The sequence below is a fragment of the Vanessa tameamea genome, chromosome 26 (genome assembly GCF_037043105.1).
Source record: "Vanessa tameamea isolate UH-Manoa-2023 chromosome 26, ilVanTame1 primary haplotype, whole genome shotgun sequence".
NCBI classification, from domain to species: Eukaryota; Metazoa; Arthropoda; class Insecta; order Lepidoptera; family Nymphalidae; genus Vanessa; species Vanessa tameamea.
In genome coordinates, this window is record NC_087334.1 from 1,588,406 (window position 1) to 1,728,756 (window position 140,351).

Genomic DNA, 140,351 nt, shown 5'->3' on the forward strand with positions numbered 1-140,351 from the left:
ACCTACCCAAAGGTACTTTGTGTTTAGGGCTTTGGCCCACGACCAAAAAATCAATACCGATTAATCTCAAACAAAAAACATGTCATTCTTAGAGTGACTCGATTTAAATATTTATTTAAAAGCAAGGACTTCAGGTTCTGTATAAAAAAAAATATATACAAACATTTGTTATTAATTTTTATAATATTGATTTTTTTGTTGAATGCCGTAATGTTCGGTTTTTATTCTATGGTACGGAACCCAGAATCGTAACTTAGACTAACATAATGTTTAGCAATATCAGATATGAAGGAAATAACTACGTCAAAACTAGCGTTGAAGTGTTTAAAGCACAGATAAAGTTTGAATTTATTACGTCCCGGTTTCGAGCTATCTCGATGTTTCAAGGACTCGATAAAGTTTCGCATGAAACTGCACTAATTGATAACGCGAATTGACGGTAAAATTTTAATTAAATAACGCTTAAGAGTTAATATTAATCTAAATATGTAAGTAGTAATTACCTCTGTTCACATGGATAAAAGAGGTTCATCCGTTTTGAATGTTACTCAGCTCCGGTCATGCCTTGATGTTAAGTCTATGGGCTATCCTATAATAATATTTTCACAAATTTGACTTGGAGATTCGGAGATTAGCACATTAATACATGATTGTATGTCTTAGACCAGGGTGGACTGTAAAAATATAGGGAGCCTCGCCGATGATGGTCAATTCTTGGACCACTGTGGCGCCCAAAAAGGTCTCATAAATTTTTTTGTTGGCGGAGCGGAGAGATCACTAGAAGGCCAGGATACTCTTTGCACCCGGGACTTGTTGCAGTTAAATTTGTGGGTTGCGCTGGGTATACGGTATTTGGGGTTGCAAAATATTGTATCTGTAAATCTGAATTAGGCAACACTAAACGAATAAAACTGGGTAATAATGAGCGCTATAATGATAGAATATGTACAGTTTTTGTTGTTGTTGTTAAAGTTTTTATATATATTGTAGGAAAACAGATAAGCGTCGTCCATACCGTTTGACATTCCATTGTTTTGGTTCCATTTATTTTTGAATAAAATTTAGAAGTCGGTCATTTTTATTTATTTTATATTATTTATTATATCCATTGTACTTTTAGACAAATTATTCTTCTAGTGAATCAAAATATATATATATTAATTTATCATACAACAAGTGTTTATAATATATTATTTAAACGTAAATTAACAGATACAAGATAAAATTCCAAGATGGACGACCGTACAGTCGACCTGATTTTTGGTGGTTCGCTGAAATCCCTCCCACCGGTCAGCTCTAAGATCGTGAGGATTTTCACCAGTTCTACTTTCACAGGTAAGTTTTATATAATATATGTATATACTTCAAAATTGCGACTAAAATTACAACCATGTGTGTGTAAATGTGTGCGCAAATGCAAATGGACAAACTATTACCTTATTTTCGTAGAAGGATTGGATATTTGGCGTTTATGCCGACGGATTTATTTACTTTCGGAGGCACGGAAATATAACATCGAAAAATCCCTACATCTGCAAATTGCTCGTCAGAAAAATCCAATGACTCTTATTGGATCGACTCGTGCTTAACTAAACGAGACCACAGATATAAAAAAAGAACATAAATATTTAATGCATATGTTTACGCATCAAGCAGAATTAATATAAGATCACAATATATATTACTGGCTAAGGTCCATGCAACAATGCCACATTAAATGTATTTGTTAACTATTAAAAAAAAACAATAAAAAAAAAACATTAAGAAAAAACTCGATGTATATTTTGCAAATATAAAATAATTAACACAATACATGGAACCCTGTATACGCTATACTAAACGATGTTGTTCTGAGCAGGTTAATGAACAGTCACAGCGTCAATTCACTTATCGCTGTTTTATGAAAAAAATAAACAACTAATTATAACATTATTTATTTGCTATGTACCTGGTTTTTGTTTCTTTTATATTTTACTTTGTTATTATTGTATAGTTTTAAGTCTATAAGTGTTGACAGCGAATACCGATGTACGGATAAATCCAATAGGGTTTTTGTTACATCGTTTTTAATACAGTACAATATAAATAAAATGTATATTCACTTATAATAAAAAAAAAAAAAAAAAATCCGATAAGACTTGCGTTAAAATGTTCACCGTACTCTTTATACGAATTGTCATGGTTGAGCTCATGGATCAGTTAAGGGGTTTAGGGTTTTGATGTGTTTCAGTGTTATCTATGAATAGTCGAAAACCCAATGGAAAAATACGTATACTCGATCAACTTTTGACATTGAATTGACATAGAATTGATAACATTTGCTACTCTGCATAATTTATGATATTATTTATGGATTTGCGAGAAAATGACGTTTCGAACGACGGATCCGCAAAATTAACGTGGATATAAGTAAAGTGGAATAGTTTTGTATTATAAATAAATAAATATTGTTACCGGTCAGAAGTGAGAATGACTGTCAACGAAAACGATTTTTTTTTTAATTTGTTTTGTGACTTTTATTTGTGCCGAGGTGTCACAGATCATTCGCCAATACCACGTGCGATGGAGAAGATACGATAAAGATTGAACGGTACGGTAGACAAGTTTTCTATGTCTCGAAAATCAAATGCGCACAAACTTCGCGCCAAAACGTGACAGGCGATCGCGCGCTTTTTTTTAAATGTATTACGCTACAAGGTATTGATCCATTAGGCGGTAAATATATATATATATATCATGTACTGACAGTCGTGTACAATATAGTTGAATTATTGGAAAATTTCACGTAATATGTAAGTCTAAAGTTTGTTTATTTTTATTCAATCTTTAATTGGAATAGGCTGTATGTGGCTTTCGATACATAAGATCTGTCAAACGACCTTGAAGTTTAATCTCAAAGAGATATATCATAATTATTTTAATATAAAAGATTACGAGAATAATGTCGACCATTACATAATAGAAGGTTTAGAAGAATAAAATTTACCTGTACGCTATTAAAAGGCTAAAATGAAGCCTCCGGGACACAACATTAACCATGATAATTTTAAGCCACGATTATAATAATTTTGCCTGTTCATTAATTCATTCATTATAAGAACTATTATTAAAATACCGCTAGGACAGTTTCGAGGCTTAAAATATTAATTAACAGAGATTCAATTATCGAAGTGATCTTAAGTTCGGCAATACTTTTAAGTATTCTCGCTAAATATACAGTGAAAAAGCTTAATTAATCTGAATTCGGAACATTTATATACCAGGACTTCGGATTATAAAACAAAAAGTCGGAACGCTCGTAGCAATATTGTGCAGCAATAAAAGCGAATACAAAATCAAAAGCGAATACAATTTACCTTTAGTGCGAAACAAAGTATCTGTTTTTAACACGTGAATAATTAAAGTGACACCACTTTTAACAAAACAAACGGGAAACTGTATACATCTATTCGATAAGTGCAGATAATTTTATATATATATTAGACTTTTGTAAGCACGATGATGTCGTTCTGACCGATTTCGCTCACGGCGGCAAATCTAAAGCCAAGCCAACACAGGACATATTATAGTGCACAAGAATCAAATATCACCCGCATCTAGGTGAGATGTCCGAAAATCCACAACAGCGCGATTTTTAAGACATTTTCTGCCTCGCACAACCACTCTGTGGAACCAGCTTTCGCCGGCGGTTTTTCCGAACCGATACGACTTGGGAACCTTCAAGAAAAGAGCGTACTCCTTCCTGAAAGGCCGGCAACGCACCTGCAAGCCCCGGTATTGCAGATGTCCATGGGCGGTGGTAGTCACTTTCCATCAGGTGAGCCTCCTGCTCATTTGCCACCTATAATTTAAAAAAAAATGGATGGGACGGCAAATTTGATACGACTGACGAACAGAAAGAGTTCAGGCGCAGGACCAACGGCTCTATGTGCCTTCCAAAGCACGAGAGGCTACTGAGAATATTTTAAAAGAAAAAATCAAATAAAGGCTATTTTTTAAAATACTTGATACTAACAATTAATTTATTTATATTAGTAATGAATCACGATCAAATTACGACCAACGAGGAACCTCTAAAATAAAATAAACTTCTTGTTGTACTCAAATTAAACTGAAGTCCTCCTTTAATATATAGTTATAGTTACTATTATCCCTTTTGGGCATAAAACAAACGCATTCCGCGGTGAGTTCTGTGAAAACTTGGAATAGCAGTAAAAACAGTCATAATCTATATGAATTTTACTTAAATATTTTTGATTTAATTAATTTGATGAATAAGTCCATGTTAGTCGACAAATATTATGGAGTTTCTTGGCAAACTTCCGCATACGTAATGAATTTGGATGCCAGCCATCTTTCCTCAGGTAAAAATGTGTAAAGGAAATCTTATTTCCATAAAAATGTCTTAATTAAAACATATGTTGGTGAATTCTTTTATATTTCAAATTTAGAACACTTATTTTTGAAATATAACCGTCGTTTCGTAAATTTTACTACGGTTATAACTTTTTGACTTTGCTCCGGATAATGGCATAAAAAAAAAGTTTATTGTCAATTAAGTAATGTAGATACAAACTATCTAAATACCGAAGCAATGCAACAAAACCAGAAAAAAAAAAATTGTAATAACTATCACACATCACACGTCATTAAAATAATTTCGCATAATTTGCGCTCCAATTTTTTTTATTATGTTTTATGTACAAAAAAAAAACTAGCGTTGGATTAATCGGAGGGAATATGACTCCAACTGGCGAAAAGTTGTTCTACTTGAGAGTTGTGTGACGGAGAAAGTGCCTTAAGAAACGAGCTATTATTATTATTACGAGATATATTGATTATAAAAAAATGATGGAACATTATTATTTGAAACGACGCGTCTTTTCTAATACCTCAAAAGTACTACACGCGGTAGCTACCGCGTTTCGTCGGGTAAGTTAGAGCCCCGAAGGCCTGATGAAAACTAAAGTTTCTCTCGATTTTTTTTCCGAAGCGGTACTAATTTTTTATTTGTCTGTCAATAAGTTTAATAATTCTGAATTAAATAAAATATTTCGGATCATTTTCAGTCAATCAATCAAGTTATACTTTATTCAACTCGGCTGCTTCTAAAACACTTTTTAGTCTTAATTTCAGAATTTTATTTGATGTAAATCTACTATCAGATCAAACGCAGATTCTACCAAGACAAAACAGCCAAAAAACATAAAAGTGACTATTTTCCACCAATCAAATAACAGCTATTTCAAAGAAAACCATCGAATATTTAAATTAAATTTAAAAATCGATATAACTGAATCACAATATTACAAACAAAACTCTTAATATCCTGCGCCAAATGCAGATAGAATGCGGATCACCGCAATGACATCAACTGTTTGCGTTCGGTTAACTATTTTGTTTATGAGCCAAAATATAGAATCTATATACATATATTTATAAACTTACTCTAGCAATATTAACATAGGTTATCCTTATAAACATGGGTATAAATGCATAGGTTTTGTTGTATAATTTAAAGGCATTACATTCATATTAAGTTACGATAAATATTAATTAACAAAAAATAAGCTAAAACTAATTCATATAATGGGGGAGGACTTGTATCATTTAGTGACTATTATACAGTATTAAATAGCTGCCTGTCTTGACTTGTATAATAAAATTCATACAAAGTTAACCTACCCATATCTACGAGAGTGTAAACTCTTCCAACTTCCATGTCACAAGTGATCTAGATATAAAGCCGCTGATTCCGAGGTCTTGGGATCACAGCCACTAGAACCTAACCTCGAAATGGGGTTTTTTATAATATCTCCAGGTACAACACCGGTAATATTTTTTAATGGAAGTTGTGTCAGAGAGGAGGGCTACTGCAGACTCCTCAGTCCCCTCCCAATGGACCGAATTTTTACCGATTATAATATCAAAAGTAATGGTGTTTGACGAAATAAAAACATTTTCGAACATCAACTTTTACTGAGAAACGACGGGACTAATAAAAACAGTATAAGTAGTAAACAAACAATGATAATCTTTTTATCACCAACTTTTGCGGGAAACATTTTTTAACGGAAATATTTTTGGCCATAAACACAAAAAAGATTGAAAAATATTCGTCCATTTTACCTAAAAAAAATTGTAAACTCTTATTTTTTAACATTATCTATTATAAAAATTGCAATTGACCATCTTACCTAAACCTAACCGAGACCTCTCGGTATGATAAGGTCCAAATTTTTTTTTAAGGTACAAACATTTTCAAATATGTCATACTCATAGGTCAACTTATTATAGCATTGTAAGTATTAGCAATCTAAATGATCCAAAAAATTAATACGAATAAAGATCAGAAATAAAATACTATTTTCACGAAAATATAAATATAATTTGCTAATGTAATTAGATCAAATTGAACTCAGAGCAATTTTTTAATTTAACCTAGTGCTTTAGAGTTTCCAAGTATTACTTAACTTGATATCACGAGTTGCGTGACGAAACGTGGTTGATTATTACGAAGCAGCTCTTGTACATAACATACATAAACCGTATATAAGTAAGCATAATCTTGCCCTACCTTCCGTAATTTATGGAGCTGCCACCTTATAAATTCATGTTTTACTGAAATAAAACTTGCGCTAACGCTATTTAAGGCGTAATATTAAAAACTATTTTTATAAAAATGCGTTCTGTAGCGATATTTTAGAACTATCTGAGATTGTAAAACAAAAGGCAGAGCGCGTGGAACATTATAGTGAAGTATTAAAAGCGAATACAAAATCAAAAGCGAATACAGATTTCTTGATAGTGAGTTGACGCCTCTTTTTTTAATGCGTCAATGTCATTAATAATATCTATCGAATAGTGAAATAAAAAAAAAAAACGATTGAACAGACAGCGCGTTGCTCGAGGAGTTGACCAAATCTAACGTTCACATTTGCATTATATATACAAAATTTAATTACACACACACGCATACACACACCTAATACTTATAGTGTCTGAGTGTGTAATTAAATTTAATAATAATAAAAATGAAACGGAGCCTTCGAGACCAATATATAGAATACAAAATGAAAACTCAAATAAATACGCTCACAACAATCTACGTAGTAAGAAATATAGTTATTGAAAAAGGTTAGAAATTAACAGTTGATAGAATTACATTAAGAAAAAAACCAAATCAAAATATACTTTCAAGTAGGCTTTTACAAGCACTTTTGGATCGTCATTTAACAAACTATATTAAGTGAAGCCACCACCGTTTCGGAATGTAGATTCTACCGAGAAGAACCGGCAAGAAACTTAGTAGTTACTCTTTTTCAATCGATAAACAGATTCATTCTCAGTGTCTAGGTTAAGTCTATAGCGAGTACCACCAGTGCACCGTGCCAGGCCAGAGCCAAGACCGACAGACTGGCGCCAGTGGGGTACTTTTTAAATCATATGACGACACCGATGACGTCACACGTTTGATTGTATAGTCACCAGCACCGAGATGTGTAAAATTTCAGTCGAGAGGAATCGGTGTATAGTTCGAATTGCAGTATTCGATATTTGAAATGTTGGAAATGAGTCACTACTGAGTTTCTTGTCGGTTCTCGATTGAATCTACATTGCGAACCGGTGATGGCTATACATTTAATATAAAACTTATTGAATAAATTGTATTTCGGTTTGATTTGAACGGTGGAGTTCAATGAAAGCTTGTAAACATATAAAAATTATAAATTTTATCGATTTCCAGTACAAATATGGTTGGTTGTCTCTATGTAACGATAAGGTCGCCAAAATTGTACGCGTCTTTTATTTAGGCTGTATCCATGTTGTATTTATTTATTTTCTCTTTGTGGTGTACAATAAAGAATAAAAAAAATATTATCTAAGTAAACTGTGACAAAAATATTGTTTTTGTAATAACTAGTGTTCGAAATTTAATAGAAACTTGATGAAAACTTATATTTTGAACGCAATGTTTCGTAAAAATATGAGTTAGAATACACATTAATATTAATACAAATAATTTAAACTGCCTTGAAAATTGAATCCACGCTATTTAATCATCTGGTTATATGAGCAAAGACAAAACAGTTGTTTTTTATTTGGTAGTTATTGACGAGTTTTAGTGTTTAAATTAGATAAAAGATTAGAAAAAAAGAGATCAATAACAGCTTTGTCGACTCGAATCCATAATTATTAATTACGGTCATAGATTCTTCAAACTCTCGACCAATGGTATCGCGTGAATTCGATGTCAATTGTTTTTTATTTGCTTCTGTCTCAATACTACAAAGCCAGGGGAAATAAAAGATTAAACCCCGAACGCATAGGCATTTATTAAAATATGAATATGACCTATATTATTCGAAATACATAACGATAGCGCGATTCAATCAACTACTAACGCCATCTAGTTTTAGATAAAGCAATTAACACATTTTTAATTATTAACTAAGTTAGACAGTTTCTATTCCTCTTTTGATTGGAATAAGCTAAAATAAGATGAGCCGTTACGAGCAACAGCGGCACGCAGAAATATTAATAATGCTTAATTGTTTGTACATTTCTAGATACGACGATGGAAAGGAATACTTTGATGGCAAAATGTTATCCCAGAATAAAGGACTATTGTCGAGAGAAACATGGATTGGAATTTCAGGTAAGCTAATATTTTTGGTAGATGCTCAATGTGACTGAGAATTCAAACTCGAGCAAGCACACGTGAAAAGTCATGGAATGGAATGTTGGTGAAGGAAAACATGTATCAGATGAAAATCTTCCAACTTGTAGCGTGGTAAACTAATCTCCAAACGTTTTTCTAAAGGGAATGTTACAATAAAACAATTTGATTATAATGACGTTGTTTGTATAGATTTTGACATAGATTGTCGAACGTCTAGCAAACAACATTTGAACGTACAGCGTAATTGTCAAAGCATTTTGTAGTAACGAAAGTGTACGTCCAAATCCTGTTGACTCGCAATTCTCGATGAAAAATTGAACAAAAAAATCGTACAGAGTACGTGACGGAATTGAAACCGAATTTTACTTCAAGTTTTTGTTACAAACGTTTTGTACTGAAACGTTAGACGTAAACACGTAACCATTCAAATTGGACATCACATTATAATCCACAGTATTTTAATTTATGTAAAATATTTCGTAAACTATCGACGTTTTTAGTAATATTTCAGCGATAGCCGTCAATCTCAAGGCAAAAAAGTCAACTACATATAATGCTCAAGTATTTGCGTAACACTTTCTATTCCCTTATAATCCCAGGAGACGGCAACTCCGGCACGACTAGTTCAGGTGTAGGGTCAACGGCTATACTAGATTCTGGGCTGCTACTGAGAATTTTTCGACTAAGCATTCCAATATTTTTTTATCAATCCGACCTGGAGTTTGTAACTAGGACCTCAGGACTTGCAGCTCTATATCTATATACTTTGTGTTATCTATGTTATATATTTTCGTTCAATTTTTATTTAATTCGACTAGTTAATAAAAAATAAATAAAAGACAATTATTAATTTGTAACTACTCAGATATATTCCGAACAATAAAGATAAATTATGTGATAATTCATATTATATCTTGATCTTATAGATGATCATTCATATCATTAAATTACAATTACATACATAAATTACATATGAATCGATTTTACATAATGTTTCTTAAAGACCCCCGTCGCGTTTATATACATATACGTGTTCACGCTCGGAAGCTACTGTAATAATTTTCGTTTCGTTTCCACCAATAGACAGGTTGATTAACGAGGTACGATTATAAATTTTATAAATATGTTACTTAACTAATGCTATAATTATATTTATCGGTTAAGTCGGAAGTCGTGGCCACTAAGTACTTCCATGGCGACCGTGGCATACACTGAGAATAATGAATAGCAAAAGGAGTAAGAAGGAAGTTATATGCATTTTTTAAATAGGTCTTTTCAAACTGTTTAATTAATAAAAACCAAATGTGCCCCAGCCCCGTAATTGACACTTGAATATTACCGAATTCATCACGATTTGTCTTTCATGTGCTTAAAAAATATTTCGTGTTCGGAGATGTATGAAAATTACGTAAGAAAATTCACACTAAAGTAGCGTCTGATAACAGAATGTTACTTTTTCTTACTAAAGTTTAAGCGTCGATAGCGTCATAGTTTATGGGTCACCTAGCAATGTAAAAGTCGCAGTCGATCCTGCCCCGTTGGGGCTATTGTCGCCTAGCTATTTAATAAAAAATACATAAATAGGAATAATTGTAATTCTTTAATGACTTCCATTGGCTTGATTCAAAAAAATATATATGAGGACAATTTTGTTAATCAAAAAAAAATATCTTTGATTAATGGAGAAAACTGTCTAAAAATATTTTTAACGTTTAATAGTAGTGCCCCATTTTAAGGAATTCATGCTTGTGGTCGGAGAAGGGATGACAATAGCCCAAGAGATTAGGATCGAACCATTAAGCCACTGCGGTATTGACGCTTATAAAAAATAGACTTATAAAAAGTTACATCACATACTAAGAAGTATTTGTTTTTATAAATGTATCGGTTTTTCTTCGTAGTCGACGATTATTATCTCATCCGATACTATAAAAATTTATGTTTTCCGTTTTCCAGTTTCGAAATCCCCCTTAAGGAGACGTCCATTATAGGAAAACCTAAAAGACAATATTAAAGTTAAGTACACACATAATGATTTTTATTTCTTGATAAATTACTTAACCCATGTCCTATATACATAAAACTTACACTAGAACGTGCAGTGAATTTCGGAGAAGATTTTAGTTTATAATATAACATACAAGACTGATTGAAGGTCACAAATCTAGAGGTTCTGGGTTTTGAAAAAGGTATTGAATTTTTCCGTCGATAAATTCTCAGTAACAGCCGAAGTCTGGGAGTTGGAACTGTGAACACCCTCATACCTCGGAAAACACGTAGAGCCATCGGTCTTGCTCCTAAACTAGATGTCCGAAAATCCACAACAGCGCGATTTTTGAAACATTTTCTTCCTCGCACAACCACTCTGTGAAACCAGCTTTCGCCGGCGGTTTTTCCGAACCGATACGACTTGGGAACCTTTAAGAAAAGAACGTACTCCTTCCTCAAAGGCCGGCAACGCATCTGCAAACCCCCGGTGTTGCAGATGTTTATGGGCGGTGGTAGTCACTTTCCATCAGGTGAGCCTCCTGCTCGTTTGCCACCTATGATATCAAAAAAAAAAAAAAAACTCCATCCGATCGTTTTGGATTTGCCATCCCATTGGACTATGAGAGGGACGGAATAGAGAGTGAATTTGTGTTACACATAAATGCATTATAATATGTCCCGCGTATTCGACTGATCACCCATGAAAGTTTCCTCAGTTACCGAAATAGGCCGGTCGACATAAATATATGTTTTATTTAGAACTTACTAAGTAGGACTCTCATCCCATATTTTACCCAATGAACTGACTAGCTATTAAATTAACATCCTTGTAACTGACAGGTATACGTTAGTAATAATACACTTTGGGTACGGAACCCTAGAAGAACCGAGATGATCCAGTGGTGAATCGTAATCGAACATTGGTAGTGAGAAAAATCATCGTGAGGAAATCAGTCTCGGATGAAACACAGGAACTCTAAATCCTCATTGGAATAGCATGGTGGAATAAGCTCAAAATCTTCTCTGCGATATTTACAAGCTGTTAATTTTACTTTACGGAACCCTAAAAGCGTTAACCATATTTAAAGACCCAGTAAATGAAATCTGTCAAACTATCTATCCAAATAATTATTATATCACAGATACGAGCCTGTCCTTAAATTTTCTTTGATTTGTCTCTTCTAATAATCCCCCTCGAAATCCGGAGATTTTTCCAAGTAAATGCAAAGAGATTTTAAAGCCGTTATACGGAACGAACAAAGGACGTTTTTCGGAATCCCATAACGCGATTAATCCTTTAAATGTTTCCCATAGAAAATGATGAAAGCAAAACGTATTACTTAGAAAGTTCCATCAATCATGGTTGTAATATAAAATATATTGCATTACGAGAGTTCGTTTTTTAATTTTATTTTAGGGTTTCTCGTGTATATAATTACTAGCTTCCGACCGCGGCCTCGCCCACGTGTGAGGGGGTGGGAGTGGGGGGCAGGGGTTGGGTTAGCTTGTCAATCCCAACAGAGAAAAAAGGTATAATGTACTGTCTTGTCTATTCATACATAGATTAATCTGCTAAGTAATTGTATATCGACTTGAGATGTATATATTTTTTTTTCTAACAATTGTTTATAATAAATCTTAATCGAATATAATTTGCCGCACCGAGCCGAATGGCTCAGTGTTTAGAACGCGTGCATCTTAACCGATGATTACGGGTTCAAACCCAGGCAAGCACCACTGAATTTCTGGTGCTTAATTTGTGTTTATAATTCATCTCGTGCCCGGCGGTGAAGGAAAACATCGTGAGGAAACCTGCATATGTCTAATTTCAATGAAATTCCGTCACATATGTATCCACCCACACGCATTGGAGCAGCGTAGTGAAATAAGTTAGGAACTTACAACAACAACTAAAATAACCTTCTCCTGAAAGGGATAGGACGACTTAGCCCAGCAGTGGAAAATAAACAGGCTGTTACTGTTGAATGTAATTTATGTTACATTGATTGATAATTCTTTGAGAATGATCGATTTTATTGTAGATGGTGATTTCATCATTGATATGATTAGGAGCATTTTATTGTACTTAATAAAAAATAATGTTATAAAGGTTGGAGGACTGGCAAATTGGCCTTGTGATGGTAAGTGGTCGCCACTGCCCAACATTGGGGGTGTAAGAAATATTAACTATAGCTTACATCGCCAATGCGCCACCAACCATGGGAACTAAGATGTAATATCCCTTGTGCCTGTAGTTACACTGGTTCGCTCACCCTTCAAACCGGAACACAACAATACTAAGTACTGATATTTGGCGATAGAATATCTGATGAGTGGGTACCTACTTAGACAGGTCTGAACAAAGCCCAACCAGCAAGTACCACTCCTGATTGACCTGTAAAATTAATACATCGAGTATTCTGAAAATGTTTACAAGAGTCTTATAGGACAGAAGAACAAATTCAAAAATGTTTTCTAACTTTGAGATTTATGTTCATTAAGCTATTAATATACTTTAATAACATATATTAATATCATATTTCGTACTATATAATTATAGCTATATTTGTTTATAATATTTACGACACAGGTTCCCTAATCTTCCTAGTTCCCCATCACGCTCTATTCTGTTAAAAAATAGCGTCATGACTATTCCGATCATACTATACTTAGCGAATCGAAATTAAATTTGATATTGAAATGATTACGCTGACTTATAATATTATTTAGAAGTTTCGTTCATTTTCAAATAATATTAACTTCTAATGGCATACTGGTAGTCAGAGGTACACAGAAGACGACGTGATACCTAACACCCTCCCCTCCCCTTCGCATAGGCGACACTGCAAAAAATTTGAAAGTTTAATCTTACAATGTAATCCAGATTTAAAAAAAAATGTTTAACATTTATACCTTAAATTGTATTGAAAGATGCTATTTACGTAATGTCTGAGTACAGGAATTTGTTAACAAGTTTCATAGCCGAGTTTGAATAGTACGTTGAATATAACACGTGGGCAAGCTTCCGTCGACAGAAATAAACCTGCAACTAAGAATTGTCGGTTTTTGTAAGGGATGTGAAACAGATGTTCGCAGTGCAGAAGCGTGTTACGAGCGATATTATATCATTGTTAAAATTAATATCGTTTCTTGTCATTCAATTACTTGATTTATTTATTTATAGCACTACCAACAAATATACACTTAATACATTCATAAAACGTAAACTTATTTCACTTTTACTTAAAGTTATGGCATTAATTATTATTTAAAATACAAATTTAAATTGGATTGACACATTGTAATGTCAAAGTCACACTTCATTAAAAATACTATTAAAAATATATATATGTATATATCATAATTACAATTCAATTGAGATAAAATAAAATTAAAATTAAGTTAATAGCATTAATAAAATAATAAAAACCTTATAATTAAAAAAAGTAATACTAAATATATGTTTTGTTGAAATTAAATTTCTTTACACACAGACGTTTTTGGTATAAAATGTTTTACGTCTGTGTGAGTAGCACGCACTTTAATAAGTGATGTGGTTTTAAGTACTCAGGCGGACTTGCACAAAGCTCTACTACCAAAATCTATTATTTGCTGTCTATGGTTATACTAACTAATAACACAGTTTATTTATTTTAACGCCAAGGAAATTGACGCCATTAATTCAATAATCCTTCTATGTATTTTTTAATAGATATATTTACTGGACCGCGGTTTTGCTCGCAGTTAAGAATTAGTTGCAGGTGTTAATCATAAACAGTAACTTATGTCTTTGGAGTCCAAGCTTGCTTTCAAATTCGGTTCAATGTTTTAGCCGTGGAAGAGCAACAAACAGACAGACAGAGTAACTTACGCTCTAATAATATTAGTATAGATATTAAATATAGAAAGACAGTCATATGCGTCGTCTTATGTCAAGTGGTTACCATTTTCCATAGCCATATTAATCACTCTATACAATGCCAATGCACCACCAACCAAGAGAACTAAGATCATGATATTTAAGCCTGTAACTCCACGGGCTTACACGGCATTCAAAACGAAAACTCCAGCCAATTTTGAATTTGATCAGTGTAAATTACTGAAATATCGCTTCGCTGCAGGATTCACTGTAGCAAAACCTCTATATGTTTACAAGACCCATACTCGGTTCTGATTAAGAATAGTTCGGAATTGTAATAGAAAACACAGTTCGTATAGTTTAACAACGAATAAGAACTGTTTATACCAAGCCAATATTATTTAAGCATGACTAATGATATGAACTCCATTCAAACCGTAATAGGAGAAATGCGTAATAAACAACATTTGACAGAAATTTGACGCGATATCATTGGTCGAGAGCTTGATTAATCTGTGATATTCACTATGAATTTGCGAAAAAAGTGTGTTTTGAACGTCGACAAAACTGTTATCAAAATTTTGGATGTAAATTAAAGTGGATATCACTATTTAAGAGTAATAGTATTATATTCATCATAAACTCATAGTAGTGCACAATATAGCTGAGTTATTAGTAGGCTTTACATGAATTACGCTCATGTGTTTATGTTCCTAAACAATACTGCCTCGGTACAAGCTAATTTATTACGTCACCAATAATTTTACCACCGAAATATATTCGTTTCGTGTGAAGGATACTAACTCACTTGGTAGGACTTTGTGCAAGCCTGTCTGGGTAGGTACGACCAACTCATCAAAAAATTTACCGCCAAACAACAATAGAGTATGCTGTATTCTGGTTTCAAGGGTGAGTTAGTGTGATTACAAGGACAAGGCACATCTTAGTCAAAGTCAAAGTCAAAAGAAAAGTCTTAAAGAATATCTCCATAGATAGCAATGATATAATAGCTTTCAAATGTACCATTGCTTGTCCAAGTATTTCGTTTTGGGGAGGATTTTGGGAATTTATTCCGACACATGCAGGTTTCCTCACTATATTTTCCTTTAGTGCAGAACACGAGATGAATTAAGCACACGAAAATTTAACAGTGTTTGCCCGGGATTGAACTCATGATAACTTAAGATTTACCCGTTCTAACCACTGGACCAGATGATGATGAATAATAATTGTTTATGTTACTTTGTTATGTATATTACATAAAGGAGTGTTTATTGTCACAGTTTATTCTATTTAAGAAAACAAATGTGACTCATATCTTAAAAATATAAACGACTGCCCTGAAAAGGACTGTAATGTTTTCAGGGTTCATGAATGTATTTTTGTTTACTCCACCATACCCGGTAAATGCCTGAATAGATTTGCATTTGGGATATTGTTAAAATCCCTACATTATCCCGAGTGACACAGGCTGTAAATTCATTCAGTGTTTCCGTATCTTCTAATTGTATAAAGTATAAGTTTATTAAGCAATAATTGTATTTAAAATTATATGCTAAAAGGATGCAAAACCGACGTTTATTTATTTATTTACACCAACACATACATCACTTTGAATAAAAAAAAAAACGTTTAAAACATTAAAGTCTGATAGGAAAAAGTAAATTTATCAAATTTAGTAAAGCATTATCATTAATAATTACTAAATAATAAAAACTAGCCACAATTCGCCACAATTTGTCATTTTTTTTAATTAAAAAAGAAAATGAGAAATGAACCTAGGAGAGTATAATAAAGGTAAATACAATTTATACCCTATAGCACTCAAGAACAATGATTTCTAAAGAAATTTCTAATAAATTCTTGCTCCTAAAATTGATGAAATACCAGCTAAATGTAAGGAAAAAATTGCCAAATCTACTGATGACCTCAATGTGCAATATTAGATGAAAGTGGGGTGTAAACTGTTCATCCTGTTCCTGCTCCATTTTCAATTCCACTAGAAATTAATAATATTAGTGACGGGGGTAAAGTTCAAAATTTTATTTTATTTATACGTGGGCAAGCTATATCAAGAGCTTCTAATATTAAGAGAATTAATCAATTAACATTAGTTCCGAATATTACCGCAAACAAATATACCCCTTTATAATATAAATATAGATGTACTATATCTTGACGTCGTTTTAGGTAGTAGACATGCGGTGGGGGGTAAGGGATGAAGCAACGGATGACCACATGACCACAGAGCTGTGCATGCGGGAGATTAAGAACTGTCAGCGTTTATCTATGGGACCAAATTTTGTCGTATTTCTAGGACAGAAATATGGATACAGGCAAGTATCTGTTATAAATTTGTTCTGGTACAAATGTCTTGTGTTGTTCAGTGATATTTAGTGAGTAAAATACGTGGTTCTTAGACGAAGTTCGGGGTTCGAAATCAGTTCGAAATAATTGATAATCTGTATCTGCTTTTTCATTAATCTTAAATTGAAGTAAAGAATAATATTTTATACTGAAATTAATTTGCTGAGAAGAAATATATTTTAAAAATTTTTTATTTTTACTTCCTTACTTTTATTATGATGATCTCTATCAGACGATACTCTAAAAAAGATTAAAAAAATTGACGAAATTAAACCATTTTGAATTATCACACGTATTATATAATACTAAAAGAAAACTCATCGTTGTAATTAAACTAACATGCAGCGCCATCTATTAAAACAAATAGGAACTTAAAACAAGTCTAGTGGTCAATAATACCACTGGCCTTGACTAACCTCTATGACAGAACCACAAAAATTAGACGATATTGACGACGATCCTGGTCTTATTAGTCAAAATAATTGACATGGAAACTGAGGCTACTATTAAAGAATCATCAGGTTAAGGAGGGCAAACTCGTTACCCTTACCTAGCTTGACCTACGCCAGGTAGAAAGATTCTGCTGTTGATCAACAATAAAAATCACCAATTTCTCATAGTAGATTGTTTAAAAAATAATCTTCTCATAGTACAGTAGATCTGTATAAATATTATTAAGTGTGTCAATCCGCAATGAATATGCATTGATGGCAAAGTTTACGTTACGGACGGGATTTAAGCTTTAAGCATTAAAACTTTTCACGATTGGCAGCTTAATAGACAGCTAAATTACAAAGATAAAGAGCTTTATTTAAACTTCCGTATGATATTAATATAATGTTAGCGATTGAAATTTAACTGGGGCAAGGTGGTGAAAGGAAACATCACGAAACTTCCATGTCACGATTGAAAATCTGCCACATATATATCCAACGAACTCGCAGTAGAGCAGCGTGGTGGAAAAGATCTAAGCCCTTTCCACTAAAAAAAAATTTTTTTTTTATTTCTATTGGGTAGGCGTAATCGCAACAGAATCACACAATGACAATCACACAAACACAATGACAACTAACCAACAGTGCGTCCACTTGCCACCGCATTCCTATTATAAGAAAAAGATTTATAAATTCCATAATTTTCAGACCAATACCGACATACGTATTATCTTCAGAACTACAAATGCTTAGAGATGAATTAGCAGCTGGTGGTGTTGACGTCATCCTATTGGATACTTGGTACAAAAAGGATTCAAATGCAGTACCCCCAGTATCAGTATTGCAACCCATATCATCTATACTTGTCAATTTCAATAATAAGGTAAGTAAGGGTAAGGTAACTGTTGTAGTTGTACAAAGGTAATCATGAATTATAATTCTTGGGAATGTTTAATTTCATACTAAAACTTATTGTATTATCATTTATACGCTTCAAAAGTTAAAGGCAATCATAATTAGTATGAAATTTAATATTAATTACGGAATAATAACATAAATAAATAAGTCTATTATTATATTAATCAGATAAGTTTAAGAAATAATAAAACAAAACAACAGAATTCATGAAATAACCAGGAATCGAAGGGAATTTACTTGCGAGATAAAGTTCTAATTAAATAGAATCCTGTGTATAAATAAATCAGGCATTCAGTGAGCAATTGATAAAGTTAACAGTTAACTTACTTGGAACAAGAACAAGTTTAAATCAAACTTTATTCAATGTTCCTTAAGTATTGAAGGTTTTCCAAATTAATGGAGTTCAGAGAGATTCTTTAAATTTATATAAACCTGACTTTGTTTTCGTTGGTTCTTTATTTAGTTTAAAAGCCTCGCGGTAATGCAAATTAACGTTTGACAGTGGAATTTAAAAAAATTTTAGCAAAAGGATTGACACATCCAAAACGATTTCAAATCGCTATTGAGTAACAGTTTCTGACTGATCATAGGTTTTCTTTGGTGAGGAAAAGTTTATTTAACGAGATTTTACTAATACTAGATAATAATCTATTACCGTGATAAATTTGAATAACTTCCAGTCTTGGGAATGTTAGTTAAAGTCAATTTTAGTAATCTAAATATTGAAAGCTCATTGGTCGCACATTGCGTCATCAGTTGTCGTTGACCAATGACACTTGAGATTGAAGTGACTTTGAGTCGTGTTTTAAAAACTTCGATGTTACGTTACACGTTACAACAGAAATGTCTATGTACCAACACGACTATGTCAATGACCTATGGAGATCTAATGATGAAAATTAGATCTCCAACGACACTTATTTTTCTTTTTAAGAGAGTTCCAAAACTCCAAGCGGAGGATCAAGCAATATGGTGGGACACATTGACCAAGATGCAGAAATTATTTCGCAAATCTTCATTACAACTTTACAATGCGGGCAAAATCGATAAGGACACTATGCACAATTATTTCATGTCAGGTAAATTACCTCTTCAAATAAAATTTGTGTTTTCGTATCTGCGTTTCGTCTTTTCGAATTATAAATTTAAATTAAGAATTCCTTCTTGTTGTCAATTAAATCCATTCAAAAGCAGGAATCAGTCAGTAATACGACTTTGAATTCATTAAACGAATTCTTAATTCAAATAAAGTTTAAATTATTCTTCTATTCAATTGCATTTTCAAAGAATGATTTATTTATGATATAAAGTTACAGCCTGTTATTTTTCCATTGCTGGGCTAGGGTCTCTTGTAAATGGTTTTTTGAGATTTTTCCACCATGATGCAAGAATGCGGGTTGACCAAATTATCTTTGAACTTGATGTATTTTAACAATAAAAAAAGCATAGACTATTATTAATTAATATCTGTTCTCCTCTATCTTAATCTATCAACTATGTAAATGGTGGTAGCTGTCGAATCTTAATCAATTAAACCATCCGCTAGCATCTGATACTATCAGCTACCATCACTTAATCTGAGCTCTCAAGAATCTTCAAAAATATCTGTTTACAAAATCTTCTACTAATTACATAATTGATAACAATTGTATTGTTAATTTTAGTATAAATTTATTCGTATAAAAATTCATTCCAGTAACTGAAAGGGAAGTTATCAATGGAGTTCTAAATGTCAAGAATACGAAGAACCATTGTCTGGCTTACGTCCGCTACATAAACAACATCAATCTTCAGAACCTGAAGAAGGCCAGTAACTTCGTCGACATCCTCAACAGAAGCTTGGACGCAGAGGCCTCAAAACTCTTGGCTGATCTGAGAGACGTTAGGTTACCGAATAAAATTGAAACGACGAATATACAAAAGTGAGTAATCTATTAATTTCGCTCTTTGAAATGTCTGTTCGATTTTTTTTATTATAATAAGGTGGATAGACTGAAAAATGGACCATCTGATGGCAAGTGGTCACCACCACCCTTGGAAACTAAGACTGTAAAAATATGAAACGTGCTTAACATTGCTAATGCGCCCCTAACCTTGGGAACTAAGATAATATAATCCCTGTACACTAATCTTCCCTTTTAATCGATACACAACAATATTAATAGTATTCTGTTTGGCTGTAGAATATATAATGAGTGGGTGGTACCATGTAAACCAATCCAAAAAGTCATAAAATGCTAATTTGGAAGTTATAGAAAGATTAATTTGTAGGATTAATATGATAATATTTAACATAAACATTTGAACATTAGTTCAGGAACGCTTTTGTACAGCATTTAATAAATTTAGTAATATTAATTAGAATCAAGTTCTGCATCAAAAAGCATTTCTTATACTATGTCATTTATTATTACAATGGCCGACGTCGTCCTGCCTCTTTTTATACGTACTAATTGTCAATCAATATAAATATTATACTGAACGATATCAAATAATGGGCAATAGTAATACCATGCGGCGACTTACAAAGTTGATACTATAAAAAAATCGTTATGCAAAGATAAATATATACACCAATTTTTGTAGTAATTGATAAAACGGTAACGGTGTAACAACGTCCATTTTTTGTATATGATATTATATTCATGTACTTGATTATTTTCAAATGAATTGAACCGTTGATATAATTTGTATAGATTTATAAATCTACAAGCAACAAAATTACAATTTGTCCAGATTGTAAGTCTGGTGTTTGGCTTCCCAAGGTATTGATCAGTCGCATTTCGTCATGAGAAGCCATATTATAATTGTTTTAAGAGTACCAAAGACATTTGTGTTTGTAACGTTATATAAATCTCTCTAAACTTTTATAAGGCTTTAGTTACGACTTGATTCTGAGCAATTGTTACATTGGGGTCATTGTTCCTTAAAACTTTCTGTACGCGGTAACCGAAAGCATTGTTTATGAAAAGATTTGAATTCACTTGAAACTTCATCAATTTATTTTTGTTAAATAAGAAGGAATGAGAGTTACATAAATGATGATAAGTGGTGACCACCTATAGGTATTGGCACTAAAATTAAATTAACCGCTCCTTACATGTAAGAAGCCAACTTTGGGAAGTTTTATGTTCTTTTCAATTGTAATTATACTGACGAACTCAACCTAAAACTAAAACAGAAAAATACACAATGGTGGTTGTCTGCTGTCTAGTCATAATTTTAATAATACTATATACCACTATGAAGGTTCAATACTTTAAGAACTAGCTTAATAATTAGCTTTAAAATATATCAACGATACCGAATCAAATCAAAATATGCTTTATTCAAGTAGACTTTTAAAAGCACTGAATCGACATTTTATAAAACTATAATTAAGTGAAGTACCACCGAGTCGGAATGTAGGTTCTACCGAGAAGAACCAAGAAAGAGCAAGAAATTTAGTAGTTAATTTAAAATACAAAGTTATGTTAGTTAAATACAATATGTATATAATATATCCTTCCTGGAAATCAACAAGTATTAGCTCCACGCTTTTTTATCATCTATATAATCTTGTATAAATGCTTTTTTATTAATTAATATAATATATCGAATTATAAACCATGTCTAATGTCAATAACCCTTGATCAGGTGATATATATATAAATTCTTAAAAATACGTTAAACCTAGACGGCCCTGTGCACAATTGAGTTTACAATTAATCCCAGTTAAAATGTAACAATTATTATTTTGCCCATCACTTTTAGAAGAGTGTATTGCTCTATCAACGCGTTCTTCTAGATTTAAGTTACTGTTATTAGAAGGCCCAGTAGTGGGACATCAGACTGATACAGATATCGAATAGTAAGTTAATCATAATTCAATAACACATTTTTGTTAACAGATACACTGTTGAGTGGATTGGACGCGATGGCTTGGACAATGAGACTCACGGCGAATATCTCAACCACTTCATATCCCATTTCTATAAGAATATCATCAAACTCGTTGATAGGTGGCACATTTTTACTATTTTAAACAATTATAACTTCAGTTGCTTAGTTTTTTGGTTAGAGTTAAGGTATATAGAAAATTGTCTTTCAAATTCCTGTTCATAATAAATAATTCTATTGCTCATATTAAGAGTGGTTTTCAGGTCTTCAAAATCAAAACATTTTAAGCCGTAAAGCTTTGGATATTTTTTATTACTTAGATAGAATAATATTACACATTGTTCGAGAAATGATTGCTATAAACGTTAACAAATAATTTGAGACAAAAAGATAACTTAATCGTTTCATGTTTAAGTAGAGAAAATGTGGTTCTAAACGTATATTCTTGGTATAAATTCTAGAGCAATGCGCAAGGAAGACAGCAGCGCTCAAGGGCAGATAGTAACAGAAATACTGCAGCATCTCCACGCTTGTAACAATTCAGTTAAAGTTTTCCATGGCCGAGAAGACGACTTAAACTTTATCGAGAACTACATGACTAACAGCTCGGATAAACCTCTCGTGCTGTATGGAGAAGGTCGTATTTTGTCTAATAATATACTAATCTCTAATTACTAACACTAATGACCATTTTCTATCAGCTATTTGAAATTCTCAATTTATTTTGCAACTATTAGAACTATTTTGGAAAGGAACAAATGTACCTATGTAATGTATATTTGAATTTGACCGCCTAGTTGCCTTATTATTAGGCCAGACATCTCGAGGTTCTAGGTTTAAGCCCCAGGTCAGACCGTTAAAACTTATTGGGTTTCTATATCGCAAATATCTTAGTAAACGCTCGAAATCTGGAAGTTGGAAGTGTGTATATTCCCGTTCTTCGGAAAGCACTTAAAGCTGTCGGTTCCATACCTGAACTATTTTCAATTGTGTCGCATAATATTGTGTATGTCCTGCGTAGTTGACTGGTCTCCCTTGAGATTGACCCCAACCGAAATCGATCAGGGTGTTTTATTTGAATTCAATAATCTGTTTATTATAGGTGGTTGTGGTAAGACAAGTCTTCTCGCGAAGAGTTCAGCGATGTCCTTAGATACTTGGTTCGCAGAAGTTCGTCCTACAAACATTATTAGATTTCTTGGAACGACCCCTGACTCCAGTGCTCTGACACCTACACTTATATCTATCTGTCAACAGGTAAGGATCACTTCGAATTTTGATTTGTTTAAAAATATTACAATTTCCGAGTGTCATATAAGTGGGTGGTACCTACTACCAAGTAAATTGATGGTGTCATTATAATTCATCTAAATACTACTAATTTAGTAAGTTATTACAGTATTAGCTTGTATATTATTGAACTGAATTTAGTCAAATTATATTATTTTATTTAGATCTCCTACAACTTCGCACTTCCATTTGAGAGCATCCCTGATGACCTGGTCCCCCTCACCGCACATTTCAAACAGCTGCTGACTCTGGCCTCGCAACAGCAACCTCTCCTTTTGTACTTGGACTCCGTGGATCAGCTCACGGGTATCGGCACTGAAAACAACAAGGTGTCATGGTTACCAACGAGACTGCCACCCCATTGTAAGGTGATTTTTTATTTTTCTTAGGACATAACGCTTTAAAAAAATGGTGACGTAATTAAATAATTAAATGGGTATTTTATTCATGGAATACATAAATGTCATAATTTCGAGTTTATTTAGGCGCAATCATCGGACATCATGGGATCGCTTACGCATATAACTGTAACGCCCAGACAGCTTGCCTTTGTGTTTTATAAACATATACTAGTGGATCTACCGCAAAATTTCGCGTTTATTCAAAAGATTTTTTGAAAAACTATAGATAATTCGTTAATAATAATTCTCTATCACCTGAAGAAGGAACATTGAAATTTGATAATTATGTATTAAAATAATTAATTGTATATATTCTATACTTTGTAAAAATTATACAATTATATTATCAATAAAAATATTACAAAATAATGAATAAGAATTTTAATAATTATCAACGTATATTAAACTGTTATTGATTTAAAACCGAAATTGTTTAACTTTAAAAATAATACTTGATCGTGGTACTACTCACTTATAATATATTATACCGCCAAGCAGCGTTAGTGTAATATTGTGTTCCGATTTTGAGGTTGAGTGAGCCATTGTAAATACAGGCACAGGGGTCATAGTATTTCATTTCCCGAGGTTGGTAGCACCTTGCTTATGTAAGATATTGTTAAAACTATGACGCCAATATTTATGGCTAGTTGTGACCAGGTAGCCTATTTACCTGTTCGTTAACCTATGCATCATCAAAATCATATTTTATTACAGATTATTGTAACATGTGCATGTGAAGAAGCAAATCCAGAAGTATCCAAAGAATATGACGTGTTGCGGCGAATGATTGATTCAGAAGAGAATTTCCTAGAAGTCAAAGCCTTGGGAGAGGATCTCGCGATGCAAGTTTTGAAGTAAGTATGACATTTTGAGAAGCTGCTGGACAAGTTAAAAACTGTTTTGATGATTTGTTTATAGAATACACCAAAAAGTATAAAAACAAGAGGATTATTTGATATAATTCAATTATTATTTTACAAACGCCAATCATTTCCATATTATTAAGATAAAGCGATTCAAGACGCATGAAAATACGGTCTATTCGGTAAGTAACGATCGCCTCCAGACAACCGTAAGATCTTGAGACAATCCCAATTTTAATAAATTAAAAGGTGTCAAATTTTTATGATATAATAATATAATAATTACATTTAATTTAAGAAAGATGGACGATAGAAATCGTTTTGACATTTATTATTAATAAAAGAATCTGTCAAAGTTTTTAACTAACTCTTTGAATTGAAACGGTGACTTATTGAATAGACGAAAATATTCGTTAACGTTAATCGAGTTTGATCTATTACTTTTAGTATCTATTGACGGATACACGCACATATATATATATATATATATATATATATATATATATATAATGGTCTATATATTTTATTATTATTTAATTCCGAATATAGACATTTCTTTACGATATTTTCACTATACGAGTTTTTATTCAGCAGGAATATAGGCTAGATTTATGCATCAAAATAAATGTAATTGTGTAATTAACTTTTTCATGGCAATATAAGGAAATATTTTCTTAATAAACATTGACGTAAAATTATATTTTAATACTTGTTTTTCAACGATAAAACACGAATTCATCATTTGTATTAATTATAGATTGTGGATGGCGTCAGCTGCAAGAGATCTGTCTAACTACCAATGGCGTCTGGTCTCCAATGCTATTGGACAATGTTCTTTGCCTATATTTGTCAAGCTGGTTTTTGCTGAGGTAAAGGCAATTCGTAATCATTACATTCATATTAAATGTCTATTAAATTCCGTTTTCAATTCCAAGGTAACATTGTTGATCGAACACCTCGAGCTTTGTGCATGCTTGTCTGAGTAGATACCACCTCCTCATCATATATTCTACCACCAAATAGCAATATTTAATATTATTGTGTTCCGGTTTGAAGGGTCGAATGAGCTGTTACACTGCCTGTTGAGACAGCCCAATGTCCGTGACTATTATTTATAAAAGAATTGTACCATAATTTAAGATCGTAGGTTCGAATTCAGACAGACGACTATTATTACGTACTTAATTTGTAATTATAATTCATATTCTGTTAGGTAGCGAAAAAATCGGCATCATTTAGATAAAATTCTGCCCAATGTCTTTTAGAAGTTGGAAACGCGTTGATACGTTTCTCCTTTAGAGGAGAGGTTCCCAACTGATTAGACGTGGAACATTCGTGGGCTATTGTTTATATAAAGCGGGAGCTGAAATGGTTTAATGTCACACACACACACACACACGAGAGAAAATTATTCTCAACTCAATCGTCTCTTCATTAGGATCCAAATTAGTTTAGCTACAAATTATACTAGAGTACAAAATGGTTTTAGGTAAATATTAAAAACGTATTATTGTAGGTTTGTAGATGGAGGAGTTACACAAAACCTCAAGATACTCACTTGGCGTCAACCGTTATGGATTCAATTATGATGTTGTTTGAGCGGATTGAAAAACAGGTACGAACTTCAAAGTTACTTGTCCGCTACTAATCATTTAATTATCATTAAGATGTTATCGTTTATTACCTATGACATTATATTATACGGCTATATTATATTCTTTCAAAACGATTTTGACCTTTGGACTTGTACAATCAGACCAATTACTTCTTCATCTCTAATAGTTTTCGTGCACGTTTGTATAATGTTTTGAGCCAAAAAATATATTTCAGCACGGACGTCTTCTAGTCTTCCACGCTCTGGCCTACATCACTGCAGCTAGGAGTGGTCTTTCGGAGACTGAACTAGAAGACCTGATATCATTAGACGATAAGGTCTTAGATGACGTTTATCAGTACCATCTTCCACCGGTTAGAAGAATACCACCTTTGTTATGGACCAGGTAGATTATTGCCACATAACAGTTACACATAAATAGTTTAAGCCCGATGTCATATAAATTTATACTTATATAAAAAATGCGAAAGTAACTCTGTGTGATGATATTTCACGGCCAACCCGCTGAACCGAATTTGATGAAATTTGGTATGAATCAAGCTAGAACTCCAAGGAAGGAGATGAACACTTGTTTTTGCCAAACAATTGACGATCAGCTGCGGATGACAACTAATTTAGAATAAAGTCTATAAACATTCGTGTGCAGTAATATTTTCCTGATTCCCTCTTCCAAAATCTACCATATTCGCGTGCATTTATATCCTCCGGATGCCTTTATCCAAAATTTTACAAAAGTATATTTTTGTGCAAAAGAGGCCTTAATTGTTAACGCATACCACAAAGGTAAATGACTATGACTTCTCAAACTTGATAGATATCCATATATGTTATATAAATTTTAACTTAAAAAGAAAAATTAAATACCTACGTATTATAATAATACATTTACATAATAATATTTATACCAAAATTTTCCAGAATTCGTAACGACCTCCCAAACTATCTGTCTGAGAGAGAAGCAGACGGGGTCAGCGTTATGAACTGGTACCACAGGCAGTTCCGAGATACTGCACGGGAGAGGTACTTCAAGAATATGAACATGGCGATGTATTTTCATTCCATGATTGCGGATTATTACTTAGGTGAGAATTTTAAGAGTATTTTGTGCAAATAATATTTGGCTCGTTTTATTTTACCATAAATATGATTGTGTTACATCAATGCGGATCAATGTTGTGAGTAAATAATGTTGCAGATTAGGAGAGAGTTTATACTAAAATACTAATAAATTATAAATTAATCAATTTCAATATAATATTTAATAAATAAAAGTACCTTATTTAACATTCATAGAATCACATAAATGTATAATTAGTTTACTTCAATGGTATCCTCTTAAAGTCTCAATTATTTAAATTTTACTTTATCTATACGATTCTTTCATATTTATAACAAATATATATTAGTTACTCTAAATTTTAAACTGTACTTTTAATATAGATATAAAACTAATACGATTGATTCCTTTTGATACTACGTACATATGGTGCTATGTGATGTCCGCGATGTCTGTTTGACTGCCTCGCTGGTCTAGTGGTTAGATATAAGGCCGCAGATCACGAGGTTCTATTTTCAAACCCCAATAAAAGGTTACTGGGTTTTTCTATCGATAAATTCTTAGTAACAACTCGGAGTTTGAAAGTTGAGTGCGCGTATAATCTCGTGTCTTGGAATGCACGTAAAGTCGTAAGTCTTGCACCTGGACACTATCCGGTCGTGTCGGATATGCAGTTCCATCGGATTATGAGAGTGAGGGAATAGAGAGTGCACCTGTGTGCACATACACATACACACGCACACACTTGAGTACTATAATATGTCCTGCGTAGTGATCTGGTCTCTCTTGAAATTAGCCGCCGTGATCGAACTCGGTTAGGACGATACCAATATGCAATGTCTAACTTTATATTTTCAGGTTGAAGTTTCGTTTGTTTTTTTTAATATTGTTTATTTATTACGCTATTAATATACATTACAGGGATATGGGGCGGTGGTATACCAAAACCGTTCAAGTACACCGAGATCCAACGTCACAGGTTCAATCTCGCAGATAAAGAGGGCGTCGCCGACAGAAAGGTGCCTCTACAGCCTCTTGTCTTTACCTCCGCTGATGGGTCCTCTAAGAGATATAATTTACGCAAGGTCAGTGAACTAGACGCACAAATACCTACTCTAATCTATATTATTATTAAAAAGAGGTAAAATTTGTTTGTTTGTATGGAGGCGATAATCTCCAGAACTAATGATAGAATTCTATTTTTTTTTCACTAGTGAAAAGCTGCTTTATTCCCAATTGCTATAGGGTATAAAATATATTTATATCGTATCATTTTCTTTATATAATAGTCCGAAACCGGAGCTGGACGCTGGTTATGTACAATATAACTTCATTCCAAATGGTGTTTTCCATGGTGTTTCCGTTTATGAAGGTGTGCAAGTAGAAAAATGCCCAAAAAATGTTGTCCATGTAGATTGGATTAGCTGTCCTCTTTTATGAAAAGAAGATCACACACGATCCACGTAAAATTTTAGAATTTCTTATGATGTTGCAGATCGGCTACCTGATGTTAAGTGGTCACCACTACACATAGACAGACAGAGCGCGGTATTTAATTTTACATAATCAACACGCTACCAATTTTGGAAACTAAGGTATTACGTAACTCGTACCTGTAGTTATACTGACTCACGCACCTTTAAACCGGAGCACAACAATACTAAGTCTTGTTGCTTGGCGATAGAATATGTAATGAGTGGGTGGTACCTATTTAGACAATCAAGTAAATCTAAGATCCTAAGATTTGTATAATATTTACATCATTATATTACATTGATTCCTTTGATTTGATTTTTGATTGATTCCTCGTACAATTTGAGAGAAAACCAGTCATCATTACGATTCGATCATCTGTATACAGTCAGTAATTAACAGCTTGGAAAAGTACGTGACTGGTTTTAATCTAAGTCATTGGTCGAAGCCGATGACGTCAATGAGGATTCAGATTAAAGACAAATTAGTTAATTTGACTTTGTTCCGTGCTTCAGAAACTGAACGTTATATTGTTATGATGTCACACTCAAGGACACATTAATGCAAATATTATTTCGAAAATTTATTTTATGTTGTATAATATTAGTATATGTTGATAACATACAAGCAGTAAATTATGTACTTATTTTGTACTGTTGTTAAGAAAAAAAATGTTTTCCAGTTTGGTGAACTCCCATTTCACCTCGTCCGTTCTAAGCGTTTTACTGATCTCTACGCTGAAGTTCTTTTCAACTACGAGTGGCTGCACGCGAAACTGAACTGCTGTCCGCTTCAAGCCGTTCTCGCTGACTTCGAAGATGCCAAGCTCCACGTTAACAAAGATGCTGTGAGGTACATACATATCATTAAGAACGTCACTAACAAAATTGCGAAATTGATTTTTCTTTAATAAACTGACACCGATTGTAGGTAAAAGTCAAAGTCAAAAAATCTTTATCCAATATTGAAGCGTTATACTTGCCTATTGTTTGTCAAACATCTAACACTGGTTCGGAAATAAACACCTCGGACCTGAGAAGAACCGGTCAACGAAACTTACCGGGACCTTTTTTAAATGTTATATTTTTAAAAAGTCGTTACTTTTATAATGTCCTTTAATACATGATTCGTAAATGTAGGGATTAAATCTTAGAATTCATTTACAGTCCTCTTTTGGAATTTAATTCAAAGGCGCCAGATTAAAAAAGTAATTTAACAAATATGCTCGCCAACGAAAACATTCGGTGCCCGGCAGGGAGCTAACGTTGGTGGCGGACGCGCTGCGACTGGGCGGTGCCATACTGGGCCAGTTCCCGGACATGCTGGCGCCGCAGTTGGTGGGGCGCCTGCTGCCCGAGGCGCAGCACGCGGCCGTGGCGGCGCTGCTGGAGCAGTGTCGCCGCGCCGGCCGCTCGCACTGCGCGCTGCTTCCCGCGCACCACTGTCTGCACACGCCGGGCGGCCCGCTGAAGGTACACGAGTTGGACTATACGTTAATAGCTTTATCTCACATATTAATTTAACAATGTCCGATATAGAGATATCACCGTTTCATTAGAAATATTATAAATATTGGACAACATCACATACATTACTCTGATCCCAATGTAAGTAGCTAAAGTACTTGTGTTATGGCAAATCAGAAGTAACGACGGTACCACATACACTCACACCCAAGACAATATAGAAAATTAATGAACTTTTTCTACATCGACTCGGCCGGGAATCGAACCCGGGACCTCGGAGTGGCATACCCATGAAAACCGGTGTACACCTAACTCAACTACGGACGTCATCAAATTATATTTTAAATGTAACACGTCGATTAAAATTTTGCTGTTTTTATTTCCTTCTGCTCGTCTTTATAGCTGATTTTAACTAACTTAAATTATTCTAGAAATGTCATATTTAATATTTTTGGAAGCTATCGAGCCAGATATCCAGATCTCCCTTAACCAAACCATATGTCATTTCAGTACTCGCTCGAAGGTCATCAATTCGCTGTATTCGGCTTCCGTCTCAGCTCAGACAAACGTTACGTTGTGTCCATTTCGAGTCGGGTCATATCCTGGGATCTGTCTACTTCAGACCTGGCTAGAGACCTTTGTCCGCAATTAGAGGGTATTATGCAAAACCTGGAACTGTCACCAGATAACAAATGGGCTGCTGCGTCTACCAATAATTCTGTTGTAAGTGACAACTTTTGTTGTCGATATCTGTGTTTTAATAGCTATGTATGTCGTTAAAAAATCCTTATATATAATATTTATATGTTTTTTCCAGTCCATTCTTCTAAATATGCTGACCAGTGAATACATCACCCTTGAAAATCCATTGGAAGAAGGTGAGCTACAATAATAATTTGTAGTACTAGCTTCTTCAGCTTAATAACTTTCTTTAAATTTTAGGTGAGACAGTGCGTGGTGTTTATGTTTTGAACCACCACATGTTCATATACGGCCCTAATTCTTGGGTGCAGTACAGCATGAGGGGAGAGCTGGAAGATACCAAGGCTGCTCCCGATTCAGCACCGTATGATGATGAACATTGGGAAATTCTCTGTAAGCTTAAATTGGAAGTTATTTTAACTATATAGATATTTAAAATTATAAAATGAAATGCTTGATTCTGCAGGCTATCCTTAACTTCCCGGTGTTTTGGATATAAAGCCTGTAGGGTTCGATATTGAGATTTATTAGGTAGACTAGGTTACGAGGCGTGAATTTTCTGACTTCCCGATCGAAAATCGGGTAACTGAGTGCGAGATATTGAATTAGGGTTAAAATGGTAGCAGATATTGAAAAACATAACGGAGAAAATGAGACATTTTTTTACGATAATGTGATATTTTAAAGTAACGCTGAACGCAGTGAACGCTCGGAATTTGACTTATTAATTTTAATGTGAATAAATGTTATAGTTTTAATTAACAGGACAATGTTAAAAAAAATAGTATTTGTGACAATAAAAAGAATAATTATTAGTGCAAATAAACAATATTATATATATTTTTTAAAAAGGTAAATATCCGTTATACATTTTTTTTTATTCTTGAACACTGTAAATAGTCAAAACTGTATCCTTGGACCTCAAAACGTAAAGATTCGATGAGAGCTCGATTTTCGAAAATCGAACACACACAATAAATTCCCAATTATTATAATTGATCAAAAAGCGGGATGTTAAATAATACTGACAAAAGTAACAATAAAATATTTCGTTCTAAAACGTTTTAAATATTTAGTTCTTGAAATCATAAAAAGTCAACCGTAACAATTGTTTACTGAACTACCACAGTCTAATGACAATGCTATCTTCAGCGATAGAATTCCGCGACTTGGAAAACTTAGTCCTTGCGAAGTGGAGCGGAGACCTGGATGACGACCGGCTCCTGGTGCATTTTTGCAAGTCTGGGACTTGGATGCAACCTTTAAAGTGTCGTGGCGCTTTCACGTTAAATAAATACTGGACTAAGATTTACACGAGTGACCCCGAAAGAGGATATCAGGTAAAACTTATCGTTTAAAAATCAAGATGATAATTGGTGAAATGATAATTTAAAAACTGTAGTTTTATTTATATTATTAAGTTTATGTACTTTTTATTATTATGGTAGATTTACAAGATTTAATAAATGCTATATAACCACAAAATATATATATATATATATATTTCGTGGATGGACCTTCAATCAGAAGTAAAACTGGTTGGAAGATACTGTCTTGTCACCAGTAATTTTATCGCAAACAATTTCCTTATAACCTACATTTTCTTATAGAACAGTTACTAGCATATTGATAGTATCGACAAAGGCTTATTTATATTTCAAAAGCGATATATAAAGCTAACATGGAATCAGTGGGTTGCCTTACTTTTCTTTCCATTACATTTAAAAAAAATACAGATTTCGATATATGAATTAAACGAAGAACAACAAACATGGAACAAAATTGAAGAACTGCATCATCAATACACGGACACGGCAGAAGCAATGCTGCAGTTGAAGAGAGGTAAAAAGGATCGGATGTTACTTGGTAAGAATTAAATTAATTAATTCATTCTCGAAGATTCATTATATCAGACAAAGGTAATTGGAATAACGTATCGGGCATTTTAAAGTAAATAGAACACGTGACCATGTAAATTAAATAAATTTACATGACGTCAGATCAGATATATGCTTTTTTTTTGTTATTAAATCGCCGAACACTTCATCTTCCAACTCTTGACTAGTCTCGCGAGACTTGAAATTACGATTATTTCGTTACACTGTACAATTAAAATAATAAGTAAACAGTTGATATTTATTTTCATTTTATCATCGTGATAGGACACAAACATAGTTTTAACCAAATCAAATTGAATTTCGGTGTACGTGCTTTTAGAGCAAAATCGAAAACTTAATTAAAAGACGAGATACATATATAAGCAGTGCCTTTGAAATACTTAATATTAGAAATGGAAATTTAAAATGTTTGATACTAAATTATATTTAATTATAGCGACAACAACGTATAGTTTCGTAGTTTGGGATTTAAACAATGTCATACCAAGAGGTAATCATGTAGATGATAAGAACAAAGAGGAAGGCGACGATAAAAAAGGAGAAGAAGTAGTAAGTACTGATATATTTGAAGATTTAAATGCAATATGAGTTTCTAATAAAAAAACTATATTTATAAAATACAATAATGATGACGCAAACCATGATTAAAACAATGTTAGAAGCTACGTCGATAATTTTACGTTTCAGGAAGAGAAACAAGATGTACAAGAAAAAGATTTACGATTAGAGGGTATAGTCCTAAAACTCCCTCATACTATCAGGAATATTTCCACGAAAATGACACTTTCTAACTCGTTTATGATCAGTAATAATAACACTTATGCTGTGGCTGGAGTAAGGTATGTATATACTTCATCCTCTATTTACGTGGTTTTAGTTTATATAAACTAAACATAATTAAAAAACAAGTGAATTGAAATATCTCTAAGAATGCTTAGACGATAATAACATAAATTATGAGTATCTCTGTCTTCTACACCTCAAAGCTGTATCTGCAGAAATTCAATTTGTTGGACAATTTTTTTTTATTGAATTTAGAAAATCAATGGATCAAATAGGTCACCTAATGTCTTGTACGTGATCACTCTTGCCAATAAACATGAGCAATTAAAGAAATCTAAAACACTTTTTACGCCAGTAATTCTCACTTATACCGGCGATCTTACCAAATCTATAAAATAATATAACAAAGTCAAATATATATATATATAGACATACACTACACGGTGAATATTTCCAACTAATTCAATTATTTAACTATTCACGAATGTTTAGAAAAAACCTTTTTTATTTACTCAATTGAATTATGTGATAATGTTTAGGAAGAACCTGTATGTCTGGAGTCTAGAAACGACAAAGCTGATTAAAGTGCTAGATGCTCACTTTGGTAGAATTGTTCAGTTGGAGCCCCTAACTGTAGGTGCTTGGAACAACGTGATCACCTCTTCCATAGACAGAACAGTGAAGATATGGAACATTGACAATATATTTGAACAAGTCCATAAGATCGATAGACAGGAACTGCCCATTGAATCAATCAGGTTAATTTTCTTGTAATTTGATGTAACATAAACATAACATAATCAGCCTGTAAATTTCCCACTGCTGGGCTAAGGCCTCCTCTCCCGTTGAGGAGAAGGTATGGAGCATATTCCACCACGCTGCTCCAATGCGGGTCTGTTGATGTATAAGTCATTTATATCTTTATCTGACCTTAGGACCTAAAATGTAATGCAAGGCACTTTGCAGTTACACTGGGTTACTTACAAGAAGAAGTATATAAATATCATAAATATCAAACTGAAGATGATATTTGATTTTGGCACTTGCCTAAAGGTTTCTGGTATATTACTATCAACGTATAAGGGTGTCGAATAATTGCTTCAAGCCGATACATAGCTACGTAGAACGATCATGAGCTAATCTTTAATGTAACGTACCTACTCGTATATCAAGGTCTTAAGCGACAAGTCGCATTAATTTAAGTCGAGCACCCTTTACCGAATTTACTCAAAAAATTAATTGTAATTGAGAAGATTATTTTGTTTGATTATAAATCTAAAATAAAAGAACTAACAGAGAAATCAAGAATGAGAAATAAACTGACACAATGACATATTTTAGCTATGCTTCATAAGCGTTTTATTGGTAAAGTTATAATAAGTTGATAATCGGCAACCATCGCCTTCTAGCCTGGCCTGCGATGTGCCGCTAGCGGTGACGGTGACGCGCAGCTGCTGGGGGCTGTGGGACACGAGTGCAGGCCGCCTGCTGGCACAGCTCGCCGACGCACCGCTCGGCGCCATCGTCACGCACGCGCACATCACGCCCGCCGGCACGCACGTCGTCACCGCGGAGTCGGGCTGCGTCATCGTATGGGACACACAGGACCGACAGGTTAGCTAACAAATCTTTATATAATAATAGTTAATACCTTCGAACACAATAATATTAATAGAAATGTATCGACAATTTACAATTACTCTCATCACTCACATTATTCATTCACCTTCATTAGCGTTCATTAACGTTCACAAATTTTTCGGGACAAAAATTAAATGCTGTGCACTCTTACCAAACTATATTCCGAAACCAAGATGAAAACGTGCACGCGCCCGCGGACTAAAGATTTTTATCTGATCACATTATAACATAATACGAGGGATATTTTCCTACCAACACTTTATGATCAAATCCATGAGCTGAATCATGGCTCAGGTGTCAGCTTATTATGAGCCATGAGTCATTTTAAAGATGTACAAAAGAACTATAACGATCGTGTATTCATCTCTCTAAAATTATTAAGTTACTTTAGAATTAAAATGAATTAACATTATTTGATTTCAAGGTTGTATTTAAAGAAGAACAAAAAGGCATTAAGCAGCTCTTACTTTTAGAAGACGGTTCAAAATTAATAACAATTGATATGTTACTGGCGACGGATAATGTTGACAACTTGGCCGTTGCTCACATCGTTGCTAGGACCATACCTGGTAAGTAATACCAAAAACTTGATACTTAAAGATCTGAACTGTATACTTCCATAAGCAAAGATGTAGCAGAAGGTTTATTTATAACTAGCAAGGAAAGAGCAAATGCATCAGATGTCTTCCTGACCGTTTTTGACACCACCATTTTCTCTAGTAGACTAGAGTCCCTTGGGAATTAGCACATTTGCGCGAGGCTTATTGTAATATACAAGAGTATGCCCAAATACTATATGCTATTCTCTCACTCTAATAATCAGATGGATCGGAAAACCAACAACTTCGAGAAGATTGGAAATAGTTCAGGCATATACACGAATTTAGAGTCAGAATCATTATTTAATATTAAACATGCAGCGTACTTAATGAATGTCATAAAATCTATCTATCTATAATGTATCTTCGATTCGAAAATAGAATCCGCGTCAGCAACTAGGTGATTTTTTCTTTTTAATTCATGATATTTATATTTTAATATTATTAGATCATTTTTATTTCAGACGGAGAAAAAATTTATACAGTAGATTATGAAATTCGTGGAACAGGGTATAGAGCGGCGGTAGTTTCCGCTGATGAACATCATATTGTGGCTCCGGGAATGGACAAGTCTTCCAGGGAATGTTTGCATGTTTTCCACGCGAGGACTGGTGCAAGGTTACATAGGTGAGTTGGATCGTGAGGACTATATTTTAGTATTTAAATCGAGATCAAATATTAAAAAACAATTATCATATATGGTTGTCAAGGTTAGTGGCGCATTGACGTTCCAGGGTTAATATTTTAATAGTGCCAATGGGTGATGACCATATTGATAGTCCTGACTATAGAAATAACAAAAAACCATTAATATGCCATACTGTTCTGTAAAAGAGTACTCAAAAGATGAGAAAAGGGTGGGGTTCGTTATCGTATCGTTCGAATGAATTATATTTATATATTCCTAACAATAATATTAGTTTGGTAAAAAAGTGAACCTTATAATGTGTTGTATTCATTTAATATAATAGAATAATATTTTATGAGCTAACCTATCCTACACCGTTGGTCGCCTGGAAGAGATCGCTATGTAGCGATAAGGCCGCCAAAATTGTACGCGTCTTTTATTAAGGCTGGATCTATGTTGTATTTATTTATTTTCTCTGTGTGGTCTACAATAAAGTATAAAGTAAAGTAAAGTAATATTTTAACATTGTCAAATACAAATGATTCCCAATTGTATGAAAATATGATCAAATATTAATTTAATGCAGTTTATTTTATGACTAAGATCGATGCCAATAAAATTCCAGAATTCCCGTTAAAAATAGTGGGATAAAAGATATGCAGTCCATAGCGGCGTTACCTCACAAGCCCCACTGGGTCGCGGTGATTGGAAACGACAAGGCCGGTATATTGGATATCAAAACTAAGAGACATGTAAGGTGAGTGTAAAAAAGCTCTCCTTTCCTGTAACGGTAAAGAAATAATATCAATACGCATCTTTACTGCGGGGGAATATAGTATAACATGGGTACTTTTTTCCAAAATGCAGGTTTCTACGTCTGCTGTTGAGCACGGGTTAAATTTCAAATGAAATAATTATTAATTTTGTGGTTTCAACATGTCCTTTCAAGTGAATGTTGAATAGATGTAACTAAAGAGAACGAATATTTGTAATCGTTTGTCCGATATTTCGTATTTTTGGCATTACTAAGCTTCATTTAATTATGAAGGAGCTTGATTTTAGTTTTGAGGTCATTTGGTCTCGTTTTTTATTTTAAGAATACCATCCATAACATTGTATTACGTAAAATATTCTCTGATGAAGTGCATATTTTATTCATTCGTCTCATTCATGTGTTAGTTTATGGTAGATTTGAATTTGAAAAAGGTTAAGATAAAAAGTTGAGCCGTATGTTATGTTAAACCGTAATCATCAGATTTGTTCCACGTTGGAACGGCGCTTGCACTCGCGACGGAAAGACAGGGCTGTGCGCGCCGTCGCGTGGTGGACTCGACCTCATCGAGCTGAAGCGCGGTACTTCTGTGCAGCAACTCATCTCTAGAGCCGCTGAGGGTGTCTTCTCCATCATCACTATGTTTAGCTCGACCGACCAGTACGTCTTCTATTATCATAGCGGAAGGAAGACTCTGAGAGTATTCAGGTAAGGAGTTATGTCACATTAATGATTGGCTTACAAAGAATAAAAAGCTAAGTTCATTGTTTTATAATCGAACTTTTAGTGAATGTCAGATAAATTAAACAGATACAGATAATACATTATAATCTTGATTGTAAATTAATTTTTAAATTTTGTCAGCTGATTTAGTTAATGGAAGGTGAAAACTAAAAATATCAAATTTGATTGTCGGTAGAATATGATCAGTGGGTACTTCCCCAGATATTTGCACAAAATCCTTCCACCAAGAAATTAATAAAACCATTAAACTAAAGACTACATTTGGAATATCCATTAAACTTATTTTTAAAATTTAGCTCTTTCAAATTCGAAACCCTTCTAAAAATATCATTACCGAAGATAAGAATATCAGGAACGATAATTACATTGATCAATAAAAACAAGAAGCTGTTAATTATTCCAGAACTGTAGATGGTAAAGCCATAGCTGAATACAGAGCTCCAGCAGAGGTTACGGGAGTTGCGAGCGCGCACGGGGGCAAAGCGCTGGCTATCGCATCTCAGGACGGCTGCCTCACTGTACTTAATATTGTCGACCCTTACGAATAAAATATGGAAATCTAGAATTTTCAAAATGTTTTAGCAAATATAAAATCGTTATATAGTATTGTAGGGGATTAATATTCTATCATTTAGTGTTAAACATAATTCATTTTATAGTAATATATTTATTTATAAGGAATATCGCGAAGGAAAGAAACTGATTAGTGGAAGACAATTGTTAAGGAAAGACTGGATATTAGTTTACTTACTTCATGTAAAATGTCAAGAAAAGTTATATTAATGTTACAAGAATACGCAAAGTAATCGTTGATCGGGATAAATGTTTAATAAAATTATGATAAACTTCTGATTTTGGTAAATACAATCATCAATTTTGTTTCAGAATATGATAAGACTATATTACTAGTTTTTTTATATATCAACATTAGATCATATAGTAGAATTGTTATCAAAGCGTTAATAAAAATCAAATACAAGGACGGAGGTACTTATTTTAGACAAATTATGACAGTTTTATAGATGACAACGTCAGCCGCTTCGTTTATGTCCGGTTAATATATACAATAAACAATTCGTTTTGCTTACGAATAGTCTAATTTTATTACGAGGGGTAATTCAGAAGCTACCATTAGCTTGCTTCCTCTGGATTAGAATGATGCGGATAACAATAACGAAAAGTAGGGTTTCATATATCACATGAAAATGTCAGGCAAATATTAGTATATCAACAAAAAATTGTACAGATCTACTTGTTTACGAAGGCGCGCCAGTCCGTTTTCAATTATTTTATTCAGTTTATTATTAATTTATAATAATTGTTAAGTTTATTTTGTTAAAAATTAAAAATAAATTTAATATCCTGCATTCTGTACCACTAGACCGATAAATAAACCGATACTGATGTAACAACGCAATGAGACCGCAGACCTCAGAATTTGGTACTAATTTTAACTTTATACGAAGAAACTTTATACCTGAGAGAAGGGGTCTTGACGGACAGACAGATAGACAGACGGGCAACGAAGTGATGATGTAGGGGTTCCTTTTTTCTTTATAGGTACGGAATCAATAAATAAATCGTGAATATCGACATTTTGTTAGATTATAGTAACCAAAGCTATACTGTAAAGTATTTTTAATAGTGAAAAATATTGATCCGTTATAAATATGGATTAAGATATGGAAACGTGGGCTGTGTTTTGAAGAGAATTATTATAAATTAAATTGTTTTTTGCGAATCCACTTGTGATCTTCAGTACCTCATTATTGAAATAACCTTTAAAATAGATTATTGTAAACCTATTAGTACAAATTTTCAGATCAATAAACATAAATAATAAATACTATTAATAATAAAATATATAGTTATATTAAAAATGGACTGTGATATGAGCATTGTTTTGTTTTGAAGTGGGAACGTTTAAGGTTGAATAAAACTTAATATTATACATGAATAAACTTTAGAAATATATAATCTAGTGCTTTAAAATAAATACTTATTAAATTTAACGTGAAGTTTTATTTATACAGCTCAAAAAAGTCCTTTTAAATATACCGTTTGTACAAGTATTTATTCCATAATTTTGGAAGGAATTTATTCCAAAATTATCGAAAAATCTTCTAAAAATAGAAGAATAAATATTATTCTAACTATAGGTCCATCAATTTTTTGCCAATGATTTCATGGCATGTAAGATTATATATCTCAATTCTGAAGACTTACACTCGGTTTTATGAAAAAATCATTGTTTGTAAATTAATATCCTTACTGATAAAGTATTATCAGTATCATATTAAAGATCTAACGAGAAAGTGAATGATATTAAAGCGTCTTACGTACAGGATTTAAATACATGATGTAGATAAGGTTACGCTGTTAAGGAAATTAAACCTCTTTGGTTTACAGTAAATATCTTAAAACCGAAACCTTTCACTCCGACTTTTGGTGTCTCACAGGGTTCACAATTGGGCCCTTTGTTATTTGTGATGTTTGAAGTTAGTCTAACTTCTCTATAATGTTTTAATTAACTATTATGTATTAAAAAATATATCTATATTTTTGGAATTCTTTCTATACATACCTAATGATTATATTATTGACTGATACATTCAGTTCAGTAATTTCTGATTTTAATGCATTTGTCAAACTGAATTATTTGAAATGATTATTTGTATACTACTTTTTAAACAATGAAATTAAAAAAACTACAAACAATTTAAAATTTTATTATAATATATCTAAAACTCATATTCCGATACATAAATATATAACTTGGCAACAGCAATGCCCCCGAACTGCTCTCCGTTGTAAAGCGTCATAGACAATTCCAGTTCTATGCTCTGTGGTCCTTCAAGAGGCCGAACAAGTGACGTCACAGCTTGATTACCGGTCTGAATTAATCTGGAAAAATAAACGATACATTGTCGGTGTTAGAAAAACTTTATACTTCTTACAGTGTTAGAGTATAGGATATAATAAAAGATAAATACTGCCAATTTTAAGACTGTTGTTAATATACACATATTCGTTTCTAATAATTAAGAATTTTGGGATACGAATCAGTACAATAAGTGCCAAAATGATCCAGATTTATCTTACGTAATGATGTATTTCAAACGAGTGGGACCACACGTTAACATTCTAAAGTTGCTTGAAAAATATCTACTACTAAAAATAAAGGTTCACTTAGAAGACTTTTAGCTGTTTTTAATTTTGATATCTTTCATCATTTCTACTCACAGGAAGGCGTTAATATCAGCCTTCTCAGCGACCGAGGGTGGGGCATCTACTTGTACGATGCGTAGCTGGAACACCATGCGAGCGTTCGCCCACGGTGGACCTCGCATTGTGAACAGATCCACCTGGAAATACATTAACATCATCGATTGTAACACTATAATCATCAAGCATCAACGTTCCAGTTATTATTGACATGAGAATCATCGTTATGATCACTTCCTTTTTTACCTTTTTCCTGCGACTTTGTGCAATGATCGCCAAAGTAAAAATATCTAATAAAATATAAGTAAATCATTGAACGATCGTTGGTTGTCTATTGCGTCTTCAGCTGCCATCGACCGATGACATTCAGATTAAAATCAAATACAAAAATGTTATCATGAATAGTTGAATACTAAACTCTTTTCGAGTATGAATACTAATAATAAAACTATCAGAAAACTATGAAAATATCTGCCAAAAGAAATTCTAAAATTAATCATTTACATATAATTATTTTGTTCTTTTCTTGCCGGTTCTTCTCGGTAGAATCTACATTCCGAACCGGTGGTAGCTTTACTTTAAATAGTTTGTTAAATGACGATTCAAAAGTGCTTGTAAAAGCCTACTTGAATAAAGTATATTTTGATTTGATTTGTTTCTATACTTACTTTAGATTCAGGTATGTAGAGATTTGAGACGAACGTGAAAAAGTTGTAGGAGTAAGTACTTGGCTTGTGTGAGCACTCCCAGTCAGTGGGAGGGCAGTAGGTTTGAATAATCGAGCACCGACTGAAATAAATAAATGTTAACGCTGAATGCGATACTTAGATTGCTTTTAACAAGAATTCAACAAATTATCTCTATCAAAAACAATACGGTTTCGTCGGTAGAAAGTTAAAAGTGTGCATTAAGTATAAATATATAATATTTATTTTATTTATTTTTTATTTATTTATTTGATCACCAACAAAGTACACACTGATACATGACAGCACACAGTTCATAAAATAAAAAATAAAAGAAGTGGTACCTCAATTACAGGTGATAACTGCATGAACAGTAAGGCAACATATACATTAAAGCACAAAAAAAAAATCAAATAAAAGACTAATCAAAATTTCAAGTTACAAAACAAAAAAAAAAAACAAAACCATGAATAAAAAATTAATAAACTAATATAGATAATTAAGTATTACTTATTAATGGCATTATGGACCTTCTAAATTTAAATACAGATAGTATTTTGGAACATCATCACTTATTGAATATTGTTATTTTCGGAGTCATGGAGTCGTGACCTTGGTGAGTGTTATAAGTTGCTAACAGTACTCACTGTTTGCTCTCGAGCTGGTATCCTGGTGGGCATGTGATACGATGACAACGGTAGCCACCACGCGTGTTGAGACAAACATCGCTGGCGCCCTCATACTGCGCACCGTGTGCACATGGCGCCGCACCCGTCTCACACTCGTCGATATCTGTGCAAGGATGCAAAACGTTACAGTGCTTTGTGGCACAAGAGATTTATGATGTTTTTCTAAACGAAGAAGGTTACTAGCGGCTGATTCCTGCTGATAATCGACAATAGATGACAATTTCACAGATCGAAATCGAATTTTCAAAAATCTTTAAAGTGGAAATTGAATGAACAACATATTTTCTTCAAAAAGAGCCATAGCCATTTGAATTAGGAACCTAAATAGATTGATAAATTCTTCGCACTTCACCATAATTTCACCTGTGACCATGGGAAGGTGTACATTTTGAGTTAATCAAGATAAATAAAATAAGGGTACCTAATTTTTAATAAAATGTTAGTGGTATCTAGGATTTTTAAAAGGGTCATTTGTATTATATTTTACCAATACAGCTCCTCTTATCTTCAGACAGCCTGTATCCTGGCGGACAGGTGCAGCGGTAGCTGCCGGGCTCGTTGAGACAACGACCGATGCACAAGTTCTTGTGCTTGAACTCCATACATTCGTCAACATCAGAGCAAGTGCTGAGAACACAGAGAAGTTTTTAAGCCATTTGAGTTTAGAACAAAAATCTTTAGACACTTTTTTCCGTTATTGATTTATGTCTTTGGTCAAAGGTTTGGTCAAACCACTTATCATCTGAGTTTGGTCTGTTTGAGTGTGTGCTTTTCTAATATTATTAAAACAAAAAAGAAATGTTTTTTCCAAAAAGGTTACACGAGACTTGATATACCAATCTTCAGCACAACTAAATTAAATAGTGAAATCAAAAATGTTTCGTTGGCTGTCGTACCGGTTGTCCTTGTTGAGACGGTAGCCTCGGTGGCAGCCACAGCGGTACGTGCCCCACACGTTGTTGCAACGCTGCTCGCACAATGTGCCTGGACGAGATTCTACGCACTCATCCACGTCCACGCATATCTGCAATCAAAACAGAAAAATAAAATAAAGTAGTCATCAAATGTTTATTCTATCTGTATCTCAATCCTGCTCTATCTACTTCATGTACAATTTAAGAATTAACTTAATATTATTTCCTTAGTTAGTTATTAGTCGGCTGTCCTATCCTACTGTACCCAAAAGCAAAGGAATACACATACAAGAAGTGACCAACTAAGGACATTATTACATACAGATCATATAACAATTTGTATTTTATTATATTGTTTGTACTCAAACCTTATCATTAACTGGTGCTGACGTGAATCCTTGATGACATTGACACTGATATGAACCCACTGTGTTCACGCAGTCTCCGTGTTGTGAACAGACTGGCTGAAATTAAAATTATAGTTTGAAAATAGGTAACCAAAAGTATTCATGATTATTGTATATATTATTAGTTTTTTTTATTAAATACTAGCGTTACTTGTCTTCGATCATTTAAATTACGTTTATATTTGCACCACGAAGGTATACAAACATATTGTCCAGTTTAAGTTCAATAATTACTTCCGTTTCAACAGTTCGAGATACAGTGGTACATTTACAGTAGTTGAAGATTGTAAAATTCAGAATCTTAAGGCATGATCTTAATATACATAAATACTTTTAGAGATTTATTTTAAGCTTACCACACTGCCACCTAAAGAACACTCATCCACGTCTTCGCACTGATGATCACTAATTAGTTTATGTCCTACCGGACAGCTACATGTATACCCGCCAGGCAAGTTAGTACATATTTGCAAGGGGCCGCATTGAGCTTCTCCTGTGGCACACTCGTCTATATCTACAAACGGAAATGTTTGATGAAATGAAACACACGAAAAAATTTAAACCATTGTAAGGAAATGGTATCCATCTGAACAAAATACAAATTGAAGATAAAATTGTCACGTCCAAATTATACGATGATTGTGATATTATTGTCAGTTTTTTGTATTTATTAGCTCGACCGTAAATCTGTAAATGTAGATGGCGCCCTCAAATTCTTGCAAGCACCTCTGAATTTTCAAGTGTTGATAAATTCCTCTCTTGCTCGGCAACAAAGAAGAATCATCATACCTACATATGTCAGATGAAATTTTGCAACATGTGTATCATACCAAATTTAATTGAGTCTGAATAAGCTGAGATCTGTTCCTGGAGAGTGGAACAGGCCTTTGCCCGGTAGTCCAACATGTACAGGCTGAAACTTTTTGCATTACCTTCGCATGTCTTGTCATCTCCGAGTTTCGTTCCCCAAGGACATTTGTACACTGATCCTCTGTCCTCGATTTGTGTGATTTCGGGGTTAGAGATCTTTCTACCGCCTTTTGTACCAGGGATTATATTATTAGGGTCAACACGAGGATAAGCTGTAAACGTATAAATTGAATTACAAAGAATAATAGAGATAAAATAACTTATCAAGAATATTATGTTTGGTTATTATTAATTAACGAATATGGCTTAAAAACATTAGGGTAACTTATTTTTTTTATAAATTGTGTATTTTTAGGTTCTTATAAACATGATTCTTACCAGGTATATTACTATATCCAGGTGGGAATTTACCCTTGTTCCTGACAGGCACACACCTGTGTCTCTCTGGATCTAATCTCCAGTTAGGCAGGCACTCGCATCGATAGCCACCCTCGTTGTTAATACAAATTTCAACTGAGGCACAATTGGCTTGGCCGTTTGTGCATTCATTAATATCTGAAATCATGTTCGTTAAATAATTAAAACAACCAAAAATATATATAAAATAAATCAAGAATATTATTTTTAATTAAAATGAAATATTAATATATTATTTCAAGTTTAAAATACGATTGAAAAGAAATTAAATATTTTAAAACTTTTACCTTCACATTTTCCGGTTTCAGAATTTAAGTGATATCCAACATCGCAAATGTTTCTTGGTCGGAATGGCCTCGAAGTCATACTACGTTGATCTGGATATCCCCAAAAGTAGCCTTGATAGGAAATAATGTCTTATTCTTTAAATATGTGATATTTAGCTTTATATTGTCAAATTGTTTTAAGGGCTATAGTTATAGTTTATATATAGTAAATCCATACTAGAAGACATTAGAAGAAATTCATACTAAATATTGACTTACTTTTAGTGCTCGATGTTGTCGGAGCTGGTGTAGTTGTACTGGTAGTTGTACTAGTAGTAGTACTTGTAGATGTACTAGTGGTGGTAGATGATGAGCTGGTAATAAGAACGCAGGCTCCTGTTGGCAAATCCCTCCTGAAGCCAAAAGCGCAATCGCACAAGTACCCTCCCATTGTGTTACGACATGTTTCTGTTAAGCCTGAACAGCTGTGGCGATTTGTAGCGCATTCGTCAATATCTAAAATAAAATTTTCCAACGGTTTATTTGAATACAGACATTTTTATTGGCGGAATGTCCTATTTATAGTGCCTAAATATCACACTCTCTACATAAACTCACTAGATAAATAATAGTTGCCACGTGGGAAATGTCTATGCTATGATCCATGAAAATTCAGGATCCTACATGGTTTCTGAAGCAAGGAAGTAACTATTTTTTGAAAGAAAACCCTTAATCTTTTTATGGACCAAACCAAGGATTGAAAACATGTCAGGACCTTATAACAATAGAATAAGATTTTTATCTATACGTAATAAATACTTATATCATTGAACTAAATAAATTTCTCTTTTTCTTAACTCACCAAAACAAGCACCGTACGTATCCATTTCAAAGCCTACTTGACAATCTGTAGGTCTTTCATTCATTTTTGTCCATTCATTTTTCGGTCCATTAATAGTATCTACTAATACTGATCCATCATTTTTTTTATGTCCTACGACTGTCGCTGTTTCTTCACTATAATTTACAAATACAAATTTAGGCGATGTCGGTCTTTCTGGTAGAGGACTATATGTAGTTTCAGTAACTTTAGGATATGATACAGTATAGTATTCTAATTCTGTATGTTCAGTTATAGTTTCAGGGGGTCTGGTAGGTTCCGTTGGCTCATAGCTAGGCTGGGTAGGTCGGTAAGCAGGAGGTTCAATTCTAGGTTCTTGTGGTAATTCATGTCTAATTGGATAATATGATGTCTCAGGAGTAGTTTCTTTGAATTTATTCGGTTCTTGTGATGTAGGTTCAGTTGGTTTGGGATACTTAAATGCTGGTTCTGGATTTTTTTCCTCGTTAATCGTATTTAAATTAATACTATTATCAAAGTCTTCCTCTGCTGGTGTGATTTTAGGCTCTTCAAGTGTATGTTCTGTGGTAGATTTAGGAGTTGGTGTAGTTTTAGTTTCAGTTGTAGTAGGAGTCGGAGTAGTAGTTGTTATAATTTCAGTTTCAGTTGTGTTTTTATCTCCTTCCTCGATTTCTTCTCTGAAAATAGAATCAAAATTAATTGTTTTTCTATGAAACCGGATATATATAGAAAAACAATGCTTAGATTATCCGAATATTACTCGATTTATCAAAGATTAGCAGAATTCTCAAAACTTTTAGTTTCATATTTGTGACACATTGGTTTAAAGTTGTTGCATAAATATTACAATAAAATTGCAAACCAAATTCATATTTAGTCATATACATTAACATCTAATCTGGTGCCTTACGGCCTTAATAGCTAATAACTCACATGGAGAGAACAACTTACTCGGAGTCATAGTATTCATATTCGTATTCGGGCGGTGCTGGCGTGGGTTTCTGACAGCGGAAAGATCCGGGAATGTTGACGCACTGGTACTCAGGGCCCGCACGGGCGCAGTTATGTGTACCCAGAGCGCATTCGTCAATATCTAAGTAATCGTGTAATGTATTTTGAATATATTTACGGCGAAATATCACGGTTATGTAAGTTAAACGATCAATGCTTAGAGAGAAGAAGAGAATAGTCTTCAAAATATAGGCTTAGCACTATTATTAGAATTATAAACGTATATTATAAATTATGTTAGAGTTTTCAAAAATATCTTTTACTTGGTAGAAGGACTGGGTAGGGTATGTGCCCAACAGCAATACATAGTAATGTTGTGTTTCGGTTTGAAGGGTGAGTGAGTCAATCTAATTACAGGCATAGGGGACATAACATTGCGGCGCATTGGTGTTCTAAGGAATAGTTAATATTTCTTACGGCGCCAAAGTCCGCTTATCCGCCTTATAATTTCATTAAAAAAAATTTAGAATTAGTTTGAGTTATATGGTATAAGTGTAAAAGGATTTCAAATTTGTTGTTTTGAAATGTTCGTCTATGGTCCTTCCACTTCCTTAATTGTAATGTACTCTAATGAAAAAGTGATATTCCATCAAGTGGTATTCAAATTACGATTTGACGACCTCCGTGGTCGAGTAGTGTGTACACCGGTTTTCATGGGTACGCCACTCCGAGGTCCCGGGTTCGATTCCCGGCCGAGTCGATGTAGAAAAAGTTCATTAGTTTTCTATGTTGTCTTAGGTCTGGGTGTATGTGGTGCCGTCGTTACTTCTGATTTTCCATAACACAAGTGCTTTAGCTACTTACATTGGGATCAGAGTAATGTATGTGATGTTGTCCAATATTTATTTATATTTATTTATTTATAAATATTTATAAATATTTATAAATTACCTTCACAGTTGCTAGAAGAATGATGTATGATGTATCCCGTCCCACAAGACAACAATCTAATGCACAGGTATGAGCCGACAGTGTTATCACAGCGCTGGGAGTCCGGAATACAGGTATTTTGATCGGTTGCACATTCATTTATATCTAGAATATACAATCTGTTAATATCTAGCTTTACTGCATTTTCGGGTTTAAGAAATTATTTAAAAAAATTGGATAATAATAAGTATTCATATATTAATTTCAGGTCGAATACTGGATATATTAATTAGGCTTCTAGTGACTTATTTATTTCCTATAAAAAAACTCTTACCAACACAGGCTCCGGTCGTGGGATCCAGGTTAAAACCAACCTTACAATTGCATTCATAACTGCCGTTTATATTCAGACAGTTCTGGTATTGATCACACAAGTGCGTCCCTTCTACACATTCATCTATATCTGAAATAAAATTGTCTTTTTGTAAAAATATTATAAGAACGAAAATAACATTACTTCAAAAACACTGATGATTTGAACGCTACGAGATTTTTTTCAGGTTTACCATCACATTGCTTCGATGCTGGATTACGTCGCATGCCATCGGGACATTTGTTTTTGGAATTCCTAAAAATAATATAAAATAAGAATAGATTTTCATTTGATATATATTCAAAAACGCCAGCTATAAATTTTTAAACTTACCTTAAGTCCACCTTTGGCTTGCAATCGTATTCTCCAAGAACATTGACGCATATCTGATCAGGTTTACAGATGTCCTGGCCGTCTTCACACTCATTGATATCTAAAATTAAATGGTTACCATTATGGAAATTATAATTTATTTAATAGTAATCTTTAAATTGCTTTAATCACTAAATGTCTTCAAGGTAGTTTTTAAATACCCTTGCGATATAGCGTTTGTATCTGAAGAATTAATTACAAACGAGTTTATAGGACTTAAAATTAATTTATAATTTGAGAAAATTAAATGTCATGTCATGTAAAGTCAAAATATTTGTATTTTGGTAATTGGGCTTTGTGCCGACCAGTCTGGGTAAGTATCACCCATGCAGCCAAGCAGCAATATTTAGTATTGTTGTGTTCCGGTTTGAAGGGTGAGTGAGCCAGTGTAACTATAGTCACAAGGGATATAACATCTTAATTCCCATGGTTGGTGGCGCATTGGCGATGTAAAAAATGAGTTAAATTTCTCACCACTAACCAACTGACCTATTTGTCCGTTTCACAAACATCTTCATTCGTCATCATAAAAACAAAATCTTCAAAACTTTAATCTTCTCAAAAGTGTAGATCAAAAATTTAGATTTCATCTAAAAGTACTGGTTGCCTTTTTCTAACTGACGGTTTTAAACATAACAAGACGTACCTTCACATTTATTAGTGATGGAATTGGTTTTGAAACCAGGCGGGCAGTGCTTTGAACCTTTGTCTTGGCAGTGAAATGATCCCCTCGTGTTTATGCAGAATTGCGACAGTTTGTTGCAATCGTCTTTACCGATTGCACATTCGTCAATATCTATAAAGGAAAATAATAACGTTTATAACTGAGGTATTGTTTTGATTATTTAAATATAAGACGATGATGCTAGTTGCATCATCGCAATCAAAGTATACCGTAAAATAGTTTAAATTATAAAGGCCTTAAGAAAACCTAAATTTATCAAGGACATTTTGTATTAGTGGTTCATTGATTTGGTATTATAATACTTATTTCACGTAATATGTGCGTTTTATAATAGTAGATACGTGTTCCAACACCCGCAGATCGTATAAATGGCATCTATACTTACGAAGCCTATAAATAATTGGATATGAAAATTATTATTAAAGTGGTTCTTTATTGTACTTTCATTGTAGTGGTAATTAGTTTTTCGTGTACAATTATTAAATTAAAGCTATGATTCTTTGTCTTATATCGTTTTTGAAATCCATAATAGCTCACTCCATTTTCTGAACCAAAGTTTTAGTGCATACTAATTAAAAATACTAAAGAAAATTAATAGTCTTTCCTACCTTCGCATTCTTCATTTAGTCCACCTTTAAATCCAGGTGGGCATCTATCATCGGGGAGAGGTCTGGGCTTATTATTCAACTTCATTGGATCTCCCGAGACTCCATCACATTTATACCCACCGATGGTGTTCTCACAGAGGTAGCTTGGACAAGGCGGCGAGGGCAACTTGCATTCGTTTATATCTGCAGGATAATTCTTAGTCTAAAAAACTTGATTTACTGTTTCAATGTAAGTTATTTGATATATTGAACTAGTCCATCATGACACGCGTGATTCATGACGTGATTCTTTAAAAATATATATTTTTAGGTAAGTATGTCCCACGGCGATAAAGTCAATTGGATATGGAATGGATGAATTTTTAAACCTAATTCGTTTCCAACCAGACAAAGAACTCCTTATTATTATTGTTATATTGAGCGTACTTTGCATTACTTTAATGCGTCTAATTTATCTTAACATTAGGACTTACCGTCGCAGGCATTATTAAAAAGATTTTTCGCAAATCCTGGAGGACACTGGCCTTTTTCATGATTGATTTTTGGGTGCTTATCAGGAATACATTTGTACGAGCCCTGGATGTTAAAACACTGGGTATTTGGTAAGCACACGGGAGGGTTCAGGGTACATTCGTCGATATCTAGAGCATAAGAAATTGAAACGATTAAAACATTCAGAAAATTAAAGTGTAAATTTCAATACAGTTTTATTTGGATAAATAAACAATTATTTTAGATCAAGTTTATTAATTTGTTTAATTTAGTGTTCGTTTAGCTCTAATTTTCTATCTTTAGGAGTATATTTGGATAGATTTTTTTTCTTAGATATCATACCTTCACATGACTTTCCATCAGACATGAGCTGATAACCTCTCCTACAGGAACATTTCACTTCTATACCATTGTCATTGCATTTGTGTTTACATGGGTTATGCGGTTTGCACCTGTTTTTTGTAACCTAAAATATATCAAAACATGAAAATATTTATACTCTGTTCACAGATTTATAGCAAAAAAATCGAATATGAACAGTTTCAAAATCAAACATTATTCTAACAATTTGTAGAACCTTAATTATCCCTAAATAATCAATTGGCAAACAGGCATTCAACCACCACATAAAAGCATATCATGAGGAGTAAATAAATTCAAACAAAGATTTAAAAACCTCTTTACAGTTCCTTCCGTCAGGCATTAGCATGAACCCAGGGTTACATTCGCACTTGTAGGAACCGGGGACAGAAATACAATGATGAGCGCACAATTCATTCGGTGCGTACTCTTCACATATTGACGGTATAAATCTCGAATCTGAAATAGGAAGTAAATTTATAGGCAACAAAGTTAAAAATAATAAAACTCATCATGAGTCTCGCAAAATGACATTAAAGGATTTTGTATTAAAAAATAAGTTTTGGAAATCGATGAAATATTATTATTTTAATAAATTCCTTTTGAAATATATTTACCTTAAAATGTACACGTTGGAATAATAATAACAAACAGTCCTAGGGAACGCTGTCTCCTATAAAACAGCTGCCTTTTCCGATAACAGTACGACTGGTTAATTTTCCAACTACCATTATTGCAACCCTTTCACGTGATCATGGTTTGTACAGTAGGTATTTTTAATTTTGATTTGTATATAAACACTGAAGTTCTTTATAAAGATATTGGCTGAGTACTTGATTTATTTGTTAAATTTAAGTTTTCCTTCACGATTGTATAGTATACTTTAATCATTTATTATGCCAATAAATTAGTCAAACAATATTAAAATGATAAAAAGCGTATCATTGTTACCTTTCTCAACTGGCTTGGACTGTGTGACAGAATTGGGCTTCTTTTCTCTTGGAGTTGTATCATCGTTAACTGCGTCCTAAAATATAATTATATAACTATAGATCGAATTATTATTATTTTAATGTATGGCGCATTGCATATTGTAGCATTATTGCATATTTATCAATCAGGATATAATTTTATCAGCATCATTAACTTAACTGGTTTCTGCAGTATTTGCTATAAAGGATGTAACGTTAATCGTGATACCCCGTAATTGCCATTAATCATTTACAATTCATTTGCAACATTTATTTATATCTAAAGTAATACAATTACTGTCTTCCCCTCTCTCAATTTTTTATTCTGGTGGATCATGCATGTCGAGACTACAAAACAATAATGAGCATTCTATCAGTACAGGTCAATATTATTGATTTTTGGCTTGGATCGTAGATTGAAATCTTTCCAATTAAATTACTGCCAAAGAGTCTTTTACCGATTACAAAGGAAATATGTCCTCATGACCGATTTTAGCCACGGCGGCAATCTCAATGGAGACTAGCCAAGTATGCAGAACATATTATAGAGCAAAATTCTGTGCGCAAACTCCCTCGCCTTCATAATCCGATGGGATGGCAAATCCAACACGACCGGAAAAAGTTTAAAGAAAGACCATGGATACATTATGATATTTTTTATTTCTTGTCAGATTAAAATAATTATCGAATCAATTCCAGAAATTCGAAATCCGCGCCCAGAAAATTAGAACTAGACGAACAAAGTCAAAGCTAGTGACCATCAGATATAAAGCATTTTAAATTTATCGGAGCAATCGATTGGCAGTGAAATAAAAAATAACATTACCTTTTACAGTATCAGTGACTATTAACACTAGTAAATCTGAGTATTCTTTATTCGATATTGCCTCATTGACGTAGTTACTAGCTTTTAAAAAGTGGTTAGGAACGTGTGGGACATTATCCAACATAAGCAGGCTCAAATATCGATTTAAAATTGGTAAACGGTAGTTTTTAATCGGGAAAGCAGCTACGCCGAGTTGCATTGTCGCAGTCGCAGTCTGGGCGAGTAGATGGGTGGAAAACATTCTTGTAATCGATCAAACTTCGGTAGAGGACAGAAGTAAAATAAGTATTACCTTGCAGCATTGTGCGAACGCTTCTCCTGTTAATATTTGCTCAGCGCTATTGCCTTGTATTGTCACGGAACACGAGCTCGCCCCGCGTGTTTTGCCTATAACGACTCCAGACCTGCATTGATCGCAGCATTTCTGTAAAAGAGTTTTATTGGTGAGTTTCTCCGTTTTACACAATTATCATGTGATTTTTACCTGCTATCTTTAAAAATTCAAATGCTCTAGCCACCGGGTAACCTTAGCTCAATAAATGATCATGCTGGGCTAAAGCCTCCTTTCCCTTGGAGCTACAACACATGTGGCAGAATTTGCTTGTCAGGATTTGAACCCTCAATCATCGGTTAAAATGAAACTTTCTAACCACTGGGACATCTCGGCTCTCATATAAATAAATCATTACTAAAATTTAATTCATGCCAAGCAAATCTGGCGACTAACGAATAATTGCAAAAATATGTATGCCATTATAGTGTCCGTCAGACAAACCAAGAAATAATAAATATACCTAGTCTAATAATATTATATAAAATTTATCCTGCAAACAAGTTTATGAAATCGTTTATTTATTATGTATCATAAATAAAATCTAATGACGTTTATTTCAATAAATTAATAATAATTTATTCCTGAGAATATTTATGTAATTATATTATATGAATTAAACCTTAATCAAAATATGTCTTATCCTTACTGAACTCACCTTCACCGAATCTTTTGTTGATCCGCAATGTTTCGAACCCTTCGCTATATCGACCCCTTTGTCGCAGTCGATTTTCTTCCTAAAACAATTTTAATAAAGTTCAAATATAAAGCAATGTACTTTGGACCATTTGAATTTTCTAGACAATGTCATGCTTTTAGTATTTCTTTTAACAAGTTTCCATACGCGAATTGGTTCGTATTGGGGGTGCAAGTGATAGATCTAAGGCCCTATGGCTCTTTCTGTTTCTTGACAACAAGTATGCAATTTCTGATGATCAGGTGAGCAGTTAAGACGTAAAAGCGTAACAAACCGACTGACTTTCGCATTTATAATATCAGTAATAATGCAGATTTGCTAATCGAACAACATAAGGTTCATAGCGTCTGGCCATAGACAATGACAATCTAAGATAATTATTTTAATTTATTTCTAATAATAATAACGGTGACGTATGATTGGTCGCTCTTACAATAAGACCAATCAGGGGACAGATTGTAAACTAACAGTTTGACTTCGACAGATTACAATATAGCGAAGAATAATGCGTTAAATTGCAATCATATTTCACGGTTCATATTTATATATATAATGAAATATGTAGGCGTAAGGACAAATGGACCACCTGATAGTAAGTGGTTACTATTGCTCATAGAAATATTAACGATTCCTTACATCATCAATGCCCCAACAACCTTGGGAACTACGACGTTGTCCTGACTGTAGTTACGCTGGCACACTCACCCTTCACACTGGAATACAGTAAGACTAATTATTGGTGTTTGGCGGTAGAATATCTGAAGACGAACTTGCACAAAGCCCTACCAACAAGCAAAGTTTTAACTGTTAATGCAAGGCCAAGTATTTGATCTACGATATTATTTCCTTTGTGATTGTAATTATGATGATCATGTCATCATCTTCCTGACTGACCTTTTTCGTCAAAAAAATGCTACCCTCATTGTGGTTACAGAACATTAAACTTTATACATTGCTTAATAAATAGCCTGTAAATTTCCCACTGCTGGGCTAAGGCCTCCTTTCCCTTTGAGGAGAAGGTTTCGAGCTTATTCCACCACGCTGCTCCAATGCGGGTTGGTGGAATACACATGTGGCAGAATTTCGTTGAAATTAGGCACATGCAGGTTTTCTCACGATGTTTTCCTTCACCGCCGAGCACGAGATAAATTATAAACACAAATTAAGCACATGAAAAATCAGTGGTGCTTTCCTGGGTTTGAACCCGAAATCATCGGTTAAGATGCACGCCTTCTAACCACTGGACCATCTCGGCTCTCATACATTGCTTAATTACACCTATTCTTAAAAATACTATCCACTAATTAATAGAAAACTTGCGTTGGTTCTGATGTAAGGCCAGCGAGGACACCCCTTTACATACCCCCACTTCCCCGCGATAATTAGGCGTAAAATAGATATTCTATAAGCTTCATTTCCAGGTCATCATTTTCACCTTGAACTTCTCGTACAATATAATCTTCCGTAGCCGGTGCACAAATCGCAAAAGACCTATCTACATCAATGCACTCGTCTGCTTCAGTAGTAATTCTTTACAATGCGGTATCAGCTGGTTGTTCTACAGATATAATTATCCAAAAACATTAGCCAAATGTGGTCGTTTAATGCGGTATTTCGTAGTAAGTAATGTCGTACAAAGCAATATTATTATATTATATGGTACGTGTCTTTTAATAGAATATAATTAACAATAAAATAAGGATAACCACAAACAATTTTACAAAGTAGGTCGACTCGTAAATGATTAATATAATGAGGTCAAGAGCAACCAAGACACTTCCTTTGTAAATATTATAAATAATAATAATAAATATTGGACAACATCACATACATTACTCTGATCTCAATGTAAGTAGCTAAAGCACTTGCGTTATGGAAAATCAGAAGTAACGACGGTACCACAAACACCCAGACCCAAGACAACATAGAAAACTAATTAACTTTTTCTACATCGACTCGGCCGGGAATCGAACCCGGGACCTCGGAGTGGCGTACCCATGAAAACCGGTGTACACACTACTCGACCACGGAGGTCGTCAATAGTCTTAATGTTGTCTCCTCCATATATAAAAAACGAATATGCACTTCAGAACCGACAGTTTTAATAGATTCATAAACATGTACCAAGTATTATTTCATCATGATTTTTTTTTAAATCGATTAGGAAAATTACTGAAGTAAGTTATTTAAAATATATGCATTTCCTTAGTGTAAGAATTGAAAGTATTTAATTCCAAAATATGTTATATTCACCAATTGTTTTCGACCGCTGTTTCGCTCGCGTGTTAAGGTATAAAAAAAGTATGCCTTTGCCCTTCTCCGGTGTTCAAACATTCACAAAACATTCAACGATATTCAATTTTAATATATAAAAGCATTATTGTGTTCTAAAGGATATTACAAAACTAATGACATCTTAGTTGATTGCACACCTTGATGACAGGATCAGGCTATTTCAAATAAAGAATTCTTTTTTTATTAATTATTGTATAAAAAAAAATATATTGTAAAATATGCCATTAAAAAAACCGCGGTGTTTCTCAAGTCTGACGTGTTTAATCCCGAACCAGCGGTACATTTTTAATATCAATAAACAATGTAACTCTTCTATATTGAATAAAGATTTATAACTTTGACATTATCCATTGTTATGGGTATTTTTATTTGCGTATATGACATTTTCCGTCAGTTGAGTGGCTGGGCCACTAAATGATAAGGACGAACGACCACCCATGGAAATAGTAACCATCCACAATGTAATCCTTGAGAACTAAGATGTTATAACCCTTGTGCCTGTAATTAAACTGGCTCACACATCGTTTAATTGAAACACAACAATGCTTATCATAGTCAACAGCTAAGAATATATTTTTTAATATATTATAGCTGGGCAGCCGTGCCAAATGGACCACCTGATGATAAGTGGTCATCACCGTCCATATACATTGAGCGCTGTAAGGAATAATAAACATACCTAAACATCTCTCTCTTTCATTTCAACTCACCCTCTCACCCTCTCCTCACCTTTCAAACACAAAAAATCACATATCGCTATTTGGCGGTAGAAAGCTGATGAGTGGATGGTACATACCCAGAGGGGCTTACACAAAGCCCTACAACCAAGAAAATCATTTACAAAGTATTAAAAATAGTTTACGAAATTTGAGTTAAAATTTAATTTGACTGACTTCCTTGGCTTATCCAAAACAAACGATTGTATTGAAATCCATCACGTTCGTAATTAGCTTTGGTAAATTAGTTGCTTATATAAGCATTGAGTTTTAAATACAAACTATTTTAAGAAGAACATATATTTCTTGTATAATTTAGAAGTACCTTTACCTTTGAATCTAGTCTGTGTTTACAGTGAAGACTGCAGAGCTGATTCTACTAGTCAATCTATTTATCAGAATCATGAGCCATTTCTTATACTAGTATCCGAAAAAAGAGAGAGGACTATGCCATTCTGATCATCGGCTTCATATTCGGAAAAATAACTAAGTAAAAATAGTACCATTCGTTAGTAAAATCTTTGAATTAAGATTCATTGTTTTTAAAGAAAATCTTTTAAACATAAAACAAACAAAAATGTTATTATTTGTATCTTCGTAAATATTCAAACGACTCTATTTTCAATACAAAACGTTTTACTAAATCCGCCAGTAATACTAAAAGTACTCTAAAACTTTTTTGTCTAAAAACTAATTCTAAAAGATTGCATCAAATTTTTTGCTAGTTAATCTTCATATAGGGGTTATATGGAATCATACTATTCTTCTGTGATGGCCCAGTGGTTAGAACGCGTGCATTTTAACCGATGATTACGGGTTCAAACCCAGGCAAGCACCACTGAATTTCCATGTGCTCGGCGGTGAAGGAAAACATCGTAAGGAAACCTTCATGTATCTAATTTCAACGAAATTCTGCCACATGTGTATCCACCAACCCGTATTGGAGCAGCGTGGTGGAATATGCTCCAAACCTTCTCCTCATAGGGAGTGGAGGCCTTAGCTCAGCAGTGGGAAATTTAGAGGCTGTTAATGTAAACTATTCTTCTTTATCTTTTTATAATTAAATCTCGAAATGTCCTACCCTTTACTTTCAATATTTATAAGCCGTCATTTCTAACAACTGTTCATTATTATTAGAATCGCGTGAACTTTGTTCATTTAGTTCAATTGAACACCATTACATATTATAAAGTCCTCTCGTCTTAAACATGTCCGTATGAACGCGATAAATTCAAAAATATCTGAACGTTTTTATCTAATATAATAAATTATAATATAATAATAAATTAATCTACTGTTAATTAAGTTCTACATTTACATTAGCAGCCTGTAAATTTCCCACCGCTGGGGTAAGGCCTCCTCTCCCTTTGAGGAGAAGGTATGGAGCATATTCCACCACTCTGCTCCAATGCGGGTTGATGGAATACACATGTGGCAGAATTTCGTTGAAATTAGACACATGCAGGTTTCCTCACGATGTTTTCCTTCACCGCCGAGCACGAGATGAATTATAAACACAAATTAAGCGCATGAAAATTTAGTGGTGCCTGCCTGGGTTTGAACCCGAAATCATCGGTTAAGATGCACGCGTTCTAACCACTGGACCATCTCGTCCATACAAATATAGTATGTGTATAATCATAGAAACGTATTATGTAATAATAAGGTTAAAAAAATAATCTTTGAATGGTTGAAAATAAAAAGCTATTAAGAGAACAAAGTCGTCCATAGAAGATAAACAATATTTTGTATGTACAAAGCAACACACACAGATGCACATCTATCTTAAACAACATACAAAGCAACATCACACTCACCTCACACAAACACACGTTCACTTTGAATTCATTATTAATTTCAATTTATGCTTATTAAAAGTTCTTTATTCTTTTGTTGTTTATATAACAAATCCACACAAACACACACACACACACACATATGTTATGGAAGAGTATTCCTCAGTATATTATGCTGACTAGATAGTTCCACCTTTAAATATGCTATGTATACTATGGTAAAGATTAAACTTATGTTTTTTTTTTAATGTTGTCCTTTATTCAGTCTATCAAAGACGAGTAACTAGTTAGTTATAAACATCACTGTTAAGAGGACTACAAGAGCTAAGTGCCCTTGAGAATCGCACGCACACACTTACAAAATCGACAAAAACGGCAAGCCCGTGAACTAACGGTTAAGCGAGGTAATGAGGTTACGCCCGAATATTCTAATAGATGGCGCCAAACCCAGCGAAGTAAGATCAATCATAAATCTCATAAAAAATAAATAGGACAACAGAATTATTTTTATTTCTTTCGATGTTAGTTAACAAATGATTATAAAAAAAACTGATTCAATTAAACTTACAATATTTTTATTTATATTTTGTATACAATAAAATAGTCAATTAGTTTTAACCTTTTTTTTCTTTTATTTATATTATTATACCACAATTAGTTCTTATACTAAATATTAAAACATACCAATTTTTAACATTTTATAAAAGTTTGATAATCTATTTATATAATAAAATCGTAAGTGTTCGAAATCTGTAGTGTAGTAACCGTGGGGTAACATATAGCGTAGTGTTTGTTCGTTTTATTAATATCGGCAGTTTTATTAATATAATCATACTAGGTTTAATCATAAATCTCAAAAAAATAGATAGGATATTAGAATTATTTGTATTGCTTTTGACTGTTGTTCGAAAATGATTAAAAAATAAAACTGATTTAATTAAACTTAAAATATTTATATTTGGTACTACAAAAAAAAAACATTTAGTGTTAATTTTTTCATTAAAATCTTTTATTTAATTTCACTTGTATGTATGAATGTATGTACGTATGTCCTGGAATCTTGCAATCAATATTACACCCACTTCCACTGAAACTATGGAGCTGAAAGTTGGCACACATATTTAGTCTCGATGACAATCCACGATTCATGAATTGCTGCCATATACAATCCAATATGGCGAACGTTACAAAAAAATTAAAATTTTCGAATTACGTACAAATGGCACTTCGAAATATTCTAGTCCTCTGGTTCACAACAATTACATTGTTTTTTGTTACGACTTAAATTTTTTTTTTATTATTAAAATTAGTTCATACATAACTTTAATTCCTATTATAAACAAAATCGATAAAATTAAACTCTTACGCAATATAAATAGCTTCCGTGTCATTGTTTTCGACTTTCTTTATTCTGTAAAAAATAAATATATGTTAGTAATTATATTATTATTAATTATAAAAGTATGTATTTAAAAAATATGTATCTAAATATGCCCCATAATATTTAATGAAAAATATCATATTGCTTCAAGTTCATGGGGATGGAATGTAGTCACTCTCGATTGATGTTTTCCTTACTTTGACCAAATACTCTATCGTAATATTTAAAGAATAGCTCGAAAAATCTGGATGTATGCGAACTGATTGTACATTTTTTCTAATAGATGTTTTCAATATTCATAATTTATAAAAAAAAAATATTTTTACTAATAAAATACTCTTACCTTTTAATATCGTCATATTATATCATATGTATGTTCGGCGCTTAATTTATATAAACGTTTTTTAGTTTTCCTCACGCGTTTCACTTTATTTCCCATATTTACACAGTTAAAATTTATAACAAATAATATAATAAAAAACAAATGCCTAATTACTACTACACTATTTTAACTTAATATATTTATTTACAAAAAATAATAAAATTTATTATAAGAAAACATGAAACAATGAATTTACAATTAAAATTACAAACAAAATATCTCGTAACGTAATGATGCGGCGAAAAGATCGACACGTCTGTATAGCATCAGGCCTCGGCCGGCAATGTCTGTACTCTGTACACGGCGTTTACGCACACGCATTTTGTTCGAAAATAAGAATATCCGATTTTAAAAAAATCTATTGATTTTACTAAAAAAGTGACACAGAGATATAGTAGTATATTGCTAGTAGAATAATCTGACAAAAAACCAGAATTATTGAATGTATATAAGTATAGTTATTATTTGTTAAAAGATTTTTTTAGAGGGAAATTTGTGATTTTTTTCTATCGTACCAAATTAATTACATCATGTTTTCAAAATAACAAATAACTAGCATGTATCCTGAAGATTATCATTTATTTTTTTCATTTGCTTTACTGCGTTGGATAATATACTTTTTTGCATTATAAAACTTCCATTTAGCTCATGTAGTCTCATTACACTGTCGGAACAATCTACCTATGGCAATTTTGGCGAAATTTATTGTCAGTATTTTTTCTGAATAGCTACAGTGTAAATGGACTCCCCGATGGGATTTGGTCACTTCTGCTTATAAACATTGTCAATGGTACATAAAGCCGTCAACTCCAGACATACGTACTACACGTGTTCATTTTACATTCAAATACATGCGCCATACAGAAACCCCTTCATTTTTTTTTCTGGTTTTCAATGGTGTGGACGATGATGATGGTCTGGACGAGTTTAAGATAAACCATTTTCTACGTATAGTTTAATCAATAAATATTATAAATAAAAAAAGTTTTTTTTTAAATTGATTCTTAAGTCATTATAGTTGTCATAAATGACGTAACAATAGGAAAGTGGAACTCCAGGTCAATGTTGTTTAAAAATTTTTAAATAATAAACATAACTTGAATACTATTTTAAAGATGAAGATCAACGTGACTGTTTTTATATATAGGATGTAGTATATATATATATATTATTATGTCAGTATATTAGTGAAATCTTTTAAAAATTAACAATTTCGTTTCTTATTTCTTCAAAAATATGTTATACGAAGAAGTAGATGCTATCGAATTAAAACTCTTCATGTTTATGGTGATATTTTGCAGGTCCTTGATGATCAATATCTACTTATCATTGTTATTCTACTGACAAACAGCTATATTTTGTATTGTTGTATTCTGCTTTGAAGGGCGAGTAGGCTATTATTTTTGCCGACACAAAAGACCAAACTTAGAACTCATTATAGCAGAACTTCGGAATTGTGAGGAATGGTCTCGGGAGGACACAACTTAGTTTTTATTTTATGTTATCGGTTGGCGGACGCGCAAATGGGCCATGTGATGGTAAGTGGTCACCACCGCCCATAGACAATGGCGTCGTAAGAAATATTAACCATTCCTTACATCACCAATGCGCCAGCAACCTTGGGAACTAAGATGTTACGTCCCTTATGCCTGTAGTTACACTGGCTCACTCACCCTTCAAACCAGAACATAACAATACTGAGTACTGCTGTCTGGCGGTAGAATATCTGATAAGTGGGTTGTACGTACCCAGACGGCCTTGCACAAAGCCCTGCCACCAAGTAAATCTGGATACTAATCATAATAAAATGGTGTCATTTATTCTAATGTGATGTTACGTTTCATACTTACGTAAAATATTCTTTACAGCACTGATCCATCGCGAAGATACACAGCGAGTCGAAGGAGGGTGCTACGTGGGGGGGTATTGAAGATGAACATTCTTCAACTGTATGGTTTCGAGCGTACGTCGTTCCTTGTTTGCAGCACAGCTGCATCGTTTCAGCCATTTCATCTGCCATTGAGCCTGGAAAGAAGAAACGATAAATTAATTATATTTTTATTTAAAAAAAGTTATAGTAGAAATAATTATACACAACAAGGTAAAGAGAGCCGAGATGGCCCAGTGGTTAGAATGCGTGCACCGGGTTCAAACCTAGGCAGGCACCACCTTAATTTCATGTGCTTAATTTGTATTTATAATTCATCTCGTGCTCGGCGGTGAAGGAAAACATCGTGAGGAAACCTGCATGTGTCTAATTTCAACGAAATTCTGCCACGTGTATATTCCACCAACCCGCATTGGAGCAGCGTGGTGAAAAATACTCCAAACCTTCTTCTCAAAGGGAGAGGAGGCCCAGCAGTGAGAAATGTCTTTTGATAGTAATAATCGTTCTGCTTATAGATATTGGCACGAAACCAGTCATAAGAATTTCTCGTTGGCCTAACTCTATGAAGCTACAGATCTTACAGGTTCAAACCTCGAGTCGGGCCAATAATAAGAATTTCTGTCCAGTTACCCAAGGTATATATTATCATTACACTATGAAAATTGAACATCACTGAGCACTGAGCTCGCAACGAACATGCTACTTACATTTTAACAGTCGTCAAAACATTAATCACATCTCTCGTTACAAATTTTAAAATACAAAATTCCAATTTCTAGTCCAATCGTTTAGGAGGAGTTCTTTCTTAATAAACTATAAGACGCAAAAATAGTGTCATCTATAACAATACAATATATTTAACTTTATAATTTGAACTAAGTAGAACAAAGTGGCTTTCTCTTTAGATCTCTTAAACTACGCAAAATATTTTCATCAATAAACAGAGTGATAAAAAAATAATTTACATAATACTAGCTGGAAAAAAAGAACATTTTTTTTTTTTTATGTTCGTTCTTTAATTTAAAAGTAGCATGTAGACCCTTAATGCATCCGTGTGCAGCCGGGACGGGTAGCTAGTATATCGTTTATAGAAAAAAATATGTTTGCTAAAATGCTAACATTTTGTCAGTACAAAATGCTACCATTATTTATTCCAAGTTGGAACTACTGGTGAAGTGATGAATTATAATTTAAATCAATAGTTTGATTGGAAAACCAAAATACTTAAAACCTTTTAATTAAAACCTTAAAACGAAAACCATAAAAAAGATAAACTAAAGACGACTACGTCAATCAAATGTAAGTATTTAAATTAAGCTTCTCTTAATAATTGATTCTGTAAGTTGAGGAAACCGGCTCTACTGAGAATTTCAGATTTAAATAACTTGCAATTAGCTGATTTATCATATCGACCTCTCCTTGTAACACTAAAGGACACCTTGGCCTTAAACCAAGATTAATAATAATAAATAAATAAATATTGGACAACATCACATACATTACTCTGATCCCAATCTAAGTAGCTAAAGCACTTGTGTTATGGATTGAAGTTGTTTTAAAGATTTAATGTTATCATTTTACATTTTTCCTGACAGGTTTTCCTGACAAAATCAAAATATTCTTTTTTAAGTAGGCTTTAACAAGCACATTTGAATTGTCATTTAACAAACTATATTAAGGGAAGCTACCAGTTCGGAATGCAGATTCTACCGAGAATAACCAGCAAGAAACTCAGTAGATACTCTTTTTCAACATTTAAAATACAAAATTATGTTAGTTAAATGCACATTATAAATGTCTCTATGCATCCTGTCTGAAAGTCAACAAGTATTAGTGCCACGCTTTTATTTTATTTTATTTGAGCCTCACAGGTTCGTGCCGAAGACAACCGTTGCAGTGGTTTTAGTGAATAAGAATCCAACATAACCCAAAGTCCTGGATACCTGAAGGCTCACACCAAGTAAGAAGTTGCCAGTTTCTAAGGTTTCAGCTCATAAGGATAAATTCCAAATTTGTAATTTTATTTGCTGAAATTTTGTAGAATTTCGCGAGGATTGGACAAAATGTGGGTTCACATTGATACAATGCATCCGTGCATTCCATGCTGTGCAGCGCTCGTGGCTCGGCGAAGCTCTCGCCAGGGGGCGAAGGTGATCTACTCCCATCGCACTCCACGCTAATGCGTACAACAGCGCAAGGCTACTTCGGATGCTCTCTGAAATGAGACACGCGAGACCACCTCATGCGTCCATGGCCCAGGACTATCTATCGTTTAAGGGCCGGTCGTTAGGCCTATGAGAGATATACGATGCCTTGGTTTCCGATAGATAACCATATCGCACGATATTGACATAAAATATAAGTGTTAACCACTAATAAAACAATGGTTTCACAATGTAATTAATTAATTAATTAATTAATTAAATCTATAATAATACGATAAATGTGAAAGTAATTCTGTCTGTATATCTGTTACGTGTTGCTGAGCCACTAAACCGAATTTGATGAAATTGAATAGGAAGCAAGCTTAAGTACCAAGGAGAGGCTAAAAATAAACTACTTTTTATGCCTTAAAACCCTTGACACTTGCGCCAAGTCGCGGGCGAAAACTAGTTTAAATATATGTTAAAGTACGAGTAAATACTACAATTTCGAATTTCTACAATGGTTCATTGTATATTGATATAGGCATGGTTGAAATCAACTCAGAGTTGAAAAGTGTTACGTAAATACGTCAATTATACATTAGTTGATGACTGTTCAATGTGATATATTTAAAAACAGGTGTATTGTATCTCCTATGATTATAGCTGAGAATGTATTCTTACTACGAAGGTTACATATGATTCGACCGGCATTTGAGTGATCTTTTTTTTTTTAATTAAATTTATTAAAAATGGGTTATTTTAATATTACAAAGAGACACTCCAATTTTATTATATGTATAGATGACTAAAGAAAATGACAATATTTTATCCAAATATATATTATACATTTTTTTTTATCCAAATATATATTATACAAGCAAAGCACAGCAGGCATCCTACCTGTGTATATATGCATATCAATTGTCATTGTTGTTGATTTGGAAATTGTTTGTCTGTGTGTGCCATCTAGCAGCAATTTACGTGAATGATAGTATATGATATATAGTCTTATCCATGAAATATATGTATATAATCAATTCTTTCTATAAGAGGAGAGAAACCAAATAAACAATATTTGACAGAAAATTGACGCGATATCATTGGTCGAGAGCTTGATTAATCTGTGATTTTCGCAAATCCATAGTGAACTTTCGCGAAAAAATGGCGTTTTGAACGTTGACGAAATTATCAGAGATTTGGAAGTAAAATTAAAGTGGAAATAAGTAGTTAAGTGTAATAGTGTTGTATTATAAATAAAGATATATTAATCATATACTCTTAGTAGTGCACAATATAGCTAAGCTATTAGCAAATCACATGAAATACGTAAATCTCCTTCCATTGGAATAGGCTATATATAGATATATGTTCTTTAACTTCAACTCTTTTAATTCTCTTCGCCTTATTTACATTTCAAAACATCTAATAATAATTTTAAAAAATATGAAATATGTCTAAACGAGCGTAACGACGATTAAGTAACACCCAATGAGCGAGCGTGATTAATAAAAAAAACAGTCTTGATCGCACACATGTGGCGTCAGTCTTACAGATGATTTCGCTTCGCAGTCGCTTCCGCTTCGACTGGTTCAGCAGGTGTGCAATCCCTGCATATATCAAGGATAAGAAATACGTATATTAAATGCAAAACCAGGGGTTCTGTATGATATGTTTTAAATTAATTTTATTCGACTATCTCTGTTCGAATTTTTTGAAGTTATACAGAGAAATTCAGCAGTCCGTTGTTTGGCAGTTGGTAATTATACTACTGTGCCCAATGTACAAGAGTATCGAAACATGGAAAATATATCTGATACATTGAATAGAACAATTGGGACTTAAAGCGAAAAATTTTAGACCACTGAAATTGTCTTATATTTCTGTGATTATTTATTTTTATGGAAGAACATCTGTGATAGATCACCAACGCACAGTGAAGCTGATCACTCAATTCTGAGCAAAGAAGTAGAACTTTTCCTCGTCGTTATTTCTGATTGTTTTATTGTAAGATTGTTAGTACTTATAATAATGTCCATCTGGTTGATTTCAGCCACAATGGCCTTTATTTATGGAAACTTATCAACAACACAATAAAGATAAATATTAAAGTGTTAAATAATGAAGTAAAACCAGATTTTATTAATCACTCACTTTCATAATCCGACGGAAAGTAAATTTGACATTAAACCAAACTTACAATATGTCTACTTTACGGGCAAATGGGCCACCTGATGATAAGTCTACACCGCCCATAGACATTGACGCTGTAAGAAATAATAACCATTCCTTACATCACAACAATGTGCTAAGATGTTATGTCCTTGACTGTAGTTACACTGACTCACTCACCCATCAAACCGAAACACAATACTGAGTACTGCTGTTTGGCGGTAGAATATCTGATGAGTGGTTGGTACCTATTCGGACGAGCACAAAGCCCTGCCACCAAGTAAACTGTACTTCAGAATGTATAATACCACTAAATTTCCATAAGGTTGATTTAACATCTTGAAATAACGTTAGTATAAAAAAACTAAAACGATCACAACTGATCTTTGAAGTAAGCTCAGCAGGCCGTCCTGAATCATACGGAATTTCACGAGCATTCGCCCCACATTTTTGTCCCCATTACCGAGATACGATTAACGCGACATTGATTCATGCGACGCAAATAACTTTATCAACGTTATTAATATTCTCTTAGTGAGGATAATCCGTTTGAAATGGCGAAGCTTTTACTCATAGGTTTAAACAAAGGTTAAATATCACATCAATGTATTGAAGCTCTCGATGTTTCTATCGTTAACTTAATTCAATTCTTTATACTGACTCAAAAATCCAAATGTTTTGAAAAAATGATTGTTTTTTGTATCAATTTTTTAGGGATAGAAACGAGCACTGACGACATTTATTTGAAAAGAAACTCCAGGTTTTTCTGGTAAGATTTTTTTTTTGTAGCAGCGAAGAGTTGAAATTTAAAGGCGTTATTCCGACGCCTGGTATTTTTAAGTATATTGCTCCTCCCATTCAATACAGTGTATTAATACAGTGCACTTGTGTTAGCGCACTCATACATACATAAATTATAATATGTCTTGAACTGGTTGGACAGTTGGAACAGTCTAGGCTCTATTGGAGTGGATGTAGCTGAAATCGTTTAGAAGGATATCATTTTTATATTAAAGCAGCGTGGTAGAATATGCTCCAAGCTTCTCGATAATATGTTTACAGATTGTTACTTTTTGTATAATCGGTGCATTTTTTAAGAATTACAGATAATTTGACGACCTCCGTAGTCGAGTAGTGTGTACACCGGTTTTCATGAGTACGCCACTCCGAGGTCCCGGGTTCGATTCCCGGCCGAGTCAATATAGAAAAGCTCATTAGTTTTCTATGTTGTCTCGGGTCTGGGTGTTTGTGTTACCGTCGTTACTTCTGATTTTCCATAACACAAGTGCTTTAGCTACTTACATTGGGATCAGAGTAATGTATGTGATGTTGTCCAATATTTATTAAGTTAAATCTAAGGTTGACTTACGTGAGAGCTTGTACATACATTCCAAATTGAAAGAGTGGAACCTCAGACTGTTGTGCACATACAGATTAAAGAAAATTATGATGTGATTTAAATATAATTCATACTCTACAGCACTCAAGATAACCGTAGCTATCTTCCAGTGACACAATGTAGAATTGGATCATTATATTAACCAGGATTGATTTTCGAAAATAAAGCCTACTTTTTTGTTATCATATATAGATTGAACAAGCGTTTTTGTTAGCCGCAACTTCCTAAAGAAACGTTATTTAAACTTCATTATAATGTAATCGTAAAATTATAAAATTCTGCGTCAAAAACGCTACATACAATTTAAAATATAATATGACAAATATTGACGCAATTCTTCTTCAAAAATTCAAACAATAATGACGCTATAAAACTCTATAACTCTTAATTTAGAAAATTTCACAGCAATTACATTATAATTCTCTAAACGAGCAATAAATTAATGTAATTAAGACTATGAATTATGTTTGAAACTCAAATCAGAATTACCTTAACCAATTGCCTTAAAATCAGTCATAGATCACTTCACTGTATAAGTCGTAGTCGTTGCGTAATTTTTCAAATTCCTGTCTTCATAAAAGCTACAAACAGCTTGTTTTATAATAAAAATAGTAGGCAGGTATCGCACGGGCGAATAAGGCTCAATATATCATTTTAGAGTTGATAGACATATAATGAAAAAATATATGTTAGTCTTTTTTTTAGACTAGGAGTTTCTCTGTAATCCGGAAACTCCTCCCGTTTGGAAAGAAGTCGAAACCGCATAAGTGATCTGGTCCCTTCGAACGGACGGAGTGTTTACAGCTGGTTTTTAGTGGGTAGTCTAGCACTCGGTTGCCGCTACATGCGGGAGAAACGCGTACTATACACTTCCAGCGAAAAAAAGGTCCTTCGCTGGCATACAAAGAACGACTCCCCAAAATCAAAATGAATAATTTAAGAACGCAAATACTTACATAAATATATATATTAAGCTATGGTATGATATATTTCGAGTTAAGCAATTATTCTTCCCCATTGGTAAGCTTTCAATACATTCAGTTATTGGGACACACAAGTGTCCTCGCAAACACACGCACATAAACATAAGTAAGAAATATTAACGAACACTTACATCATCATCGAGCCAAAACCTTGGGATCTAAGATATTATATATCCCTTGTACCTGTACTGCCTGTACTTACACTGGCTCACTCACTCTTCAAACCGGAACACAACAATGCTGTCTGATGATAGATTTGTCAAGAATGAGTGTGGCCCAAAGCGCTACTATCTTTGTGATGTATTATAATTTTATTTAGTTAATGTCGTCTTTTACGATGTATGTAATTTGTTCTAACAGATAATTTTATACTTGCAAGACCAGAGCTTTGAACTCCGGAATGTCAGGATCTTCAGTTTTATAGGCCAGCTACTGAACCCACGAGGTAGAGATAATACTATGTTCTAGAGAAATTCCCTTATCGCAACAGTTTTCACGATAATCGCTAAACAAACAGTGAAATAGATACGGTCCACTTTAGTTTCTAACGCTTTCTAGTTAGCAAACATTTTTATACTGTCCTTAATTAGTTCTAAAATTAAATTTTTATTTTTTTTTTTATTATAAAATCAAACCTCATTTGACTTTAACCTTCTTTGAAACTATTGTAATTATATTTCTTTATGTAAAGTTTAATTGACTAACATTTCTAATGTAAATTTAAAGTTCAGGGCTACAGACAATTCTTGACAGATACATTTTAATTGGTGATCCAGGCTCAGATCCAGTGAGCCGGGTTTTGCAAACTTGTAATCAATCAGCTTAAACGAGACGTTAACAATACAAGCAACATCCTAAATCGAAATAGTTTATACAGTGACAAGTCTATCATTTTGGAAAATTACTAATTTACGGATACGGTTACCACGCTATTGTAACAGTACCATGGTATGCTTGTGGTAAGTGATCACCAACACGCATAGACATAAAAAATATACCAAGCATTGATGTTACCGGTATATATGATGAGTGGTACCTACCCAGACGGTACCCATACTTATTATAATACCATGCCGGAAACCATGAAAACAGTTGAACACATATATACATTTATTTTTATATTTAAATAGTTTAGCTTCAGGTAGCTTTACTTTAGATAGTTTGTTAAATGACGATTCAAAAGTGCTTGTAAAAGCCTACTTGAATAAAGTATATTTTGATTTGATTTGATCATTTGTTTTATTCCACAATCGACTTATATTAATTAGAGTCGTCTCACCAACTTTTCCATTATTAAGACAACCGTATTCAATATTATAAATGAGTATGTGTTATTCGTTTGTTACGCGCTAACGTCTTAACTTCACGATCGATCTGAATCGAAGTATGAATAAGTGTTGCCAGGGGTACAGGAAAGGACACCTGACAGGCGCAGGCGTAGTCGCGAGCGAAACATAACATAACATAAGCAGCCTGTAAACTTCTCACTGCTGAGCTAAGGCCTCCTCTCCCTTTGAGGAGAAGGTATGGAGAATATTCCACCACGCTGCTCCAATGCGGGTTGGTGGAATACACATGTGGCAGAATTTCGTTGAAATTAGACACATGCAGGTTTCCTCACGATGTTTTCCTTCACCGCCGAGCACGAGATGAATTATAAACACAAATTAAGCACATGAAAATTCAGTGGTGCCTGCCTGGGTTTGAACCCGAAATCATCGGCTAAGATGCACGCGTTCTAACCACTGGGCCATCTCGGCGAGCGAAAACCGATATATAATACAAATCATGAAACGTTAACTTTTTTATTGCGGTGCGTTTGGGTCTATTACAAATTATGAAAATAAATTATGTTACTTCAAACTGATAAAAAAATATCAGCATTAAGGACTCCCGTTAAATATATTAGTTCGTATAAAAAAAAACATGCTTTGGGTATGTCTGATAAGGTCATAATTGAAAGGTTAATGAGCCAGTATAACTACGGGCGCAAGGGATCTTAGGTCCCGAGGTTGGTGGGGCATTGATCAATTCTCACAGTACTATTCTATGAGTAGTGGTGACCACTTACCATAAGGTGGCCCATTTCCTTGCCCGCCTAGATTTATTTATGATAAAAAAAAAAAATTAATTGTTGTTAACCAATATTTAAAAAAAAACGTTAAATATCTATTTTTTTATGTTACTTAATTTTTTTTTATAGTTATTATATTGTGCAGAGCAAACGAAAAGATACTAAATTTAATATGACTTTTATTGTGAAAAATCTTACCAAGTAGAGCACGTTTTACGTAAAAAAACAACTAATAAATCACAGAAACTAAAGCCCTCAAATGTAACATCTTAGCCTAAAAAAAATTAAGAAAAAGGGGGAACTTATAAAATAATATAATAATAAATAAACAATAGTGAATAAATCTTACCGTCCGCATGCGGCATGGGCAGAATAAACAGACACAAAACAATATACCACATTATCACAATTGCATAAAACAATATTAGTAAAATATCAATATTAGTCTTTGCGCACTCGCTACATTTCACCCGAGTTCGATATGTGTGAATGAGAAAGAACGATGTATTTAATCTAATCGCATTTTTAAATTAAGAATAATCCGTAGATCCTTTAAGCGCGCGCTGCGCAGGAGTCCGCTTTGAGTGCGTACGCGACCCGATCTATTTCGGTCGACGTGTATAGCAGCCATCTCTGTCTTGTCAAAGATTTTTCTAAAACAGATGTGCCTTTAATACACTTACTGAAATGTATTTTTTTATTATGTAATTTAAATATAAACTTTGAGCATTGTTAATGATTTCAGTACTTATTTTTTTAAAGGTAATTATTGTTTTCTAGTAATTAGTAATTTCGTATCGAGCGACGTTACGTCTCTATCCAATGACTTGTATGAATTTGTGTTATTTTTCTTTAAAAAAATAATATCGTTGTTATGAGTTATTAAATTTATTATTATTATGGACTATTATATTTTGAAAAAAGATCAATTTTTTTCTGTCGTTTCATTGGTGTTAAACGCTTGGTGTTCTCCAAAAGTACTTATATTCTAATGAGTAAACGAACCCGATCCTAAACTGATAGAAACGCGTTTGATTATATAACTTTTTAAATAAAACCCGTACAGAATTAGGGCATTGTGTAAAATACAGTTTATAATTGTTTGATTTTATGTGGCAAAAAATAAGGCAATAGGCATTAAAGTCACATTAGTTATTGCTGTGTCTGTTTGTATTGTAATCTACATTATCCCTCCTACAAATCCGCGTCTTAAGCAAGATGCTGCAGGACATTTAATAAAATGGTTTACGGAGCTTTTGATGAAAATTCTCTTTATTTTTTATCATGTTGTTTATAATAAATCCATGGAATCGTACACTTTAGAAGCGATAAAAGGCTTGAGCGATTTTTTTTTTTTTTTTACTTGAGGTATTTGTGTTCTGGCTTTTTTTAATATCTCATAGAATGTATACGTTTTTTAAACATGTTCAAACGAAAGTCCTACTAGTGACAGTTATAAGATCGTAGATCAATGGAAACAAATATTGGTTGAATTCCTGGAAATTGCCGTTTTTAACACAAATATATCGTTTTAGTACAAGGTTAAAGGCAAATTTCTCACGCTCAATCTTCACAAAAGTTTCCTCGTACGATATTAAGGAATATTACTATTTACTCAGTTTTCCTCTTGAGTTAAAATTCTTCGTTTTGTCTTTATCCACTGTTGTAACAAATATAGTGTTTTTATTATACGTCCGTTTTTATTCCCTCGCAAGACGTATTCTGTGATGAGATAGTAAGTCTGTCTTTGCATTACTTATGCAAATATATACGAACCACTTATGAGTCTAGATTCGATTTTTCCATATGTATTGATATTATCGTAAAAAAAGTAAAGAGGGCCTATTAGTTGGGACATATGAATCTCAACTGATGATTGCGGATTCAAACAAAGGCAAGCGGGTTCGAAACCAATGAATTATCATACCATAATTTATTTATTTATTTAAAAAGGTACATTAACAATATACATATTTCACATTAAACAAGATAAACATACACCTCATAAAATAAACTGATGTATATCAATTGAAAATGTACACAACATTTACAATTTTTAACATGTAAATTAATTTTAAAATATCTTATAATTATATAATATTACATTACATTAGCAGCCTGTAAATTTCCCACTGCTGGGCTAAGGCCTCCTCTCCCTTTGCGGAGAAGGTTTGGAGCATATTCCACCACGCTGCTCCAATGCGAGTTGGTGTAATACACATGTGGCAGAATTTCGTTGAAATTAGACACATGCAGGTTTCCTCGCGATGTTTTCCTTCACCGCCGAGCACGAGATGAATTATAAACACAAATTAAGCACATGAAAATTCAGTGGTCTCACTCGGTTAAGATTCACGCATTCTAACCACTGGGCCATCTCGGCTCTCATGTAATATAGGAGAGTAAAACTAAAAATAAAACTAAACACCTTGGAGTAGTAGTGTAAAAAGCTTCATTAAAAGTATAACATCTCGCCTTATTGCCTCCACTGGTGACAGGAGGTTTAATTTTTTACCCACAGGGACGGAATTGTATTTCAACGGGGAAATTCTGCTTGCATTCTTGTCACCATTCCACGCGGTCTTTTGTGTGTGTGTTTGATTTGTACAGCAACATATATTTTTTTAATTCTTAGTTATGGCCTTAATGTTAATAATTGTTATACAAATAAAGTTTTACAAAATCACTAAAGGAATGATGAATGCAGTAAATATTACTTTTAGCTAACTATTGTATTTAGATGTGAGTTTTGCACTTCACAAAGACACTTACCATCCTTTGGGGGTTATTTATATAAGCTGTGCTAAGATTAATTATCCCATCCCCTAATTATAGAATAAAATAATTTAATTTTCATACGCTTAATATGTGTTATAATTAATTTCGTGGTGGAACATGCTTGGTTAGATGAAAATCTGGTACATTTTAAATCGTTCAAGCAGCAGGAAAGGTCTTAGCCCAGCATTACGTTACTGATTTCAACGTTTTAAATCCATGCGAATGTGTTTTTTGGATACAGTTGAATATCTGTGGATTATTCTGGATACTTCAGTTAATAAGTCTCTTGTTCAATTATAGTTATTATATTGACAATAACCAAATACATTTAAAAAACTATGAAACTCAAAAAATCGAAAATTCGAGGCTTATGAAAAGACAATTTTAATTTAATGTTTAAATAAACGATTTATTTTTGTGTATCGAAAAAAAATATATGTATGTAGTCTAATGTTGGCGGACGAGCGTAAGAGGCCACCGGATGGTAAGTGCTTACCGCTACCCATAGAAATGGCGCTGTAAGAAATATTAACCCTAACATCACCAAAGCCGAACTAACCTTTAAAACTAAGATTTTATATCCCTTGCAAACTGGAACAAAATATTATATTACTAGTTGTCGCCCGCAGCTTCGCTTGCGTTTAGGGGGTTGGTTGTCACGTGTTACGAAACAAAAGTAGCCTATGTCCTTCCTCCTTCCTTCCACTTGAGTTTGCTTCATACCAAATTTCGTCAAATTCAGTTCATTGGTTTGGCAGTTAGAGAGCAACAGACGAACAGACAGACAGAGTTACTTTCACGTTTATAATATTAAGTATATATTATAGTTATTGTTGATGTTTGGCGGTAGATTATCTGATCATATTATAATATAGCTTAAAAACGGGTTTTACTTTTAACCCGTATTAAAATGTTAAGATTTATAGGAAAAGTCATATATATATATATAATTATTAAACATATTTTGATAATATTTATGTTCCGACATTTTTTGCGCTACAAACGTCCACTGTTAGAAGCGGAGATGTCTTTTATCACATCTGTTTGTTGACGTTATCTCTTGCCTTTCTACGAACGTGCTGTGCAATATAAATAAACATATTTTGTCTGTCCGTTTTAAGAGCGTGCTATTTCGAGTAAAAAAATATTTTCTTTTTATTTTATTAATAAAAGGTCATTTTTATTTTATAGAATTATTTGTATCTGTCACCGTTTGTACGGTACCTATAAGGCGGTCACTGAAAATCAACGTTGAACTTTGGAGGTCATTGTATGGTCCGAGATGTCTGAAAATCCACAACAGCGCGATTTTTAAGGCATTTTCTGCCTCGCACAACCACTCTGTGCAACCAGCTTTCGCCGGCGGTTTTTCGAACCTTCAAGAACCTTCCAGAAAAAAGCGTACACATTTCTTAAAGGCCGGCAACGCATCTGCAAGCCCCCCGGTATTGCGGATGTCCATGGGCGGTGGTAAACCATCAGATGAGTCTCCAGCTCGCTTGCCACCTACATCATAAAAAAAAAACAAGCTATAAGCTAATGTGGCCTTTTTAATATATTTTCCTTTAGCAGTGTCACAAATAAAGTTATATCAATTTCAATTTCTTACTAACATGACTAGCTAACTACGCAGGACATAGTAAAGTGCAGAAATGCTCATATACAGAAGTACAGGTGCACTCTCTGTTCCCCCACTCTTGTAATCCTATGGGACGGATCAAACACAATCGAAAAGAGTTCAGGCGTCGAACCAACGACTTTACTTGCTCTTTGAGATAATGTGTACACACGTCCTCCTACAAGACTGGAGATTTTTTTATTATAAGTAATAGATACCCACCTACTAAAACTAAAATTTAGTTTTTGTTTTTTTTTTATATAGGTAACATTAAAAGTCGTATACGTAACTTATAGCAAGAACAAAACGAATCGAAGTTCATGGAAGGACACATTTCATTGTTTATTTCTGTCTGTCCATGAATTTGAACCCGCGACCCGAGTCCGTGTTGCCATATAGCTGACCTCAAGGTCACGTGCATCGTCCTGCAATTGATTGCGTTTTAGTATTATAATTATTAATTAATGTACTGTAATATAGGCCGAGATGGCCCAGTGGTTAGAACGCGTGCATCTTAACCGATGATTTCGGGTTCAAACATAAGCAAGCACCACTAAATTTTCGTGTACTTAATTTGTGTTTATAATTCTTCTCTTGCTCAGTGGTGAAGGAAAACTTCGTGAGGAACCTGCATGTGTCTAATTTCAACGAAATTCTGCCACATGTGTATTCCCCCAAAACGCATTGGAGCAGCGTGGTGGAATATGCTGCAAACCTTCTCCTCAAAGTGAGAGGAGGCCTTAGCCCAGCAGTGAGTAATTTACAGGCTGTTAATGTAAATGTAATATTGATAATAATTTGTTTATGACTTATGAGGAAAGGTTAACTTAGGTAGGACTCTCTGAAGGCCGTTCTATTTACCAGGGATAATAATTAATTCTACCGAAAAGCAGTAATATTTATTAATATTACAGGAGTAAGAGATATGACTAGATAAACATAGATTCAATTTTCAATAAAATACAATCAAATCAAATACAATTAATTTTTGGTGGGCATTGACGATATAAATGAAGCTGACGACCTCCGTGGTCGAGTTGTGTGTACACCGGTTTTCATGGGTATGCCACTCCATGGTCCCGGGTTCGCTTCCCGGCCGAGTCGATGTAGAAAAAGTTCATTAGTTTTCTATGTTGTCTTGGGTCTGGGTGTTTGTGGTACCGTCGTTACTTCTGATTTTCCATAACGCAAGTGCTTTAGCTACTTACATTGGGATCAGAGTATAATGTTTGTGATGTTGTCCAATATTTATTCATTTTTTTAGTTTTAAATGATTAAAATTTCCAACAACGCCAATATCTTTGGGCATGTGTGACCACTTACCATCAGGTAGCTCATTTGCCAGTCTGCTAATCTGCACAAACAATTTACAGTAGTATTGTAAATTAATAATTCTCTAAAATGATAGACGTTTACAGATCCCGACGTCCTAAGCCTGGGTCACTCCAATTACAAGTTATCAGTCAAAAATACTCAAGATCAACTCGGAACTTTACATTTAGAAACAGAACCACAAAACAGAACAGAACATTTTTAAGCGAATGTCGTATTTTTTTACATTCTGACCACAAATCTCCTTTTTTTGAAGAAGTCATCTTAGAACAATTTTTTTTTTATTATATAGGTGGCAAACGAGCTGGAGGCTCATCTGATGGAAAGTGACTACCACCGCCCATGGACATCTGCAACACCTGGGGGCTTGCAGGTGCGTTGCCGGCCTTTCAGGAGTACGCTCTTTTCTTGAAGTCGTATCGGTTCGGAAAAACCGCCGGCGAAAGCTGGTTCCACAGACTAGTTGTGCGAGGCAGAAAATGCCTTAAAAATCGCGCTGTCGTGGATTTTCGGACATCTAGGTGGTGCGGGTGAAATTTAGAAAACTGTTTTACTCTGTATTATAACGTACAAAATATAAAGATGTACACACAATATTTACGTTCGCCAAAACTCGAAATAATAAAATATATATTATATATGTATATATATCAGTAATTACTTAGATTTGAATCCGTTCCTTCGATTAAGATTAACATACCTATAAATATATCGGCTTCTATAAAATACCAGACAAATATAATTCCTTGAATTGTAACGCCATTCGAATACTCGCTTAATATTTTATTGGTTATTAAACATTGACATTTTATAAATACTGGACATACTTTAAAATAAATGTGGAATTCAGACGTGGTATATAATTATATGTCTTATATAATATATTATACTTAATTATATTTTTATTATTATATAAGCTTCGCGGTTTAATCAACGTGTATAAAAAAAAAAAATTTAATAAAGTTTGTGATATTTATTGACATTAATATATGATTGTATTTTGCTGTCGGATTTTTAACCTGAAGTTATACACTATACAGCCTTTGAAAATATACAAAGTAATAGCTATAAATGTCCCACAGGTGGGCTCGAGCTTATTCCAACGCGCTCTAACACATCCTCATCCGACATTCAAGTTTATTTACGCGCGTGATGAAAGTTTAGCGGTGATTAACAGGAATCGAACCCGATATTTTTACCATTGAGTCATCTAAGCTGGACCAATAGTTCCTATAACATTTCATAATAAACGAGCTATCAAATACAAAAAAACAATATTGAAATCGGACAATTAATTCCTGAGATATGTACCTTTAAACAGACAAACTTGTCTAGTCAGACATACCTGGTAATTGAATACAATAATTAGGACCTCATACCGGAATACAATGTCAAATAAAAGATACTTTATATGCGGAGACGCATCGATTTAATATTCACATTGTTTCTTTGAATCGCCATACCGATATGTTGGTGAAGGACGACGCGTGACTTGAAAACCTAATAAAAGGAATATCTTGTAAGGTACTTAATGTTTAGGTATTTATTAAACGAATTTACATTTCCGTGATCGAGAAGCGACTAAGAAATGGATTTGAAATTTTAATCAATCAAAATCACGCTTAATCTAATTTCAAATTACATGAGAACTTTTGAATCGTCAAGCGTTGTTCGGTTCGAGATTTTCCATTAGAAAGGATCGGCTAGATATTCAGTAGTGAGTTAGGGCAATATCAGCAATAGGATAAGATCGTACTGACCGAATTTCGACCTAATTCGAGCACTTTGTTATCGATTTAGTTCTCCAGGCAATGCAAGATATAAAACTGCTTCTATTGACTGAAGAAAAACATATAAAAGTGATGGAATCAGCTGAAAATTCGATCGTTACGATTTAATCTCATTATACATACGACCCAAATAACTTTTTGAAATACAGTGTAAACTCTATATAACGACACTCAAGGGACTGTTTATATTTTGAAGGTATAGAGAGTTGTCGTTAAATGGAGAGAGGAAAAATCTGTATTAGAAAAAGAAAATGTTTATTTCAAACTAATGTTAGTAATTTAATTTTAAAGCTATTGAGTATAGTCGTCTGATTTCTTTTACTGCACCAGTAATTTTGTTTCATTTTTATACATATCAGTGAGATATTGAGGCATCTTAGTGGTAAACATTTTTCAATAATTTTGCTGCTTGAAGAGTTTCTTTATGCGTGCAAGCAATCATAATTTCTAACTAAAGAACGGATTTCTTAGAAAGTCCGGTATGTATGATGCCGACAGTTTATTACGGGCTAGTTTAATAAAGCGACAAAAGAACGTACACATCTTCGCAGTTTTTACTAATTTCGGAAATTAAAAAAGAACTTTTTATTATTTAATTCTTGTCGTTTTTGAAAGTGGGTGTAACGCTATACAGTGTATCATTGTATGACAGACAAACTGAACCAACCAAAGTCGAGTGATTCTGACGTTTTAGAGAGTTTGTCGTTAAATCAAGTGACGTTACATGGAGTTTACACCGTATATACAAATTTGTATAGAACATAGAAAAAGTTAATTTCTACATCAGGTGCAATTATTCAATTCATTCATATTTGTCAGATATTCATTTATATATAGCATAAAATGAAGTCTCTTTCTGTTACCAATAACTTCTTCTAAGTTGAATGGGTTGCCATGCGGCTTAAACTAATAAAAAGAGCGATAAACGAGGAAGATTTTTGTGTATAATTTGCTAATATTTTGTTCCAAATGGGTAAACTTGCGACGGTATTTTATCCAACAGATGTTTTTGTACGCTTACCTGATTAACTCTTGCTAAGCCTTTAGAGAGTAAACATGCAGATTTCCTCGCGATGTTTTCCTTCAACGCCGTTCTAACCACTGGGCCATCTCGGCTCTCACTTAACACGGTAATGTTTCAATAAATACTTTCGAAGATATTACGTTCAACGAAAAAAAATCGTTCGTTGTGGAACGGGTCTTTGCGATCGGTCTAACTGAAACAATAAGCTTTTGACCTTCGCATTTAAAATTATCCAAATTAGAATCTACAAGCCGAGGACACAATTTGATCTAAGTTTCACAATAAAATCGTTATTTATTTTTCCTATTAAATATGTAATAAATTTAAAAAATGTTATAAAATAAATATTTATATGAAGAACAACCGTCATCGGTAGGAGCTTCTGGTACAGGGTTCATGGCGTAGGTCTCAGGCAATTAACCACAACGATACAATATGACAATTCTTGTACTTTATGTAGGTAATCAGCAATCACAAATTATAAAGTACTTAGGTATATTATAACTATCCGAGTTGCGTGAACCAACGGTCCCGTTTGGAAGGCCCCAACTGTATCGCTCTCTATATTAAAATTTAGCTTACTGATCTCGAAAGAATTCAAAATGTGACAGTCGTCCCTTCAAACGATTCCGATCACGTGACTCATTATGTCACGGCGTTCACACCCCACAGATACAACGAAATCATGTTATTCAATAATTATTCATAATCAACGACATATGTATTAAATATTGTCTCGCTTAACGCACTTTCGTTATTAACAAATTACCATCCAAAGCTGGGGCGGGTAGCAAGATATTATTTTTGTTATATTTCAAATTAAAAATCAAAATCAAAACATTGTTCTTTCAAATACGCTTCTGTTTGAATTTTTGGTATGTAGAGTCTACCGAGAAGAACCTGCAAGAAACTCAGTAGTTGATCTTTTTTTGTCAATTTAGTTTCAATGAATATTGAAATAAATATTATACAAAATAAATAATTCACTTAGTCAAAAAGATAAATTTTGCTTGTATATAACTAGATCAAATGATGGCAAGACATGAAGACAACTGATGTGTTATTCCTTATAATACTCTTGACAGAATGTGATCATGTGATTCGTCTTATAGCCATATACCTTCTTAATGCTGGCTGATATCCTAATAAACTCCAAGGGATCGCCTACTGCAGATTTTATTTGTTCTGCCATATGACGGACAGATCTTCGTCTCCGTCTGGCTTCTAACACCACATCTATACTAATATTATAAATGCGAAAGTAACTCCGTCTGTCTGTCTATTGATCTTACACGGCCAAACCACTGAACCGGATTTAAGGAAATTTGCTACAAAACAAGCTTGAACTCCAAGGAATCTGGCCATTTATGGCTATATATGTTGTCATGTAACAAATAAATAACAACATATCTGATCATAAAATAATCTCGATCAATTTTGCAGCACCATACAAAAATTCCATTCATAAATATATTTCGTAACATCAATACTAAACATAGAACAGTTGTCTGTGTATGTTCTACAGAATATGGCGCTCACGGTAATAAATATGTCAAATTCGATTTTGCAAGACAGACATCAAGGCGAACGGGATTACGTCATGCGCATAAAGTTATTGTTTAAACAAACAATTACATGGAAACGCTAATACCCGAAAAAGGTGTTAACGCCTACAGCGTGTATTAAGACCTTTATGCAACAGACAGCGTTTATATTTAATCGCTACTCGCTTATTCTCCGAGAACGGTGTCAACGCCTACTACATACACTACGCAATCTCACGAGGCCGCTTCGCTGGGCGTTTATTAATACATAGATTCTATAAAAATGTTTAAAAAAACGGCCAAGTGCGAGTCGGATTCGTGCACGATGATTGCCATTCGTCCATCCCGTACCTTTATCTCATATCAGACCGTGCCATTATCTATAAAATAATGTCTGTTGTATGAGAGTCCCCTAAATATTTATTTTATTCTGCTTTTCAGCATTTGTTGTTATAGCGGGAATAGAAATCCATATTTTTGTGAAAATTTTAACTGTCTAACTATCACGGTTTATGAAACAGCGGAGTCTTAGTAATAGGGTCCCGTTGTAACCCTTTGGATATGGCACCCAAAAAAGTATCTATGTATCAAAACTAAAATATAAAATTAAAATTAAATCAGACAAAAAACACAAAACATTTTATCGTTTGACATCTTCTAGATTAACAATTAATTTATCTTTATGTAAACTATAATAAATACAGAAATAATAATAATAAATAAATACATTTCTACCAAATATGAAGATGACGTTAAAAGTACAGAAAAGAATTGTTTTCGAGTATCTACAAAATTCTTCTAAAAATCTTAATGTTTTTTCAGTTCTGTAAGAGCTGTAAGGATACATAGGCATACTATAATTGTATATAACTAATATATATATGTTATGCAATTGATGTTAAAGAATAACTATTTAGTTTATTGCCGGTTGTTCTCGGTAAAATAAAATATTGTATGTTTTCATGCTCCATTGTATATGAACTAATGGGTCGCCCGCGAAACTTCGGATTTACTCAATAGATTTTTAGGGATTTCGAAACCTATGACAGGTTTTGTTTTGATTTCATTTTATTGTAAACTAAAAGTCGGTCATCTACATTTGGCGTCAAAGTTATGAATCTTTTTTAAATATTTTTTTAATGCCAAGTAGTACACATTAGTTCAGTTAGAATTGGAGCAATTTACTCTCATTTTGCTTAGAATACAACCTCACAATTTACAACTATAACATTGTAATTTGAAAATTAATAATTTATTTAATAAATGTTCAATGCAATGAACTGTGAGCATTGTACTTATAACGTTACGTTTCTGGTGAATGATCCTTCTCCATTGATGCCTATATGCTGCGAGATACTGTCAATCTTAAGTCAGTATAATATACAAGATAATTTAACGATAAAAAGATCGGGAAACGAACGTAACTTAATAATAATGGTAATTAGCAACATTATTTTCTTGGAAAAATAGTTGGTACCTTCTAACGGCCAACTCCAAAACCGCTCGCTCATTGGACAAGTCAAATAGCGCGCACTTCCCCGGCTTCCCGTTACATACTTCCGTCCCTTTTCACCGAAACACACAGATTGCTGGAAAACGAGATGAAAGATAAACATAAATAAAAAATATTAATATCATGAAATAAAACGCTATCTCTTCGTCCTATACTTTGTAACACATTAACAAAACTGTGCTTGTTATTTAATATTGTTATGTTATGTAACAGAAGTGCAAAAATCACGCTGTTTGAAATAGAAATTACGATAAATAATTACTTATGTCGCGTGTGTGTTTTTTACCACACTTTATTATCTTCCTTGTATTAAAATAAGTTAAAAATATGCGCATTCGATAAATAAATAATAATTGTATATCATATTTGATGTGGAACACGTTTTATCACGCTTTGGGAAGAACAACTCGAACACCGTGATGGCAAAGGGACACCTTATGTCTGCGTGTAAGCTATGTAGGTACCTAAATGCTATATATTAGAATGTAGCAATGTATACTGTAATGTCGACCTCCGTGTTCGAGTAGTGTGTACACCGGTTTTCATGGGTACGCCACTCCGATCCGGGTTCGATTCCCGGCCGAGTCGATGTAGAAAAAGTTCATTAGTTTTCTATGTTGTCTTGGGTCTGGGTGTATGTGGTACCGTCGTTACTTCTGATTTCACACAAGTGCTTTAGCTACTTACATTGGGATCAGAGTAACGTATGTGATGTTGTCCAATATTTATTTATTTATTTATTATTATTACTACATGTACATGACTGAAAGACAATTGCGTGTGGCGGAGATGAGAATGCTGAGAGGAATATGTGGTGTCACGCGAATGGATAGAGTAAGGAATGAGTACATAAGAGGAAGTTTGAAAGTGGCACCGGTAACCGAGAAGCTGTCTGGAAACCGGCTGTCTTGGTATGGGCATGTTATGCGGAGGAATGAGGACCATGTTGTGAGAAAGGTTTTGAAAATGGATGTGGATGGATATAGAGGTAGGGGAAGACCCAAGAAACGATGGATGGATTGTGTGAAAGACGATATGGTTAGAAAGAATGTTACTAGTGAGATGACGTTCGACAGAGAAGTATGGAAGAAGAAGACATGCTGCGCCGACCCCAAGTAAAATTGGGATAAGGGCAGGAGGTTGATATTACTACATGTACATACATAGGTACATGACATACGCACTTTAATTTACGAAACGAAAATTTAACGTTAACAGCTATAAGTGTTTGGTGTGGGAAAGTAATGAATTACAATTGCTGTCGTAAATGTGTAGTGTCTGTTGCACAAATACTAGCGTTAAAACTCCAGAAAAGTCAATCAAAGTATCAGATGATAATGAATTGAGGATTGTTTGGTTGGAACACGCAAAACGAGATACGTACTATCTGTTTTTATAAAACTAATTTGAATTTTAATATAAATAAATAGGTTCAAATAAAATGCACCGACGAAAGAACACAGTTATTACTGCTTAAACTTAAAGTTGATAAAAATACTGTTTCCACGGAACTGACAGTTTTTACCTATATATGGTGGCTCGTGATTTAGGTCACGTGATATACAGATTAAAAAGAAAAAATATTTTATTTTTAATACATTGATAAATTCTCAGCAGCAGACCACGTCTGCTGGTCTGCTGCTGAGAATTTTTTTTTGCACTCTTTGTATGTCCTGCGGTCAGGAAAACATACTTTATTATTTTTCCTCGATTCAAAATATTTTGATTTTAAGATTGTATATACTTTTATATTTTTAATTCATTATTTGTAAGAAATAGTTTATTAACAAAGAATAGAAAATATTAAGGACCTAATAATGAACCTTGTAGGACACCATAGTGCTTGTTCTAAATGATTGCAACAATTTTTTTTTCATCTACAGCGCAATGTATACTGTATGTGCACTGTACATAAGTACTAAATGGTTAGACAGGTTTGTATATGATAGGAAAGACGGACTTGATGCCAAATCTTTGGTCTCAAGTTTAGTCTGATTTTATCTATATTTGCTAGTTTTTTCATTCGGTATAAAAATGTGTATGTTTAATCAAAAGCCTCTCAAAGGTCTAGTAACTAAAACGTTTTTGACTTGATAGAGAGGTTGTTACTTAATTAAATCAAATAAAATTTAAATTTTCAAACGGCTTTAAGAAAATTAAAAATAAGACACGATAAATTTAATTTACTATTTAATGAAATAAATAAACTAATATCTAAATTTCACATAACAATCTTTGGCATATACATACGTCTGCAATATATAATCAAATACAATTTTGGTTTGTATCGATATTATGTTGAAAGTAGACATGTATAATAACGAATAAGGCTAAACAACTTAATATTAATAATAATAATGAATACTTGGTTTATCTTGGACTATAATACTGCAATCATAGTTTCTTGAAAATATTTTGCCATTATTGGTAGTAAATTGAGAGACATTTGAATTCCCCAAATATTTGTAATACAAGATGATATTAAAAATCTAAGCAATAAAGTACATTTTGATATGTAACTTAATATACATAATAAGTAAATATGTTTATTACAACTACATTTAAATATATATGGAAGCACAATATTGATTTACGAATATAATAATTTACTTAAACAAGCAAACGACTACGACATTAATATTAGACTGTAGATATTATTTGATAAGATTAATTTTCAAAGTCATGTACCGATGACAAAAAATATCTAGAAATGTTTAGAACATATTTGCTATGTTTGTATATAGAGATATAATGATTACATAACATACAGGCATTATATAATATCTAACTGAAAATTTGGCAACGTTTCATATAATTACGTGAAGAGTAAATATATTTTTTTTGTAACATTTTTTATATATTTGCTATATTATCTTAAAAGACTACTAATTTTAAAGATACAATAGAAATTGACATTAAATAGACATTAATAGACATACAATTATTTGAACACGATTAGTTTTTTGGAAATCCACACATTCCACTACAAATAATTTCCATAATTGCATTAAATATATGTCGTTCTACAGATCTATAAAGGTACAAACATTTAAGACAGATATATAGTAAATGTTAGATAAAATATTTTGTAAATAATAACTTATTAATTTAGGCCAATACATTGTGATATTTCATATAAAAAATCTACAGTATATAGTTATATTTTTCATTGATTGATATTAAATTTTTTTTTGTATATAAAATTGTTGATAATTTTGGTCACGGATCGAACACAATTGTTTCATCGTTAAATTTTGAAATTGATCTAAGCTTTGAAAGTTTTTTTAAAGACATTAAATAAACTAAAACATTACTTGAAGTATATTACACTATTAAAGCTGAACCAAAAGATTAGTAAACAAAGTCTAATAAGACGTATAAACAATAATAAATTAACTATTGTAATACACATGTTACATGCACATGCTTTCGAATACATAGTTCTCATTATATATATTAAAGTAGAAGATTTAAAAGTGATTAATCTAACAATATTACTTCAAAAACACCACACATATGACCGCGTCTCGTTGCGTTTTACTCAAAAATAAAATAAAATATCTAATCTAAAAATTATAGTCATTTCTGATCTTAAATCTAAATCCTTTCAGGATAATAACGATTAAAATATATCTTTAAATAAATATGCGATATTTAAATTTAAATCAGATACAAATGATAGTACTGATTGATGTATTTTAATTTCACTAGGAATTGTCGAATATTTATATAAAAAATCATTTATTGATTATAATCGGTTATAAAATAATTTATATATGTGTATATTTTAATGTATTATTATATAAAGCATTGACTACATGGAAGACGACAATAATATAGTTAACATTAGTTCTCATACTAAAACTAATTAAAATTATCAAAATATAGCGTAAGGTACAAACATACATGAACGCATCGCGTCGCACCCAAGAAATGTCAAAAAATTTGGTGAGATTTAAACGTTTAAACACACAAACCTAATTATAAATAATATTAATAACAAAAACGAATTATAACCCTAAAAAATTACATTTATGCACTAGAGATTAAACACGCTTAAAGTAAACGATCTACGTAATATGCCACAATTTTTTTTTTTTTGGTAATGATAAAATTGTGCGTGAATCTTTCGAATATTTATCCGTTGAAGTACTCTCAGACACATCGATACATTTGAATACTCACGTTGTCGAATCTCTACCCGATCGAGATCGAAAGATGTTAAGTTTTTCTTAAGCTTTTCCGTGTTTGGCTTGTTCCTCTTGTTGCATCTTTGTGCGTAGCGAGGGAACATCTTCGGGTATACGAACGATCGTGTGGAATTTCTGGAATTCGTAAATATATTTATTAATAATAACAATGAAATGAACAACATTTTATTTAACATTACATATCTTTTTAATTTAATTTGTTTTAGTAATAAGCAAAAAAATTACTTACTACGATCAAATTATGTTTAACAACTATGGTAGTACTAGAAAACCTAATATCCATTAGATATAAATATTAATTTATATATCTAGGCTATTTAGCTATAACAATATGTATATACTCAGTGCACAAATAATACGTACAGAAAATATCAATTGTAGCGAAAGATATATAACTATACAATACTGACCTCCATGTTAGTTCCAGGAGTCACTCTCCACAGATAGATCATGTACCCGGGAATGCACAGCATGGAGGACAGCGCAGTGAACCAGCCGAAGGCATGTGACCACCACGGGTACTCATAGTTCATGTATTTGATGGGAGTCCATTGCACCAGGTTGAAAATGAAAACGCTCTGGAAGTAGTTGAAAATTAAATATAAATAGAAAATATATTTTTTAATACTGACCATAATCACTATAATATCACGGTTGAATAACTCTAACAAAATAACGTTACTTACAATACAGATAGCAGGAGTGAATCCAACCCAACAGAACTTCCACCAAATTGTGGGATAGTACCCAATCATTTCTTTGATACCATCGTAGAAACGGTTCACGCCAAATGCCCAAGATATGGAGACGCATTCGAAGAAGATCAAGAAAAGTAAACAGAACCCAGATACGGCGTAGGAGTCTAAAATTTGGAAAACGTACATTCCACCCTGGAAAAAAGAAATATTTATTTTAAAACACCAATATTACTAAATAAAAAAATGTAAAGATAAAAAATAATTTCCCGGTATCATTAGAGCCGAGATGGCCCAGTGGTTAGAACGCGTGCATCTTAACCGATGATTTCGGGTTCAAACCCAGGCAGGCCCCACTGAATTTTCAAGTGCTTAATTTGTGTTTATAATTCATCTCGTGCTCGGCGGTGAAGGAAAACATCGTGAGGAAACCTGCATGTGTCTAATTTCAACGAAATTCTGCCACATGTGTATTCCACCAACCCGCATTGGAGCAGCGTGGTGGAATATGCTCCATACCTTCTCCTCAACGGGAGAGGAGGCCTTAGCCCAGCAGTGGGAAATTTACAGGCTGATTATGTTATGTTTATGTTATGTATCATTTTTGCTTTAGAATATAAATTATTTTATATTATCTTACAAATTTCGCTAAAAATTACCTCCGAAATGCAAGAAAGTCCGACCAAATACGATATAACACATGTAATAGCGATGAATATTTCCTTTCTCCTTCTCAAGAGTTTGGGCCATTCGTCAATCACAGCTGTGATGAAACCTTCCATAGTGCAGAACTGACTGTCAAGACCTATGAGGAGCAACATGAAGAAGAACAGACACGACCAGAGTGGAGCTCCTGGGAGCTGGAGAACTGCTGATGGATAAGCGAGGAAAGCTAGCCCTGGTCCTGTAAGATAAATATATTTATTAGTACTTTCAAAAGAAATAGTCTTATAAAAAGTTGTATTGGAATATTATAATTTTAAAATATTCAATTTTACCAAAAATTCTATTTTTTTTCTATATGACCAACTACGTTTTTTTGTTTTTAAATCAACTGATTTTATTGATTATTTTAGTGGTTAGTGAATCTGTTAAAGAAATTTTTGATATTAAGTACCTGATGCTGCAACTTCCGCTACGGGTCTTTGCTGTTCGTGAGCCATAAAACCAACTACGGAGAATATCACAAAACCAGCAAACATTGACGTACTCGAGTTAACTGAACACACTATCAATGCGTCCCTGAAATAATTTGTTTAATTGGTGAAAATTACATTTTATATTTCACATTATAATATGATAAATGTATATCACCTTTAATATACTTGAGTAAAAAGTATCTGAATTTTTTTTATAGCTTTAATTGCAGTTGACTATCTTATATTAAATGAAAAAAAAAATCCAAAAACCTTGAATTATAGTTTTTTATCGTGAAAATAAAAACCCATAACGACGATTTTATCTTTTTTTTTGTTAAATAAAAAGAATTTGTGACATAGCACACATAACGGTAACGTAAAGATATTTTGACCTTACTTACTTGTAAACATTGTTCGTGAACTTATTGTAACTTCCCAAAGCCACTAACGTCCCCAATCCAAGACCATATGAGAAGAATATCTGTGTGACCGCATCGATCCATACTTCGGACTCGAGAAGTTTCGACATGTTAGGCATTATGTAGAACTTTATACCCTCCATTGCTCCGGGTAGAGTAATACCTGTTGACAAAATTGTAAATTGAAACATCATAAAAATAGATAACGAATACTGAGATCATTTCGTCACATTCTGACAATAAATATTATGTAATATTCAAATCAGGTATTCCTCAAACTCTTGTAAAAAACTACCATAGTTGAAATTTGCTTAACTAACCTCTTATGAGCAAAACGGTTAACAGGAAGTAAGGGAATAAAGCAGTAAAGTAGACAACTTTGCCAGTCCATCTGACACCCTTCCAAATACAGAAGTAGCAAAGCACCCACACTAGCAAAAGTGTCCCAGCGAGCTCCCAACGGATATTACCGATATGCTCGATACCGCTTGAAATTTGAAGTGCACGACGTCTGAGAAAATAAAATATCAATAATTTATACAAGTATAAATATTTTCGCTTCTTTATAAAAAAATCTTGTAACCGGTTAATATGTTTGCACAAAAAATATCAGAGCTATTCTGATATATTTGCATCGTATACATCTATTATATACTTACTCCCAGAATTCCTTAACGGGATCGGAGAGGATAGCTTTGCTGACATTCTTGCCATTAAGTGTACAGAATGTTGTCATGTCGAAATCGGACCAGCAAGTTAGGTTCTTCCTATCGTAAGGATTAACACAAGTGTCCGTGTTCCAATAGTTGTCACATGAACGCCAAGGGACATCTGCAATTATAAACATTAATTAGAATAATTATTAGAACTCCAAATAGAAGACAATTCAATTCAAGAAGACTCTCATTAAATTGTCAAAGTTTGTACAGTTATGTGTACAATAATTATGGACTAACCTGCTCTCATAGACATAAAGAAGTAAAAAATAGCCCAAGCAAGAATCACGATGTAATAAACGTTCATCCAACAAGACATCACTGCAGCTGCATAACCGATACCTAAAAAGGAAATTTATTATATTTCTATAAATTACCTTAAATATAAAACCCATTTAATAACAGAAATAATTAAGATAATGTCGTTAATGCTGAAGAGAAAAGATTAAATTAAACTGGTTAAAGACATTACAAAGGTAGCTTCAGGGGTGTTAATTACTTGGTATTATTTATCCTTTGTAGAAAATGTAAGAAATATGGCTTCAATTAAGTTTATGGATACTTTAACAGTGTTCTAAATTTAAAATATAGATTTTTTTATAAAATACCTGAGAAAACATTTATATTTTAAGCAATTCATTGTTTTCTTTTGGGTAGTTTTGAAATTCCAAATTATAGAATTTCATGTATGTGGATTCACATTATTTATTTTCGTTACGGCAGACAACTGTTTCAGATGACTAAATTTATAAAACTTACCTTTGAAAATCGGCGCAATCTTGAATACTCCCAAACCACCGATCGTAAGCATCTGTCCCATGGCCAGTTCCATGAAGAACATCGGAATACCAGCAAGGAATAACGTAAGGAAATAAGGTATGAGGAATGCTCCACCGCCATTTTTGTAGCAAAGGTAAGGGAAACGCCACACATTGCCGAGACCAATGGCTAGACCTATGACGGAGAGGATAAAATCTAGCTTACTACCCCATGACCCTCGTTCAGGGAGGTCAGACTTGGACTTGACCACAGTGCTGAAAATTGATTTTTATTTAAACTTCAATTTGGAAATTTAAAAAATGGATTAACATGATAAAGTCATAACCAAAAGCTAAATAAAATAATTAGTTATGATTTTATTCTACTACATTGATATTTTAATTCAGCAGGCTCATAAAGCATTGAGTTGTCAAATATTAAACTAACTGATGAGAGATCAGAATGTGAGGTAAAGGAGTAATCACTGTAAAGTTTAACAAGAGCTATGTTATTTTTGATATTTGGTCTCATCAAAGACCTTCAAAGCCTTTCGATTAACTTCAAAGATTATATAGCCGTAAAGTTTATTACATAGTTATACTTACGTAGGCTTGCTGCTAACTCCTTGAACACTCAATTCGATGTCATCACCACGTGCATCATTTTTAGTATCCATCTCTGTATCTTCTTCTAAAATTCCTTCGCAATCAAACTCTTTCTCGTCTTCTGTCCCTCTCTATCTCTCTTTGTTTCCCTCACCAGCTATAGAGTTATCAGTCAAGGGAACTGTATTAACATTTTTATAAAAGTACGTCGACTAGATAAGTATCTTGTACTGTTCGTAGTATTTTTCTGAAACAAGGAATAGTTGCAATTACTAACGAGTTTTTTAAAACTAAATGACTACTTTTTCCCATATTTATGATGAAAATATCGTCCTGACCACGACCATGAGTTTCGGCCACAATTGCGAATCTCAATCTCAACTACGCAGGACATATCATGTAGTGCGCAAACACAGGCGCACTGTCATAATCATATGAGACACAAATCCGACATGATCGGAAAGAGTTCAGACACAGGAACTCTTGCTTGCTTTCGAGTCATGGAATTGTACACTTTCAACAGACTCCGGGCTGTTACTGAGAATCTTTTGACCGAAAAACACAATAACTTTTTATCGATCCGATCTGGGGCTTGAACCCAAACCCGGTGCCTTATATCTAGCCAATAGACCAACGTTAGACATTACGAATCATCATTCATTGAATACAAACCAACTGCCGACAATCATTTAAATTCTTGTGTTGTTTTGTCACAATTTTATTATTGTTGGAAGGTAGGTGTTAGGTACCCTATATCCCTTTTTGTACCTATGACAATATGTGTAAAATCTTAATGACCGGTTGAGTACAAAGTTCTTAAAAACGTATTAAACTCTCTTCCACATTTATAATATTAGAAGTTAAATATTATGAAGCTGCGGCTTTACCCGCGCGAAATTCATAAAACTTTATATAGATAAATGACCATACCATAGGGTCACCCCCATTTTACACCTTCAAGGGGTGAATTAAAAACAGAGGTAACAGATAGAGTTACTAAGATAATATATACAGGATGCGCTCTATTTCTGTGAAAAAAATTATAATGAATGCATCCATTGAATTCAAATTGGCTAATAGAATAACAAGCGCTGATATTTTAGTCATAGTTCAAACGCCTTGGACCCGTAGCTTCTTTAGTCTGGACTTTGGACAGAGGATTTGACTTTTTGACTATCCTCTCGGATAAAATATCCCGTCTCCATTCAGGATGTAAGCTATTAATATGTTGCATTCAAATGTAGCGGGTAACTTTATGATGCGGGTGCAGACAGACAAATAAGTAATTACAATAATTCCTAAAATAATATTACAATTACTCAAAATTACTGTACAGGAAACTTGCTATTCAAAAACTTATAATACGTACAGTACTTAAGACGACAAATATCCTACACAGCTAGGCAAATAACTTTCAATTTAAGGATAAGATTGTCCATTCATTTAAAATTCATAAAAAAAAAATAGGTTTCATAAGTTTGTAGGTTAATAGTTATTAGGTTTACGTTTCGTCTTCGTTTATCAAAAATAATTAGAAGATAAACGATTGAAACGCATCGTCTCGATTCGGATATATTTCTCCAGGTGCCCTGGAGTCGTAAGGATTACGGACCAAGTCCAAGGTTGCGTCAATTGAATCTGTAGGGATGAGTGACCATAATAAATTACCAACTCATATCCATTATTGCACACAATACGGTAAAGCTATTCTGTAAACTCGAAACTCACCGCATAACACGATAGTGAAATCTTAAAACGTGATAGGTGACATTAACTATAAAAATTGTAACGTTTAAGAGTACATGGACCAAATCGGCTAAGTCAATTTTCCAAATTTTAAGTAGATTCTTAAAGCATATTTTATGCTTTAAAAAATATTTGGTTAAATATAATTGATACAAAAGCAGTCTTATCATTTACAGAGATCTATCAGGTAACTTCAAAAGAAGATTAGGGAAGAACACGATCCTGAATAGTTCGTATTTAAATAGGAAAATCACCACAATCCGTTACTCAATACTTACTCAATATTTCAAGAGTCAAGTGTTTTATCGTCATAGCTGTGTGAATTTCTAGATAGATATAGACGAATACAAAATAATATATTGATTTTGCGGTACGTTTTGCATTTGACACTAAATGTTCAAGCTCGTATAAAAATGGTCTGTTACTAAAATGCTGAAGTCAATGGTCTGAGTGTTATACGTACTGTCTGTTAACTTCCTGAGCTAATTGTTTAAAACTGTCTTGATATAGAAACAAAATAACTTATTGTGGTTCGACCTTGGATTTAAAACCAAGGGCTTAGGTACCAGACAGTCTTATAGTAATCATATAAAAATAAATTAAATGATTAACTGATGATATACTCAAAAGCTATTTTAATTAAACTTGATAAACTTACTTTTTGTACTGACTTCTTTTTAATTTGATTTAAATTAACACAGAGCTAAAGCAAAGATACTAAATAATCATTTAATTGTAGCAATGGATGCCAATATATATACGTAGGCATCTGTGCAGATGCACAATTACAGGACACTTTCTATTCCCAGACTAGAGTGATGTGGTGGATTTCATCCCTTCTGAGTGTGACAAACTAACGGAATTTATTTTATTCTTAAGCACGGGTAGTGCAACATTATCGACAGCCTAACTCAGAACATCCACTAAAAAAATATTTGTAGAAAATATAAAAACTAACTTTTATTCACGCGACCCGGGTTTTGAAACCATTTCTGGTACTTCAATAGCATAAGCAACCTACTAGACCAATGAACTAATCACACATAATAATTCCTTAAACTTAATTGTTATTGTAGGTGATGGATGATGACGGTTTTTTTTTAATCTATCTAATCTATTTTTTTTATTTCTTATTACTAGCTAAGACCGAGCGTGATTTGCAATGCCTTTATAGATTTGTAAGCAGCAAAAGAATTCGCACCACACGCATATATCTAATCTAATTCAACTATTAAATGATGATTAACTAAAATAATGATATTATTATTCAACTTAATTATATTATACTATAAATTTGGAAATAAGTAGATATAGTTCAAAGGTACATAATTTCTGGTAATAAGTAAAATAATACCAGTATCGATTAATAAGTAGCCAACCACCAGCTGACTAGCGTGCCTTTTTTCCAGCTCTTATTTAAAAAACTACTACTAAATCGGTGACGGGAATTCACCAACTCCACAATTTAGCCAATAACTACTTCTATTTTTGATACACGAATTTATTTTAGAATTTTCATTGTGTAAATTTATACCCGTTTAATCTAAAACCAGAATAGTAGCGCAAAATGCTGGCTGATAATAAACGAGATTATAAATCTTTTTAAGTAAACTTACTATAAAATTAAACACACACCGCACCACAGTACACTAAAACGACACCACACAGCACACAAACATTGTCATACACTAAACACAAAACTGGTATGTGTATCCGAGCACCCGATTTTCGAACGCAACAGCAAACGTCAAAGGCAACAATATGGCGGCGGAGAATTTGACAGGTGCGTGTTGTCCCGCCACATGCTTGGGCACGAATGTGGTATCACAGCTTACCATCGCACCCACTACAATATCACCTACATGTGAACCCTTCAACTGTCAGTCGTTGAAAGAATTTATGAGCGTTGCTCGTTCGACAATTCTGACCCTCCGGATGGTGTTGGTGATCACTGGGGATCATCGCGGGAGCTTGATTCGCTGACATTGCCTCGGCTAGATAAATTGATCGGCGATTGTTATTTCTACGAAGCCATTTGTTTGATTGTTGAGATAATTCTGTTGCGACAATCTAGTGATTGTCCATTTTGTAACCATTTGGCTACTACCAAGATTTTGTATTCTGGTATTACAAACTACATACAAGATATAAATGGAATGTCGTTCAAATAGACATTTTACATTATGATTAAAAAAATAAGAAAAAATGTTTCTACAATTTTATATTTTTAATTGCAATCTTCAATTTAAATAAATTAGGAACATAAAATTTTGTACATGTTGAATATAAAATTTAAACAATAACATTTCTACTAATTCAGTCAAAATGTGAAGCGAGTAAAAGTGGGAATCTCGGCTGCTTATATCCCAACATTATGTTCAAAAACTTCTCCGAACGCGCTGGATCTTTTTGGATAAGTTTTATTTATATTGGTTTAGTAGTTATTTCAGGCGGACATTACAAAAATAACCTAATTTTGCCACTTAAATAATTTATAGCACAATTTTATTGTAATTAACTACATTGATGAATGATTTTATTTATTGTAAAAATGTAAAGTCTGTTTAATTATAGAATACTATTTTGTTTCCAATCCCATCCCATTTCAGTTTTTCTAACTAACAAAAATATCACTAGGAATATTTTTCTACATAAGTAATTCAGCACGCATTTATATAAAGCAAGAGAATGTGTATACTATGTATGTATTCTTTGTTCTTTTGGGTTACTTTTGTAACTTCACCCTAAGCCATGTAATACGAACGTAAAAAACCAAAGTTAGGGCACTTCCTTGTTTTCGTGGTTTTTTATTTGACAACGTAAAAACTCCATGTTAACGAAAAATAGTAAGACATATCTTTTATTTCTGTTTAGACTATAAGACTTATCTTATAGTCTATTCCAATCGAAGAGGGAATAAAGGTACACAAACGTTAGATTTATGTATTTCATGCGATTTGCTTGGTATAGCGATTAGCTACATTGTACACTACTAACAGTTCTTGATTAATATTTCTATATTTATAATAACACACTCTTGGGATCATATACTTATATCAACTTTAATTTTTCTTATGAACTTCAATCCAAAATGAAAATCATAGATTATTCAAACTCGCAACCAATTATCGCGTGAATTTGATATCAAATGTTGTTTAGGTGGCATTTGTTCTCTTGGGTTTGGAATAGACTATAGAAATATTATGTTAACTTGACTGTGGCAGGAACTTATTCCAAAATAAGTTTGACAACCATTGACAACAATAAAATTTATAGTACGTTACAAATATCCATTCGGTCTATGACAAAACCAACACCAAATACGCGAGGAAAGCATTCTTTGGAAACTAATTTTGCAATAATTTGTTTTATATCTATTAATAAGAGTCTATATACTTTTTTTTATTTATGCAATATATTATTTTTTCGAGGATTCCGTGGGAAGTACGTCAAAGTACTATTTAAGAAATATAATATATAGTTTTTATCATACATGCCATTAAAAATTTGTGACAGAACTATTCAAATTAATATATCAAGCTCTTGTCAGAAAATTACCTAACCTTTTCTCTTCAAAGTTTAACCTTCCAATATTAATATTTGAATTACAATTTTAATTTGAAATATATAATATTTTAATGAATTGTCAGTATAATATATGCTTAATATATTTTACATATTATCACTGAGTTTTTTTAGAACACATTTTGTGCCTGACCAAAAATGTATCACACAGTACCCAAAAAAAAAGTATATAGGTCAAAAAAGAGATTGCATATCTGCATGTACCTTTTTCGCTTTTTAAAATAATAACAAAGTATTACCTTACTTGTTTCACAACTACTTCCTTCCATTTTTCTTTTAAACACGGAAAAAGGAACGAAAGATCTTTTTCAAGAAAATGGGGCCTGTTTTATTTGAATCATGAACTGTTTCAAGAATTTCTGTAATATTTAAAACTTATTCACCAGAATTAAATAAAAAATGAGCTTGTGACTTAGTTGATATTATTTTTGCCTGATTTAGCAAATAGCAATTTTTTTATAAACATGATTTAGTGCACTCTAACAAAACTATCTCAGAAGGAATACAATTTAAGATCTCCACGACTTTGGAACATGTCTTTAAAATTTCAACATAATTTTAAAATCACGATATATATAGATTTTCTCTGCTACTAATAATCTCATTCCAAATAATGATTTAAAATCACGTGAAGATGCTAGTTTAATATATGGGCGAGTTTTTTTCGATCTCGACTCGATCGTATGACTATTTGCTGTGAATTGATGGTAGCTAAATAAAAGTATCATATTGGAAAATTTCCATTCGGTTTTTTGGGAGAGAATAATAAATAATAAATATTGGACAACATCACATACATTACTCTGGTCCCAATGTAAGTAGCTAAAGCACTTGTGTTATGGAAAATCAGAAGTAACGACGGTACCACATACACCCAGACCCAAGACAACATAGAAAAGTAATGAACTTTTTCTACATCGACTCGACCGGGAATCGTACCCGGGACTTAGGAGTGGCGTACCCATGAAAACCGGTGTACACACTACTCGACCACGGAGGTCGTCAAATAACCGGAAGGATCATTGTTACATTCATACATTTAGGAAATTAACGTTGAGAAATTAAGGAATAAGAAAATTTGCATTTATTAAACTATGGCTTGTATTGATATCCTCCACTGTAAATCGCTTAACGTAATAAAATATTAAAACAAATTCAACAAATGAATAGTTAGTTGTGTTTACCTGGAATTGAACACGTTATCATCGGTAATACACACGCGTTTTAACAACTATGTCATCTCGACTCTATTCCAGATATGATTGTACACTATCAAAAAGGTGAACTTAATGTTCCAAAAAACTCATAAAATTTGAATAGTTTAGAATCTTTAAAGTGTGTTTATAATTCAATTTAAATTGTCTCGTTATATAAAAAACAAAAAGAGCTGTCCAGAACTTTTCGACGGCTTATAATCTGGATAAATTGATTTTAAAATAACAGTGACTGGAAGTCTGATTCATTTTTGCCCAGAGGAAACAGGGAAATGCAGCTAGCATTCCACGGAGTCATAAACAGTGTCAATTTCGTGTGTGTTAATAATTCTAATGTAAAACAAAAACTTAACTCTATATTACAATTATTTAAGTAAAATTAAAATGGCTTACTTGGTCTTGTCCAAGATGTATGTAGGAATGGTTAATATTTCGTACGGCGTCATTGTCTATGGGCGATGGTAACCACTTACCATCAGGTGACCTATTTGCTCGTCCGACCTATATCATGAAATAAATAATAAATACCATTATTATTTTTATACAAATCCATCTGTATTACTAATCCCTACTCCTAAACAGCCTCCGGTGTAGTAATTGATTACACCGGAGGCTGTTTACTCACCGAGCTCACTCAAGGTTTTAAGCACATCGTAGCGGCTGAACAGACTCGCATAAAATGTTGTAGAAAGTTTGTTTGATTACTTGAAAATGTGTTTCGATGCATTTTGCAATTAGGAAAAAAATCCATCATATCGAGTTTATCATTGTAATAAATAACAAGTTATCAAGTAAAATATTTAGACATATGTCACGATGGCCGCCCTCAGTTCAATCGAAAAATAAAGAATTTTATTTTTAAAATGGTTTTTTAAATATTATGTAATAGTAAAAAAAATGTATTATAATTCTTATCTCTAATCATTGATTATGTTTAATTTATATTTTTAATACATCTTAGGTCCGGACGTATCCCATCAAAAAGTTTTAGGTTTGTTACAAAAAAAACTGATTCTCCTAATTGTGACAAGTGTGGAAGTTTTGAAGATCTATATAAGACTCAGAATCAGAGAAAGTTACCCTTAACTAATTTAAAAGCATGTTTGTTCGATGTTGAATTTGTTCAGAGTATTCCCATCATCAGATCCTTTATCAGAATCTGCTAGGATGCTCCTGGAATTCTATTTAATGGCGATTAATATTAAATGATATTTAAACAAAAAGGAAGAAGGGACAATGGGACTGACGTACCTGATAGGGCAAAAGTCCCAAAATTAAATAAGAAAAAAAAAAAACTATTGTGCAATGTTATAATGCATGGTGAGACTACCTAAATTAAAGTTACCTAATTAAAGTACCTAGTAAATAGAAGAACATTTGACAAGATACCTAATATTTTGAAATTTATTTTTTTTATCTACTGATATTGTATCTACTGTTGGTTATCCTACTGAAAATAAAATAAAATGCAACTCTTAACTTCTATGCTATTATTAACTACAATACTATTGAGATTAACAATAAAGCAATTCAATAAAGTTTTATAAATACATCAGTAAAAATAAATAGTTGTCTTGCTCTCCTCGAAGTTTTCCAACTTTGCCATCTCTAAAGGAACCTAGCCTTTCATCTGATATTTGGAACTGTTGTTCTTTTAACACATTTAAAACTAAACTCGCGCTATACCTTGGGATTAATTCCAGATTTTTTATGTGACTAAATGTGTGGGAAGGCTAAAGAATTCCATTTACATTTTGTATAGACTGATATATATATTTTGAGTCATTGGTAATCAGACGAATTCCCGTTAGGTCGTGATAGGGGTGATTATTTGTCTCATTTTTCTTCTGTTTTATAGAAACGATTAAACTCTGGTTACTTGTCGATGACGATTTGCGAGACGGAAACGAAGTTAGTTCAATATTTTTTAAGATTTTTTCCACAAACGCCTTAAAAACAAAAAAAAAACGTGAAACTTGTCTTGCAGATTATTTTAAAAACTTTTCTTAGCTCTTCATAAATGTATTACAACTAGATATGTCTTTTAAGAATAAATATATATTGAACCAAATTTATGATGATATTGGAAAAATTCCAATAGCTCAAACGATTAAAGGACGGCTAGCGATTTGAAAATCGAAGGTTCGATCTAGACCTCTTGGACTATGTCTATACTCTAAGCACAAACGTTACCATAAATAAAAGGAGAAAGAATTATACTTGAATACTATTATTTACACTAAACAATCTCGCAATTTTTGATTTATGGATCACACACAATAAAAATATGAAAATAGAATAACTACACCAGACTAAGAGATTGATTTAATTCCAACTAATATTTTTATTTCCTACTCAAATAACGACTAAAAATAAGGTGAAAATAACACAAAAAAAAAATTAAAAATATTAAACTTTGTTACCTAGCTAATACAACAATGACTACGAATATATTTAAAACTTTTAAAAAGACGATAATTACAAAATAAATACACATTCAGACAACAATCAACATCTTACTTAAACCGTAGATAAAATCTTTTTTTCTTATTTATGTAGAACCTTAAACTTCTTGCAAGCAAATGTATATTTAGTTAAAATAATCTGTGGTACTCACGAATTTCCCGCCCTTAACGCTGCCAAGGTGACACCTACACCATAGCTTTGCTAAACGAAGACAAAGGACATATTTAGGGGATACGAGGTCCTACATCGCACGCATGCGTACAGAACACGCTCCCTACCAAGTATCCTCATGCTGTAAGCATGAGATAATAACTGAAATGTTTAAAGTAATTGTCAGTAAAATAATTGCTATGTCTTCATTTTAAATTAATAAAAAAAGTTTTTATTCTATTGTATACGGCATATTGGTTAAAATTAACAATTTTTTTTTTATTTGCAAATATAAATGTTTACAAAATATACCTGCGTAAAAATGAACAATACTTATATTTATAAAATTTCGTTATTGGTATATAAATAAAAGTGACTTGGTAACAATTATTTATGCAATAATATTAAATAATAACATAAATGCAATAAAAATTATAAACATAAGCTGCTTAAAAATATATTAATAATATTTGGAATAAAAAAGTTTAAAATATAATTCATTTAAGCCTTTAGCCAGTTATCAGCGCCCTTACAAAATGCTTTCCCGCCCAAAGTACCGCAGATTTGCAAACTTAGTAACGACCGAGATGTGACAAAGTCAAAAAGGTCGTATATATACGAAAGCTACCAAAGAAGTTTTATCCTTATTTCAAATAAACTAAGCTATTCCATTGCATGCAGTAATTATTTTTGAGTTTAATGACACTTTCGCTTTTACAATGAAAAGTTATTTAAATTTCAATTTAAAATGTACTTTAAGCAGTTAATTTTAAGGTTTCGTTTTCAATAAATTATCTTAAAATATGTAAATATTTTTGGCTATGCATTTCAATGAATAAGTACCAAGGTATTGTTACAAGACTGTACCTGTTTTATTTAATCCTACTTTGCCCGGGGCTTCGTCCGGAGTGCATAGAAATGCTTCAGAATAGTTTTGTTTATCCATAGCGATACTTGTTTAAGCAAATATAAATAATGTAGAAGTAATTTTAATTTATATATTCTAATTTATATTTATACATATACATACAAATAATATGTTGATAAGTATGTGTGACACTTGTCAAGTATCTAACCCCGTCTCAAACACAATAAACGCCCACGATGCAAGATGTTCTGGACGCGAGGCGCCTCATGAGACGGGCATCTTCCACCCTGAGTTTAGTGGTTCCGGTACCTCATGTCGATAACATAGGAAAGAGGAGACAGATGTGAACAGTGCTGGATTCAATCTTCGCACCGAAAAATGCCACCACATAATTTATTATATATAATTTTTTTTTTGCTCACATTTTTGAAAATATAAAGAGATTTTTCGGTAACGTGGATTGTTTTCTGTCACGGACGCACTAGCCCGGAGTGCGCCGCAGTGTTAAATAAAATTATTTTTTGATTCACACTTATCATATGTAGGAATATAAAACATACATATAAATGTTTAAACTAATTTAACACATTAGGTCAAATAAATAATACAAAATCAACTAAATAAGGTGTTCTATTTTGTTAACGATAACTGGTTTTATTATTATGCGCATAAGTCGTAATGCACGTGTAGTTATAATTTCACTTTTGTCATTAGAGATTTTTTATAATGAATCAAACTTTTACTAAATATTATATAAACATTATACCGACAGTAAAATTAGGACCAATTTCAATTTAATTTGAATATCACTGGACACATTCAGTGTTTTTTTTTATTCGAATTAGGCTTAATATATAGCTTAATTTTATCTCGTTCTCTGTGGCAAAGGAAACCATCGTGAGAAATACTAAATATATTATTATTTTAGATGAAATTCTACCAAATGTTTGCCGCATTGATACAGCGTTTTGGGATAAGTCCAAACCAGGAGTAGGACCTCCTTTTATATTTATATTTAAGATTAATTCAAAGTTAAGTATAAGACAAAAATATAAGAGGCATAAAAATTGCTTAATGTACAAAATTCTGTCATTAGTATAGAGGTGTCCTGTTAGTAGAAATTCGAAACTAACCGCAACCAACATGAAATATCGCGTGTTAAAATAGCGAATCACCATAAGTCGATTGTCATTTCACGAGTGAGATACGAATTTAATTCTTACAGAATCTCAATGCAGAGTTGAGAAACCAAAACAACAAAACCATTACCTCGCCTGAAAGGAACCGACGAACGAAAGGCGGAAATCAATTTTTTAGGGTACGATGTTTCAAATACCTCACTGTTATAATTTTTATTTAAATGGTCGTAATCGTTTATGAACGTTTCGTAATTTTACATGAACATTTTTAAAACGTTTTCGACAGCAACATAAACTTAGTAGCTTTTAATTAAATTTATCTTGTATTATATTATTGAAATTAGCGGTTCTTCTTTAAATCTAAACGACCTTTGGTAGCTTTACATTCAGTTCCAATTCCTTTTTATAAATGACTATGACAACCGAACGCCTTCAAAACTATTTGAATACAAAATTATAGTGATTTCGTTTTTAATACTTTATATACTTTCTGTTTTTGTTTTTATTTTCAATGTAAGTCGTTATTTGTTTGTATTAATTTTAAGCGGAAACTTGATTGACTTATGTTTTACTTATATTTGTTTTTAACTATTAAGTTTAATTATAATTGTTTGTTTCCCGAATAAATAAATAAATAAAATAGATTTACTATTTCTGTTATGTCCCGGTTTTCTAGCCCTCATTGTCGTGGTTTCCAAAAACGTAATATGGGAATACTCCACAACACACCATGAGAATTAGGTCAAAGGATCGATACAGGCCTTGAAATTTTCCCTCCCGAGTCCTGGGGGTAACCTTATTGAATATTCCGTAATAATTATCCCAATATTTTGTGATGATTGATGATCTTATAATTTATTGTCTGGTTATGGTAAATGTGCTATTAATCATTAAAGAATTTATCTGGTTTATATTCTCTACTTAAAATATAAATAAATAAATATTGGACAACATCACATACATTACTCTGATCCCAGTGTAAGTAACTAAAGCACTTGTGTTATGGAAAATCAGAAGTAACGACGGTACCACAAACACCCAGACCCAAGCCATCATAGAAAACTAATGAACTTTTTCTACAACGACTCGGCCGGGAAACGAACCCGGGATCTCGGAGTGGCGTACCCATGAAACCCGGTGTACATACTACTCGAACACGGAGGTCGTCAAATATAATATCTTGTTAATATATTAAATGCGAAAGTTCAAATGTTTGTTATTCAATCACAACAGAACGGCTGATCATATCTGAATTAAGTTTTGTCGAAGAGATAGATTATAATCTGGAATAGTACATATGTTACTTTTTATTAAGTACATTAGGAATATGAATCCTCACATTTAACTGACACTGATAAATCCGCAGCCGGAAACTAGTAAACTTCAAACTAGTAATTTAAAAATAATAAATATTAATTAAATTAATTTAAATATTAACGCCAATTAATGAAAAAAATTAACTAAACAGAAATTATATACCCGTTATGTATAAAAGACATGTCGTCTGAAAGAGTGTCCTCTGCATTTTTCCCAGGATGCTGGCGCTATTACCTTGGCGGGGCTTTCTGAAAGACCGTCTGTTGCGTTCCGGTTGGAAGGGTGAGTCGGTGTAACTAAAGGGCCAAAGGACAGAATCTTAGCTCTCAAGGTTGGAGCGCATTGAGGTGTAAGGTTTGTTAATGATGATGTTCTTACAGGGTAGTTGTTTCTTACAGCACCAATTTATATGGGCGGTTGTGACCCCTTACGATCAGGTACTCATTTGTCTGTACGTCCAATTGTTCAAACGTAACACGTATACGAAGTGAGAACCTAATTTTTAGAATATTAATATTCATTCTTATTTTAAATATTTAAATGAAAATGTGTGTATCTAGCCAACCGCATTCATGCGTGTAAAATAAAGATAAATTCACAAAAAAAAAAAACATTAGAATTGAAACAGTAAATCTGTAAAGGCCTCGCAGACAAAGCTGCTGAAAAATGGAATTTATTTGACCTCGTTTCATTTCGCTTTTTACGAGCGAGCGCTGATGTATTTCTTGGGACGTAACGCACAAAAGTACACGTAGTCTAATGTTCAAAATAACGATTTTCATGCGACAATTATAATTATAATTATTGTGTCCTAAAAACAATTATGCTTTCGAATTATTGTCAATTTTGGAGCCGATGATTCCGGATTCAAATCCAGGCAAGCACCGTTAAATTTTCATGTGCTTAATTTGTGTTCAAAATTCATCTTGTGCACAAATTAAGCGGTAAAGGAAAACGTCGTGAGGGAACGTGCATGTGTCTAATTTCAACGAAATTCTGCCACCAACCTACACTGAAGCAGCGTAATAGAATAAGCTCAAAACCTTCTCCACAAAGGGAAAGGAGTCCTTAGCCCAGCAGTGGGAAAATTACAGTCTATTATTTAACTTTTGCTCATTGTATTTTTTTTTTAAATACTAAAGTTGCTAAACCTTTTCCTCAAAAGGGATAGTAATCGTAATAACCCAGGATGCAAGGAATGCTAAAGACCTGGGCGCTTTACTTCACTATATAGAAATCTAAGACCATCGGCAAGGCGACGAAAAGGTCTCCTAAAAATATTTTTGAGGGTATTGCCAGAACATTGCTTACACCCAGCCCCTTGTTGTGCTTAATACAGGACTGAGAAGTGGCGTTTGCACAGTACATAATAAATAACATAATCAGCCTGTAAATTTCCCACTGCTGGGCTAAGGCCTCCTCTCCCGTTGAGGAGAAGGTATGGAGCATATTCCACCACGCTGCTCCAATGCGGGTTGGTGGGTTGGCGGTTGGTGGTTTGCACAGTAGTGGAACATTAACAAGGTTCTACTTTAACGTATTGCCATAATAATAATAATCAACCAATAGACCAATTGTTCTCTGTGTATTTTAATAAGTAGCTCCTTTAATTAACTCTTTTCCAGGATTGTGATAAATATTTATCAAAAAATGTTCAGTAGGTAATAGATGCATTATAGTTTTTTTTTAAAATGACCCTATTTCAAGCCCTAAATTCCATTCAGGAAGTATAGGAAGCGTGCTCGTGCCCCGCCTAACAACTTCCGGTCGAGGTGTGAATGTACAACGCACTAGAACTACGTAACTGTGCTGTACATGAGATAACAACTGCGTTTTTATCTTTAGAAAAAAACTTAACGCTGATGATTCATAACATTTCCAGAAGATGCCTCTCGTTTCGGAGATGAGTATACTTATTATAGTATTGTTTAGTATTATTCAGTCCGCTGATGGTTTTGCTTGTAATTAAGAAATAAATCACGATTAAATAGACTTTAACATCGCAATATACACCGCTAAACAAATAACCTATTCAGATTTTTAACGCGCGTAATTATATCAGTAATCTAGGACAGCTTAATTTATATTTTTAATGGTATTTATTTTTTATTTTTTTTCTGAAAATAATGATACTGAAAAATATTACAAGCAATTGGGTTTAAGCGAAATGCAAGGCTTCATGATTCTAATGATACTAAAAGCTTGCTCGTGGTACGGTTAGTGACCCAATTATTACCAATTTCACTGCCAAACAGGAAATTTTGCGTGGCTGTTTTGTGGTTTGCAGGGTGAGTGAGCTACGGTTTTTCCACATAACATATCAGATCCAATGTTTGGCGACGTATAGAACAATGATGGCAAGTATTTGTTACAGTACCGATGTCTATGGCCGATGGGGATTTTGAAAAAACCCAATGGCTTGAATAGTCAGAGGCGGTTATCTAAACTGAAGATTGCGGGTTCAAACTCAGGAGGGAAGGAAAACATCGTGAGATAACCATGCTGTTGAAAAAAAATTGCTACTAATGTATCTACCAAGCCGCATTTACAAAAACCTTTATCAAAAAAGACAGCCAGTAATGGATTCATGACAAATTATTATATTTATACATATATTATAAAAAAAAAGTTAAGCACACATCTCATAATGCAATGTATACTACCGGATCTAGATACATCCGCGCGTCGGCGGACGTCGCGCCGCTCCCGTGGGACGCGCCTCCCCTGCCGCGATCTTCTATGCTGCTGATCACATCCTATAGTAAACAAAGCATACGGAACCTAAAACAGCTCTCACGTTCCTCCGAATCTATATTTTTCATCCATTACGAGACAAATTGAATTAATTTTTATATCTATACTGTAACTTCTTTCTGTTACGCTTTGTGATGTGGCAAGCTTGAACCCCAAGGCTGGGTATGGGCTGTTTTTTATATCTAAAACCTACGACCCCCCACCCCACTCCTCAAGCGAAGCCGTGAGCAGAAACAAGCATTCTATAAATATCAAAAAAATACTCATATCAACACAACGAAATATCTAAACGTATTTTTTATTAAACATAAACTTATAACCTCTGCAACTCCATTATACAAAGTTTGTAGGTAACTCGGTCGAAAATGTTTAAAAAGGTAAAGAAAATACCGAAGCAAATATGTTTCGAAGCGTTTTTATATAGAATATTTTATTTTATAAACGATGTTTTACTGAAGATGATAGCACACATTGGATGTTCCGACCGTGCGCTATCGTGTAACGATCAGGTAACAAAAAGTTCGCTTCCAGACTGCTTATGTAATCATTAAAATAATTATTTAAAAAAAAGTATTCGTTTTTTTTTGTATTTTTTCTGAGGTACTTCTTCTACTAAACCGATGTTATGCTAAATACATTTATTAACTACAATTTTTCTGTCAAAAAGTCCGTAGTTAGTTATTGTTGACGTTTAAACTGAATACTAATGTCACACTTTTGTTAAATAACGTGTGATCTCACAATTATTTCTTGATGATCTTAATTAATAGTGTTTTTTATACATTTCAGTTAGTGACACGAGTAAAGGATGAAAGATTATTTGCAAATTCTTCAAATTTGAAAATGTAAAAAGGGGGAAGTCTAATTTAAAAAAAAAAGTTAATTTATGGTTTTATCTGTGGTTAGCACAGTTACAAATACGTATATGTGATTATAATTATGTAGTAGGTGCTGAAAATGGTGGGAACCCCATACGTGGTGTTGTCGGCAAAGTACCGAGTTAAGGTAGAAATATAATAATCACTAAAATCTAGGATTTTCGGAACAAACAATAAGAATTTTCGAATTAGGCTCCAATATGGGTAATTTAGAAGGGTGAGGTGTAAGTAAAACGCAATAACTCATCTCAATTTATGAACTTTGACTTCGGATATGTTAAAATATGCCGTAATTTCTTACGTAACTTAATTTTAAAAAATCATTACTTGAGCTACTTATATTGCTCAAATTAGTTAGTTCATTTGATAAATATCCATCAAATATAATGTTTTTCAATGCTATTGAATTTACATTCATGAAATATACTCATAATAAACTTTATTTACGAGAAAACCGGTATGATACAGATGTCTTATGAAAAAACAATAGGTACATGCATGCATGTAAATCTAAAAATCTAAATTATATCAAATTTATTTCAATTTAATAAGATTAATTAACATCTACAGATATGAAAAATCAGTCATGAAAAATCTTTTAATAAGAATTCACTAGTAAAGATTTCTATATAGTTGTCCGACTTGCTCTGAATAAAAAAATATCTATTTAAAAATAAAAACTTTTTTCCATATGATCGTATCAGTGTAATGCAGGTAGGGGAGAGACACGTAAACTTGGCATTCCTTTATTTTGTTTCCACTCTCTTGGAACAGGCAATGGCATTACATCATACAACCACATTTTCCTATATTATTTCAAGTGACATTTGTCAATATATTGTAAATATCTTCACGTACACTCACGAAGTCACGCACTGCCAAAATCCTCTTAAGCTTTAGGGAGATCAATATTTGAGAAGAACAGTTAACGAAAAGTTGAAATACCAAAAAAACTAAAAAAAAAACATTTGAAATCGCCGCCACGCTGAATTGTCAGCGTACAATAGTATGAGTTATGACGCTTAAAATATATCTTAATGTAAGATAGACTAAGATGATTCATATAAGAATAAAAACAGCAATAACGATATAAATAAGATTATACTTGCGTGTGTCAGATTAAGTAAGAAATAAATAAATAATTAGACAATTACAAACAAGGCTTACACTATGTATTGTATGTTTTAATTAATTCTGTAATAATAATAATTTAATTTAAGTAATTTTTGAATTGTGTTGATAACATTGCTGTTAAATAAGAGGGTACTTTGACTTTTCTGTTCATTATTGTGAGTCACGTGACTTGTAGTAAGGCTTATATTAGTGATGGAAGCTCGGTACAGAACACTTTACGTTTACTTTTTACTTTGATCCTGGACCAGCAAGCTGCTGCTAACATTTAAGGTACGATATAATTTTGTGATATAGTATAATTGTTATATTGCTTGTTAAATTATTGATGAATATATATATGAATTGTGTTTTTGCAATTATCAATATACAAAGTTAGTATTATATATACAAAGTTAATTGTATTTAACTAAAATGACTGTATTTTTGGATATTGAAAAAGAGTAACTACTGAATTTCTTGCCGGTTCTTCTCGGTAGAATCTACATTCCGAACCGGTGGTAGCTTTACTTTAAATAGTTGGTTAAATGACGATTCAAAGGTGCTTGTAAAAGCCTACTTGAATAAAGTATATTTTGATTTTGATAATGGCTAAATAAATATTTGTGTTTCATATGTAATCTTTTATTGTCTTATAACCTTAAAATATAATAAAATAATAAAGAAATATAAATTATTCTTAAAATATCCTGACATAATGTATTAACTCTCTATAAAAAAATCTAACACGTGCATAATTTAACGTGGAAGCACGCACGGTCGTGAACAAATTTATATCATTGTCATATTTGATGTTACTGTCTTAAAAGACTTAAGCGGCCTTACTAAACGCTGTTAAGATGATCAGTGATTTCTTTCTTTCAGAAATAACTTAAATGATATTCAAAAAAAGTATAATTGTTTAATTAATAACCAAAACACCGATTTTCAATAGGACACCGATTTATTAAAAAGTAAAGGTCACACTTGATCAATATTAAGTATGCCTTTGCATTGTTATTATTATTAAAAAATAATACTCGAATCGTACGTCCATCTTTTTATTGTACGATTCAAAATATAAAATCAATTCTATTCAATTTTCTACGTCTTCTTAATTCTCATCTCTGTTCCACATAACGATATGAAATGAAACAAAACATCGTTTAATAATTTATTATCCACAGATTATAAAACTATTCTGAAGTGAAACTTCTTTGAGCTCGTTGAAAATTAAATTCCAAATCCAAATATCAATTTTTTTAGAATGTAAAAAGGAATATTCAGAGCTACAATCTATTACACTTCGTTTGTTTTTTTTTTTTATTTATTTGACAGCTAGAGGTGCTTTTGGTCGTCCGTCTCTTGTTAACTTGAGGTGCACGAGCTTGACGTGTGTTCCGAGCACACTGGCCTGACTGAACTTCGCGGGACACTTGCTGCAGGAGTACGGTCGCTCGCCTGTGTGAGTCCGGATGTGAGCTTTGCGGGTCGCGTTGCGCTAAAAATGTAATATATTAATATTGTTATTGTAAGGATTTTTGGATATTGAGGCACGGTAGCGTGCGAAAGCTAAGCCGTGGCACCCATCGAAACGACGGAGTGTTCCGCTAGTTTTTTAGTGGGCATTGCGGTATACTACGGCGCACTATGCGTCCTGGGCACCCGTGAGTCCCAAATACTCCACCAGTTCATATGAGAGAAACATAACGTCTTTCCAGCGATATCAAAGGTTTATTGATATATAGGTAACATTGATTGGGTTTATTCACGTCTCCAAAATAAACTATTGATAGAACTTAATGGCGCTATCTTCTTTTAATTCACACGTGAGAAAGAGTTAGATATATTTGTAGACTTCTCATTTTCTTTTAAACATTATTAACTACAAAATTAACCAGTTAAACGTTGTGTTGTCAAATCAGTTGGTTCGTATAAAAACGAATCAGAAATCAACGAATGTGCTCACATCAAAAACCTTATCGCATAGAGGACAAGGAAATTTCAACGGTCTCTTGTGACCCTCGTGTGTGAAGCGCTTGTGCTCCGTCAGCGACCAACCGTTGACATACGCCTGTAAACATACTGTAACTGCATCATATGGAAGAAATCGCTTTATATCTCGTTAAATAACTAAAATATAATTATCATTGTATATAATAATGGTTAAAAATATATATATATATCCCGCTGAGTTTCTTTCGCCGGTTCTTCTCAGGTCCGAGGTGCTAAATTCCGAACCGGTGGTAGATTTTTGACAATCAATAAGCAAGTGTAAATACTTCTATATTGAATAAAGATTTTTGATTTGATTTGATTTGATTTGAAATGTTGTACAGTCAGCGTCAAATAATTAGAGACGCTCAGGGTGTTCAAATAAATAAACGCAACCAAAAAGTCAATAATATCGGTACAAACAAAGTTTCCTTATTGTTTTCAACAATATACTCGCTCAGAAAGTCGAGACGTTTAAAATGTCATATAAATCGTTTCAGTCAAACCGCCATAAATATGGTCACAGTAATCTCGCCAATAGTATCCAAGGATTCTAAGTGTTCAAAAATACGGAACACATTAGAAAAGTAAACTTTACTGCTGTATATTTTAAATATAATTTCTCATGTCAATTAATATTAAAATGAAAGGGATAGAAACTACTGCCATCCTTTTCATTTTAAGCACGAGGTCATAGATATGTCTTGTTTTTTAAAAAAAAAACGTGCACAGTCGTCTACGATACTTAATTCGCAAACCAGCCAAATCTATATGAGTAAAATTTTCAGGAGGCACTTTAAACGTCACAATATTGAATACTAAAAAAATACGAAATGCTATCTACGCACGGAATTCTGATAATTCTGGAATTGTTGTTTTGCGAATATCGTCGAGAATCGTTTTGTTGTCTAACTGAATCGAAAAAATACTTTTGACGGAGTGTGAAATGGAGTTGGCTGGTTTGCGAATTAGAGCCTTATTAACTGAGCGTCTCTAATTATTTGACGCTGACTGTACACCGATTTTTTTTTTTTTTAAAACGTATATACGTTTGGGTCACTTGATGGTAAGTGGCGTCAGCGGTGGCAACAATGCGCCAGCAACCTGGGGAATGTTATGCTGTGTCTGTTATACTGGCTCACTCACTCTTCAAACCGAAACGCAAAAATATTAAATATACGATGGGTGGGTGGCACCCCAGACGGGCTCCCCTAACCCCAAGTAGACATACATACATATGATATATACTATGTATGTTTGCTTGCAATGTCGTATTATATCACATTTTTACATTTCACGATCAAGTTCTTGGGTGTTTTTTTTTTACTTACAAAACAGATGTACAGTGCATCTTTTTAGTATAATAGTAGCTTCCAAAGCTGCGGAGCTTGTTATTTTCAACCCCCCCCCCCCTTGTCTCTGTCAATCTACTCCTCGTTCCCTTATTCTCTATCTCTATTGAGAAATTCTCAATAGCAACTCGCAACTGCTATTAGAACATAAGATAGCCATATACTCTAGCTACTGAGACCGATATCGGAGTCACTTTTTTTTATACAGGATGTATATTATTGCCTTGTGTATACATTTGTGCGGCAATAAAAATATCTTACTTTATTACATTTATCGCACTGGTAAGGTTTAATATTGAGATGAACTCGATTCATGTGACGCTCCAGATCCCTCCGCACGCCGAACCTCTTGTCGCAGTGATCGCAGACAAACCTGAGGCAAAACACGTAAATTTACACGCAAAACAACCGTTAGCAACAAAATATCTTCGCCTAGATCACAACCAATAGTAAAAAAAAAAAAAAATGTCTTTGTCTAGATTTCACTTGTCTTTGATCAGTATATTATATTTGACAGTACGCCAGAAGGATTTATGAAAAGGTACTATTGCCTATTAATATTAAATTACGTATAATAAAATATATTATAAAGATAAATACATACGGTAGCTCCATGTAGTTGACGTGGGGCGCAGCGACTTTCAAATGTTGTTTCAACGCGTTATATGACTTGAAGCTCCTGAAAGAAAAATACTATAATTACTCACCACTTCAAGATGATTAATTAGAAGCTATCGTAATTACTCGAAAGAGATGTACTCGCTACACTGAACAAGCCATCGTCTTGTTTAATTTGCAGCAAAAAAAAAATTGAAATTTCCCTCTTATAAATTTTAATCAATCAATTGAGTATTTTCCCCGTTTTCATGAAAAAAGACAGACGGAAAAAATTAACATAACGGTTATTTTTAAATAACTTCCAAATTGTTATTTTGAAATCACAGAGACGTTTAAATTTAATTTATTTTTATATAATTTCACTGATAACCGATCTAGCCTATCGACGCCGTCTGTTTGAAAGAGGGTATTCCCCCAAAACTGACCTGTCACACTCGACACAATGATAATTCCTGCTCAGCGAGTGCTTGATCATATGATTCTTTAACTGCGAGGGCGCTTTGAAAGCCGCACCGCAATCTTGACAGACGTGCTTCTTTAACGAGACTTCTCCTGACGTTACCTCTGTAGAGTGCTTTCTGTACCGTTAGCAAAATATAACACATATCAATGGTAGTCATAAGTAATGTTATTCGAGGAAACTTCTTGCTTTAATCATTAGTATTATTTGATTTATTTCATATATTTCATAAATTTATTTATAATTATTTAAAATATAATAGATTATTATTATTAATGCACCAATCACTGTAACATAAACCAAACAGACTGAACGTTTTTGAGTCACTAACTTATTTAATATAATAAAATTAATTCTGCCAACAAACGCATGCGGTAGATTATCATCCTACACACGCATAAACAGAAATTAAGCACCCGAATGTTTAGTGGAGCTTGTAGAGTTCGAACCCGTTTCGAATCTTTGTTAACCTTCAGTTAGAATTTAAGTATTCTAACCACTGGGCCATGTCTACTCATCAATCTCTATCAAATATTATGATATGATTTCTGCTACTCACCCGATCATATGTGACTTTAAAACTTCCTTATTCGCGTATGTCTTCTGACAGTACTTGCACTTCGCCCGTTTTTGTCGTACGTGTGCGTACGCTACGTGCTTCCTCAGTGACACTTGACGTCTAAAAGAAAAAACAAGTTAAATTTTACTTTCATTTATTTAGCCTTAAAACAATCATGGAGATATTTGATCTATCAACTTTAAGATTTTAAATTGACTTTTTATGGAACATATGTGGACTAAAAATTAATTTTAACAAATAATCTTCTAAGGATTATTTAAAATATTTACATTAAGTAAAATTAACCAACATCCCGCATCAGAGGAGAATGGCTCCAAGCTCTAAGCCCTCAAAGGAAGCCCTAACCAAAACAGTGGGACACATACAAGCTGTTAATTTACTATTTGTTGTGTTGTGTAAATCATACTACTGGGTAGTCTAGAATCACAGATAATACTTATATGAGTACTTATATAGTAATTAATACTAATAATACTCACTTAAACAATTTGTTGCAATGTGAACATCTGTATTGGAAGGTGTCTTGGAGATGAAACGCTGTGTAATGATCCTTTATTGTTAACCGACTGATTCTGGTGAGGTCACACTCGCTGCATTTGTAGCGTCTGGGGATTGAAATAATGAATTACGAATTATTAATTGAGTAAGTTTGAGCCGAGGTGGCCCAGTGGTTAGAACGCGTGCATCTTAACCGATGATTTCGGGTTCAAACCCAGGCAGGCACCATTGAATTTTCAAGTGCTTAATTTGTGTTTATAATTCATCTCGTGCTCGGCGGTGAAGGACAACATCGTGAGGAAACCTGCACGTGTCTATTTTCAACGAAATTCTGCCACATGTGTATTCCACCAAACCGCATTGAAGCAGCGTGGTGGAATATGCTCCAAACCTCAAGGGAGAGGAGTCCTTAGCCCAGCAGTTGGAAATTTACAGGCTGCTAATGTAATTGAGTAAGTTTATTGATGGCTATATAATAAATTATATAGCCATAGAAAGTTGGTTGGAAATGGCACTTTCTAGAAAGACTATTTCCTAAAAAAAAAATTCACATACAAAATAAACAATAAAAAATATTAAAATTTAAATAAAATAGCCATTTAATTAAATGTTAGTTAAAACATATACTTAAAATTTATAATTTATATTATTTGAAATAATGTAGGAATGCTTGTAGACAACTCAACCGTAGTTCAGGGATATGGGGGGGTATGCCTTCATATATTTGCCTTACATATTAAATATAAGATTGTTACCTACCCAAACAAGCTTGCACGGTCTCCTATCATCAATATAATTATATGACTTACACCCTATGGTATCTCTGATGACTCAAGAGTTTGTCCATGGTACCCATCCTCTGTTTACAAATGTCACATTCGTATTCCCCAATCGACTGAAACGTATATATATTTTTATTTATTTAAAGGACAATAAAGTACATTTGGAAAAACATACCCAACAAAAACATTTAATAGTTACGCTGTGCACTGTGTATTCCAGAACAGTAGCAAAGTACATATTTTAAAAAGATTCTGTTTACTTGATGGTAGTAGGGCTTCGTGCAAGCCCATCTGTGTAGGTCCCACCCACTCATCAGATATACTACCACCAAACAGCAGTACTCAGTGTTGTTGTGTTCCGGGTTGAAAGGTGAGTGAGCCAGTGTAACTACAGGCACAAGGGATATAACATCTTAGTTCCCAAGGTTGGTGGCGCTTTGGCGATGTAAGGAATGGTTAATATTTCTTACAGCGCCGTTGTCTATAGGCGGTTTTGACCACTTCACATCAGGTGATTCACATACGCCATAAAAATAACCCTTAACTTGGTGTAATAACCATAACACATAGTTTCCGTAAGATGACGTGAGTGTCATTGTGGTTTTGGCGCGAATCACGGCGACGCTTTGAGAATGTCAAAGTTTTAAATGCTTCCTGAAAAAAATCATTTTCGAAAAAGTGACGGTCTCGCACCGGGAGTGCGATATATAAATCTCTAATATAAAAACAATAACAACAATATGAATTAACATAAACAAATACAAATAGATAAAAGCAAAAAATTAAAAGAAAAAAAAAAACTGATCATACCTTATCATGTTTCTCCAGATGTTTTTCATACGAATCTTTAAATGTGAACCCCTTTATACAATGTTCACATTTATACACGGAGTTCATGTACTTTGGATCTTTGATCATCTGACTGCGCTCTCTCAAACATTGTTCCCTCGTTATATGTATAACGTTAATAACATTATCTAAAATAATATGTTTATTAACATAGTTAACTTAATATACATGTTATTTAATTGATCAAATCGAATCAAATCAAATCAAATCAAAATATACTTTATTCGAGTAGGCTTTTACAAGCACTTTTGAATCGTCATTTAACAAACTATTTAAAGTAAAGCTACCACCGATTGGGAATGTAGATTCTACCGAGAAGAACCGGCAAGAAACTCAGTAGTTACTCTTTTTCAACATCTAAAAATACAGTCATGTTAGTTAAATACAATTATATATGTATGCTATGTCTCCAGCCTGGAAGTCAACAAACATTAACTCCACACTTTTTTTTCATCAATACTTGGTAAAACTACTGACTTTACTGTCAAACAACAATACTTCATGTTCCAGTTTGATGGGTGAGTGAGCCAGGGTAACTACACACAAAAGACATAACTCCCTAGTTCTCCCAATGGGTGACGCATTGGCGGTGTATGAGGTGGTCTTACAGAGTCATTGTCTATGGCAGTGACCTAACCATCATCCATAAACCAGTCTGCCTATGTGTAAAATAATCTTGCATCAGTCCTTATCGTAGTTGCTTATTCAAATATATTTTTTTAGTTATACACAAAATGGTCTTAATACTGAATTAAAATTATTGATGAATTTAGGCACGAAATCCAGCTTATTAAGCCACAAATACGAAAATGTCTGCCTGACCTAAAAATCAAAGTAAAGAAAATAAAACTTACCAATATTTTCTAGTTCTTCTTCTGATTTTTCATTTCTCTTTTTAACTCTACTCTTTTTCAATGTCTTTCTCAATTGTTTAAGACTTATATCATCCAATAGATCAGCACTCTCTGCTTTTATTAACGTTTTTAGTGGGAAATCATCTTCACCCTTCAGATATGATTCTAGAAAACATACATAGAGTTATAAATTTACACAGATTTTGATCAAGTATGCTATATATTTATATAAACATTTTACCCAAAAGTTAGTACTATTATTAATCCTTAATTTTACATATTACTTTACACTCCAAGCAATTTGCTATTAACCCTGCATATTATGCACTATCAACGGATCTTCATTTAATGGAACGAAGTTCTTTAAGCGGCTTACAGTACAGATGTTGTCACGTAAGGAAAAAGAGTTATGGCCAGCCAGCCTGCCTGCCAGGCAACCTTTCCCTCTCTTTTTCGGTCTTTCTTTTTCTATATTATACTGTTTTATATAATAGTATTATTTTTTTTGTTATTGTTTTAATTTAGATGGGATTTTTAATAAAAAATTTGTCATTTTCATTTAAGTATTCACAAACATTGTTAATTTGTCATTGTGTCTGTTATTTAATACATAATATACAGCAACTTTGTAGTATTCCGAAATATGAAAAGCCATATATTCTATTCAAATACTGAAATTACATTATGGTTGCGTAATAACTCATCACAAAAGAAAATATTGAATATGTGTCTCACCATTATCATCAATGAACACCCCCTCCAAATGATCCTCCTCTTCTTCCTTTAACTCTAATTTGATTTTAATATCTTTACTTTTACATCTACTGTATGTGACAAATACTGGCTCAACAATCTCTTCTTTATTGCCAGTTAGTTCTATTGAATCTATTTCTACCGTTGAGAGTGCAATTGATGGTGTAAACTCAATTCTTGCCATTTGGATTGTTGAATCTGCAACCTTTAATGGACAAATTAAATAATAGCATAATGACCAATGACATATTAATACAGTATTATGGGAAAATAGTACAAATTGCACTGATAAAAAAGTTATCCCACTGCAGAGCAAAGGCATCCTCTCTAATTATTAAGGCTGTGGGGCTTACTCCACCACACTACTCCATTGTGGGTCAATGAAATGAAATGTTGATATTAATTTTAACATACATAAACAGGTTCCATAATGTTTTCTTTGTCCAGCAAGTATAATATAAATTATAAACACAAATTGAGACATAGAAATTTTAGTTTTTTTTTTTAAATCCATCATTGGGCCACCTTGAGGTCTCAGTTAGGCGAACATCATTTGGATGTGTTGATTATAGTGATCTTATAACTTTTTTCAATATCTTTTAAATATTATTTACTTGCACAACTGTAAAGACAATTTTACCTTTGTTAAAGAATAATGTAGGTAATAATAAATAGGTATCTAAATTCATCAAGTGTTTGACAGTGAAGGAAGGAGGCCTTAGCGTAGTAGTAGGACATAAACAAGCTGCTACTTTAATAATGAAAACAGTCCTCTACTTACATTCACATTCGACATAAATATTTGATTACTCTGAACATTCTGGATGAATTGCTCCGATTTTTGAAATAAACATTTACAAATATAGCAGAGAAGAACACATTCCACCTAGAAATTTTACAGTTTTGAAGTCGACAAAAACTACAGACTTATTTTTTTGATAATTCAGTGTAGACTTTATATCATATAAGTTTAATTTAATGATTTTAAACTATACCTGAAATAGGCTTTTAAAGAATTCATTTCGAAATTTATAGGACCGTAAATTAAATTCATCGTTTCGGCCCAAACAACCCAGACAATACTGATTTTTATCCACTTTTCCGTTCTCCATATTGATAAATATTTTAAGAAATTAATTTAATATATATTTAATTAGTTTTTAATTCAATATGATTCAAAATATTTTATACATTATTCGAAAGCAAAATCTGTATTCGCTGCATCTTTTTCTGACAAAATGTCATTTGTCAGTTACTCAATACTCAGTGACATTTATTTTGTTTTCATTTGACATGGCGTCTACGACAGAAGAATGCAAAATATTCTGCCAATATATAATATAATTGAGAAATAATATTATATCAATTAAATCTGATGTATTTGTAAGATAACAATAGCCTCAAACAACATGATGTGTTTGTTAAATAGCTAAAATACGGCAAAGGATGTTTAGGATGTAGCTAGTTGATATATTGTTGACGTTATAAATGCAGCAAACGAACAAATCATGTAAAACCAGTAATGTAGCAATACTAAAGTATCTATGTACATTATTTTTTATGGCATAGATATGTGGACTGGCAACTAGACTAACTGATGTTAATTGGTCACCACTGCCCGTAGACATTGATTGTGAAAAAAATTGCGCGTATAATGCCACTATATGGGTCGTTAGGAAAAGTCAGTGATCCGTTTAACGTTGACGTGGCAATTTATGGACCACCCGTCATACCAGTAAATCACTACTTTTGGCTGGCCAGTTGACAACTGTATCTCCAACAGGGGGCTTGACAAAGGCAGGGTCCATTGTTCCCAAGGACACTAATCTACAAAGTCAGGCACTGATAGAGCACCACATGAGATTCTTTCATGAACGAGAATATCATACGTTCGCACAGTGATTCCAAAGGATTGAAATTGTTAGTCTTAAGAAATGGCAAAGATTTTAAGAAGTTTTCCACTGAAATCAAATTATTCAACACGCTTGTCCACCCTATCCTTGAATATTGTCATACTGCGGATATAAATTTAAGTTTTCCTAATTTGATAAAATTTAACACGAAGCGAGCTTGAACTCCAAGATAGGAAATAGGCTACTTTTTATGCCAATATCTAACGACTCTCTAATCGGCGACGGCTCGCTTTGTAGGGCAACCCATAATAAGATGAGCGAGCGTTAACTAGTATTATAATACAAAATAATGTACGGAACTTTTGACTAGTGGTGAACCTCCTGATGACTGGACCGTAACGCGGGCGTTGTAAGTCTACAGAATTCTTTGATGAAATTTTAAATTAATCGGAGGGATAAATAAAAGTACTTTATTCAGGCGATCTTTCTTTCTCTTTCCTTTCTTCCTGTCTCTTTCTATTACATATAAATAATATTATTTATACTTATTTTTTGTAATCTTAATTTAAATAAATGTTACTTCTCAAACTTTGTTAATTTTAATTTAGTTTAATGTATGTTATTAATAAGTAGAGAAAATAACTTTGTTCCATATTGGAGGCACCCAACACTTTTTTTTTTAAATATTACTTAGAAATATATATAAATAATTAAAATACTCAGTAAGATTCTTATATTAGGTATTATAAATAAATTAACATTTTATACTACCCAAACATTTTCATAGTCTCATTTTGAACGATACATACATTAAAATTTATTATAATAGAATTTACGGTACAAAATTAGTTATATCATTTTTTTAAACATATCGTAATAAAACATAGTTCATAAGAAACATCATATCATATAAATATATAACGAACTTTTATTAAACTTGAAGCTACACTTAACGCGTTGGTGTAATTTATTTATTGATGCGTAAAATCCGAGCCCGACACGTGTGCCCCAAGATTACATCGATGTTGCCGTATCTTCAATGTCTTTGGAGCATTTTTTGTTATGCGTCATCAACTTTACTTTTGTCGTGTATACTTTTTCACATTTCTGACATTTGAGCTTTGAATCAATGTGGAAACTGAAATTGAAAAAATATTTACTCAATTAACATTAAAAATAAATATATATAGCAACACTATTTTTAGAGATATAATTCAGATTATGGCAACCCTATTTTTAATTAAAATTTTCGTGTTTATATTTTGACGACCTCCGTGGTCGAGTAGTATGTACACCGGTGTACATGGGTTTTCATGGGTACGCTACTCCGAGGTCCCGGGTACGATTCCCGGCCGAGTCGATGTAAAAAAAGTTCATTAGTATTCTATGTTGTCTTGGGTCTGGGTGTTTGTGGTACCGTCGTTACTTCTGATTTTCCATAACACAAGTGCTTCAGCTACTTACAATGGGATCAGAGTAATGTATGTGATGTTGTCCAATATTAATTTATTTATTATACTTGGGGTTAGATTAGTTCTTTTAGCAAGTCTGAATGGGTTCCTATCATCTAATGAACACATACTACCGCCAAATTAATATTGAAAGGACGAGTGACCAAGTGCAAGCAAAGGCCTAACATCATAGTTACCAATGTTGGTAGACATTGACGTCGTAACGGACGGGTAATATTTCTAACTACGTGTAATCTATTCCAAACACGCGACGCGATATCATTGGGCGAGAGCTTGATTAATCTATGATATTCACCATGGATTTGCGAAAAAATTGCGTTTTGAACATCGACGAAACTGTTATCGGAATTTTGGAAGTAAAATTAAAGTGGATATAAGTAGTTAAGTGTTATAAAGATATGTTAATCATGATATCTTAGCCGAGATGGCCCAGTGGTTAGAACGCGTGCATCTTAACCGATGATTTCGGGTTCAAACCCAGGCAGGCACCACTGAATTTTCATGTGCTTAATTTGTGTTTATAATTCATCTCGTGCTCGGCGGTGAAGGAAAACATCGTGAGGAAACCTGCATGTGTCTAATTTCAACGAAATTCTGCCACATGTGTATTCCACCAACCCGCATTGGAGCAGCGTGGTGGAATATGCTCCATACCTTCTTCTCAACGGGAGAGGAGGCCTTAGCCCAGCAGTGGGAAATTTACAGGCTGATTATGTTATTATTATTAATATCTTAGTATCGCATCGCATCGCATATCATCGCAATCGCATTAAATACGTATATCTTAATTCTAAAGTATGTTTATCTTTATTCCTACTTCGATTGGAACAGGCTATATGTGTTCGTGACCACTTTACATCAAGTGACCCATTGCCAGCCTACCTTTCATCAATATATACTAATATTATAAATGCCAAAGTAACTCTGTCTATTTTTTTTTTATGTTATAGGTGGCAAACGAGCAGGAGGCTCACCTGATGGAAAGTGACTACCACCGCCCATGGACATCTGCAACACCGGGGGGCTTGCAGGTGCGTTGCCGGCCTTTCAGGAAGGAGTACGCTCTTTTCTTGATAAATCAATTAATAGATCTGTTACTCTTTCACGTCGAAATCACTGAACCGATATCGATGAAACTTAGTATGAAGCGAGCTTAAACTCCAAGCAAGCACACAGGCTTCTTATGCCGCACAACTGACAAACGCGAGCTAAACCGCGGGTAACAAGTATCACCATATACATTACCGTTGCAAATGTCTTTGTAGACTGCTCTGTCTGGAAAACTTTTTATCACAAACATTGCACACACATAGCTTCCCGGTGTGTGTCTGTTCGTGAACCTTTAGTGTGAACTTCTTTGGGAATGACTTGTTACATACACTGAAAACATATCAATATTAGACACATGCTATTAATTCTAAATTAAAAATTAAGGAACAATAAAACGGCGGCAAATCACCGCAATATTGGAGAAGAGAAATGGAGAGAGAAGCGGTACATTTGGTAGTGATAAAACAAAGTTGACTTGGTGATAGGGCTTTATACAAGACCGTCGGAGTAGGTACCACCCAGTCATACTATACCACACATATTATACTGCAAACAGCAATACATAGTATCGTCGTGTTCCAGTTCGAAGGGTAGGTGTTTTTACAGGCCCAAGGGACGTTTCAGTTCCTACTGGTGACCACTTGCCATAAAATCCACTTGCACATGCTTGACAGTCAAGACATCGTGGGGAGACCTGTATTTATCATATGAAAATGCCATATGTATCCACTAAGCCGTAATTTGGCGATATATCGGAACAAGCTCTAAATCATCTCGAAAGAAGGGGAGCTATAAGCCCAACATTAACTGGATGTATTTTATACTGTAATATTTGATTGACTACACCACAGTTTAACCGTGGATATTAGTTTTAAATTAATTAAAACAGCATGATCATGATTTCATTCCGATAACAAGAAACATTAAAAGTCTAACAGTTCGCTTTATTGCCTTTATGTGACAGGAGGGTTCACTTTTTGCTCAGAGGATCTGATTTTTATTTCAACGGGGAAATGCTACTATTCCATTCCACTATTCCAATAACTATTAACTATTTTTAATTTTTATCACTACATAGTATAAAACAAAGTCGCTGTCCGCTGTTTGTCTGTCTCTATGTATGCTCAGATCTTTAAAACTACGCAACGGATTTTGATGCGGTTTCTAATCTAATGTCCTAAATAAATACTTTTTTTTTTTGCGTTTACATTGCTGGCTGAAACCAACGAGATAAATCATAATATTATACTTTAATATTGTACACATTCTGTAGTATATTTAGTATCAGCATTGTTCCCTTGAGAAGTCGGGGCGGGTCGCTAGTTTGTATATAGTTAAGGCTTTAATGTTAATAATTCTTATATTAATAAAATTATTATTTAAAAACGTTAAATATTTTTTATAAATCAAATAATAATATAATTTTCCATTGTTTGTATCGACTTTCTTTTTTCCTAAAAATAATATCAAAAATAAAATCTTACCCGCAAGTGTAAGGTTTAATGTTTAGATGGACACTTCTTTGATGAGATTTTAACTGTTGTGTATCCCTGACGACTTTACCACAGATGTCGCATAATATTGAAACTTTTACAATAATACCGTGCTTTTCCTAAAAAAAAATACACATACGAATTTCAAATATTATATAGTCCTAGGAAATATATATATATTTTTATAACACTTTTTTTCAAGGGTTTATAAAATATGTTTATAAAAATTGTTTAGAATTAATAAGAACTAAATATATCGTTGTCTTAAAAAAAAACATCCGACAGAACTCGAAATTTGAAAAATAATGAGGTTTATTTATTAAACATTTTTTAAATGAATAAACTTTTATATTAATAATATTTTACATATAACACTTCAGTTGTAGTAAACAAGTAAAAGGTTATATATTTCTTTAAGACGTTACGTGTGGTTTTAATGTTCTCTTACGATACAAAGTTTCTGTGTAATTGTAAAATACAAATATACAGAAATTTCAAAAATATGGTATTTACAGAAAAAAACATGTAATATAAATTATCAAAATCACTAATATTTTGGTTTCGATCAGTATTTAATTAAAAGTGCAATATGTACTGTACGTGTGCCTATAACAAAAAAAAAAAACAAAATTATACATAAACATGGACGCCTAACGTTTTAAAAATCATACGGTGTTATACATATTTACCCTTTTTTATATAAGAGATTTGTACAACCAGTTTTCCCTCTGAACAACTACTACCCACTTATTATTTTTAATTTTTATCAATTCTACCGCCGAACAGAAATATTTTGTATTTCGTTTAACAGAACTATATTAAAAGTAAAGCAACCACCGTTTCGGTTTCCTATATTACAGACTCGGTAGTTACTCTTTTCCAACAATCGAAATACGTCATGTTAGTTAAATACAAAATGTATCCGTCATTTCTCATGTAAGAAAACAAAAATTAATTATTGCACTACTTTCAGTGCGCGTGCGTTTATAATAAGACTTTGTTCATAAATCAAATGTACACAGAACTAATACTATTACTAATATTTACCTTTAAATGTATATTGAGGCTGTTTTTTGAATCACAAGGCAGCGAGCACTGTTTGCAAACCCACGGCTTACGACCGGACGATTGTGGATGAACATTGCTCCGGTGAGTCGTGAGATATCTAAAGGAAAAGAAAATCTATATAACATATTATGTGATGATCACGAGTCGGGGTGTCACGGTAGCGTGGAAAAGCGATCCCGTGAAGCTCGCCCAAGAACCGCACTAGGCACCCTGGGCACCGGCGAGTCCCCCATACCTGTACTTCATGTGGGGTAAAGGCGTAAAGCGTTTTTCCAATGAATCAAAAAAGGCACGCTCTACCCCCCCCCAATTTATAATCGAATAGAATCGGCAATCTAACACGATCAGTCAATGTCCAGGAACAGTCCTTCGAGGTCCTTCCTTCCTACTCCGAGGTCCGGTTCCGAGTCCTACTGGCTGCTATAGAATCTGCAATCTGCAGTATATATGGAGTCTGCAGGCTTAGCTCTTAACTGATAATGGATTATCAACTGGAGAAACCAACGAAAATCCCTTCGAACTTATTCACCCACACCAGGCATATTGATAAATATTTTTAAATTACTTGTGCAAATGGAATGTCATGCCGCAGATCTCACATGAGAATGGTTTGATGCCCTTGTGAATATTCTGATGCTGTTCGTAAGATGTCCTCACTTGAAAACCTTTGCCACATGTTTGGCATTTATACTGAAAAAAAAAAAATGTAATTAGTTCCAATTTTAAATACGATTATTTATTTTTTCCAAAATTGACATTATACTACATACATACTAATACTAGAAAGAGGTAATATTTGTTTGTTAGTATATAAGGGATAATCTCTAAAACTAATAATCCGATTCTAAGTCGTGGCTGGTCACTAGTTTGTATTATTATTACAGTTTAAACAAATTACAATACAAATAAGTCGTTACTTTAATTAGTTAATTTACTATGTACCAATATAAATTTTCAATCCACCTTATATTCTTTCCTGTGACGCTTCTCATGATCCTTGACTACATGTTTGTGTACAGATCTGTAGCCGCAGTTATATGAACATGCGTATAATTCACCCATATGCATCTTGCCGTGAGCTACAATAATTGATGCAGTTTGATATGTTTTACCTAAAACATTAATAACACATTTAATATGTATATATATATATTTCAATCTTAATACACCACTGATATGTCATGTGGTAAAATAGCATTTCTAATTCGTCTTGTGCTCAGCGGTGAAGTGAAATGTCGTGAGGAAACCTACATGTGTTGGTTGACAATCTTTCGCATGCATATCCAGCAACCCACATTGAACAAAGTCTGGTGGAGTCAATTCCGAACATTTTCCTCAAAGTGGCTATTGCCCAACAGAACATTTAAAAACTGTTACATAGAATGTAAAAATTACATGAACTTGTATAAAATAAAACTTTATTACAGTATATTAGAATGTATTCTACTGTAATAAACCTATGTATAAAGTACTTTTAAATTTAATTCAACAGTATAACATGATGATTCAAAAGTGCTTTTATGAGCCTACTTAAATAAAGAATATATTGATTTTGATTTTATAACTTGTATAAAAGAAACTTTATTACAGTAGAATAGATTGTATTCTACTGTAATAAACTTATATGTATATTAAAAAAAAGTGATTTAATTTTGTAAACATTTATATTTGTAACTTACCACATAGTTTACATAAAAATGGTCTTTTTTCAATATGACTTTTAATATGCCTTTCAATAAATGCTTTGTGTATATATTTCCTATAACATCTCTCACATTTATACATTAAAGTACCATCTTCTGACATAAATGATTGATATTTAATCGGCTCAATCTTATCATCAACTTCTATATTTTTTTCGTTAAACTTTTCTAATTCTATAGTCTGGTAATGTCGTAATAATTCTCGTTGATTAAGAAATACTTCAAAACATGTTAAACACATATATCTCTTTGATTCGTCTATCTTTGATAATGGTTTAATTGTATTTCTATTTTCTTTTAACGGTACATCATCTCCAATAACACAGTTTGGTTCACTTTCACTTCTACATTTATCATTACTTTTTTTTAATTTTACATCTGTGTCAATATTTAAAGAGTTTTCGCTGCGTAATTCATATGAAATTGCATTACTGTCTTCAATATCATTATTTATTAGTTTAGACGTAGTATCTAGTAACTCTGGTTTCAGATTTAATTCAAAGACAGATATCTTTTCTTTATTGCTTTCCTTATTAATATTAGAAGAATCATTTTCATCATAATATAATTCATTTTCCTGTTTAATATCACTTATATTTTTACTTGCTACATGTAATATACCATTGAGATTATTTTGTAGAATTAATTCGTTTTGGTTAATTTTCTGATGGAATGCATGAATATCTTGTACTTTATTAACACATGGATAACATATTTTGTTAGGCAATTCTTTTGTCAAAGGCACCTGGAAAGTAGCCAATTTTTTAATAAAGTTAGAAGTATAAACAGAAGTGTAAGTCAAAAATGTACATAAAAAGTATGTTTTACATAGAACAAAAAGCAATAAATAATTTAACAAAATATATTATCAATTAATTTATTTGAGTAAGTCTTTATTTATAATATATAATCGTTACATACGTAATGAGATAAACTGCTCGAGAGTTGATCCAAAATTTCACATCCTTCCCACAATTCTTCTACGATTTCGGGAGATTCTTTCAAACATAATCTACACGTATTATTCATTTTTATTTATTCGTTCACAGACATAATTCTGTAATTTAATAAACTATAAAATCCAACGTACATAAATTTAAACGTGCTATAACGACAAAACAGTTTTAACATGTATTTATAACTCAAATAACTGTGTTTTAATCTAATGTATAACAAATTATCTTAAAATTCAATGAATCTTAATATCATTTTATTCAATTAGCAGATAAAATGCTTAAATTAAAATGTGTAAAAATAGTAAACAATAATATTGTTTTCAAAGTTCTTGTCAAAGTCACTATGAGTCACATCTAAATTCTAAAGTCTGCTCAACTTGAATTCCAGCAAAATGACTAATTTAATATACAAACATGGTACATATATGAAATTAGTGGGTTTCACGAAATGATAAGCTTTCCTAGTTACAAATAATGAGAACAAGGCGACCATTGATTACTTTTACTATTTTATTAGTATACGACCGCCAATATTTGGCAAAATTAGTTAAATTTAACTATTGGAGCAACAAAAAAATGAAGGGTTATAAAGTGTGCTTATTTGATGATTATTATAAAAAACAAGCTGTTTGTAAATATTACGTTATATTCTTAATTGACATGATTTTTTTTTTGTATTCTATTTATTTAACAGATTAAAAAAACAATAATTAATGTCCACAATTAAATAGTTATCATAATTTAGGACTAAATACAAGACAATACTACGTATGAGCTATACTATTACTATACTATGTACCAATAATCTCGTGTTACAAATGAGAGTTATCTACAAATTTATAATTAATATTATACACGAAAGTCTTTTCATTGTACCTGTCTGTTTGTTTGACGGGTTTTCCGGGAGTCGGGACACAACATTTGATGTAAACAATGTTGCGGCCTGCGGGAGTTGCTTCTCGTAAATGCTTAAATAACTGTTTAGCCGTTCTGTTATTTTATGGTATTATAAAGCTAAACAATTTTAAAAAGTAATAGGTTTATCTAACGTACTTGAAACTTGCTTTACTTTAGCTTTACCAAGATTTATGCAATTTAGCGAATATTTGAGACTGAACATATTTTGCTCTTCCTTGTAGTTTCAAGAATTCAAATATATTTATTTCGTTTACAGATCAAAACTATTCTAAATTATCATCAACTTGCATTTGCCATTTGAAACAATAAATAATCAGTTACTAGATTTTGAAATGTGGCATAGCGAAAATATTCAGATTTCAAAAGCTAATCTTTTTTTTAAATATATTATTAGTAATGAGTTAACTAATTAGAAAGTTGACATAATGAATCATCTATTGTCGATTGTTTCATAGATAAGATACACTTTTGAGTTTTGTATAAATCTGTTTGTTGTATAGAAGAGACTGATAGCGATAATATTCAGTAGTATCGCTGGAAAGGCTGTTTCCTTTGATAACTGCGGCCGCGCATCCCGTCGGTTGCAAAGATTATAATTATGTAGACGATTTTTTTTAATTTTATACCTATTTATAATTGATGCTTAAAAGTTAAAATGTTTAACATATTTTATATTTTAAACAAAGTAAAAATGATGTATTGACTACTTTTCGAATCAAATTGAAATACTCGATTTTTTTTTTGTACCAATTATTATAATTAGTCAAACGAATTACATTGTTTTTTTTAAACTTTACACTTAACGCGCTTTCAATGGCTTAAGACATTAGTTTTGTTTTCATAACATATTATGATACAGTTTCACCGGCCTATAATTTTAAATTATTATTTATAACCTTAAAATTTAAACATGCAAACACTGCAAAAGAACAAGAAAAAAAATATCTAATCTTAAATGATTTGTCACATCTGCACTTTAAATCGTCTTCATTCGTGTGTAAAAATTATATTTAGCATTTTTAAAATTGCGTTGCAGTCGAACGTTTTGCTCCCAAATGTAGACATAGCCGGAGAATAAACTATAAATTTTAATGAATATATTATATATGTTATTATTTATTTGTTAAAATGTTTATTCAGTTCGTTTTGTTTTTATATGTTTTTGGATCACTTAACGCTGGTGAGTTATTTAAATTTTAATTTAGTTAGTTGTTTGGATATTATTTCGTTATAACTAAATCAAACATCAAAATGAATATTCAAGTAGGCTCATAAAAACACTTTTGAATCGTCACGTTACAGTGTTGAATTAAATATAAAGCCACCACCGGTTCGGAAAGCATATTCTACCGGGAAGAACCGGCAAGCAACTCAGTAGTTACCCTTTTCCACCATTTTAATTATAGAGTATGTCAATAAAGTACAATATTTTTTTATCATGCATAGAAATCAGTAAATATTAACTCCAAGCTTTTTTTATCTTTAATATAATCTTTTATTTAGTAATATGCCTTATTTATTAAAGTTTTTTTGACATTAGCTTTAAATTTTTAATATGCCAAGTTAACTTACATAATATTATTTGTTTATGATGTATTGGAATACTAATATAATATATTATACGGTTATGGCATGCTAAGTGAAGCTGGAGTGGGTCTCGTCTATAGTCAACATTAGTGTTCTAAGTGAATTTAAAGACATTTCCATAGACAATATAACTATTATTGTTTGCCAATATTATTATGTGATTGATTTTAAATAAGACTTAATCGAGAAATTCGTATCGATGTTGTCTTAATCAATATTTTTTATTCGCTTTAAAGTGCATTTTAATCGTTATTTCAGCGTGTTGTCATGACTCGGGACGCGGCGAGTTAGTTAGTCTATACTAGCGATTCGCAATTTATTAATAAAGAAAATGATATAAATATATTTCACCATATAGCAATCAGAATGTTTTTATTTAGAATTCGATCATGAATTCCTGAGATTACCCATTCATAAAATTAGTATAGATTCTGTATTGTACCTTTTTTTATAATTTTTTTTTTAGAACGCCTAAGCAGCCTAATTCTGCTTTTATGTTGGTCTAGTCGGATTCGATATACCTAATTGTGTCATTACGTGAAAAAACTTTTTCTTGTACAATTTTATCTTTATACCGCAACGGTATCGTAACTCAAAAACGTAATTATATTTTAAACATCAAAACTTAATAGGAACTTAATAAAAAGCAATATGATATTTGGATGTGAGCACTGTTATCGACGGTGCTAGAATTCTTTGAAGTGTGCACGAAAAGTCAACTCTATTTGATTGGTTCGCCAGTGCCAACAACTACGAAAAATACGCGAATCGGGCTCGTTTGAACACGTTCACTTCTCATTTATCACCCAACATACTTGTAGTTGAATAACATCCTTCAAATAAAAAAAATAGTCCTTATATAAACTTTACCTTTTTTGTATAAACTGTCATTTTCTCAATTTCTATTAATTATGCTTGTCTTTAACTATAACCTATTCCAGCCGAAGTAGAAATAAAGTTAAACAAACCTTAGATTTACGTATTTCATGCGATTTGCTAATAACTCAGCTATATTATGCACTACTAAGAGTTTATGGTTAATATATCTTTATTTATAATACAATATTATTACACTTAACTAATTATAACCACTATAATTTTACTTCCAAAATTCCGATTAAAGTTTCGTCGACGTTCAAAACGCCATTTTTGCGTAAATCCATAGTGAATATCATAGATTAATCAAGTTCTCGACCAATGATATCGCGTCAATTTGTTGTCAAATGTTGTTTATTTGGCTTCTTTTCTCTTCTTATGGTTGGAATAGAGTATAAAATAATTGTTATATGACATTTATATATCTAGATAGAGTGGCATAACAAACGTTCGCAGCTTTAACAGCCTATCTAGATTAATAAATAACCAAAGCATCAAAGCTTCGAGTCGATCATCAAGGGTTGAAATTGTTTCCTATTAAATAACTTTTTAATAATACTTAAAAGCTGTTTTTAAAACAAGGCTCCCATTATTATTAAACTTCTTAAAAGGCTGTAGAAGTCCAAGTTATTGTTAATAGTTTAACGGTATAGGTACTAATTGTCATCTGCTTAGTGATAAAAAGTCGCAGTTTCTATCGTGACCCCTTGAACTAATGCCATTCTTACTTCTGACGCCAGCTCAATAATTATGGTCTTTATAGAATTTTAACTTCTTAAAAATATTTATGGCGTACCTGGTAGCGTATTGGCTACTTTCGCTAAACACTTTTATTTTAAATTTATCTATCATGACGTGCCAATAAATAGACCAATGGCACAGGTACTCAATGTGTAAATTTCCTGCTTTATATAAAACATAAATATGAAATAAATATACTTTATCAGCCGGACGCACGCTCTTGACGGTTTGAACGCGTGTCGGACATCCGTCCTGACATAGTGTGGGTGGTACCTTTAATGACCTCGATAATGTGTGAAAAAACGCTTGATTAAGGCACGGGAATTTATAATCGTACGAAAACTAACAACAATGAGAATATTAAAAAAAAAAATGTACATATAGGTATATATATAGTTTTATAATGACTTCTTATTTTACTAACAACAAAAAAAAATTATAAATATAATATAATATATTCGATTGAAATTTTCATTACAATGTTATTCAGCTAACATTTATAAATATAAGACATTGTCCATAAGTCGTGGTGACAATTTACCAAAATGTGTCCATATGTCAGTTCATTTATCTATGACAAAGAAATAACAATGTTTCATGTTTGTTTCAGATTATTTTAGAAGTACGTGCTCAATTCCTAGGCTCAATCACGGTCGAGTTAAAATACGACAGCGAGCGAGGCTCGTTCAATTCATCTGCCTCCAAAACTATGAACTAATTGGTAACAAGTACGCAACGTGTAGGGATGGAGAGTGGGATGTTCCTATTCCTGTGTGTATACGTAAGTTTAAAATGTGTTTATCGAATCACTTCTAGGGGTCTGTAGGTTAAAGGCAAAATCTTGTAGATTATCTGTAATGGTATTAATAGATCGTTGCTTGTTGTAGTTTTTTCTGAATCTCCTTAGTTCCGGAATTGAATCCTGGGTCAGTTCACTAAGTCGGTCAAGAGAACAGCATTACTTACACACATAAATTATAAATATGTTTATCTCCATGGCGTCTGACAAAAAAAATATATCTATTATTGAAGACGTACCCTTGCGACTGAATAAGTTATTACACTTTAATTCTGTGCATTTTCTTTATTTAGTTGTTCTTCAAACTGATTTTCAGTTTCTTGATTGCAGATTTTTTAGCCTTTATGATATTTGCAAGTGTTATTTGAAGATAACGAAAGCATAATTTATCTAAATATAAATCGAATACATTTATAAAGGCTACCTATGTAATCATAAAATGTTCGTCCATTTTAGTACCAGAATTTTGACAGGATTTTATAGTAATCTTCACGTAGCATAAGTAGTTCCAGATTAGTAATCTAAATGACGGTACGAGGGTGAAGTGGTACATGTTCCAAATAATTTGGTGATTTAGTAAAAAATTCTTACTTAAAATTCATGTGAACACAATGATTTTAAAATAGGAGAATTATTAAGAGGTAAAGTATTAAATTAAGTAAACATTTAAGGTCCTGGATGCGAAGTACCAAACATAGACAATGGGTTACACATGTCAAACTTTGATGACGCCTGGGTTATATATTTTTGCCTACCCGGTCATAAGCTCGTGGGATCGTCCGTTATCTACTGCGATGGGAGGAGGTGGAATTCAACAGCTCCTACGTGTGTGGGTAAGCCATTTCATTTTTTTTTATATACGCTCCGAATACTGCTAATATCATCATTACATTATATAAAACAAAGACGCTTACCGGTTTATTTTTCATAATAAAATAAAGATAGAGTGATTCAAGAGGAAGATTTATATGTATAATGCATGCACAATATAGTAGAGAAACACTGATAATTTTAGAGGTTTCTGAAGTGATGTCGTAAATAAACACATATTTTGCGCATACATTGCAAACGCTGGCTGAACCCTACGATATAGATCAAAATAATGTACAACAGTATAGTAAACCTTAAAAAGGTCTTCAAAAAAGTCTGGCATGGTATATGTCAATCTCTTAGGGATAGCCCACGACAACCATTATCCTTTACTTATTACGAGAAATTATGGCTTACTTTCGAAGCGATTTCAAGCAATACAGCATTAATCCTTATCCAATAGAGTACCTTAAATACATTGTGCATTTAATATAGATCAATATAGCCCTTTATAGCATGTAATTGAAATGAATATTTTCGAAGATATTACAGATCTAAAACGTAGGGACATAGCGGTTTGTATTATCCAACGACTGAAAAACTGTGAACGCTGAAAGACATTCTGTATATTTAGTATTATACTTTGTAATGATCAACATTGCACCCGTGAAACTCTAGATATGAAGGTAACGGTTCAGCAAATAGTTAAATCATTAGATTTTTAGAATCAAGTCGTCTCATTGTTTAAGTATCAAGTATAAAAGTAAGAACCTGTAATTGTTCTACTGTTGGACTAAGATCTCCACTTCAATTTAGAAGAATATTTATGGCCTTAGCTCGTTTAATGTGGACAAGATATTTCGTCATCATCATGACCACGAGATAAATTATAAACACTAATTTATCACATGGAGATTTATGGATCACCACGGTGCCTGCATGTTGTTATGTTTAAACTTATGTTTCCTAACAGAAAGTTGTCAAAAGTCAAAGGGCGAGCAACATCGTAAGGAAATATACATACAATTGAATACATATATATATATATATATATATACATTACATTTTACATTACATTAGCAGCCTGTAAATTTCCCACTGCTGGGTTAAGGCCTCCTCTCTCTTTGAGAAGTTTTGGAGCATATTCGCTGCTCCAATGCGGGTTGGTGGAATACACATGTGGCAGAATTTCGTTGTAATTAGACACATGCAGGTTTCCTCACGATGTTTTCCTTCACCGCCGAGCACGAGATGTAAACGAATTATAAACACAAATTCAGAATTCACATTCACCCACAAAACACATGATAATTCAGTGGTGCCTGCCTGGGCTTGAACCCGAAATCATCGATTAAGACACACGCGTTCTAACCACTGGGCCATCTCGGCTCAATATTATATATATATTTATAGTGAAAATATTTTCTTTTTGTGCATCAGTCACGTAAAAAGTACTGAACGTCGGTCTGAATCGGTATGAAACTTTGACCAATCGACGCGAAGTCCGTAGATGGTTATAGGCTATACACTTTTTGATTAACGTTAATCCTCCCCCTTTTTTATTCAACGCACAGCCAGGTAACAGTTGGACATTTTTAAAATTGCTATGAATATATTAAAACCTAAACCGTCGTAGAAAGTAAGATACAGAAAGCTCAAAGTTATATTCCTAAGGACAGTTGTGACCGTCACCCATCTTTTCTTTTAATGATATATAGAACAGATCAATAATTTTAATTATCGAATTATCCAGATTCCACAGCCGTAAGCGCACTAAGCTGCGACTTCGAAACTCCTGATATTTGCGGATGGACGCAAAGTGAACTGCATGACTTTGATTGGAGGAGATTAAACAAGAAGACCCCTAGCTCTTTCCTAATGACTGGACCTTCGTATGATCATACATATGGACAAGGAGGTTCAGGTACGTTTAAAATACATAAATGTCTTCTCGGATTACTATAAGTGTCATGTACTGAAAAAGAGGTCAGTCAGGCTTTTCGACTAATTTAATAATTTTTCCAATGTTTTCATTGTGACCAAATGGAAATTAAACAAATATCAATTTCTATACTTCCTAACTATTTTTCTTGTAGTCGTTATGCATAATTTGTAATTAATTTAATATTAACAATTATATGTATATTTTAATTGAATTTAACGTAACTTTGTAGTTTTAAACGTTGAAAAAGTTAGAATCTGCATTCCGAACCAATTGTATCTTCACATATTATAGTTTATTAAATAACGATTCAAAAGTGCTTGTAAAAGCCTACTCGAATAAAGTATATTTTGATTTTCATAACGCTTATGTTATCATGTCTCAGGTCGTGTAAAAATTGTTAAAGAGAACTTTGCGTAATTGACTCTTGAATAAAAGTCACTTAAGGAACAATTGTGATGTAATTCAGTCGTAATTATTTTGTAATTTCTTTCAACAGGATACTATATGTATATCGAAAGCACGTCTAGATTAGAGAATGACACTGCGCGTCTTGTATCGCCAGTTTATGAAAGCGCTCTTTCTAAAAATTCTTGCTTTTCGTTCTTCTACCATATGTACGGGAAGTAAGTATTTTCATTTATAAATTATTATAAAAAAAAAAATTGAATACAAGTGTCAATTTCGTTGAACAGTCAAATACAATACTAAAAGAAATAATTTGAGTTCTTTGAGCCGTAGACATATTCTATCAGAAAAGACTCGAAATTCACAGTTCACGATTCTGAAATGTCAGGAAATTATTGGTTGCTTGGAAGAGATCGCTATGTAGCGATAAGGTCGCCGAAATTGTACGCGTCTTTGGATCTACGTTGTATTTATTTATTTTTCTGTGCGGTGTACAATAAAAGTATAATGTAAGTTAGTAAGGAAATTATACAATATTGACTAAAATAATGATGACATTTGAAGAATACATTAATAAAAATAGCATATAATTTCAAGCCAGTATAATATTTCACGAGTGAGATACGAAGTGAGTTCATATAATATATCATTAGATTTTTTTAAAAATGTATTCCATGACGAGAACCAACCAAAATGACAGTCAAACTTTTTCGTTTGCTGTCACTGCCTGGACGCAGAGTATAGAGTATATGATTTGAATATCTTTTGAGACGGAAGTTGCTAGTATCCATTTCTCACTACAATATTTATTAATTTCTAGCTCCAGTGGTGGTCTTCGTGTTTATCAAAAGCCAGATATTCTTTCACTTCAAACGTTGATTAGCCTTAAGTCAGATGAAAACAAATACATTCTCTTCGAAAAGTGGGGAAATTTGGGAAATTTCTGGTACAGTGCTGTCGTTCCTCTTACGGATTTGGAAACAAATTTTCAGGTAATTATATTTTCGTACAATTTCGATTAGTATTTAAAAACTAATATATAAACCAAATATACAGTGTTGTATGTTTGTCTTTGGCACTTTCCATTTAAACCCTGTCTTAAAAATTATTTGCATTTGTCTTGATTTAGTAGACAATCAAATGGTCTATTCTCCAAGTGGAATGGCCAGTACCAAAGTACATAAAATAAAAACCCTCGTCCAAATTCTTGAAAAAATATAACAGGCCTCCATTTTATAATGTATTAAAAATAGTTTTCAAACAGATCGTAATCGAAGGCATACGAGGTTCCAGCTTCACGAGCGACATCGCGATAGATGACGTAGCAATACTTCAAGGAGATAATTGTACTATTGCTTCAATGGCGGCCACAACCCCACCGTCTTTTAGAAGTGGGTATTGAATATTATTTTTTAATTAATAAACATAAACTAACATTGCCTATTTTCAAGGTTTTACTATTATTGCAAATTTGGTTAATAGTTAAGCGTAAAAATTTCGTTAAGAGAAGAGGAGACAAAAGTCCCATTAAGTCTATTGTTACTAAAATATTTTATTCTCATTTATAATTCATCTAATATTATCAATGTTATGAGATTTTGTAATATTTCTTGTTTACTGTTATATTTTATTGTTAGTCATTTTTTGGATCGTTTATATTCGTTATCATTTTGTCGTGACGTACGTAATCACAACACGTCAGATGTTACGCATCTTGTGCGAATATTGTAAGACTACAAAATGTGCAAACAGCGCAAACGATTTGGGCTACGAATTATCACTATCATTTTTAAAAAAAATGTATACTTTACGTTCTCAGGTGATTCCTGTGCCAACCGGTGTTTTTTGAATGACACTTTCCATGCCGTGGGCTGTGGCTGTACCTTCGATTGCTTCATGGAAGATAATTGTTGCTTGGACTTTTTGGAAACCTGTGTATTCCACCCAAGTTAGTTTCTTATTTATATTACTTATAAGAATTAAAATTATATGCTCAATAATGTTTCGACTAAGACTAACGATGGTCTTCTATAAGTCTTGGAGAAAGTAATATATAGTTCTCAATGTATCTAAAGATTTGAAAATATTTGGATGAATTGAACAAGAGTCTATAGTAAATTATTTGGCTTCTAGCCAAAGTGAAGAGTGTTCGCATAAGTTTGGTTTTAATCAATACGTCTCTTGGTAAACATGTGGAGTTTTAAGTTAGGAACTAAAAATCGATTCCATGCATACAAACTTGTTAAAACTAGCTAATTATATACTCAATAATAACCTTAAGTTATTAGGATCTCAGTTTCAGGAGCTTCTGTCAGTGATAAAATAAAAGAAGATGAGATTATAATTTTTGTGGTACTAAGAGTATAAATAGTTATTTTGAATTCTTTTTTTAATTTGATTGCAGCACCTATATCTGATGACATGGCGACAGATTTAGGGGATGCTGCACCACAGACTCAGAAACTGATTGCAGCTGTAACAGAAACTACCTCAACTTCAACTAGTACAACATCAACTACAACAACATCAACTACAACCACTACAACCACACCTAAACCTACAACTACTTCTACAACTTCAACAACAACACTAAGAACGCCTACTGTTAGAATAGAGAGGACAACGAGAAGACCAACTACTAGAAGAATAATAACGACAAAACCAACTATGAAAACTACTTCCAGGGTGACCACGAGAACAGGAAAGCCGACTTTTAAAACTACTACAGCAAAAATGACATCAACTAAGCCTACAACTGCAGCTACCACAACTACTACAACAACTTCAACAACTACAACAACAATTAAGACACCAACTACAAGTTCGGTAGTTAAAAACACAACGTCAGGATCATCGAGTATACCAGAAAATACCAAACCTGTATTTGTTGATAAAGAAAAGAAGAAAACTGTCATCGAATCGAGGAAATTCGAACACGTACAATTGAAAGGTAATTTCATTTATTGAAAAAAAAAAACGACTATTAGTTTAAGAAGGACATCTTTTTTTGTTTGCATTACAATAATTTACATTTATTCCCTAATCGGAACAAATATAAATTAAAAATTGTACAAATAACGACCGCATGGAATGGTGGCAAGAATACTAGCAGCATTTCCCCGTTGAATAGCAAATTCGAACCTCTGGGCAAAATATGAACCAGGCCTCCTGCCACCAGTGGAGGGTAATGAGACAAGGTGTTATACTTTTAATAGAGGTTGTATTATTACTCCATTATCCAAATAATTAAAACAAAAAAACCAAATTTATTGTCTTGATATGCGTGACAGCTTCGCTTGTCGGTCTTAGCTTTGACAGTGTATCTATATATATAAATAATCAAAAAGTACTTTTGTTTTCAGAAGAAGAACACAGCTCAAATGCATGGAAAGTAATATTAATAATAGTATTCGTGATCGCATTCGTGGCGACGGCGTCGTGGATGGTGGTCGTGCGTTCGGCGCGCGGCCGAGTCGCTCTGGCCAAGTTCCGCGGACATGTGCACGCGAACGACCCAGAAGTGCGATATCTCTCTACAGATGTTGATGACGATTAAATAATATATTAAATAGGGTTTTAATTTATGCTTTTGTTTTATTATATACTTCCATATTATTTATATTGGTATGTTCTGTACAAGTAATGTCATGGATTCTAATGTAAGTTGAAATAGTGTTACGAGATGAGGTTAAATGTTACAAAAAACAATTTATGTAATTTTGCCTCCACTTGGCGATATCTAATAGGGAGTTGAAAGCGAAGAAGGCGTGGTGTAGTCGGAAAGCGTGGATTTGCAGGCCATTTAATTCAAACTTCGAAGCATCACTGTTTTTTTTTCCTGAGAAGAGCTATGACGAAGCACGAACGATCATGGTACAGTGCGTATGTTAAAACGATTACGCAGCGAATTATCGCGTCGAAAAAGGCTGCTGCAAGGGTTTAAGTGGGTTAAAATCCCACTAACGGTTAACGCATAGTCCTAGTATCTTTTGACGATTTCCTCTATTTCAAAAACTAATACCACATGCAGCAAAATTTGAGGCGCAAAAGTATGTGTGTATAAAACTTGTGCACGTTAAATTTCTCAGCTGCACTCCTTATTTCAAAATGAAACAGGATTTGAATCGAATACGTCTTAATTTAATCGTTTCGTAAATCCAAACTCAGTTCCAACTAGATGTAAATACTTTTATTTTAACACAATAGGTTGAATCGGCACAATTATCCAAGTTGTACAATCAATCACCCTTCATTTTAAGATAACCCCCGTTGAGCTCCCAGTCTGACATCCGTCTCCCTTTCTCTTTTTTTCCAACTCCCTTCTGTCCCATCAAAATATGCGCGATCATCCAATCGGTCAGCTGAGCTCGATCGTAATTGGCTGCTTTTTCAACCAGCAAACCGCCATGCAACAGTGTTATATCTAAATCAGAATAATATAAATAAAAATCATCACAATCGGAAGACCAATATTTTTACATACTTTCGGAATTATAAAAACAAATAAAGAGCCTACAAGCTGAGAATGCCAATTACAGTTCCTCGGCAGAAAGAACCAATTACTTTTTATAGCCCGGCCTAAATCAGATCAAGACTGTCTTTCGGCGTTGTTTGATTTCCTTTCAAATTGGCATCATAGTCGTAGCCTTGACCCTTAGAAATACCATACTCCCTATTTATCACCTTATCAAGATTTAAATTGGTTAAAGTAATGACTTTGACGTGGAATGCCACGAGATCCACGGATTAAATGCCTATAATATTTTATTTTTGATTAAAATTGTCACTCATTTTTCCCTCAAGTCGTCCCCTTACTAATCTACTTCATCCTCTGTCGATTTTGAATTCGAACATCATCGAATCCAAATTTAGGTCAAGACAACCAACAGAAAACACTTTTCAAGTGTTCCCTTTTAATATATATATATTTTTTAGAAAATAATTAATAAATAAAACAGTGTGTCAGCTGTCAACGAATGTGTTCCTCGTTCCAAGGGAACTAGTTTCAGGCCATCAGTTCTCTTGTCATCATCACGACTAATCTAGGTGACAAGAACCCTTTTTATTGTATCATTTGGAAAACCGTGGCGGAAAAGCCTACCTGAACTCATTGGACCAGAAATGTTTTGCAAATCGAAAGAATCCTTTACCAGACGGAAAGCTGTGCTTAAAGCACGGTGGTGTTCTAAGTCAGAAACCTATGGGCCTGTAGCTTCGGATGCCCGACCTAAATCCTATCCTGATAAGAGATAACCTATGCAATAATCAAAGTTAACCAATACATTTTAGAGTCTGTATTTTATATCTTAGCTTGATTATAATTTGAGTCTTGTAGACGGCC

At 33.0% G+C, this 140,351-nt stretch overlaps 6 protein-coding genes across 7 annotated transcripts; 2 read left to right on the forward strand and 4 right to left on the reverse strand.

Moving 5' to 3' along the window:
- Positions 1–1,232: 1,232 nt before the first annotated feature.
- On the forward strand, positions 1,233–38,628 carry LOC113398409 (NACHT and WD repeat domain-containing protein 2). The gene is made up of 32 exons (XM_026637144.2): positions 1,233–1,335; positions 8,571–8,659; positions 16,722–16,867; positions 18,041–18,215; positions 19,185–19,329; positions 19,947–20,172; positions 22,141–22,251; positions 22,591–22,766; positions 23,232–23,386; positions 23,584–23,787; positions 24,535–24,674; positions 25,441–25,552; positions 26,200–26,298; positions 26,514–26,683; positions 27,217–27,380; positions 28,277–28,440; positions 29,511–29,680; positions 30,084–30,300; positions 30,805–31,017; positions 31,112–31,172; positions 31,237–31,389; positions 32,149–32,336; positions 32,733–32,862; positions 33,331–33,443; positions 33,582–33,733; positions 34,217–34,435; positions 35,087–35,291; positions 35,743–35,887; positions 36,382–36,544; positions 37,171–37,302; positions 37,801–38,025; positions 38,465–38,628. Exons 1-32 carry the CDS (start codon positions 1,233–1,235, stop codon positions 38,607–38,609), a joined length of 5,010 nt encoding a protein of 1,669 aa, XP_026492929.2. The 3' UTR covers positions 38,610–38,628.
- Positions 38,629–40,774: 2,146 nt separating this feature from the next.
- Positions 40,775–71,828, reverse strand: LOC113398392 (fibulin-2-like). The gene is made up of 28 exons (XM_026637119.2): positions 71,573–71,828; positions 62,414–62,588; positions 53,955–54,033; positions 53,258–53,389; positions 52,120–52,195; positions 51,485–51,627; positions 51,151–51,274; positions 50,790–50,957; positions 50,317–50,499; positions 49,670–49,819; positions 48,985–49,084; positions 48,845–48,906; positions 48,613–48,741; positions 48,300–48,443; positions 47,349–47,490; positions 46,398–47,074; positions 45,815–46,051; positions 45,557–45,667; positions 45,231–45,407; positions 44,915–45,064; positions 44,339–44,496; positions 43,944–44,039; positions 43,558–43,685; positions 43,149–43,288; positions 42,620–42,764; positions 41,955–42,075; positions 41,305–41,426; positions 40,775–40,965 (listed from the first exon to the last, which is right to left on the reverse strand). The coding sequence occupies exons 1-28, from the start codon at positions 71,622–71,624 to the stop codon at positions 40,803–40,805; spliced, it is 4,284 nt and encodes a 1,427-aa protein (XP_026492904.2). The 5' UTR covers positions 71,625–71,828; the 3' UTR covers positions 40,775–40,802.
- A 13,171-nt stretch (positions 71,829–84,999) lies between these two features.
- LOC113398412 (sodium- and chloride-dependent GABA transporter 1) lies at positions 85,000–95,014 on the reverse strand. The gene is made up of 12 exons (XM_026637146.2): positions 94,729–95,014; positions 91,367–91,613; positions 90,762–91,036; positions 90,243–90,344; positions 89,946–90,117; positions 89,607–89,797; positions 89,269–89,449; positions 88,846–88,970; positions 88,388–88,632; positions 87,720–87,923; positions 87,444–87,611; positions 85,000–87,147 (listed from the first exon to the last, which is right to left on the reverse strand). Exons 2-12 carry the CDS (start codon positions 91,435–91,437, stop codon positions 87,055–87,057), a joined length of 1,827 nt encoding a protein of 608 aa, XP_026492931.1. The 5' UTR covers positions 91,438–91,613; positions 94,729–95,014; the 3' UTR covers positions 85,000–87,054.
- Positions 95,015–109,883: 14,869 nt separating this feature from the next.
- On the reverse strand, positions 109,884–118,558 carry LOC113398408 (zinc finger protein 431-like). Its single transcript, XM_026637143.2, has 13 exons — positions 118,330–118,558; positions 118,116–118,220; positions 117,317–117,539; positions 116,582–116,746; positions 115,689–115,855; positions 114,906–114,991; positions 114,078–114,203; positions 113,578–113,697; positions 112,984–113,136; positions 112,545–112,619; positions 112,202–112,313; positions 110,563–110,667; positions 109,884–110,094 (listed from the first exon to the last, which is right to left on the reverse strand). The coding sequence occupies exons 1-13, from the start codon at positions 118,444–118,446 to the stop codon at positions 109,921–109,923; spliced, it is 1,728 nt and encodes a 575-aa protein (XP_026492928.2). The 5' UTR covers positions 118,447–118,558; the 3' UTR covers positions 109,884–109,920.
- Positions 118,559–120,049: 1,491 nt separating this feature from the next.
- Positions 120,050–127,254, reverse strand: LOC113398402 (zinc finger protein ZFP2-like). Its single transcript, XM_026637136.2, has 8 exons — positions 126,895–127,254; positions 125,950–126,718; positions 125,234–125,382; positions 124,836–124,960; positions 124,250–124,367; positions 123,194–123,321; positions 121,905–122,039; positions 120,050–120,325 (listed from the first exon to the last, which is right to left on the reverse strand). Exons 1-8 carry the CDS (start codon positions 127,000–127,002, stop codon positions 120,202–120,204), a joined length of 1,656 nt encoding a protein of 551 aa, XP_026492921.2. The 5' UTR covers positions 127,003–127,254; the 3' UTR covers positions 120,050–120,201.
- Positions 127,255–128,790: 1,536 nt separating this feature from the next.
- On the forward strand, positions 128,791–138,594 carry LOC113398401 (uncharacterized). Of its 2 annotated transcripts, none has more exons than XM_026637135.2 (10): positions 128,791–129,027; positions 131,662–131,832; positions 132,522–132,683; positions 134,414–134,584; positions 135,102–135,228; positions 135,831–136,002; positions 136,275–136,401; positions 136,830–136,958; positions 137,415–137,960; positions 138,373–138,594. In XM_026637135.2, the coding sequence occupies exons 1-10, from the start codon at positions 128,976–128,978 to the stop codon at positions 138,564–138,566; spliced, it is 1,851 nt and encodes a 616-aa protein (XP_026492920.2). In that variant the 5' UTR covers positions 128,791–128,975; the 3' UTR covers positions 138,567–138,594. The 2 variants fall into 2 exon arrangements, with proteins under 2 accessions (XP_026492920.2, XP_064075227.1); XM_064219157.1 differs by having other exon boundaries at positions 138,376–138,594.
- Positions 138,595–140,351: the final 1,757 nt, after the last annotated feature.

What these genes read in the sequence shown, in the direction of transcription:
- LOC113398408 (XM_026637143.2), bottom strand. Translation starts at nt 118,446, where the DNA reads ATGGAGAACGGAAAAGTGGATAAAAATCAGTATTGTCTGGGTTGTTTG. An exon ending in TCTTTAAAAGCCTATTTCAG is followed by an intron (nt 118,221 to 118,329) that starts GTATAGTTTAAA and finishes TAAAATTTCTAG; the next exon opens with GTGGAATGTGTTCTTCTCTG. An exon ending in CATTGCAACAAATTGTTTAA is followed by an intron (nt 113,698 to 114,077) that starts GTGAGTATTATT and finishes TTTTTCTTTTAG; the next exon opens with ACGTCAAGTGTCACTGAGGA.
- LOC113398412 (XM_026637146.2), bottom strand. Translation starts at nt 91,437, where the DNA reads ATGGATACTAAAAATGATGCACGTGGTGATGACATCGAATTGAGTGTT. An exon ending in AACCGTTTTGCTCATAAGAG is followed by an intron (nt 89,450 to 89,606) that starts GTTAGTTAAGCA and finishes TTTTGTCAACAG; the next exon opens with GTATTACTCTACCCGGAGCA. An exon ending in AGCGGAAGTTGCAGCATCAG is followed by an intron (nt 88,633 to 88,845) that starts GTACTTAATATC and finishes TTTATCTTACAG; the next exon opens with GACCAGGGCTAGCTTTCCTC.
- LOC113398409 (XM_026637144.2), top strand. Translation starts at nt 1,233, where the DNA reads ATGGACGACCGTACAGTCGACCTGATTTTTGGTGGTTCGCTGAAATCC. An exon ending in TTGAGCGGATTGAAAAACAG is followed by an intron (nt 26,299 to 26,513) that starts GTACGAACTTCA and finishes AATATATTTCAG; the next exon opens with CACGGACGTCTTCTAGTCTT. An exon ending in CCACCTTTGTTATGGACCAG is followed by an intron (nt 26,684 to 27,216) that starts GTAGATTATTGC and finishes AAAATTTTCCAG; the next exon opens with AATTCGTAACGACCTCCCAA.
- LOC113398402 (XM_026637136.2), bottom strand. Translation starts at nt 127,002, where the DNA reads ATGAATAATACGTGTAGATTATGTTTGAAAGAATCTCCCGAAATCGTA. An exon ending in GTCACAGGAAAGAATATAAG is followed by an intron (nt 124,961 to 125,233) that starts GTGGATTGAAAA and finishes TTTTTTTTTCAG; the next exon opens with TATAAATGCCAAACATGTGG. An exon ending in GCCTCAATATACATTTAAAG is followed by an intron (nt 123,322 to 124,249) that starts GTAAATATTAGT and finishes ATTTTTTTTTAG; the next exon opens with GAAAAGCACGGTATTATTGT.
- LOC113398392 (XM_026637119.2), bottom strand. Translation starts at nt 71,624, where the DNA reads ATGTGGTATATTGTTTTGTGTCTGTTTATTCTGCCCATGCCGCATGCG. An exon ending in AGATGACAAGACATGCGAAG is followed by an intron (nt 44,497 to 44,914) that starts GTAATGCAAAAA and finishes TTCCGTTTGTAG; the next exon opens with ATATAGACGAGTGTGCCACA. An exon ending in CGTCTCAACAAGGACAACCG is followed by an intron (nt 43,289 to 43,557) that starts GTACGACAGCCA and finishes CTGTGTTCTCAG; the next exon opens with CACTTGCTCTGATGTTGACG.
- LOC113398401 (XM_026637135.2), top strand. Translation starts at nt 128,976, where the DNA reads ATGTTTATTCAGTTCGTTTTGTTTTTATATGTTTTTGGATCACTTAAC. An exon ending in AACAGCTCCTACGTGTGTGG is followed by an intron (nt 132,684 to 134,413) that starts GTAAGCCATTTC and finishes CGAATTATCCAG; the next exon opens with ATTCCACAGCCGTAAGCGCA. An exon ending in AACCCCACCGTCTTTTAGAA is followed by an intron (nt 136,402 to 136,829) that starts GTGGGTATTGAA and finishes TTACGTTCTCAG; the next exon opens with GTGATTCCTGTGCCAACCGG.